Source organism: Athene noctua, chromosome 3, assembly GCF_965140245.1.
Source record: "Athene noctua chromosome 3, bAthNoc1.hap1.1, whole genome shotgun sequence".
NCBI lineage: Eukaryota > Metazoa > Chordata > Aves > Strigiformes > Strigidae > Athene > Athene noctua.
The window spans coordinates 31,321,695-31,442,735 of record NC_134039.1 but is presented as its reverse complement, the minus strand read 5'-3'; the positions used below and the strand labels follow the sequence as shown (position 1 = coordinate 31,442,735).

At 47.6% G+C, this 121,041-nt stretch overlaps 5 protein-coding genes across 24 annotated transcripts; 2 read left to right on the top strand and 3 right to left on the bottom strand.

The window, feature by feature from the left end:
* Positions 1 to 5,874: 5,874 nt before the first annotated feature.
* On the bottom strand, positions 5,875 to 56,173 carry ZC3H7B (zinc finger CCCH-type containing 7B). 8 transcript variants are annotated; one of them, XM_074902562.1, is made up of 24 exons: positions 55,706 to 56,171; positions 55,273 to 55,291; positions 49,243 to 49,303; positions 47,306 to 47,339; positions 46,732 to 46,929; positions 45,705 to 45,863; positions 41,957 to 42,037; positions 40,399 to 40,458; positions 38,957 to 38,999; positions 34,686 to 34,945; positions 33,441 to 33,789; positions 32,375 to 32,487; positions 31,350 to 31,512; positions 31,102 to 31,263; positions 30,215 to 30,420; positions 26,226 to 26,326; positions 25,370 to 25,551; positions 21,631 to 21,716; positions 16,168 to 16,301; positions 14,788 to 14,893; positions 13,302 to 13,410; positions 11,460 to 11,593; positions 10,520 to 10,683; positions 5,875 to 9,762 (listed from the first exon to the last, which is right to left on the bottom strand). In XM_074902562.1, the coding sequence occupies exons 3-24, from the start codon at positions 49,293 to 49,295 to the stop codon at positions 9,570 to 9,572; spliced, it is 3,090 nt and encodes a 1,029-aa protein (XP_074758663.1). In that variant the 5' UTR covers positions 49,296 to 49,303; positions 55,273 to 55,291; positions 55,706 to 56,171; the 3' UTR covers positions 5,875 to 9,569. The 8 variants fall into 8 exon arrangements, with proteins under 8 accessions (XP_074758663.1, XP_074758668.1, XP_074758662.1 ...); XM_074902567.1 differs by lacking the exon at positions 55,273 to 55,291 and having other exon boundaries at positions 33,441 to 33,618; positions 55,706 to 56,173; XM_074902561.1 differs by lacking the exon at positions 55,273 to 55,291.
* A 3,546-nt stretch (positions 56,174 to 59,719) lies between these two features.
* Positions 59,720 to 85,642, top strand: RANGAP1 (Ran GTPase activating protein 1). Of its 2 annotated transcripts, XM_074901380.1 has the most exons (18): positions 59,747 to 59,850; positions 59,888 to 59,899; positions 60,513 to 60,550; positions 62,146 to 62,283; positions 63,532 to 63,659; positions 64,551 to 64,610; positions 65,274 to 65,453; positions 66,734 to 66,868; positions 68,063 to 68,221; positions 68,391 to 68,504; positions 69,989 to 70,088; positions 70,811 to 70,895; positions 71,309 to 71,456; positions 71,942 to 72,055; positions 72,402 to 72,504; positions 74,532 to 74,620; positions 76,505 to 76,626; positions 84,760 to 85,642. In XM_074901380.1, exons 4-18 carry the CDS (start codon positions 62,172 to 62,174, stop codon positions 84,827 to 84,829), a joined length of 1,719 nt encoding a protein of 572 aa, XP_074757481.1. In that variant the 5' UTR covers positions 59,747 to 59,850; positions 59,888 to 59,899; positions 60,513 to 60,550; positions 62,146 to 62,171; the 3' UTR covers positions 84,830 to 85,642. The 2 variants fall into 2 exon arrangements, with proteins under 2 accessions (XP_074757480.1, XP_074757481.1); XM_074901379.1 differs by lacking the exon at positions 59,888 to 59,899 and having other exon boundaries at positions 59,720 to 59,842.
* A 3,696-nt stretch (positions 85,643 to 89,338) lies between these two features.
* On the top strand, positions 89,339 to 94,420 carry CHADL (chondroadherin like). Of its 4 annotated transcripts, none has more exons than XM_074901378.1 (6): positions 89,339 to 89,441; positions 90,613 to 90,789; positions 90,881 to 92,542; positions 93,258 to 93,424; positions 93,763 to 94,029; positions 94,157 to 94,420. In XM_074901378.1, exons 2-5 carry the CDS (start codon positions 90,631 to 90,633, stop codon positions 93,986 to 93,988), a joined length of 2,214 nt encoding a protein of 737 aa, XP_074757479.1. In that variant the 5' UTR covers positions 89,339 to 89,441; positions 90,613 to 90,630; the 3' UTR covers positions 93,989 to 94,029; positions 94,157 to 94,420. The 4 variants fall into 4 exon arrangements, with proteins under 4 accessions (XP_074757479.1, XP_074757476.1, XP_074757478.1 ...); XM_074901375.1 differs by adding an exon at positions 93,528 to 93,645 and having other exon boundaries at positions 93,763 to 94,420; XM_074901376.1 differs by lacking the exon at positions 89,339 to 89,441 and adding exons at positions 90,476 to 90,542; positions 93,528 to 93,645 and having other exon boundaries at positions 93,763 to 94,420.
* A 735-nt stretch (positions 94,421 to 95,155) lies between these two features.
* Positions 95,156 to 113,213, bottom strand: L3MBTL2 (L3MBTL histone methyl-lysine binding protein 2). Of its 8 annotated transcripts, none has more exons than XR_012633397.1 (18): positions 112,511 to 112,633; positions 111,220 to 111,487; positions 110,846 to 110,979; positions 110,374 to 110,497; positions 109,328 to 109,407; positions 108,274 to 108,391; positions 107,787 to 107,921; positions 107,010 to 107,098; positions 105,136 to 105,367; positions 104,350 to 104,429; positions 103,652 to 103,756; positions 102,297 to 102,444; positions 101,338 to 101,420; positions 99,280 to 99,514; positions 98,511 to 98,576; positions 97,457 to 97,576; positions 96,340 to 96,590; positions 95,156 to 95,441 (listed from the first exon to the last, which is right to left on the bottom strand). XR_012633397.1 is itself a non-coding variant. In XM_074902556.1 (17 exons), exons 1-17 carry the CDS (start codon positions 113,172 to 113,174, stop codon positions 96,484 to 96,486), a joined length of 2,145 nt encoding a protein of 714 aa, XP_074758657.1. In that variant the 5' UTR covers positions 113,175 to 113,213; the 3' UTR covers positions 95,453 to 96,483. The 8 variants fall into 8 exon arrangements, 6 of the variants coding, with proteins under 6 accessions (XP_074758657.1, XP_074758656.1, XP_074758653.1 ...); XR_012633396.1 differs by having other exon boundaries at positions 95,156 to 95,420; XM_074902556.1 differs by lacking the exons at positions 95,156 to 95,441; positions 112,511 to 112,633 and adding an exon at positions 113,154 to 113,213 and having other exon boundaries at positions 95,453 to 96,590.
* Positions 113,214 to 115,313: 2,100 nt separating this feature from the next.
* LOC141959117 (histone acetyltransferase p300-like) lies at positions 115,314 to 119,791 on the bottom strand. Of its 2 annotated transcripts, XM_074902551.1 has the most exons (4): positions 119,401 to 119,779; positions 118,884 to 119,001; positions 118,299 to 118,473; positions 115,314 to 115,608 (listed from the first exon to the last, which is right to left on the bottom strand). In XM_074902551.1, the coding sequence occupies exons 1-4, from the start codon at positions 119,514 to 119,516 to the stop codon at positions 115,565 to 115,567; spliced, it is 453 nt and encodes a 150-aa protein (XP_074758652.1). In that variant the 5' UTR covers positions 119,517 to 119,779; the 3' UTR covers positions 115,314 to 115,564. The 2 variants fall into 2 exon arrangements, with proteins under 2 accessions (XP_074758652.1, XP_074758651.1); XM_074902550.1 differs by lacking the exon at positions 115,314 to 115,608 and having other exon boundaries at positions 116,200 to 118,473; positions 119,401 to 119,791.
* Positions 119,792 to 121,041: the final 1,250 nt, after the last annotated feature.

Sequence of the window (121,041 nt, the reverse complement as noted above, 5' to 3'; positions counted from 1 at the left end):
GCCCTTGGCACATTTGCCCAAGAAATGTGTTCAGCAGTGCCACGGCCACATGCAGTCCTGAGGGGAAGAGTGGGGGTCCTTAGTCCATGCTCCCCTTCCTTTTAGCTTTTCATTCCAAAGAGTTGCTTTTTTTTTAAAGCACAACCAAATTCTTGTCTTTTGCTGCTTCCCCTCCTGCCCCCACCTCTCTGCAGTGCTCAGGTACTTCTGTTGGTACCAGAACATGTAAATGTCTCTTTTAAAACCCTTAATTCTACTTCTGTCTTTAGAGGGATCTCTCTACAGAGGTCTGCCATCAGGTCCAAAGCACTGGGGCTGAGGTGTTATCAGTAGGTACAGCCTTCCTGGTAGTTTGAGACTCTGAAGAATCGTTTCAGACATTCAGATCTCTGATATAGCCCTGTTCATTACAAGGAGCTGGGCGAAAGAGCTCTCTGTGCAACTCTCCAAGTTGCCATCTTTCCCTCAGCCCCAGGAGTGCTCCCTCAACCGCTTCATAGGGCCACACCTTCAGTGCTTCTGGAGCTGCTTTTCCACTGCCTCCTCTCCTGCCGGTGGTCTTGCAACCACCCTCAGACTCAAAACAAGAGTTGGTAGCATGCCTGGGGGCTTCCTTGGTCAGAAGCTTCTGAAGATTGTTGCTGTGGGTCCTGTACTTGGTGGTGCCACCTGGCTGCACACTGATTTCTGAGACCACCTGTACAGAAGGGAACTTAGCTGTTTCTTACATGTATCTGAAAGCACAGCTTGTGGGGAACTCACCAGCAGCAGTGACATTTGACCAGAGAAAGGCATTATTGGTTATTATTGCTAATTGCTGTTATCTCAGCTTCCTCCGATTAGATGAAAGCTTGGCTTGATAATTTAATGAACTAAGTCCTCTTAGAAAATAGAAAACATTTTTTGTCTGATTTTCTAAGGACACAAAGCTTACACAGCAGTATTATCCATCCATCATTATCCATCCATCCATCCATCCATCCATCCATCCATCCATCCATCCATCCCTCCCTCCCCAGAACATGCTACCCACCTTGGCAAAGGGATAAATATATTTAAGTATCTTTTTCTATTTGAAAGATAAACTAGTAACAAAGGAGTGGAATAATGCCTCCCTGGAGAGAAAACCTGCTGTTACTTGTTCGGCTTGATCTGGGCACATGCTTTGGCAGAGACAGCCCAGAGCATGTGCTGCCCCTGGCAGGCAATAGCAAGAGGACAGGCAGAAGCCAGCAGTACTGAGGAGACTTTGTGGTGACAGACAAGGTAGTTACTCCCCTGAAGTGTATCTGGAAATAAGGACAAAAATCTGTAGAAATCTCTAGAAGCTTTACCAATCCTGCTGCTCTTGAAGCAGCTCTCTTCTCTTCAGTCGCCCAAGACCATTCACCTTGGCAGCACAGCCATTATTTGGAAATTTACATATGTCCTCACACAAGGTGTCTTCTGCTGCAGGTCCCACAAATCAAGCCCACTCCTCACAGTCTGTGTGGAGGCTCCATGCTCACCCACAGTTTGGTTCTTGTACTAAACCCAGCCTGGTAAGTGGTTTTCTCTTTCTTCTTTTACCCAAGCAAACCCTTTGCTAGAGGCCAGTCGCTGCCTCTTTGCAGACATCGGTTTGGTTTTTTTTTTCTTGTACTAGCTCCTCGGACAAATACACACTCCACTGGCAACCTACAAGTTTAACTATTTATTTGCATAGTGCATTGAGCTTGAGAGGGAATTTTTTTCATCCTGTCAGGGACTGGGCAAGCTGAGTTTCACTGTGGCCTTTCTGAAAGCAGGCTTGCCCCACATCCCAGCACCTTGACTTCTATGAGGTCAAGATGGTGCCATTAGGGGTCACAGACATCTATGGAGCTGCAAGGATACCCAGAACAGCAGCAACAGGGAAGGCTGTGGCCAGCCTAGGGGTGTCTGCATCCACAGCAGGTTAAAGAAGAGGAGGTGGCAGAAGAAGTGACAAAGCCAGCACAAGTGGGTGGACAGCTGAGGGTGGCACAAGTGGAACTGGGGCTCTGTGTTGGCTTAAGACCCTGCCTGGCACCTGAAACACAGGTGTGCGATCTTTTAGGTACTTTTGATGGTATCAACATGGGGCACAGTCACACAGGTTTGATGAGGCCTTGCACTGAGCCTCCTTCCCAACTCTGAAGGGCCTGCCCCTTCTCTGGGCAGTGTATTGCAAGCATACACTTGCCTGTGTACGTGTACATGTATGCTTCTCGCCCTGTGTGGAGGAGCAGCGCCGGGATCCCCCCAGCGAGTGGTGCATTTCAGTAGAAGGAACCGCCTGCACCTCCCGCCTGGGGCAAAAGGATTTCTAAAAACTAATTCCCCAAAATGAGTGCCAAAAAGCTAATGAGCTTTGCTTCCCCACACTCCCTGCCAAGACATCTCCCTCCTTCTTGGGGTGCTCACGTGACAGCCAGGTTCACCGCAGCTCTGTTCTTCCACATGTGGCCTTCCATTGTGAAGTGCCATTTGCCAGAAAACTAGGTGCTAGGCAGGCAGAAAATGTGAGAAAGGCTCTTGGGATCACCAGAAGTTGTGCTGCCCTGGGTAGGAAGGACACCTAGAGCTGCCTTTGCGCATTTCCCTGCTCTGGAAATGCTCTGGGAGCCTGGGCAGAGCTGACTTTGGGAGCTCTCTGAACAAGCCTTGGCAGGAAGCAGAGCCCAGGAGGTGCCAAGAGCAGCAATAAACCAAGGCGTTTAAAGCAGGATGGGGAAAGCCGAGGACAGCAGTTGCTGAGCCTCTGCCAGGGTCTGTAGGAGACCATTGAGTGGGACAGCAAGGAAGATAGATGCTCCTCCGGCTGCTTCCTTCTCAAAATGGCTCGGCTGGCTATAAGGTCCTCGGCTGTTCCTTGGCCATCCCTTTCCAGGCTCACTCACCTTTCCTGGGAATGACATGGCCCCCAGCAGGAGCAGGGGTGCTGCAGCATCATGGCCCAAGAGGTCAGAGCCCAATGGACGGATACGAGAGTCAGCTGAGCCTGGGGAAGGCATGTGGGCTGAAAGACAACTGATCCCCTGAGAAGCCTGGGCAGTTTGGTTGCCACTGATCTCTAAAAACCAAGATATCAATGGTCTTGAACAGGAGAAGATCCAGCCTGATGAGAGCTTCTTTTGAGACACTGCTTCTGTATCGAATACCCACCACAGCTCTCAGGGGCAACATCCAACTGTGTTGCAGTCATCATCAAGCCATTTGGCTGGGGAAAACAGAGGCCATCTCACTCCAATGGAAGCAGGACGTTCCCTCTCTGACTCACCTTTGCTGGGGTACAGACTGCGGAGCGTGCCTTGGTATTGAATTAAGAGAAACTATGCAGCTCTTCGTCCTTCCCAGCCATCTGCCTGGAGGGCCCCAGCACTATGGAAAGCCCACAGCTAAGGCAGACAAAGAAATCACAGAGAAGGTGGGAAATACACCAAAGATCACCTCCAGCACTGAGTATTTTTCCAGTTTCAAGCAAGCCAAATCCGGCATCTGGGTTTAGAGGTTTCCATCCCAGTCCTGGGTAAATGTCATTTCTGGGAGGATTAATCCAAATGGTAACGAATAACCCTATTTTCTGGGACTCTCTGCTATGTCTGTGCCTCTCAAGACTCTCAGGAAATAGTAGTAGTTTTCCAGGGTTCTGCCATCCATAAGCTAAACGGCAGAGTGGAGCACCCTTGAAAAGGGGCAGTTTCAGGAGCTACCAAGGCCAGGCCTGCTGCAGTGGGGAAGGAGTCAGTTGGAGCTGTCATCTTGTCTGATCCCTGCTCTCATCCTTACTGCGCCTGGATCTGCTTTCAGAAAACACCACCCCTGCCCTGGGGCCACTGGGACCTGCTGCTCCTACCTGGAGGGGGAACCACAGAGAAGCAGGAGATGACAATCCAGCTGCAAAAGGAAAGAGGTTATTTGGAATGGATGGACTCTGTCCCCTCCCATCCTGGGAAGGGGCAAGGCTGGATGAGATGGGACGCAGAGCTCCTGAGCAGTGCCCACAGCTCTGCAGGAGCCCCAGGAGCTAGCTGTCTCCAGGCCCTCTGCCCAGAGCCACCCAGCCAAGTCTGTTCAGCACCTTCCTCAGCCCCACGCCAAATGGCTGGCTGCTCCAGCTGGTGCTCCTGCAGCCTTTCCTCCTCCACTTCTCTCCCACCAGTCACTCCCACCCAGTCCTCTTTTACTATTTAGCACGCTGCTTTCTGCCCAGTGTTTTTCCCCCTCCGAGTGCCCTACAGTGTTACCTCCTGCGTGCCCCCACCCCAGCCAGTGACCAGCACACCTCCCCCAGGTTACAGCTCCTGCAGGGCAGGAACTCTCTGCTGCTCTCTATGCACAGGACACAACACAACACAGCCCTGTTCTTGGTTTCAATGGCTGCAGCAAACACAATTAAAAGTGATGACAGCATTTGCATCACCTGCTGTCACTGCCCAGAAATGTTTCCCTATAGTGTGGGCAGGCAGACTCAGTCACAGAATTGCTTGGAATCCCATCTGCAGCTTATATGCTTTGCAAGGCAAAATCCCTCTGCCAGGCTGCTGTGTGGTGGCATCAAAGTTGTTTAGTACAAAGCCTTCCTCCAACCATTCAGGGGTCTCTACCATTGTCCCTCTCAACCCTCCATCAGAGCTGGATCCTTCCTGGTTGACCTGGGGCTCTCCCCCTTGCCTTAATGTCTGCTGAAGTCCTAGGAGGAAATGAATACTGAAGTCACTGCTCTTTTCCCTGCCTCTCCAAAATACAAGTTTATTTTCTTCAATGAAGAAACACCAGTGGAGAAACACAGCTGAAGGCTCAAACCTGCAAGGAAAACACTTGTTTTTCTCCTCATGCTTTGTCTGCCTCACAGACAGTTTTGGTCTCCATTGTACTGGAAAAGCTTCCCTCACTCTTGCCAGCATGGCCTCAATAATCTGTGGAGGATAAAACTAGTGCTTCTCACATTGTATGTACTCAATAGATGCACCAGAAGTGCACCACTCTCCTCATTCCCTCTCCACTACAAGCTTGTATTCAGGCCTTCCCCACAATGAGAAGGACATGAGTCCTTGTGGCTGTATCCAGGCACACTGGTGAGGTACGTAACAAATCTCTCCTCAGGTCTCAATGGATGAGATCTTCTGGTCACTCTACCAGCTTATACAGCAGTAGCAGGGTGTCTCCATGGGAATTCCTTGCCTCTGCCGCATCTCCAGTTTTGGTTTTATCAAGAATCTCAGATTAATCTGTACCGTGATCAATTTGAAAAATAAAGGAAACAGTTTTATTAATAAATATTTTCACACTGACCTCTTTGCCCAGGTGTGGTCTTCACCGCACAGGATCCTCTCCAGAGGGAAATCTGCATGGATGCTCCTCATGGCCCAAGCTGCGTGTGACTCAGTGCACAGGGCTAAGGGCATTTTCCCTGGCAGGGTGCACCCTGGCAGGATAAAGAACTGGCTGACCCAGTTGAACAGAGGAGCCTACACAGCAGAACAACCTCTAGATGAAGGTGATTACAAGACCTGATTACTGGAGGTTTCAAAATACAGGTTACCTAAACACCTGAAACTACGTGTTAATGCAGAGCGTGTAGATTCTTGGTGTTTGGGGCGAAGAAAAAAAAAATATCTTAAATACAACTAAAGTTCACCAGAACTGTGCATCTGATGAAGAACTGCAGAATCCGTTAATACACACACATGCAATTTTCCACTCAGCAAGAAGAGCAGTAGATTATATAATACTTAAAGACGGGAGAAAGCAAAAGTGATCCAATGCTTGAAGTCCACCCTTCGCTTCCCTCCTTACAGCAGGGAAACCTGAAACCAAGATAAAAAGTCTTCGTGGGCTACTTGAAAAAAGCAACCACACACTGGATCAGGAGAGGGTTTAAAGTGCACACTTTTATTTTCTATTACAAAGGCTAAAAGAAGCAAGTTTGTTTTGTTTTTTATTTAAGAACAAAAACAAAAATGTTGTTAAAACATCTACATTATTATCCTGATACTAGACCTTATGAAAGATACTAAGTTCTTTTTTAATAGTAAAGCGTGGTATTCTTAAATTATATTAATACAAAGACATATTAAAGGACTCAAAATCATTACTACCCAGCTCAGAACTGCAGCATCCCCTTGCTATCTTTTTCTTTCACTTGCTAAAACCCATCCATTTTTGACATACAGTTTCATACAAGCTAAGTAGGGTATTTTTTTGGTTTTTTTACTTCCCCCTGTAAAGGTCAGGTTAACTCCAACACCAGCATCACTTAAATTCCTGCCCCTACCAAAGGATTTGGGAAAAGATTTTCACTAAGTCCTTCAGCATTTAACCAGCTGATCTAAATCAAATTCTGTGTGAGCCTGTGTGTCTGCTGATTTTACAGGATATGAGATTTTCTTCTAATGTTATAAAATCAAAACACCACTTCTTTTGTTAATAACCCTCAGATTTGGTTCTGTGCTGCAAAATATTCTTTCTCCCCTCACATGAATGAAGAAAAGAGAGAGTTATCACAGGGCCTTGTGAACACACCACTAAAGCAACCCTACAACTTGGCATTTATCTGTTGTAGATCTGCGAGTGCTGAGCAATTCTGCTGGAAGTACATAATGTGCTGAAGAAAACCCTCTTGGCTTGATAAAGCAAGCCTGGGAAGTCAAGTGTGAAGCTTCCTGCCTTTCACAATGTCCCTTTAAATAATATAAGCAAAGCTTTACCATTAAAACTTTACTTGCTAGTTAGCAGTATAATACTCTTTCACTGAGACGGGACTGTGAGGACATCCTAGGGGGTTTCAAAAGTATGAACAGGAAAACCTGTTCCATCTCAAAATTTATACCTATCTATATAAAACCCTCCCCTCTTTGTTATTTCCCTTTCTCTAACCCAAATAAAAGTCTTCATATTTAAACTGGAGATGCTGCGTTTCCTGGCCTGAGTCCTTTTCCGTTACCCTCATTTAAAAGATTCCTTCGATACCACACACATATAATATTATATAGAGTGATATATTTAATACCTGTGTATATATGCTTCATGGGAGGGGTCACATATATACACACTAAAACAAGTCTGGTGACAAAGTACTGCAACACCACAGACCAGGTTATCATATCAGGGAAAACAAAAATTGATACTCGACGCAACCCCCGTGACCGTGGGCCTCCCTTGTCTCACACACGCTCGCCCTCTCCCCGCCTCGGCCCCAACCCAAACCTCCACAGCCCTGCTGAGCAGCTCAGCTCTCATCGCAGAGACGGGCAGAGGGAACAGTGACCCACTCTGTAACCTAAACAAGTTATTGTATGAGAAGTCAAGGTGCAGCGAATGCTAGAGTCACACTAGAGATGCAGATTTGTTTTAAAAATAAAACCACATTCCAACGTTCCCCGATCCAGATTTGCTTCCTTGGTGTCTCTGCCCAACAAGAGCAGAACAAGATGACCCAGGAGCTGATGCCTGCCTCCTCCCCGTCTCTCTTTGTTTATAAAGTTGACCAGTTGATCACAAGGAGCAGCAGGAGAAGGTACAATCCAGACAGCTACAGCAAAGAGCAGAGGAGAAAATACAGCACCTGACCACTCAAAAACTGTGATGCGTTGGTCACTCTCCCTCCCCACAGTACTACAGATCCTTCTCCATCTCATCCTTCTCCCCACACCTGGGTAGAGATGGAAACAACCACTTCCCTCTCCTTCCAGTAAGTCACCTCTCTATCATCACGGTCCTGGCCCATAACCACCTCAGTGGAGTTGATGGACCTGCATGGAAGCTGGTTTAGAAAGGTGCCAGCTGCCCCCACAGCATCTCCTGCATTTCCACATCTCCCGTATTTCCACATCCCATCTCTCCAGAAGCTGGGAACCCCAAGGATATGGGAGCAGAGAGGGAAAAGGGGGACCCAGCAATGCCAAAGCACCAAGCAGTTCACGGCCAGATTGTATTTACCACAGATACAGTACTGCCAGACTGAGGGCTCTGAGCTTGCTGTCCCGGGAGACTCTGGATGAAAAAGGCATCCCCTGCGAAGGCTGGAAGGGAGATATATTTGTGTTTGAGTGGACGGTGCCATTCATGCATGCAAAACTGCAGAGGCAGCTGGACTGCAGAAAAGAGGAGAGGGAAGCTCAGGACAGAACACACATTTACTGCTTACGGGATAAGACCACCAGAACGGACAAGGCTGGCATACAGACCAGTGCTGCCTCTCAGTGCTGCCACTACAGACGCCAAAAGTCCTGGCCCAGAGCACAGCATCACTGGTTCCCCCACCGTGGTGCACGTCAGGCAGGACAGGAGCAGGCGCATGGCTGGGTCCCACTGGGCCACTCACCCTCCGGCATAGTCCCTGCCCTGGCTGCACTGCACATCTGCAAGCTCCCTGCCCCACTGCTGAGGGGGAGGGGGCTGCACCTCTGGTGCTGGTAGGCGCCCTTCCAGCTGGATTCCTGTCAGCAAAGCACCGCCCATGCTGCTCAATGGGGTCCTTTTAAATGTGTCCCCACTCAGTTCTTCTGGCCATGCAGGGAAAAACGCAGCTCTAAATAACCAAAACCATATGCCAAGTAGAAAGCAGGAAGGGAACTCCATTACCTACCTCCCTCTCTTCAGGACACAAGGCAACACAGAAACACAAGCTCCTTTTGGTTACAGCCTTCCTCCTGACAGATACTGCTGCATGGACTACAGTGACACAGGGTGTGTCACAGTCTCCACTACACCTTCTAGATGGCTTCAGTCTCACTTGCACCAGACACACCAGCCAAAAAACCAAACTAAAACTACCCACCCTGAATACCTGTCATGCACTAAGACAACTAATGAGCTGTCACCAACCTGCTTTCTGCTGAAACAGTCTGAAGTCACCTGCAGTCCAGTTCCTGCTGCTGCAAGCAGTTTTATTACTTTGCTGCTTTTAGCTACACTCTACAGCAGACAGCTGTTACCCTCCCTCAGCACCAGTTGATGTCTCAGGGCAATATAGACAGCAGAAGCTTAAGCACAGATGTTTAAAGTTGGATCTTAAGTGGTTTTCCTTCTTTTGCACTTCAATTCCTAATTCTGGTACTTAATTCCCAGGAGAGGATGGCTGCAGCAGCGTTAAGTGGGGCTTGCTCTGCAGCACTGAGAAAAGGAGCACATGAACTTCATGGTCACCTTTTCACCAGGTGTTTGGCCCTTTCTCTCAGCTTTGTCCTCCGGATCTCTGCAGCCATACTCTGAAATGAAGGGCAGAATGACACAAGGAGAAGTTCTCTGATTCACAGCCCAGTACAGACTGTATTCATTCCTCTGAAGGACAGTGAAAACAAAAAAATGGAGAGGAAGGAGAATTTGGGAGAAAGAAGAGAGAGAAGACGGATCACAAACTCAAATGAGCATGGCGTTCGCTGGCCAAGGAGAATCAAATTCACGATTTCATTCACCACTAATAAATCATCATCTCATAATCTTAAAACAAAAGAAAAGAAAAAGTTCTCTTTGCGAGACACAGATCTCGCTCTCCCTGCTACTGCCACTCTTGGAAAACCCACCCCATGTTTCTCCAGCCAACAGGCTCACCCCCCCTACCCTTACTATACGCCATCCCGCAATAGGAAGTTGTATTTCCCGAAGTCATCATCCCTGGGGCAGAGCAGCATATCCTTGCGGGCTTTGGCCAGTTTCTGTTTCAGCACCTCCCTCCGGTCTAGCCACTCAGTCAGCTCGTCCTGGCCGTGAGCATAGCGACATTCCTCTCCTTCAGGGCAGGCCTTGCTCTTCTGGAACCTGCTGGCACAAGGAGTGCAATTAGGAGGGCACCCCCAGGACAGGGTTTTGAGGTCCCCGTCTCAGATACTCGATCAGGGCCCACCAAAACATGCCGTGAACTCTCCTTTCTAAGGGCAAAGTGATTCTCCTACAAACCCACGTGCAGCTGGGGAAGGCAACATGGAGGCTGGGCACAAAAACAGAGCACCAAACAGAGCAACATCCATGAGAGGATTTAGTCAACGGAATTGAAACAATGTGAGCTGGAAATGGACCAGAAGGGATGAGGAGAAACCACCACACAAGAGAGGAAATGCCAGGTAACAGCCACTAGAGACAGAACCTTCTTTCTAACCAAACCAGCATTTCTAACCATCACAAGCCTTCTGAAGACCCCTCAAGGCACTGATTCAGAGGGTGTGAGACATTCAAACCATTTAATAAAGCACCTGGGATTCCCCCAGGCATCAGGCCAAGCAGCCTGAGAGCTGAGAGCATCCCGGCTGTAGAGGGGACAGGTGCAGACATGAAGCTGGCTCTCCTTTTCTAAAGACACGTGCTCAGGAATGGGGTTTTACCACTCAGTAGTGCGGCTGAGCACTTCTGGGATCTAACAGCAGCCAAACCTGTCAGCTTGTCCCACTCCTCCTCCAAGCAGAAGTCCCTGGGGACTCTGTGAGAAGAGGAGGAGGTGGTAAAGGAGGAAGAGGGATGGTGGAGGCTTGCTGCCCTGTCCCTGCAGCAGCAGCACAGGAGGGAGATGAAACAACGATACCTTTCACAGAGCCGGAATTCGCCCATGGGGAAGCGGTAGCTCCAGCAGCTGGAGTCACTGTCCGAGGTGAAGACCTTCTCCTTGTGCTTCTCCGACTGGATGTGCTGCTGCCACTGCTTCTTGCTGTTGCTGTTCTTCCCACAAAGCCAGCAGTGGTAGCCCATCTAACCAGACCAGACAAGGCAAAGGGCCAGTCAGTGCATTAACAATCCCACCCATCAGCCTTCCCCGTGCTGGCACTGCCTCTCCCCCTCTCCTTCCAGAGCATCCTGGAAGCTCCACTCAGCGTACTACCTCCTGCACTTCCCTGACATGTCAACTTCAGGGCATTGTGCTGCCACTGAGGGGGAGCAGAGGAGATGCTCTGTCGAGGTCTACCTACAGCTCAAATGGGCTCAGAGATCAGGACAACTCAGTTCACTGACATGGTCCCCCTGTCCCTGCTGATGAACCAGGGTGGGTTTCACTGCAAGGCCCCCAGGTGCACAGGCAATGCAGGACTCTTCAAGGAGCACAAATCCTTACACCAGCCAACACCCCTGAGCAAAGGAGATACATCTGCCTCTAGTTTTCTCAGGCCTCTGCACTCCAGACCCAGCTCTTCTCCAACCTTCTCCCTCTCTTCCGACAGGCCAGCAATGGCTTTGCTGGCTTTCCCAGGAGCAGGCAGGAACCCTGGAGAGAGGCTGAGCCAACACAAAAGGGAACCTAAGGTAGACTCCTACTGACTTGAGGATTAACAGAAAAGCCATTGCAGAGCCTTGCTGACCCCGGCTCCGTCCCTTCCTGCCTCATTTGTGCTGCTCCAAGCTGTCCATTTAACCTACATTAGCACAGGCTCTGTCCCACAAGAGCAATGCAGTCCCTAGAGCCCAGGAGAGGGGCAGGCTGTCAGCACTGAGGAGGAGGAGGGATGAAGGACAAGAGATCAGCTGATTACCATGATGTCAGCGTAGTCGGTGGGCATCTGGATCTGTTTCTCCCCTTCTCGTGAGGTGAGCGGTGTCCCCTCTCCAGGCTTCCCAGGATTGTGTTTCTTTAGCCACATGTCATAGGTCTGCTGCATATCTAGTACTGCACAAAGGCGACCCGTGAAGTCACTTAGACAACCTCCCATACCGTGCACAAACTATGAGAAAAGGACGAACGCTGGGGCAACCCTCCCTCCCCTCTCCTGTGCAGCAGCACTTGCCATCAGACTGAAGGCCTGTGCTCAGGAGGCCCAGTGTCACCTCCTCAGATAAGAGCCCTGAGAGGAACCAAATTCACACCACACCACCTGGTGTCTTCTATGAGTCAAGGGGCAACCATGACAGCAGCTACACAAAATATTCAGAAAGGAGGGAAAGTGCCGCAAGATCTCCATGGACTCCACCCCACAAGGTGATTCTCCATCAGGGCCTGATTCCACTTGACCTCAGCAGACATCTCACTCCAGCCAGGGAGCTAAGGCAGGGGCTAGATTCAGATCTGTCCCTTCTCCCTAAACCTAAGCTTCATCCTCAGCACTCGAGACAGAGGAGAGCCCTTAAGCAAGATGGCCATAGGAAGCACTGGGGAGGGGAAGACGACCTAATGATAGCCTGCTCCAAGTTCAAAACCTGCCCAGAGGACTGCAGTCAATGTCTCCTGGTGCTTTTGGTTTAAATTCCATTCAGCATACTAGTGGGAAGGGAAGCTTTAGTGGAAGCTTTGACCGCACATCTGCCTTTCCAAGATCAGCTCCTGAGAGAGGCTGTGGAAACACAGATGTTTGCAGACATGATGCAATGCTGTAAGTGCAATGCCTTAGTGATTTACTCCTCGCTAAATGGGTACTTGAGGAACTCAAAGCAATTGGGGATAATGAATGCAAATTCCCCCAAACTGAAACAACGCTGTTGTTTGAAGATTCACCTTGGTGCTTGAACAAACACACCCAGACTGGTCTGATCTGCTTTAAAGGCCTCAGCAACAAAATTACTTGAACTGTAACAAATAACAGTGTTTGGCCCAGCAGAGAGAAAGACCTTCCATCTGTAAAGACTGAACAAACTCAGTGCAGGCTTGAAACCCTTCAAGCTTCCCAGTATCTCCCAAGAGAGTTAGGTGAGCACCTGGACACTGGGCCTTGCAAAGAGAGTCCTTTTTTCCAGCTTGCTGTTGGTCTGAACAAGCAAAGATTGCTGCCAGAGAGTCGGCCATCCAGGACACAGGCAACCCCCCAGCTATGCCCCAAAAGGTAGCTTGGGAGCCTGCATAATTGATTCCAGACAAGCTCCTCCACAAAGGTACCACCCAACGATGTTCTCATTCAGGATCTCAAATCCACTCCTTTTGAATACAATGCCGTGAGCAGGGAGTGCCGCAGCCCAGGAGCAAGGGATATGAGCAGAAATGGGCAAGGAAGCCAAGGCAGATACAAGACAGACAAGAAAGATACAGGAGCAGCTACAGGTCAGGACTGGTGCTTTGGCAGAGCTCCATGCGAAGCCAGGCCTGGGACAGTATAGGCAACTGGAGGGACAGCACAGGGTGGATTCAAAGAGCTGCAGAAAGGGAGGGCAGCAATGGAGCAATGCAAGATATGAGATCAATGTTCACCAGTCCCAGAGCGAGGGACTCAAGTTAGAAAGAGCAGCTCTAAATTACTGTAGACAGACCTGCCCCATAATCCCACCTAAAGTCATGGTACCAGCTCCACCTCTGTGGTCAAGAGTATGTCTTAACAGACCCTGCATCCACTGCCTAAATGTCCTCTTCCTGCTCCCCAATCTCTCTGGATCATGTTTCCCCCACTCACTTTTATTTTCCTTCATGAAGGTCCACATGTCTCTCTCCTCAGGGCTGTGGGCAAAGGAGCAGTTGCCAACATACTGGCATTTCCTGCCATTTTGTGCATGGATACACAACTGTTAAAAGACAGAGAGAAAAATTTAGTATCTGCAAAACACTCCTTGCTAGAGAGGAAAGTGGGTTCAAAAACACAGCCAGGGGATTAAATTGCACACAGGAGAGGCTGCAATACAGGACACTTCATACGTCATTAAATCACACTTCTTTTCCTCAAGCTCCTGATGACATGAAGGGTAAGTTTTCCCTATAAACACACAGGCAGCTCAGTTCAGCACCTGGCCTTTCTCCTGTTGCCATTTTCATAGGCAACTGGGTGCAGGTACCCACAAGACAGCAGGGAGCAACCTGGATCAGCCCAACAGTGTCTCCTGCTGGTCATGTAGCTGGTCCTCAGAGGTGACTCATTCTCCAGCCATCTCCAAGTGGGTGAAGAGTAGCCTTATGGTTTGCTTAGACTGCACGAGCACACACACAACTTTACCTCACAGCTACCAGCGGCATAATTGCCAGAGAAAATGAGAAGCTTTCCAAGCATTGTATTTACTGACCATCGCTTCTCCCCCAGTCCTGTCACCAGAGGAGAATGGTGGTGTGGAGACCAGCTGGAGAAGAGACAACACTGTTCCTCTCTGGTTGAGGTTGGGTGGGAGCTCAGGCAATGCACACCCTTGTGTGGCAACCTGCTTTGCTGCACAATCTGCAACTCACCTGCTGGTCTTGTCTCCTACTGCAGCAGCTGTAAATAACACTTGCTCCCCCCACCAATTTCTAGCAACTGACCTGCAAATGGAGAGCGCTCCAGGCCTTGTGAGTGGCCTTTCACCTGCCCACAGACTAAGGGGCAGAAGATCCCACAGGGTTGGGAGGAAAGAGCTTTCTCCTTTCAGGGAGAAAGGAAAGGAAAGGGAGAAACTATCAATTGCCATATTCAGGGCTGGGGTTGGAGGTTAGATATGTGTAGCTTTCCTTACATGTGGCTTTTCAGCCGAGTTCTTAGTTTTGCTTTCAAAACACATCACGAGCAAGTTTCACAATTTACAGCAGCACAGCCACAGCAAAGGCAGGGATAGGCTTTGCCCAAGCGCTCTGTCTCGCCTCTCACCCACACTGAGAAACCCTGACCTAAGGGGAGACTTAAATCTCATTCCCAAGCCCTGTGCCAGCCACTTCTTGAGACAGTGACTGCATTAACAGCAACGTCAGAAACTTGCATACGTGCATAGAGTAGTTTAAACAGGTGCTGCTCCTTTTTCTGCTCCATCCTTTTGCTGGATGTTTGAGACCTTGCTGCCATGAGTCTGTCCTTGCCTCCCACCTCAGCCAACACATGGCTGCCTCCCTGCCAAGTCTACAAGGGATCAGCCCTCAAAGCACTGCACCATGGTGGGAGGAAAGGGGAAGGGGCACCTGGCTGTGCTGGGCACGGGGCTTACATCATATTGCTGTGGGAAGTTGCGGATGGAAGGCAGTGGTCGCACAGACACCCACTTCTTCTTTGCTTTGGACATCACCAACAGGACACGACGTTCCTTCGTCCAGCTAAAGAAGAGAGAATAAATCAAGAGAGGCAAAAGAAAGAGCAGAACAAGGTTTTGTTCTCCTCAGAGACCCTTAAATATTGAGAGATGACCAGATCCTCCAGTCCAGCTTGTCTCTGCACTATTCGGCTCCTCCTAGACACACACACATCTGTGACAGAGAAGCCACAAGCAGGGTGTTTAGAAGGATTTCTCCCTGTACTAATCACATATTTCTTGGAGTATCTCCTCTCATAAAGGCACAAAAGATCCCCCAAGTCTCACATGGCATCACCATGGATTACTAAAGAACTGTATTCCACCCTTTGACACAGACAGTTCTTGTGCAATCAGATCCATGAAAAACATTTGGGAATATTTTCTGTTTGAAAGGTGCAGTAGAAATGCAAGTCATTACAAGCACCATCTTATGAACAGGTGCCAGGAAGTATTAATTCTCCTGCAGCACCAGCAAGAGATCACCAGGAGTTACTCTGGGAAAAACCCCAGCTCTATTCAGTAGCTGCACGAAGAGGTGTTATCCTTTCCATTCCAGGAAGTGATCCTCACCTGCCCACCTCCTCCAGCAACTCCTGCTTCTGTCTCTTTTTCCTCAAAGGTCTTACATTTGTAATAGGATGCCAGACTGTGCCTTTGTGGCTTGTGTTATGGGAAGTGAGGTCCTATAAAACCTTATATCCTATCCTGCCAGGCTGCCTGCGTTAAGAGGTGCCACACTTTCCATGTTGGAAAGTCACCTAATGGTGACTTCCCAGCTGATATTCTTCTATCACACCGAACATCCTCACAGGCCCCCAGGAGCCAGGAGGTGCAAACAGACAAGACATGTCAGAGAACAGCAATCAGAGCAATGAAAAAGCCAAGGAAATTAATTTAAAAGGAAGCAGAATACCTTGAATCATTGCTAATAGTGACCTGACAGATGTTTGCAAATAGCTAGAAATATAAACAAGTGCAGAAGAGAACTATCTTAGCGACCTTGCTAAGAAGAAATGATAGCAACTGGGAAAAAAGGGAATTGTGGGAGCTGAACTGCATGCACCAAAAGTAACAATCTGCACAATGCTGTCAGCAAATACAAACAGTAAAGAAGAGAGCGGGAAACTGGAAAACAGATATCTGCAATGCTTGCTATAGTGACAAACACCCCGAGCAGCGAGAGGCTGCTAAGAAACCTTACAGCCTCTTCCATAGAGATGAAGCCCAAGTGAAGGTAAAAGGAGAAATGCCTGCCCTTGAAGAGGGGTGGGGAAAAGAAAAGGTTGCATTGCTCACCAGTGGCGGGCTTTGGCACTACAGTACTTGAGGTCTTTGTCTGGCTCCACCAGCTGCCCGTTCCTCCAGCACTGGCCACACACAAATTTCATCTGGAGGTCAAAGGTGCTTGACGTGGGAGCCCGGGGAGAAGCCTGGGGGAAAGAACCACAGCCTCAAGCAAACAGAGCCAAAATGCACCCCCCAAACTGCCACAGAGATGATGGTGGTTCCCTGCATGCCTGCAACAAGCCAGATTAAACCAGAAACAGCCCAGCTCTCCTTTGCCAGTGTTAGCTGGTGGCCTGTTGAGATACCAGACAGGAGCAAAACCACCGCTTGCTACAGCATGATTTCATGGGCTTTGACGTCTGGACAAAAGCGCAGTCAGCTTCAAGCACTGACCAGGCCTGGTTGTGAAACCTCTGCAGCATATCTCCACGTACAGACAAGCTCTGTGAGACCTGCCCCAGTTCTTAATGCCCACTTCCCTGCAGGGAGGGCAACACGTGTTGCCCTCGCTACCCATGGAGAGAGCTCAGCCGCACAGCCAAGAGAACCCCCTTGGGAGGAGGCCAGTCTGTGCCACAGTGCAGGACTTCCCACTCCAGCTTTTGGGCCAAGAGGCTCATTTCACATCTAGCACTTGACACACTGATGTCAGAGCTGGGTCCTCTTGTTAATACCCTTCAAAGCCATTTCTGGGCAGGTTTCCATTGCTCCCAGCTCATTTGCACAAGGCCTCACAGGCAGTTAATCATGATCTCTGGACAGTGGTGCAACTGTCAATTCACAGATTTCATATCCTCTCAGCCACTTAACTTCATTGGCCTTCTACCTGTCTCTTCGAGAAAGCTCTTTTGGGATTATGACTAACAGATTGTGGAGCAGAAAAAAAATGGGAGTCAGTCCCATATCATCACTGCCTTCTGTTTTCTGAGCAAATCTCTGGAAAGCTGTTTACACTGGAACACATGAGGCTGGTGTCTCCAGTTCATTTCCAAACCAAACGTCACGTACCAGTAAAACAGCTCTCTGACTGCCAACCACATAAACAGCCCACCCCCACTGCCATGCCTTGACTTCTAACCCTGAGCATCTAATAAGAAGCAGACAGGCAAACCATGTCCTCGAGGAGCAAGCTGCTGCCAGCAATTGATTAACAGTAGCGTGGACCCTATGTGCATCCCTTGGCAAAGGGAAAACAGGTGGTGCAGAATCAAAGCATCTCCCAGGAAACGCCACATAAGCTATTGACTACCACTCTGTATCCTCCAGACCCAGTCTTTCACAGAAGCAGAGCTGACACAGGAAGTGTTCTCCATCACTGTGAAAAACTGACCGGAGAGCTGACCTTTGCCTGTGCTGTCTACAAGAGGCCATCACTGCTCTGGATGTCCCAGCAAAAGGACCCATCCAGAGAACCATCATTTTTCTTGAAAAGCAGTGGCAATTCTGGCCTACCTACCCGCAGGACAGCCTTTCTGGTGGCATCTGGCATGTGACTTGTTCATCTGTCAGCTTTCATCAGTGCTAGAGCACATCAAAGCAGCCAGCTGCAGGATGCGCAGGGTCGAGACCTTGGATATCACAGAAGGCAGTAAGGTGCCTCCCTCTCAGGTGTGTGACCTTTGAACAGTAGAATCTCTACTTGGTCTCCAAAGGAAATTATGCCACCATTCACCACTTACTGAACAAACCTATAGGCCTAAAGTAACAAAATGGCACTGCTGGCATATTCCCTTTCATCAGCCCAATATTATCTGCTATATAATCCTCCAGACGACAGATCTCTCAGCACAGGAAGCTTGGTTCAAATCTACTGACCCAGGAAAAAGTAAAACCGAGTATCTCCAGAAGACACAATAGATTAGAGATAAAGAAAACGTTTCTCAGGTAATTCTGGTGATCTGGACTGCTTTCCCCACAAATTCTTAACTAAAAGAAGCCCTTTGCATTTCTTCATCAGAGTCATGCAAACTGCTGGTCAATCCAGTGGGCATGTATGCTCCCAGGGGATTAGAAGCCAAGTGAAAGATCAAAGCTGCTGCTGTTGCTGCTACATGACTGTATTTGTAAAGTCAAGACACATACCTGGCAGGCTGCTGATAACCAAGTGTGGAAATTACTATCACATGAGACTCTAGCAGATGAAGCCAGGCAAAAGTGCCTTGGGCTGTGGCACCACCCCTTGCTATGAAGCCAGACAATATAGTGTTAGCTATGCACCATGGCAACCAAATAAATAAATGCCTTTGGCACGACAGCTCTCCACTTCAGGCTTTGCAGAAAGCAACAGTCCCAGCACGGCCACTTGTGTTTCTCAACTTCAGGAACCCCTCTCAGTGACACTGAAATGCTCTCTGGAGGAGCCACATGCCTCGGGGGACTATATGAGGAGCCCAGGTTACTCAACCACCTAAATGAGTAAGCTGTACTTAGGTACAAGTACCCCTTATTAGAGACTTTCTTTTCCTCTCAATGCTTAAATTTCTGAGGCCGGTTTTTACAGGGGTTCTGCAGCTGGCTAGTGGAGTAAAAATAGAATAGCCCTCGAAAAACAGAAAAAAAATAGGGCTAAAACCCCTCAGTTCCTAGGCATGCAATGGGAAGACACTCAGCTACCTGTAATGGTCTTTCCTGCTGACTGTCTCTTCAATCTGGAGCAACTGGGTTTACTCCTACAGCACCCTCTATGGGACCAAATCTGCAGGGCCAAGGGCGAGATCCCTGACAGGTGTTTAGCAAGCAGTGTATCTTCCACTTCTTGCTAAGTCTCCTGACCTGCATCATCACAGCTGCTGGGTCTCTGTATGCTGCCTGCCTCTTTTCTCCACAACTGGATAGCCCCAGCCACTAACTGAGTCCAACTGGCAGCTGTGACAAAACTGCATCAAAATCCCTGGGAGTGACTTTGCTTCCGCTGAGCAGAGGGTGCCAGGGTGGGTGTGGATCACACAGGATGGTGGGAAGGAGGAGTCTGCTTTTACAGCACTCCTGGGAAGTTGTCTTTGCCAGGCAGCCAACATTGAAAGCTGGAAGGATGCTGAGAAAACTCTGAGTCACATTAGCCTGCTTGGACGGGAGAAAATAACGGCAAAAGTAAACATCTCTCAACAGATATGTTAGTTCTGCCCCCGGGGTCTTCGGCAGCAAGCCAGTGTCTCATCCTGGAGCACAGCCCTCTGTCTGAGTATGTGCTGATGCCAAAGCTGAGGTCTGCAAACACATGATCTGACTGACTTGACTCTGTCCCCCTGTACAGTGCCAGTGCCAGGCTACCAATCCCTACAGACAACTGATGGTGCTGTTGGTAGGCACTTTCTGACTGTACAAACAAGGCTGCTGCTTTGCTCCGCACAAACTGATGCCCTGGAAGGGTGGAGGGTACAGTCCAACTTTGCAACAGGCATTTGTGGGGCACAACCAGACTTTGCCATTGGCCATCAGCCCTAACACTGTCCAAGGGGCCCTGAAAATGTAGCGCTCTGCCCATCCCCTAACAGCTGATGTAGCTGGCACTGGCATTTCTCTTCCTGATCCTCTGCCCCCTGCAAGCCCCAACAGCCAGAAACAAAACTCTCACTCAGCATCCAGATCCCACATACTTCAGAGGACATGCTCTGACCAAGCCCACTGAACTTCCAGCAGCAGCAACTTCAGACAAAGGTGAATTTGAAGCTGCAAGGCTTACAGAAAAACAGCTGTCCATCTATCTTCTTTTTAATCCACAGATTATGTACAAAGAATGAGAAGACAGAGCTTTCTGGAAGATGCAGGCAGATCCACAGCAGGCAGGACAGAACCAGTCACTAGACTTCACTCCCCATGGGGCAGGGATTGCTGATATAAACCCAACTACTGCTGAAAATTCAGTTTTTTGCACTGTGGAAATGCAGGCAGCTGCCTCTGTCCCCAGGTAGAAAGAGATCATAGCCAGATCTGTCTGCAGGGACCATTCAGATCCATACCCACTTCTCATATAATACAGGCTGTAGGAACTTGTCCTCTCAGCTGACTGAGAGTCTAGAACATATTCCTTAAGCAAGACAGACAGCTTTGGGAACTAGAGACCTTGGCTACCGGTGGACTGCTGCTTCCCATTGCCCTCCCCCAACCATTTCAGACCACAACAGCAGAACAGGCTGCACAGGTGTGTTGCTGAGCATCTCCTCAAAGATGGATCCATCTCACGCAGTACATAGGTAGACACAGAGCCCACTGCAAGCATCAGTGCAGTAACTTGCATCTTTCCTGTTGGGCTAACCCATTGCCATCAGACCTGCTTTTCCCCAGCATCAGTGCCCTACAACCTTCAGAACACTTCCGCTGGCCCATAACCTAGCCAAATAAAAAAGCTGGTACACACCATGTCAGTGACTCAGATCCTTTTCCTATAAAACACCTCCTCCACAGGGTGCTCACAGGCTGCACTCACTGCTGGTCTCTGCAGAGGGACTCCTAGGTGAGAGGTACCAAACAAAAGTGAAGCACCCTTGCTCTGACAGCAGAGCACGGACCAAGGGGTGGTGAGCTCCGGCCTCCACAAGGGGAAAGAAATCTTTCAAGTGGGAACAAAAAGGATTCACAACACTTTACCCATCATTTTTCCAGGGAGAGAATTGCTCCTACTCCTAGAGCTTGTTAGGAGGCAGGAAGCTTCTCATCTTATCAGACATATCTTCCAAAAGCAATTAAAGAACAAAAAAACTCCCTGTTCTAATGGCAAAACTACTTTAGTTCAACTTCAGGGCTGGGCTGGGAATTGTACTCACTGGGTGGGCTCTGCTCCTACATCCCTTGGGAAAAAAAAAAAAAAAGAGTTAAGGCAGCACCACCCTTGCCAACAGGTTGGGAGAAAGCAAACAAAGAGGTGCCCTTTGTTTATAACACACCTCTCCAGAGAAAGCTCTTGGCAGTGCTAGAGGGTGCAGCCAGAGGCATCTTCTCCCACACTGAGAGACTGGTGGCACAAAGAGAGACAAAGCTCATAGCCTCCTGGCATAGTGCTACTAAGATCTCTGCCTAGCTTCAACAGCACCTGAGCTGCAAGTTCCACCCGCTTCTGTGTTTAGAGCAGTCCTGTGAGTCATGACTCATTTCTTAGAGTCCTTCGAACTGCCGTATCGTCCCTTGGCCACTAAAGGGCAGCAGGACACCTTTGGTCCCCACTCCGTGTGGCCACAGTCCCCGAAGTTTCCCAGTTTCACCAGCAAGGTGTCACAGAAAACACCACTCTCTATGCGTTGTCCTCCCTGCTCTGGAGGCTTTACCCCACCACTGAACAGAGCAGATAACAATGCTGCAAAACAGGGCATAAAGCTCACTGCTGCCACTGCAACCAGGAAAGCTCTCAGCTGCCCTCCTCAATGGCCAGCCTGGTCTGCCTGCGACCTGTCAGACAGAGCAATGGGAGGAAAAGAGAAAGTGCCGGAACAGCTGGGAGCAAAACCAGGATGCAAGCCCTAGATGCACCTTACTTACCGTGCTGTTGGCTGGTTTGCTGGCATGTGCCTCCATCTGCTGCCAGTACTTCTTTGACTCCTGCACGATATCTTCATGGGTCATTCCTGGGAACAAAAGGAGACAGGACTGAGCTACTGTGCTTTGGCTAAAAGAAGAGAGGGAGAGAAGGGTTACAGGACTTCCTAGGTTGGGGCTTAGTAACACCTGTGTGGCTGACAGCTCCCAACACTCCTACTGGTAATGTCAGGTCATGGGTTGTGAGGGGACCCAGCACAAAATGCGTTTAAGCATAGGCTAAGGAAGCTCCTCTCTTCACACAAGCCAAATGAAAGCGGAACAGTTCAGTCTCCTGGGCTCAGGCAGACCTGGCATTCTGCTTAGGCTGTCTGCAAAGGACCCAGATGCTGCCTCCAAGATGATGATTCTTGACTAACAGTCAAGAACTTTCCAAGGCTGTCCCCCAACACCATATGAACAGATCCTACCCAAGGCCCTGAAGACAATGCTTTGTTACTGTTGATCTACTGTATATTGGAGTTTTTGCCACTAGCTTGGAAGATCACATCTAGCATCTCCAAGACCTCAGAAGTCTCACCAAATCCCTGCTGGGATTAATTAGCCTGTTACACACTTTAAGTTGTGGAGGCTGCCCATCAATCAATAGGCAAAGAGGAAAGTTGAATTTCAACACAAACACCAAGCACAACCAAGGTAGCAAGGAAAGACCAACTAAGGACAGTGGCTAGTGTGTAACCAGCAAGGAAAGATCTGCAAGGGTTCAGGAATCAGAAATGCAATACAGAAAGGATTTGTCAGACCTTATATAAGGAATTAGCTCCTGACGAACTCAAGTGGTGAGGGAACAGCCTCTGCCAGCAGCAACCCGCTATATGGGTGCTACAATTCGCAGACCACTAAACAACAGGAGAAACTATGACTGGACAGTTCCTACTCTTACAATGTGAGGACTCTGTTATAAAACCCCCATGTTATTTAAGTGCTGTAAAGACTCGTGATAGCTGCCAAAACAAAACTGAAGCAAGTATCTTAAAATGGCCAGTTGACTGCCAGAAGTGCGGTGCTGAGGATGACCTTGATGCGGCACCCCCAGCACAGAGTTTGCAAAACTGCTTGCTTTGCTTTTGCCTACAGCTTTTATTATTGAAGTGAGGTGTTCCTCCGGCATGCCACAGGGACATGATGTTTGATCTGGGAGTCAGGACATTTCAGAACTTAAGGGCCAGCAAACACAAGTTTTCAACTCAGCTTAGGCTGTGTGTAACTTTGGTAAGTCACAGCACTCCTGACCCCAGATTCCCCATCTGTGATTTCAACTGTCCAGGCGCTTGCCAGGCAACAATACTGCTGTTTGTAAAGGGCTTGGACAGGATGAGAAGTATTCAGGGAACTTTCCGATTCTTCAAGAACATTTGCTCAGGCCTCCAAAATGGCAGCTGCTGCATAGCTGGTATTACTCCCAGGTCAGAACTGTTCATGGATTTTCTCCTTCTTAACCATTAATCCCAGAAGAAACTGCGTACAGTTAGAATAACTGCAACTCCCTCTTCTGTGTCCAGGTACTCCAGGGCTGGACACAACGCTGATCTGTACTTACAGGCACGAAAACTGTAAATCTGGGAAAACCACAGCAAAAAGTTAACGTGCTGCACTGGACCTGGCAGAGAAAGGGCCAAAGCAGCTCCCATCTTCTCCATTCTGCATACCTGCAGTGATCCTCTGAGTGCAGAACTAACAGGAGAAGCATATACACCTCGCCAGAAGACTGAATTTCAAATTAAGTTCTTAGCAAGTGACTGCCTTCTTCCAGTCCCAGCAATCTGAACTAACTCAACAACATGGTCTAGAAATGTGGTGGTTGAGAAAAAAAACCCCTCCCAAATATGAAAGGATATTTTCCAACACACCAGCTCTCCAAAGCATGAACCGCCCCAAAAAGATGATCTGTGAACCAGAAGGCCCATGTGTTGATTACTTGTAACATTTCAACATCTTTCTCAACATCATTAGTGAGAACAAAGACTCTGTGATTTCCACTGATGGAAGAAGATAGCAAGATATGTGTGTGAAAAGCCACAGTGAACAAGAAAAAAGTTCTGCCTGTCTACATTTTCAGATCTTGGGAACCTTCACTAATACAATCTTTTACCCCCATGAAGAGTCACAAGCTCTGTAAAAGCTCAAATGGCTGTGAAATGCAACAGCTCACTGATTTCAAATGCAAGCTTCTATGGATGATGCTCCCTTCCTATTCTTGCCAAGCAAACAGTACCCAAATCAAACTCTCTGCTCCAAAGCCAAAGCACTCCCAGAGAATGGCAACAACTACCTGTCACCTCTGTTTCCATAATGAAGGCTACACTTAAGAGAAGTAATAACCTACCACTCCAGGAAGGCAAACTCACAAGGACAGCAGGCTCACAGAAAAAAAAACCCAAAACCAAAAAGATGATGCATCTCCCATTGTTGGAAAAGATGGAAGTAAGCATAAGGCTTACTGACCACTTCTGCAGCTAAACTCATGGCTTGTTTCATCTCCTCAGCCTTCCCTTTGGAAATCACTTCTTCAAGTAAAGAAGTCAAGAAGAAAAATCAATCTAACCATTTCTTCTACAGGCTGAAGAGGAAGGAATAGGGAGGGAGGGAACAAAGAAACTTTTTCTGAAAAAAAATACCAACAAAAATAAACCAACCATAGGGTGGGGAAAAGAGCAAGATGCTTGAACATTAGAGTGTTCGGAATACTACACTCACTATCATAAGCACGTAGGGCAGCAATGGTGGCATATGGCTCACAGGCAACATGCTGTCTTAGAAACTCTGGTGGTGTAATTTTTTAATTTCCTTCAGCCACAAGTAAGTGAGGCCAAACGGCATTCCCCACAGTGTGTTACTTGTTCATCACTGTCCCTCATGAGCCAAGCCAAAGCCAAGGACTGCACTGAACAACAGTGACAGGCACTTGAACAATAAATTAAAGAAGTTGCCCCCAATTACAACACAGTGAGAAACATCCATAATGTGTTTCCTCTCTGAAGTACTTCCAATTACCAAGCTAGGTCCTGCGCTAACCAAGACCCTGTGGTGAAAAAAGATGTAGGTAGCATCGTGGGTGTATCACCGTCTACTCGGTTAACAGGAGAGCACCAAGAGAAACCCTCCAACATGTCGGAAAGTGCCCGATGTGGCAGTGTCATTATATGAGTGACCTAAATATAATTTCTGCAATAGCCTCTTCAGAGGCATGTCATCAACTCCTTTCTGGGAAACACCAAATATCTTGCCATTTCCCACTGTTGGTGAATTTGTTTAGAGATAAACTGAAGATGCACAGCCTTCCTTTATATAACCGCTTTGTCACCTGCACATGCTGCCATTCTCACTGCACCAGATGCTCACACAGGGTCCCAATTGCTATTTAGGGTCTTGCACAGGATTTAAGCACCAAAACACCTCTGGGGATTCAGCCCTACCTAATAATCATTTCAATTTATGCAGCTGGTCCCAGGGGAAAGGCTTTCTGGTCTGCCAACTTCAGTAGCACATGTAAAGGGACAAGGGCCAAATCATCTCAGAGAACACCTTGGCCCTCTTTTCTGTGTCCCTGAGGAGACAGAGTAAGTACATGCACAAGTGAGTGACAACTTCTCAGTACTCCAAAATCACCCTCTTCTCTCAGCTGGCCCTGGGTACACAGTTGGGTGTACACATCACCAACCCTGCACCAAGTCACACCCACCTGAATACTGCTGCAGCAGCCAGACCTTGAGCTCGATGAAACTATGAGCGAAGTGGCAGCTGTCCTCGCGCAGACAACCGTAACGTACCTCATGTCGGCACACATCGAACTGGAAGTGCTCCTGGAACTGGCGGATCTTGGAGTATTTCAGGGAGGTGGAACGCACGATGTGAACCAGACACCTGCAGCCAGGCCAGAGAAATATGAAGCACCAGAGGATCAAATCTTCACCCCCTCCTCCTTATACATGACTTCCAGACATTTGACTGGGCAGGCAAAGGACACAGAAAATCAACTCTGGGAGAGGCAGACTCCCACTGGTAAAACCAACACCCTGCCCTCCCACCCTATCAACCCTAGGTAGGTATTTTCAACCTCCTCAGCCCATGGGTGATGCTCTGCTTAAGTTCAGAGATCAGACATTTCAAAATATGCAGCAAAGATACCAACTCCTCTGGTTCAGCAAGACCCTAAGTCTCAGGTTGTGAGGAACCAGAAGGGGTTGTATTACTGTGTACTTGACATGTTTCTTATACTTGTTTTCCTAAACATTCATTACCAGCCAGTCAGAGGCAGGATCCTGAGCTAGAGGATCTTTGATTTGACCTTTAAGTAAAGGCCAAACTCAAAAGCAAATTAAGTCAATGGAAAGCTTAGACTGACTCCAAAGGGCTTTGCTGATGCCTGAAATCCCTTAGCACCAGGAGCAAACACAAAGGGTGAAGCACACAGTGCTTTGAGCTGCTATGACTAGAACCCACAGGGAGGAAAAAGAGAAAGAGACCAGGGCCCTAGAGTTAAACTGGCTGGACTTGTAAGAGATTGCTCCCATCAGCACAAAAAAATGTTCACTCACTTGTTGTCATGGAAACTGTGTTTGGCAGAAAGGTTGGAGCAGACAGATGGTGTGTCCTTGGTCCCTTTGCTGATAATCCGGGGTTTGCTGTCAAAGCAAATCTGAGAAGAGAAAAATTAGCATGCTGGGAAAATCTTAGAGAGCAATGAACCTGAGCCACTTCACTTGGAAGGGGAAGAAGAGCCAGAGCCAAACTATTCTAATGTTCAAAGTTAGAAGAAGCCTGGTGAAAACTTTGTGGTTGGACTTTAAAATAAAACAAGCGAATTTTTAGAAAGCTTCTGGACAACATTTTTTGGCTTATTCTTAAGAGTTCTTTTCCATTGTGGTTGGAAAAAATTTTGATCAGAGCCACATATTTTTTCCCAGTTAGCCAACAGAGCAAGAACAAGGGGGAAGTGGTGGGGAGAAATAAAAGAACAGCCAGCTCACAGCAAAGAGCATGTCCCTTTACAGGTACCACTAGCAGTGTGGGGAACTCTGCTGCAGAGCATCAAGATGGTACAAGCCAATCCTTAACTGACTGACTCAGTGGCTCAGCACAGACATCCAGTGGGAATTTGTTGTATTATGGGATTCTGATTTCTAAAGTAGCTGGGGCTAAATTACAATTCAAAGCAACATCTCAAGACAGATGAAGAGACAGATGATCCCATGAGGCTCCTTGCACCTGGGTCAGGTGCAGGGCTAAGGAGGAAAACTGCCTCTCCTTTCTCCTATGCAGCTGGGAGCAGGGCACTGGCTGGGACATACAGAATCACAGAATCATTTAGGTTGGAAGAGACCTTTAACCTTCCCTCATCATATACACTGCTGTTCAGGTAGTTACTTAGCACAGTCTGGGGGTGCTACCGGGGAATCCCCTGATCTCCAGAAGAAACCAGAATGCTCCTGGAGATGCCTGAAAGGAGTCCTGGGGAGCTACTAGTCATGGAACTGCCTCCAACACGAACAAAACTCTTCACGTAACTGCCTAGGAGTTGAATGTGTCTTCTACCCAAGATTTCAGCTGTTTCCAGGGAAGTCAGAAACAGTCTTGGAGCTGCCTGGGAGAGGTTCCAGGGAGCTACAGGGTATTGACCTGCCTCCAACATGGACGAAACGCCTTCACTAGCAACCTGAGGGGAGTCTGGGGCTGCTACTTGAGAATTCATCCATCCCCAGAGGAGGCCAAAATAGTCCTGAAGATGCCTGAGAGGAGTCCTGGGGAGCTACCAGGCATGGACCTGAGTCCTACATGAAGAAAACTTTTCAGGTAACTGCTGAGGAGAAGTCTGCAGCTGCCACCCAGGATATTCAGACATCTCCAGGGAAGGTCAAAACACTCCCAGCCATAAACCTAACACTGCCAAGTCCACCACTAAAACCATGTCCCTAAGCACCACATCTACATGTCTTCTAAATACCTCCAGGGACGGTGACTAAACCATTTCCTTGGTATGCTTTTTGGTGAAGGAATTTTTCCTAATATCCAAACTAAGCCTCCCCTGTTGCAACTTGAAGCCATTTCCTCTTGTCCTATCACTTGCTACTTGGGAGAAGAGACTGACACCCACCTCAGTACAACCTCCTTTCAGGTAGTTGTAGAGAGCAGTAAGGTCTTCCCTGAGCCTCCTTTTCTCTCCCCAGTTCCCTCAGCTGCTCCTCGTACGACCTGTGTTCCAGAGCCTTCACCAGCTTCGTTGCCCTTCTCTGGACACGCTCGAGTCATTCAATGTCCTTTTTGTAGTGAGGGGCCCAAAACTGAACACAGGAATCGAGGTGCAGCCTCACCAGTGCCAAGTACAGGGGTAAGATCCCTTCCCTGTCCCTGCTGGCCACGCTATTGCTGACACAAGCCAGGATGCCATTGGCCTTCTTGGTCACCTGGGCACACTGCTGGCTCCTGTTCAGCCAGCTGTCAATCAACACCCCAGGTCCCTCTCTGACTGGCAGCTCTCCAGCCACTCCTCCCCAAGCCTGTAGCACTGCTGGGGGTTGTTGTGGCCCTAGTGTAGGACCCGGCACTCAGCCTTGTGGAACCTCACACAACTGGCCTCGGCACATCAATCCAGCTGGTCCAGATCCCTCTGTAGAGCCTCAATCAGATCAACACTCCTGCCCAACTTACTGTTACCTTCAAACTTACTGAGGTTGCACTCAATCCCCTCATCCAGATCATTGATAAAGATATTAAACAGAACTGGCCCCAGTACTGAGCCCTGGGGAACACCAGTTGTGACCAACTGCCAGTTGGATTTAACTGCATTCCCCAAAACTCTTTGGGCCCAGCCAGCCAGCCAGGTTTTTTACCCTGCAAAGAATACACCTGTCCAAGCCATAAACAGTCAGTTTCTCTAGGAGAATGCTGGGGGAAAGTGTCAAAGGCCTTTGACTTAAAGTCTAGGTACACAACATACACAGCCTTTCCCTCATCCACTCAGCAGGTCACTTTGTCACAGGAGGAGATCAAGTTAGCAAAGCAGGACCTGCCTTTCATAAACCCATGCTGACTGGGCCTGATCACCTGGTTGTCAAACACATGACTTTCCCTGGCACTGTGGTCAGACTGACAGGCCTATAGTTCCCCACATCCTCCTTCCGGCCCTTCTTGTAGATGGGCGTCACATTTTCTAACCTCCAGTCAATTGGGCCATCCCGTTAGCCAGAACTGATGATAAATGACGGAAAGTGGCTTGGTGAGCACTTCTACCAGCTCTGTCAGTACCCTTGGGTGGATCCCATATGGCCCCATAGACTTGTGTCTGTCTAAGTGGTATAGCAGGTTGCTAACCATTTCCCCTTGGATTATGGGGGCTTCATTCTGCTCCCTGTCCCTGTCTTCCAGATCAGGGGGCTGAGTATCCCAAGAACAACTGGTCTTACTATTAAAGACTGAGGCAAAGAGGGCATTAAGTACCTCAGCCTTTTCCTCATCCTTTGTCACTATGCTTCCCCCTGCATTCAATAAAGGATGGAGATTGTCCTTAGTTCTCCTTTTGTTGCCGATGTATTTATAAACATTTTTAATTGTCTTTTATGGCAGTAGCCAGATTAAGTTCTAGTTGGGCTTTGGGCCTTCTAATTTTCTCCCTGTGTAACTTCACAACATCCTTGTAGTTCTCCTGAATTGCCTGCCCCTTCTTCTAAAGGTCATAAACTCTTCTTTTTATTCTGAGTTCCAGCCAGGCACGTCTTCCCCACCAATTCATCTTTTGGCACATGGGGACAGCCTGTTCCTAAGCCTTTAAGATTTCCTTCTTGAACAATGTGCGACCTTCCTGGATGACTCTGCCCTTCAGAACTGCCTCCCAAAGGACTCTGTCAACCAGTCTCCTAAACAGGCCACAGTCTGCCATCCAGAAGTTCAAGGTGGCAGTTCTGCTGACCCACCTCCTTACTTCTCCAAGAATCAAAACCTATCATTTTGTGATTGCTCTGCCCAAGAGGGCCTCTAACCATCACATTACCCACAAGCAGGGCACCTTCCCTAGTTGGCTCACTCACCAGCTGTGTCAGGAAGTTATCTTCCACACATTCCAAGGAACCTCCTAGACTGTTTTCTCTCTGCTGTATTGTATTTCCAGCAGACATCTGGGAAGTTGAAGTACCCCACAAGAACAAGGGCTAGGGATTGTAAGACTTCTCCCAGCTGCTTACAGGGTATTTTGTCTGACTCTTCATCCTGGTTGGGTGGTCTGTAACAGACTCCCACCATGATATCTGCCTTGTTGGCCTTCCTCCTGATTTCTACCCATAAACACTCAACCCTATAGTCACCATCATTAAGCTCTAGACAGTCAAAACGCTCCCTAACATACAGGGCTACCCCATTGCCTCTCTGTCCTTGTTTATCCCTTCTGAAGGGTTTATAGCCATCCATCATAGCACTCCAGTTGTGCGAGTCATCCCATCATGTTTCCGTGATGGCAACTATCAACATATCAATGGTCCAGATACATACTGAGGAGACGATGAAGGGTGCATGCTCCCTCCCACCAGTTCTGTACCTCACAGAGAAAGGTGAAGATGCCCTGATGTTCCTTGAGGAGCTTGGCAATGGTGAGGCTGCTCTGTTTGATCCCACCCAGAGGGTCAAAGAGGAGGTCACGGTTGAGGGTCCCCTTCCTCTCCTCCGTCCACACGTCGATCTCTTCCTGGTGGTACGCGAAGGTGCAGTTATCCCCGTACTTACAGTCCTGCTTGTTAAGCATATCTACAAAGCAACAAACAGCACACACCACCACACAGGGAGGGCAGCCCAGTCAGAAACTAAACTCCCTCGCGTCTCCTCCCACTGCCCACACCTCACAAGGAGCTGAAAGCAAGAAGACACAGAGTTAAAGAAAAAAGAAAAGATATCTCCCCCCAAGTTTGTCTATACCAAGACATTCAGGAAAGTTATTGCAAACTACTGATTGGTGACAAGTAATGCTGTCTGTTGTAGAACCCATCGCAAAATGGAGGCCTGAATTAATTCAGTGTCTGGCCAGGGACAGACGACAACTGAATCAATCTCTTTTAAAGCCAACCCAGATTAAGTTCTCCTAGTGTCTCAGCACTAAGAAGCCATGGGGCTGCTGGGTGGAGTGGGACTAATGCAGGCACATGTACAGATGGCAGGTTCTCAGCAAAGCCCATGTCAACACAGCAGCTGAGTGCTTGGCTGTGCGCAGCACTTCATTACGACTTTGTAACTCTTCTGCTCCACCACTTCAAAAGCTGCCTGCTCTCCCCAGCATGGGAGCTCATTGCCTTTCAATGAGCCTCTCGGTCCAGGGGCTACTGATGGGATATGAAGACCCCAAAGACAGCAGGTGATACCAATTGCAAGTCCCTTCCCAGCCTCTGTAAAGCCCCTTCCCAGCCACCAACAGCCCTATCCTCTCCAGATCACCTTTGCACAGGTAATAGGATCCTACAAAGTTGGTTTTCGTTGGGCGAGGACGGATCCTCTTCCAGGTCTTGTCTTCTGAGTTCTTCAGCCTGCCCAGCAGGATGTCCCGCTTGCACTTGTGCTCCAAGCCTTCCCGATAAGTGTAATCACCAGCCTTGGGCCCTGCAGGAGAGAATAATCCCATCAGCCCAGAAAAAGGCAAACCCTAGCCCATGCCAGCACTCTGGGTGGCAGAGCAAATGCATCACCTGTTTTGGGGTAGCAGATATGACACGCTTGTTTGAAGACATGAGTAGATGCCAGGGGGTTCTTCACCAGTAGGGCTGTGTTCGGCATTACTGGTTCCGGCTGGGACAGCAGGTGCTCGGTGACTTTGGGCACAGCTGGGTGACTCACTCCACCGAGGCTGACCTAAATGAAAACACATGTACTTCTCAGCTCTGCAACCACATAACTAAGAAACCTCTCTAATCCCTTGCTCCAGTCCAGCCTCTCAAAAACCTTCCTCATTTCCTCTCTCATCAAAATGTTCACATCTGAAACTACATTTCCAAAAGAGTTGCACGCAAACTTTTCAAGGATAACAAACAGCGAGGTATGTTCACTTCAAAGACAGGCCCCTTTCTCTCTTGGTAAGGGACCTCAGTTTTCTATCATGAGCCACAGAACAAAATGCCCCCATCACTCCTTCCATCATGACCAACTTTGCATTTGAAGACTCTCAAATCAACCCTATCCCAATCTGGGAAAAAACCAAACCACTTATCAGTGAGTCTTCAGGGAGCAGATTAATCTGAGGACTTGGCTCCGAATGAGATAACAGGGTTAGAAGGACGCCAGAAATTTAAGAATATTTCTTGTTCCAAGCTTGCTAACCATAGATAATCCTCCCCTTTTCCTCCAAGACTGGAAACATGAGACAGAGGCAGGACAGTGTATCTGGAAAAGCCTCCTGACAGGGAAAGAGGGGAGCAAAGAACCTCACTAGTTTTAAGACAAAGCTGGCTTACTCCACCCCATCCTTCCGTGTTATGTGGCTGCCAGATATAGTGGGTCACTGGCCTCCATGATCCCCCATTGAGCCTACAACCTAGGTCACACCATGTTTACCTTGGCAATATGCACAGTTGCAGACAAAAATGAAGATGGAACAAATGTCTTCCTACTGACTCTGGGGAAATCTTTACATGCCTTGCCACAACATGGGAGGCAACACTCACTGGGGCAGGTTAAGAAGAGGGGCCCAAATTACCTACATCACCCAAGTCACTACTACCTTGGCTCCAGAGCACCTTGGGACATCAGCACGGGGAAGCGGCTCACTCACCACGGGGGATGTTTTTTGGCTGCCAGGTGGGTGTCGCAGTTCCTGAGGGCTAGTTTCTTCTAGGCAAAAGAAGGAGAAAAAAGCCCCACAAAACAAAACAATCATTCCACTTTCAGAGGCAGTTCTGCTCAAAAAAGACAAACAAATGCTTATTAAATCAATTTGCTTTATTTATTTCATAACATTTTAGTACTTTTTCCCCCAAGCCACCTGTCTAAGTCTTGGAAAAACTCCAGGAAAGGCTTTCTTGTTCCCCAAACCCTACTGAACCCAACTCTCTGTTGGTGAGCGCTGGCATTCCCAAGGTGACAAATCCAAGGCAGCCCAATGCTGAGGTGAATCTGAGTGTTGGAAGTGCTGATGGACTAGTGCTGCTTTTCTCAAAATACTTTTGCTGCCTTACTGGGGACAAGTTAGCCAAGAAGATGCCTGGCCTTCCTCCTGTGACAGAAGGGGACCTACTTTTTGCCAACCATCCTCCACAGCTTTGTTCCTTGTGACATGAGAGTGCTGTGCCCCACTCACTGCTCTGAATCCAGAGATGGGAGAGACCCACCTTGGCCTCTATCATTCTGCCCAGCACAACCCTATATCATCTAAAACCAGGATAAAGTCACCAGGATTTTGCTCATTTGGTCCAAAATGTCAGTGTCATTGGGGAGGGTGGAGAAATCATGTTATAGCCTAGGAAATTCTGCAAGGGAGGTGTTCTGGACACCAAGCCAGGTTTAAATCTCATTGCTCATCATTATATACCTTTGTGTTCCTTCCTCCTCAGATTTTACACCATGCACATACTGGTTATCTGGGATTACACACACCTATAGCCTTTCTCATTACTCTTGAGCTAGACATATTCAGCTGCTCTGTCAAAGACATTCTACATTTGTACTCCCATTCTGCAGCACCAGCAGACAGAGCTATATGACAGATGTCCACAGCACTGAAGGAAATAATTTTGGCATTCATTCACAGGTAAAGCAGCACAAAACCCCATCAGCCCCACACCTACCAATGGCAAAGGAATCCAAGGCATCCAGTGATCCTCTGCTTGTCCCAAAGGAGTCCAGGGCATCAAGCCGTGAGTCTGTGTAGGGGAGCAGATCCAGGGAATCCAGTGAATCTAAGGTGGAGCCGCCACTTCCTCCTGGCGGGGCCTCGAAGGCATCCAGGACAGAGGAGGAGGAGAGCTGCTTGGTGGGATCCATCACCAGGCCGAAGGAGGCAGGTGGCAGTGGGGTGGAGACAGGGATATTGGTTGTCATGACTGGGGGCAGCAGCGGAGTTCCCCCCGGAAACACAGGGATCAGCTGGGGCATCTCTGTTGGCAGGTTGGTAGGAATGGTGCCCTGGACCAGAGACTTCGGGGAATCGGGAAGGGGGAGGATAAACAGCACATTAGGAATGAGGAACACAGAATGAGTGAACACAGAGAGCAACAGGCTCCCACTCAGGTGCGTGCTGTATTATCTGAAGTAAAAGGATACCCGGCAGCTCCATCTGCCTGCAGACTTCCCACAGACCTTCCATTCTATCTATACCACACACAGTCTGGACTGAAGTCCCTGAGAAGGTGTTGGGCTAACTGAGCTCATCAGTCTGCAAGGCAGAGCCCTGTGCTGGGCACTTAAAATAGTGCAGCTGAATACACAGAGAGCCGAGGTCAGGGTAACGACCACTACTCGTGGCACCTCTCCTCAGAGCTTTTTGGCTCGAGAGGAGTCCTGCATGACTATGACTATATTGCTTCCAGACCCAAGTTGTCTCACATAACATCATCAACACTGTTAACTAAAATTCAATCTAAGTATGAATACAGATTGTCTCTACAGCTCCCAGGCCTGTTCAGAGAGCTCAGGCTGAATGCAGCCTGCAGAAAATACAAGGAGATTAGAGCATGCCTACTGTATAAAATACATCCATTATTCCTGCTACAGTATACTCATTTCTACTCTCAAGACTGCTTCAACTCCAAGGACAGCAGAGGCCAGGGGGAAGGTGATGGCAGGGGAAGGCTATCTTGGGTACCTTTTGAGGGGCAGCTCCATGAAGATGCACACAGCAAAGTAGTCTTGGAGGCAAGCTCTTTAGATACTAACAAGCCAGTTGCAGAAATAAAGGAAGGAATGAATGAGTTTTGCCAGAGAAAGAGCTAGGAGGGAAGAGTGACAGAAAGAGAGAGAGGCAACATGCATATCCACATGCTCCAACGACCTGTTTGGAACAAGCAATGGACCCATGCAGCACCCGCTCTTACTAGAGGGTATGGTGACCCTTCGGCGAGGGAGTCCAGGAGGGAGTCCAGTTCTTCCCCAATGATGTCCCCATCTGTGAAGTCCTCCACGCTCTCAGGCACTGGCAAGGACACGCAGTCTGGAGATGGGAGCAAGCTGGCAGCAGGGAGCGAAGTAGGCAAGCCCTTTGCATCTGAGTCAGAGGGCAAAGGGGCCAGCCCCTCGCTCACGGGGATGGAGGTGGCCACAGGAGCTTGGAGGCACTGCAGGTCCATAGAGCAGTCTGTGATGAGGGAAAAACAGAGCCAGTCACCCAGAAGAGCCTCTTGCAGAGGCAAGCAGAGCACAGCCTGGCAAAAACAGTATTGTACAACTCCATCAAATCGCAAAAAACAATTATGCCAATTTTCTGAGAGGACGGGCTCTGGTCTGAAGAGTTCTTGCCCTTTCATTTTTGTTCCTAGTCTCCAATGGCTCACCAACAGCTGAAATATGCTCTAAGGGCCAGTGCCCAGACTCACTGTCTGGATTTAGCAAGCACAGTACAGTAACCAGGAACAACATAGAACCTGTGGCTGAGCAGTTACTGAATTCACTGTGGCCAGGACTAAAGGCCAGGGGCACATAGTCCAGTTTCTGTATAACCCACCACCTAGTGATGCTCCTCACTAATGCATTTGGCAGACATCACTGCCTTCTCTACTCCTTGAATCTTTGATATCCCAGCTGAAAGCTTCCTTACTCGTACACCCTCTCTAAAACCTCAGGCATCCTAAATGGCAGAAGATAAAAAACACAAGGTCCTCCTGGGAAGAGAGCCAGAGATTGGATGGTCAGATGAGGTTGTGCTAACAATGTGTCCCCAAAAAATTCCATCGGACTCACTCAGCTGTCTTTACCCAAGTAAATTCCCTGATCTTGAGTGCTTCCTGATGTCCACAGCTGGAAGGTTGCTGCCCACACTCCCCCTGAACACCTCAGCAGCAAACATCCCCTTGGGAACTTGTGTGAGCCAGGGCTGGGGCAGGAGAGAGGCAGTGATTTTCCCTAAGGCTTCCTCACCTCTCCAGTACATTACTGAAACAGTAAGACGTTCCCATCATGCAATATAAACCTCTGTTAAGTGAAGTTAAGGTTACAAGCACATATTCTTCACAGAAGAGCATTTTATTGTCCAAAAAAATTAAAGGTTAAAAAAAAAGTTCAAATGTTAGAAATTCAGAAAATGCAGCGTTACATTTGCAGTTCTCAAACCAAGCACCCAAACTACCTTAATTCTGCCCCTGTGCAGATGTCCTGAAATAAAAGAAAAGAAATAAGACAAAGATGCTACCTTCTCCATCCACATAGCAGTGGCTGCACTGTAGCTACAATGTTTGGAAGGAGAGACAATAGCTTTTATTAGAAAGACTGATAAGAATGGGAAAGAAACTAGACAAGCTTCTGAGACACAAATCTTGATTCAGCAAGAAATGCCACATGCTGTCTGCACAAGCTCTGCTCACTCAGCCCCCATGAGAACTCAGTCATTCCTTTCTAACTGGGATTGGGTGAGTGAGCCATGTTGCCATCCTCTACACCACATGTTCACTGACCGAGGACTGTGTTGGTACCCTTCTTAAAGAGCTCAGCAAATCAGCAGTTCCTGCAAACACCCCAGTCCAGAACAAAACAACAGCAGAGACCACACACACGGAGGACCCTTATCTCTAACCCCACCAGGAGCACACCACCATCTCCTGTGACCTTTTTTCTGGCATTTTTTGTGAGTGGTCCATGTGGATGGACCACAGTGCAAGGCACCAGAGGCCGAGCTGTGACAAAAGGCAGGGAAAGCAGGGGGAAGCAGCAAGAGACAGACACAGATCCCTCTCCACAACCTCATGCGTGTGATCAAATGAAAGTGCATGTTGTACCTTATGGGATCCAACACAGGTTTTCAGTGCTGCAGTGCTGCATTCCCCACAGGCAGCAGCTCAAAGGAAGGCTGTAAATGTCCTCAGCTTTGCAGCTGCCCCTCAGATCAGGCTTGGCTCCAACCCTATGCCCACTTTGCAATAATTTCTATCAACTCATCTCCCTTTGGCGCGGGCTCCCTCCCCAGCCGCACTTGGGAGCCAGTCATCCAACTTCCCTCGGTGCTGGCCTCATCACTGGTAGCTTGGCCAGATTTCCCTCAGTACAAAGGGACAGCTTGTGCCTTCCCATTTTTCAGATGCTTAAATCTGGAGTATTGTCAAGAACCCTCCAGGGGCCAACAAGAAGTTCAGGACATGCTTGGGGACACGTGCAGGGGGGAGCAAAAGGGTTCACAATGAGAGGTCCCCAAAGGATCCAGAAGTTCAGAACTCTGAGGAATTAATGAGGCCCTCTGGTTCCTACTCAGACTGGGAAGCAGAGGAAAGAGGCCCTCACACACCCTCAGAGGCCCAAAACCCTGAAAAGCTGAACACATGACCAAAAGCCAGAGAACGATGCAGGACCCCCCACAGCTCAGTGCATGTGAAGGGCGAGGAGAGGAGGGACCAAGAGGTTCCGCTACTTTCAAGGGGCAGAGGGAAATGTCTGCTGCCCTCTCCCTGACCACCCAAACCCTGTCATTCCTTCAGCCACTTCCTCTCATTCCCCTCTGTCCAATCTTTTCCTCTATCTCTCCCTTCTCATTCCCGCTTTCCTCAGGACACCCCATCTGCTGACCTCACTCACCAGCCACCATACCCACACCTCACGTACTCCTTCCAGAAAGCTCATGCACCTCCTGCAGTCACCTAATATTTGCTCCACCTTAAAAAAATAAAACAGCATTCTTTGACGAGTAGATCACAGGCACACATCTGCCTCCCTCTGATTTCTGCCACTGCCATGACACTAAGCCCCATGTATTATTATTATAAGCTCAATGAGGGTCTTGTCCATCTGCTCCCCTGAACCAAATCTCTCATACCCATGACCCCCACCTGGTAGCTTCTCTGGCCATACACGTGCTTGTCCCAGAGGGGCAAGTACAGTGATTTTAAAAGCCCTGTTTCTAGCTCTGCTTCCCAAAACAGCAGCGGTTCCCTAGTGCATTAGCTGGCCAAAGGCCACACTGAGCCTGATCTGAGCCATGACCTGTGCAGGGCAGGGCTGAGTTAATCAGATGACTTTAAGCAAAGCATGGGGGAAGGGGCTTCAGGAGTTTTCATCTTAAAAACAAAACCAAACCAAACCAACAAAACCTTGCTAAAAAAGCTCTGAATCTGAAACTCTTGAGATAGCCAGCATACACAGCCCTCCTGGTGGCACACCACTCTCTGGGCAATGGGATAACACGTAATTTCAGTGCTTTTGAAAGGATTTCCTAGCAGCAAAGGTTCTCTCTGCCTGAAATGCAGCAAAGGTAGTATGTTGCTCTAACACCAAGTCCTGATTAGATAAAAAGCCTACTGGATGCAGCCACTCTTTACTCTGCAGTAGGAGTCCAGTTCGTTTTAGCATAGCAAGACAATGTGAAAAACTCTCCTTAATTCACAGAACTGGGTCTCATGATTGCACGCAGCATTCAGTTACTGAACTGGCATTCAACAGAGAACTAACATGTTTTCCAAAGCATCCTAATAATGAACTTAGATTCATTCTATAAAAAGAGCAATTGCTACTTGCAGTGCTAAGATTTCACACTTACCTTCACACATACAGCTACCTTTCAAAGGAACAAAGACTGATATGCTCAGAGGCAGAAGTTCAATGCTCCAGCACACAACAAAGGACAAAGCATGCAGCAAGCCTTTCTACAGGGGCAGAGTTAAGGTCACTTGTTTCCCAGCATGAGAAAAGCAATGCCGTAGCCCTTCTTCTGCTCCTCCTGGGTGCCTAACCCTGAACATGGGTCTCCCTGGGTCCCCTCCAACTCCCTTTATTTTCATTTCCTCCACCTCAACATCTTGGAGGACCACATGCACTCAAAGCACAAACAGCCGCCTACAACCTTAACTTCACTTTATCTGGACTCTTTTGGCTGGGAGCAGAGTTTTAGAAGCTTTGCCCAGCCCAGTTTTAAGAAAGCACAACTGGAGAGAGCTGTGTATGTCAGCAGATCCTTTTAATTCCCACACGTGTCTCTCACTGGGCCTTGACAAAAAACTTTTCTGCAGGAAAAAAACTCCTGCTTCCCACCACCTTTTCCCCCTCCTAGTTACCAAAGCCAAAAGCACACAGAAGAGACACAAATGAAGATGATTAACTTCTCAGGCCTACCAGCCTGGTCAGATACCTTACCAAAGCTACAAAAATCAATGAAGAGAGATGTCTTTACCTGTTTCGATGTCATCTATCGAACCCAATCCATTGGAAGTGGTCTGCAAAGAGGGTGTAGGAAAGGGGAGAGAAAAATATCACCAGAAATTAATCTTTAAAAAGATATTCACACTTCACACATGAGACTCTTTACTAAATGCATCTGGCCCCTTCTTTTCTTTTATGGCCTCTTTCAGTATAACAGCAGTAAACCCATCAAACTTTAAAAGGCCATGAATCCAAAGAGCCTATTAGTGTCTACCTCCAGCAGTGGACAAACCCTGTTTCTGCAAAGGAATACCAGTCCCGCACAATATCCAATCATGTGAGCAAATCTGTACATAGAAAAGTTTTTTTTCACATGTGGATGAGAACGCCATGTCCCATGTCCCAGGACACGTTGATCAGTCAGCACCATGCAGTGTGAGATCTGATTAGCCTGATCTTACACAACGTTCCTTTTCTTAGTTTGCATATTTTGCAATCGAACAACCACAAACTGTTACAGAAAACTCAAAACAGGAAAAGGTTTCCACCAAGACAACTGCTGACTTGGAGCTCCAGGCAAGGAATAAAATAAGCCTATATTTTACAGGAACATAAACAGAGGTAAGTACACGTGCCTTCAGCGTAAGCTTAGAAAGGCACAAGTAAAGCATTACTCTTGAGATACTACATCTACTGCAGTAGTTTTTGCAACTTCTAGTTTTTGCACTATCTTCATTTCTTGCAAAAGGTAAGATTTTAAAATTAAAAGCTAAGCACAATTATTAAAGAAAGTTGGCTGGCTTTCCTAGAAAGAGGTGAAGGCAAGTGATTGAATGGTGGGAGGTAAACTTACTCTTTAGTATCCCATCTTGTACAAAATGATAATTTTTATGGTTTTATAGTTTGTTTGCTTTAAGATATAGTATGAAGTACCAAATAGCCTGTAAAAACAGCAAGCATTTGGGGGTTTTTTTTGCCCAGTGATGGAACAAGGAAATCAGCAATTTCTTATATTTTAGCTTAGTATTTGTACAGTGCCCTGCCCGAGCTGTATCTCCCAGGTGACAGGACAATACAAAGAATACATAAACTGTGTATGAACCTTGCTCAGTACATTGTGTGATTTAATTTTGAATGTTTCTTCAGCAGTTGCACTTTCTTTTACTTAGCATTGCCCTAGCTACGAAAAAACCTGAAACCTAAAACTTATTTAAAATGCAAGGGAAAGTAAACATTCACAATACCTACAAAAATAACTATCTTCAGTGATCTAATTACTGACATCAAAAATGTTGTCAGTAGAAATATTTTCAAAGAAATTTATTTCCTTGGCAATATTTCTTAAAAGCAGAAAACACTAATTAATACATTTAAATCCTAAAAGACATTTATAAATTTGCATGTAAACAAAAATGTGAAGCATTCTAGCAGCACAATCCATGAACAGTAAGAACCACAGGATGCAAACTCTACCTGGTTTGACAAATTGATTGAAGTGCCATTACTGAGTAGCGAAAATGTTTCCAATTCCTGCTACAAGGAAGAGAGAGGTCTTAGAACAGAGACAGCCCATGAATGATCTTAAACCAGGTAAATTTGGGTTACAATATGGTTTCCTGCCAGATACTGCCCGTAAATACCACTGTGACACAAGGGTACAGTTTTCTGAATGCTGAAGGGGCTGTGTATTTGTTCTGGGCACCTCAATGGAAAACACCCAACATCCAACACACAACCAAGAAGCAAAAAAATTTCCTGAGGAACAGAAGGTTTTGTCTTTTCATTAAGAAATTACTACTTCGGGAAGGCATTACAGCACTGGAATGAAAGCTGGAAGTCAACACAAGAGATAGCAAGGTGTTACCAAAATACTGATTGCTAAATTTCAAATTAAAAAAAGCATTTTGGAGTTTTTTTAATTCTTCTAACATACAGGTGGTTTAAGTCCATCACAGCTGAGTAATGTGAGAGCAGCAAAAAGATGGCAAGGGCAAAGTGAGCAGCTACAAAAAGTATTTCTGCTAAAACTTCCTTTTCTTTTGCAGCAGAAGCATTCTGGAGTGTTGAGAGCTGCTACAATGTCAAGGTTTCCTTTGGGTTAGGCCAATCACATGTGAGGTTGGTCAGGGAGAGGGGTAAAATGCTACTGCCAAATTTACCCCAAAAGTTCTCTGCAAACTGGATTCCTACCAATTACTTCAACACATACTGCAAAGGTGCCCCTCTGGAGATGGAACATGCTGGCTGCTTAATACACCACTGCGCAGGGGGTCGAGGATGAAAATGCAAACATAAACCTCAACTACTAGCTAATGTTCCCTACCCCTGAAAATGCATCCTGGGATTTTACATGACCAAGGCAGCATTATCCAAGAGTGCTAGCAGTGGCGTAATGCCCTCTAGCTCCATCCCAGGGTATATATTTAAACTTCAGAAGCACTCTAGTTACAGCGGCAGTTCCTTGTAAGGCCAGGTTACAGATCCAGCTGCTGGCATCAATTAATTGGACTCACTTTTTGCTGCCTTCTTTCCTAGCATCTGACCAGATGTGCACCTCTTGTTTTCACGAAGTGCAGGCCTTTCCTCCATCACAAAGAAGGTGTATGCCTAGATATGGGGCAGGAACCCTTCATGACCCATTGTACTACAAAACCAGCCATGCCTCCAATGCAGCAGAGGATCCCACCCCAACAGGGAAAGGACCGTGATGCAAAACCTCCTTTGGGATCAGGCCACATGTCCCTCTCCTCCAAAAAACACAAGCTCCCAGTGCACCAGAGGCCTCTCCTGCAGCACCAGCCCAGCTCTGCCTGGCTTAGCTGGAGACTCAGGAAACTTCCTGGCAGTAGACACAGAGAAGCAATGAGGTTAGAAATGGATTGAGGCAAAGTGAGTCCAAGAGTCAGGACAAGATGGGGAGCCAGCAGCCTGCTGGAGGGATTGCAGAGTAGTGTATACCTGCAGAGCAGCACCTACCACTTCTGTAAAAATAAGAGCCAAAGGATAGCCTTTAAGAAAAAAGAAGTCATACCTGAGGTCTTTTGTATGCTTTTCGAACTCTCAGTCCCAGCTTCTGGGCAAGCTCCTGTCCCAGCTGCGTGACGCTTTCATCCTGGGGACAAAACCATTGGCAGGACACTTTCAGTTTTACCTCTGTGGCACACACAATGAAATAAGCAGGAATGCAGTTATCCACATCAGGCCACACCACACTTGTAGACAGCAGCAGGTGGACAACTGCCAGAGCAGCCCTAGGAGAGTCCATCTAGACCTGAGGGCTCTTGTCATCCAGCTCTGCTGAAATATTGAGGTTGTACCAGGAGCTCTCCCCAACACTCTTTCAATGCTGCATAAAATCAGAATCAAATGTCTGCTTCCAAGAAAGCAGAGTTTATGAGTACTGCTGGCAAGACAGCTGGAAGGGCTGCCAAGGCTGGCTGCTGGGGGCTGATACAGCTTCCACAAGGTCCCCATGTCTGGGAAGGAGCCTGCACGCCTTCTGCCTCTGCCAGCCGCAGAGTTAATAAACAGTTCTGATATGCAGACAGTATTCACTAGCCTGTTTTGCTTGTCTGTTTGTTTTTAAAGCTGAAACTCAGTCTGAGTTTCCAACTTACTAGCTACAAGGCATTTTCACCATCTTTGGCTACAGGTAAACGGCCTCAGCGTAGTCAAGCAGATCCTTCTGCCTTCCCTGCTGCGTGCCATTTACCGTGCTCCCTGCGCACTGCTTGTACCCACTCATACACCGCCACAGGTTTTAGTCAAAGTTCTGGGCCATGCTCCATTCCCCTGCTCCACACTCTCCAGTTCTGCCTGGTCTAACAACCTGCCACAACTTTCTTTGCTTATTTATCATCAGCAACTCTTTCCTTGTGCTTTCCTCTCCATGTTTACAAAAATATTGGTGTACTTTAACAGTTCCTTCAAAGAAGAAAAAAATATCTGCCCAACCTATTGTGATATCCCTCTTTAGTGTCCCAACATCTCCTCCCTCATCTCCAACCCCAAAGCTTGCTCTCTCCTCTCTATTTGCCATGCTGGTCTTTCCAACCTCGTTCTCCCTGCAGGTTAATCCTTTCCCTTTCAACCCCTCACTAGCCTCTGATTCTTCCAGCCCACAGTATCAGTAACTTTTCCCTTCAATTTGGAGTGCCACTTTCTGACGGTACTTACTCCCCTACACCCTCAACATTGGTCTTGTTACCATCTTCTCTGAACTCAGTGAAGATAAAAATCTATCTCATCCATTTCCTCTTCTTTCCCCATCTGACACCTCTTCAGGTTGTATCTCCTTCTCCTGAAACTGTCCCCATACCCTCCAGAGACCTCTTCTTGGTCAAATCTCATGTTCACTGCTCCTTCCTCACTCTCTTCCACCTCTCAGATCTTTCTATACCAATCAAGTCTTCATTGCTCTGTTTGCCTCTGGTGATTCTGCCTTTCCAAACACTCTCTCAGATCTCTTCCAAAGTCTGCCATTTTCTTCCTTCCTGTAGAAAAATCACCAGAAAGACCTCTGATGTAATTTCTTTTCATTGATCTCATACCTACTAGATTTACTCTATGCAACTCCACATGCCAATGTAACTCAGATTTCCTGGACAAGATCAAGAAAGTATTTCTCTCTAGACTGCCTCCACTTCCCTTCCCAACAACACATAGTTAATTATTGTCCTTTTGTCAGCAGGCCTGAGGTTTGGGGGTGGAGGGTTACTTGCTCTTTGCCATCCCCGACATCTTCCTTTAGCTTTCCCTTCCTTCAGCCAAATGCCACCCTCAGGCATTTACTACCTCCCACCTAAATGAGGAGATGCTCAACAAGGACATGCAATATGCTCTCCTCCAACACCCTAAAAAACACCCACACCACACCAAAAAAAAAGCATACCACAGAGGAGTATCAACTTCACCATGCCAGGAAGCTCTGCAAACTAGTAGCACTGAGTATCTGCACCCAGAAACAAGTTAACTCTACTAGACAGAGTCAACTGAGTGGCAGATCCTCCATCATCATAAGTTTTAATACATGCTCTGCTTTGATCACGACACAGTTCTCAGCTGTTACAGCAATGCAAGCTGGAAGTACCCATGCACTCCAGAGGTGTAATGGTAACAAGAGTGAGGTGATGAACAGCATGACTTGCCTTTGATACAGAGAAGGCTTATGATGAGTCTCTTTAACCAAGGAACAGGCAATAGGACAAGAGGGAATGGCCACAAGTTGTGCCAGGGAAGGTTTAGACTGGATATTAGGAAGCATTTCTTTACAGAACGGGTTGTTGGGCGTTGGAATGGGCTGCCCGGGGAGGTGGTGGAGTCTCCATCCCTGGAGGGGTTTAAGAGTCACGTTGACATAGCACTCAGGGATATGGTGTAGTTGAGAACAGTTAGTGTTAGGTTAACGGTTGGACTGATGATCTTTTAGGTCTTTTCCAACCTAGATGACTCTGTGATTTCTGTTAATCAAGTAACGGGCTATGTTAATTTACAAGACTGAATTCTTTAGAATAGGGAATGCACATCACTCGATATGGAGTTTGTAAGGCCAAACCTACCTGACACGGAGAAGTCTGACAAAGTGTTTGTAGACCACGATGATTGTAATGATAATAATGGGAGATATGAACAATCTGGTCTAGTGGAAGGTGACCTTGCCCATGGCACAGGGGTTGGAACTAGATGATCTTTAAGGTCCTTTCAAACCCAAACCATTCTATGATTTTATGATAAGTATATGGTTAAAAAATAAATTAAATTAAGTGGCTCAACTGCAATGTGAAATATAGCCAGATACGGCTTTACATGAACACAGATAATAGATAGGTTTTCTTTATAAAAGGGTCTGTTTAAAAAACAGTTCTTTGGAACACCCCTAACATACCTTTAATGTGTGTTGGTCACACCATTCTGCTGAGACAAAGAAACTAGAATTTACAAGATGTATAAAACTAATACCTTACTGCTAACAAGGCTTTCAAAGATTGCTTCTGTAACACTAATAATAAAGGAAAGTTAAATTCTCCTGCTAAAGCAGATACATTTTTCTTGTAATAGCATTACTGTGATGGATCAGAACCAAATACAGCAAAGACCGCCAGTGCTCACTACAATCTATCTAATCACAGTCTGGTTTCCTGTTCAATATTTGGTCTAAAGAATACTCAGCAAAAGCACTGTCAGGAAAATATCTATGGACTAGATATGCAGATAGTCCCCTCTGAATACAAAACTTTATACACCCTTATACACCTATGAACATAAAAGTAACTACGACATATGATGCCAAGGACACCTTTGCATGTCCCTCAAGAAATAAAAAGCTTTAGCAGCTTGCCCTAGTGATCAGTAAGTAAAACATGAGACATTTTTATCTAAACCAGGAAAAGTATACATGTTTTCCTTCCAGTGCTCCAGCTCCCATTTGTCCCATGCTCCTAGTCACTCCCATTAGACATATAAAAACAGTTAATTAAAACAATGTCATAGCCTTAGTTCACATTTTGTTAGGGTGGGGTTTTCCTCTTCACAAATAGGCCACCAAACCTGCTCTCACTAACCGGTGTCTCTGGCTGGCACTATCTGTAGAAGATTACTTGGACTGACATGGGAGGTCAAATATCTTCGAGTCAGAGGGACAGAATTTCCGGGCATAATCATGTTCCCAAGAACAGCCAAGCTTCCTCTTCCACTATTCTCTGGCCTCACACTAAGCATGTTACGGAGGAGGAAGGTAGTGAACCACAGAGATCAAGATGAGTTGTATGTCAAACACTTACATGTGGGAGGGACAGCAAGCATCGGCTATTGCACTCATATGCTTCTTTGTGTCTTCCAAGTTCATTTAAGGAGCGGGCTTTCCGGAAGAGTGCTCGGATGTTCTCCTTGTCAAGACTCAAAGCCTTCTCGCTGTCTTCCAGTGCCTTCTCATACAACCCCTGCATGGAAGAGACCACCTCAAGTCAGCTGAGGCACAGCAGACTAACCCCTCCTTCTGTGTGAATGCAGACATTTTATCTCTCAGCAGAAAACAGGAACATAAAAGGCAGTTGGAAATACATATATTACTTCATACACAGACCAGCATACAACACATGAAACCTACCGTAATAGAACATTTTGTCAAGTCTTGAAAAACTCAAACCACTTCAGAGTCAGTGAATGCCAGAATTAAGGCTGCTTGAGCAACCCTGTCTCCCCTTACACCTTAGGCATGGTACATTTGGCAGTCTTTAATTATGTGACCACTTGCTAATTTTTTTCATGGGAATCTGTCTCATTACAAACAGGATGGACCTGCTCTGGGGTTGTGCCATAAAGGAAAGCTGTTAGATTCCTTAGGAAAACAGAAGCATACAGACTTTTAGAGCCTGTATATTTCAGAATCCTCTTCCATGCATGTGCTGAAAGTTCCGCCAAGACCCAAAGCCTTCTCACTGTCTTCCAGTGCCTCACTTGAGAAGGCAGGAGCCTCCAGAGCAATACTCAAGCAGTATTCCAGAGAAATATTCTGTCAGTACTGGAAGGCACTGTACTGTACTAACTTATCACCAACATGGACCAGAACTGCATTGTCAGTACCTTAGTCCTGCCCCCCTCTCCTTCACATCCTTCCTCTGGTCTCACAAGACACAGTGCAATAGTGGGGAGATCTCAGAGTTTTCTGTGTGTCATCATCTCCTTCAGTGTTGGAACAGGGAGTGGACAAAAGCAACTGAAATCCCTCTTGAGATCTCTTCCAACTGCATGGCACTGCAACCATGATGTCCTCCCCGGCACCTGGAGATGACCTGGAAAGGCACTCACCATGGCGAAGTAGCAGGCAGCTCGGTTGACATGCAGCTTGCACAGGAGTTCCTTTGGGATGGTCACCTCATCGGAGGCTGCATAATCCGCCACGTTCAGTCCCTCCACATACTGCACCAGTGAAAGCTTGAAATCCTTCTCTCGAAACAAATCATTGCCCTCTGCAAACAGGTTTCTCACCAGCTTCTGCAAAAAGGCCTGGGCAGCAGGAAGAGAGCAAATAGACTGAAGTGGATATTCAGAAACAGGTTTTCCAATTTCCCATTCCTTTCCATATGTTTTAGCAAACTTCCCTCACACTAAGATTCTCCTGCCTCCAAACCCTCCTACAAAACATCCATAAGTCTTCTGGTAGAAGAGAATAACCCAGTCAAATCTCTTTTCTTCTTGAACATCCAAGTGTCTCTCCCTTTCCCTGAAAGTTGTCATTGTCAGAACCTTAAAATTTTAAACCACAGATAGTGACAGACCATCCCACACTCTCCACTTTTGGTATGTAAACTAATGGCTGTGCAACAGAACAAATCTTGCTAACCAGAGGTTTCCCAACTTGAGAAAACAAATTATTCATTACCTCATAATCTTCTTGGCTTAGGGGTAATGTGGACCTGAAAAAAAGACGAGAAAATGCTCATGAAACAGGCATCTGTGCAAACAAGGGCTTTTATCTGATGAAGAAATCATCTTCCTGGTCCTGTGTTGATGATCTCAGTGATATATTGAACATTTTATCACTTCATAGGCAGCATTAGAGTCGGTGATGGTGACAGTGGTGTCAAGAGATGGTCAGGTCCCAAGAGGATTTGAGACTAGAGGAATCTTATTCTCAGCTATTTTCTGCACATACATGATCCTCTGTAACACGCCTCCAAACGGCCACCTAAAAAACCCCATCTTTGAGAAAGTCCCATGAGAGATTGTCATGGAGAATACAAGCATATTTTAAGTGCATCTGGCTCTAACAAGAGGTACCAGACTAGCACTCCAAGACCTCCTCAAATCCTCTGTGAGACCAAAGACATACAGTGATAAATACAATCACCCTCCTCTTCGTTAACTTAGCCACATGCCTTTAGGCCTACACCACAAAAGGAATGGAGAAAACAGTGAAGGTTCCAGTGGCCATTTAACTCCAGCTCTCTTGGCTGCCAGGCTGTGCCACAAAACTGGTAGCACTTGTGTGGGTAACACCTACCCCAAAACAACACTGAGACTTAGGAGAATGGTTCCACTCTTCAAATTGGACCATCCAAATCATTCACGCTTAGCCCATATGTATTTACTTTATCTCTTCAAGAAGAAAACAATAGGTTCTAGAGAAATCTCTAGCACCTTTCATAGCCCTCCTCACCTTTGTAATACAACAGTGTATACATGACCTTATTGCTCAGAGAGTACTTTTTTTAGATTTCATCTAATCTAATAATCATCTGCTTCTTAAAATTAACTACAGAAAATGCCATGGCTCTATAAGAAACATTCATTCTGCTTATAAAACTGGGGTACCCATCTTCCACATCAAAACAAGCCAAGAAATGACACTGCCCCTGGTTCAGAGTTCAAGATACACTCCAGAAGCATGAACACCTTGTATTTCTGAATTATTTTCTCTCCAGGAATCTTGTATGTTTTTATAAATGTTACCAAAATAAACTTCACAATTACTTCTCTGAAACGGGGTTATCAGCTCCACTTAGGCTCAGACTGGGGCAAAAATCATTGCCATGCCACAGGATATAAACATGTAACATGGAAGATTCGACTTTTTTTCCTGCATAGATGCACAGATTTTAACGATAATAATTGCAGGGCTCAAAGCAGTTCTTAAAAAAAACCCCAAACCAGTCTGATTACAATCTTGCTACTTCCTTACTCAACATGGAACCTGGACCTGAGTCTGAGGCCTTTGCTAACTTGAACATTGAAGGGAAAAAACACCATTGTGCTTTATAAGGAAGTACTTAGACTTGTAACTACTACATAACCAACCACTTCAAGCTCTATAAGGCCACACGATATTCACAGAAGAGTGACCCAAGGCACCTACCAGGTTGGCATCTGTAGAAGAGCCCTGGTCATCTATTTCTCCTATAGGCACCATACAGGCTACCTGGCAAGTCATTTACCTTGCTTTCCCCACGTACAAAACAGAAACACTATCTCCCTTCCTAAGAACAGTGGGATAACCTTGTTGAGAGGGCACTGAGATCTTCACGCTGAAGATGAAGTAGAAGGTCCAAGTACCATTAGCATTACACTGACTATAAAGATCATCCTGGAACTGCAGTGGAGGGCAAAACCCAAGGAAATTAAAATGATTGAATTTCATGTTTAGAGAGCTGTCAGGACAAGAAGCACCCTGAAGAATTACAGCAAAAATCCTCAGGACCAGTATCTCTTTCCCATGCAGCAGACCCGAAGCGGTGAACAGGAAGAATTCAGTTCCTGCAGTCCTCAATACAAAGGCAACCACCTCCAAAGACATAGAAAACAATGAGGTTGTCCACTTACTGGATGAACTGAAGTCCTTTCTCTATTTCTTGTTTTCGCTTCTGTCTCTCCATTACACTTGCTGCAGAGGAAGAAGAGAAAGAAACAACACAAAATGAGTCAATTTTAGGTCTTGCTGGCAATTAAGCAGCACAGTATTTTGTGTGTGCCTGAATTTACTACTAACAAAATGTTCCAGACCAGATGCCCATAACACTGAAGTCCATGATTTACCCACACTGCAGATACAGAACAGCAAGCAGCTTACTATCAGGTATCTGCTTTTTCTCACATGTCACCACCAGGATACACGGGCAAAGAGGAATTACTTCAATTTGAGCTTGCTACTTAGGCTGCCAGTAAATAAAGCAATGGGAACCAAATGTTATCATGACTGCCTTCTAGGAAAAGAAAAAAAACCAAAACCAACATTTCTCCTGCACTGGCAGTCATTTTAGGAATTTGTGCTGGTACCCTCCCATGATAAACAATTCTAACCTCTATTTATCTGGGCCAGATTGAAACTGGTTTACTGCACAGCGTATGAAACAAGTAATTTATGTAAAGGTGTATAGAGGCCTATCACAAAGAGAGATGTGAAGGAGGGAGATGGAATTGCTTGCCGTGGTCTACATAAAAGGACAGCGATGAATCTATGTAATGGGAATTTTGTGGTGAAAATCAGCAGGCAAGAGTAGCACAGACTTGGGAACACTCCTTTGGAGAGGGAACACGGCCCCATCCTTCAATGTTTTTACACTGGGGTGTGTGGTGCCTGAGGAAGGCTCAAGAGAGAGTTATCCCTACTTAGCCAGGAACACAAATGAGCACAAACCCACTTGTCTGGGTTTGACCAAATCAGTCTGGGTCTCTGCGAGCACAGACAAGTAAGTAGTATGATGGAGCCATTTTGGAGTAATGTCCCTTTTCTCAACTAAAATGTGCTTGAATCACACCATTAGATACATGAGATTCATCCCCTGCAGTTTGGAAGCAAATTTTGGAATGGCTTCTCCCTAATCTCTCCCCAAGGTACACAGATCTGCCACACACAAAAAGAATAAAGAAGGGGAGAAGGGATAGCAGTTTGTGGCAAAACGGAGTTGCTGGCAACAGCAAATTTCCCAGCCTTGCCATCAACCAGCTGCAATCACAAACAACACTCAGCATCTGAGGAATGGTAACCTGGGGACAAAGGCAGCAAGCACAGAAACACTGAGATGAGGTGGAGCTGAAGACACTGTGTCTTCCTAGCATGGGACTGCCTCTCAAGAGATCATGAGAAAAACAAAAGTAATTTCTCTACAACAGCTTGGAGAGCACTATCGCCCAGTTCCCTTTTACATGAAGACCACCCCTATCATTCTAAGGTATCTTACAGTATGTATGGCACATTCAGTCTGGAACAGGGTGAAGGGACCTTTAAGATATGTGAAAATCAATCCTGACAACTCATCAAGCCTTTATTGATTGTGCTCTGTGCCATGTAAAATGTAGAAGAATTGATACCTGCCCTTTACCAAGAAGAAGAGTTGGGGGAAGGGGGAAAGGCAAGAGTGAGAGAAAGACCAGAAAGAAGTGGTAACAGAAGGAAGCAATAGCTTGAAAGTGACACTGTGCACTTTCTAAGTCATCAGACATTAAATATGAGAGCAATCTGGTCCAAGCAGCAGGTAGATTTTAAGCAGCTGCATTTGGAATGGGATGGGCAGTGCAGCAAGAAAGGGAAAGCCAACAGACAAGGTGAGTGATGATCAGCATCTCTACAAAGGCTTTTCACAGAAGCGATGAAGAATAAATAAAGACTTTTAACAGAAGCAATGGAGAAGAGCCGGTAGTCTTCAGTACAACACCAACAGAAGGCCTGAAATGATTTATAAATAGCCTGGGTAATGAGCAATCAAGAAGAAAGAAGGAAATTTAACAAGGAGACTGTGAGGTTAATATGATCGCTAATGCTACCCGCAGACAGGCTTGAGGGGTAGAGACAGAGACAATTCATCTGATATTTCTCCTTGTATGAAATTCTGCAAAGACAGAAGTAAGAGAGAACAGAGAGGGTGAAGAGGAGTAGTAGGAATCATTTCCACATATATAGAATGAAAGCCATGAAAGAGGACAGAGCAACCCCCAAAACTGTGAAGGTCATCAGATACAAGGGTGGGGAAAAAGCCCCCACAGCAAAGATAAGCTGGGGGAGTGGAGGGGGCAAACAAGTCAAGTGGACCCTCACAAATTCTCATGGGGGAAAGCACAGGAGGAAGGGGGAATTTCTAGCTGGCTGGTCTCCAAGTGCACTAACAGGCTTTAAATGCCCCAAACAGCTTTACCTTGGACCGTCACCCATACACCCTCTGCCTATGGTCCAGGAGCTCCATTTCAGCTCAGGTACAGGCATACTGTCTTGTCTGAGCTATACTGTAGGTGGACCTGTCCTCAGCCCTATCTCCTGGACAAATCTTGGACCTACACTGTAGGCAGCTTGCCTCCAGTCCTGTCTCTGGCACCATCTCCTACTGCTGGACTTGCTGGGTGGATTCTGGACTCAATTCACCACCTCATTTTCTTTGGGACTGTTGATGGACCCCTGCCATGAGCATTTTGTTCTGTGCTGTTCAGATATGGTGAGACTATACCCTAGTTAATGAGGGCACTGCTGGTGGCTGTCATCACCTTTGGCTCCTAGTTTGTCCTCCATGGAGGAGCAGCCCTGCTCTTGCTGCTCCCTGACGTGAGCTACACTGGAGAGAACTAAAGTCAGGGAAGTGAAGTGGCAGCCCACAGAACTGATGAAAAGGGAGATTACTGGAAACTATGGGGAGAGCAGCTGAACACTGGCTGGTCATCACAAAGTCAATGGCTGCACTCCAAAAATGATGTGGCACCCCTTCACAATTGTGTACATCCTCAAAACAGATCATCACCGTGAAAAGCTTTGATACACACACCCTACTTCAACCTCTACTTCTGAGCTCAGCTTTTAAAACACTAGTGCAAGGAGTGAAGAATAGATCAGTACCTGTTCTCATGGTGACCCTGACCCCACTGCTAAAACATCCTCCACAGCAGGATGTGGGCCCGTGTTACAATGAGAACTGGTTACTGTTACTTGCCCGCAGAGAAGGGCATTCAAACATTACTGACCAAAAACTGGAGTGGAGCCAAACAACTACAGGGAAAGGCTCCAGATTGTCTCCTTCCTAGAGTTACCCAACTCTTCTTGCATCCTGCAGTTCCCCTTCTGTTTTTTTTCTCCTCACCACCACTGCCATGGCATCCACCATGAGTATCTCCATCCTTGCTTCATGTGGATGGCTGACCAACCCACTGCATCTCTGCAAGTCCCACAACACCCAGTTCAGTTTTGATCCTTGCTATAAGATCCACATAAAAAAAACCCCTCTGTGACCTGCATGCTGTTTACTCTCTGCAGTCCTACCCTCATCTTCTACAGTGAGGTTCTCCAACCCAAGATCCTCTGTAGCCTTCTTCAGATATAAACCATAGGCCTGATCTCCCCTCCAGACTGTTGCTCCCTGACATGGCCCCACATTTGTCTTCCCTTGCAAGTGCGTGACCAGCTTCCTCCGCATCACGCCTTTAGGTTTATGTAATGACTTTGAACGTAAGTCTCATCTTCTTATGCCAACACCCTCAAAATGCATATGTTGCTGTCCTAACAACTTCTTTCACATCTCTCAGGAACAACCACCTTTCCCTTTCGATCTGACTCCACACCAGCACCCTCCTCCGTGCATGGCAGACCTCTCCCCTGTTCTGTATGTCCCACCACTGCTGGAGGCTACCACTGGAACTCCTCCTTTTGCTCCTCACACCGCCTCCCTGCCACCTCCCCAGCAAACTCAGCCACTTCTGTCTCCTCTTGTCGTTCCAGACTCTTCACCATGTCTCATTCGACCGGACCAAACGGCACACTTGTTACACCAGCAAACCCAACACAGAGCAAACTACCCATACGTGCAACACTTCAGTTCTGCTGCACATCATACCACAGACATTGTATAATTAATTATAATCGCAGAGCCTGTTTAGCTTTTGTTTTCTCGGTCTTTTAAATATTTTTAGAAAAACAGCAGAAAACATTCCATGAACAGTGTATCTTAAAGAGTCCTTTTTCTCTCCTCCCACCAAATCTGTCTGTCCAGACTTGACTGCTCAAATCACCAGAATTCAAATCTAGAGTATTTATATCCCCACTACAAAGTTCTTATCCTTTCAGTCCAGAGATGTTTCATCCTCTCTGGTCCAGCATCTAGAGAGGACTTTATTCACGGCTTGTCAGTGAGTTACAAACTATTTGCCAGACAGAAATAAAATGCTACAGACAGACAAAATAGTTTTCTTGCCTTCAGAAGGAACAACGAGCTAGTAAAGATGGTGACTCAACCACTAACTGGGTAGATATGCCCTATGAGACTCTATGACATGAACAGAAAAACCTGAATTTACCTTATCAAAGACCTGGATGTTATTCCCAACCCTGCCAGAGATGAATTTGGGCAAAGTTTTTCTACTATATTTCTAGGATAGCAATGAGTTCACACTTGACCAACTTCGAGGCTTTGACTGTAACATTTCAGTCAGAAATAAGTACACTAAGATGCAAGTGGCAGGTTGTACAACTGAGACAGAAGCTCAGCCCCAGGCTGTGTGGGCTCCCCTCCAGGCAAAAGGTTCCAGGATGTGCTAGTCTGCAACATGAAGTATTTCACCGACTGCAGTTTGGCCACCTGAGTGGTGCAGCAGAACAGGTAACTGGACTCATGTCAAGCAGAGGAAAAACCACACAGCCCACTACAAACATGGGCTCCCACTCACTCCTGTGGCTGCTCTCTGCCATGCCCTGCTCCCTGGGTTTGAATGCTTCTCACAGCCAACAGCTCTCGGAGTCCCCACCACCATGCTGTGCTCACCAGGTCTGACAACCCTGTCCCTCCACACACCCCAAAGTACCTCCATGGCCACTCTCCCACAACCCAGCACCTCACTAGTCCCACAGCACCGCCGGGGTGGCTGTCACTGGGGCCCCACCAGCTTCACCCAGTAATACCTTCAATGAACGCAGAATGGGGCAGAGGCAACCCCTTCACCCCCAGCTGAAAATAAAAGCAGTGACCATAAATTTTCCCACAGAGGTGGTAGCCAAAGCCTCAAGAGACCACCCCAGCCCCTATCACCCCTTTTTCTGCTCCCTCCAGCCTTGTACCCCACACATAACGGCCCGTGTACCGAAGGCCACCCCACGCCAAACACCCCCATGTGCCGCAGGCCACCCTTCCTCTTGCTCCGGCCCACCGGGCCCTGCCCGAGGGGCACCGCAGTGCGGCCCGGGGCGTGCAGAGGGGGAGTGGGGTGACGCTGCCTGTTCCCCGGCCACTTGCTCTTGATTTCGTGTCCACCCAGCTCTCCCTCTCCTGCCTCGTTTTAAACATTAAGTCCCGGGGCTGGTTCAACCACGGATGGAGCGGGAGCCCCCGCTCGCCTTCTCCCCCCCATCCCCAGCACTAGGCCGCCGATCCTCGGCCTTGCCTAGCGGCCGCCGCGGACAAAAGCACCACCTCGGCCGGCCGGGCGGACAAGGGCCGGCGGCGCCTCCCGCACCCCCCGCGGCTCGGCCAGGCGGCGGCACCCCGGCACCCCCACCACCCCGGTCCTGCTGGGAGGGCTCTCCCGCGGCAGCAGATATCCAGGCTTCCCCAGGAAAAGAAAAACAAACCAAAACATACTCTTCCTCCTTCACCACCCCCCATCCGCTTAAATAAAAATCACACATCTCCAGGAGTCTGGGATGCGGCTTTAAGATTAAAAAAGAAAAAAGAAAACCTCCCCTGCCACCCGGAATCTGTCTAAAGCATTAAAGAATTTGGAAAATAAATAAATAAATAAAAATAATCCCACAACCTTTCTATTTGATAAACTTTACAAGCCCCTGCGGAAGGGGCATCTGGAAAGATATTCCACAAGGGCTTCTCTGCTGCTTCATGGGGTTTATACCAAACAAGAGGGGGAAACTGCAGCCTAAATACAGACCTGAACACAGCTCTCAAACCTACAAAACACAAACAGGCACAAACGCAATTAATACTAAGTTTTTCACATAAACCCAGGGGCTTTTCCCCTAGCTATTCACTTTTAGACTACTACCACATTTTTTTCAGGGGGTGGGATTAGGATCTCTGACAATTATTTTTTTGCAAACCCCACATTTTTGGCGGAAGAGGGGGTTAGCTTCAAAATCTCGCTCATATTATTTTCCTTTTTTTAAAAAAAATATAATTTGCAATTACACAACGTTTCATCCATGCAGTTACTATCTGAAACCTTTACTTTCTAATGAAGCAACATCCAGATTTTCTTGTTTCTCAAGTCCACCCCTTTATACATACACAAACACACACACACACACATACAGAATTGGTTTAAGACAAAAATAATCCCCCCCAAATAATAATAAAGGACTCACCTCTCCTTGGGGTTTTCCCCCACACACTATGTATAAACTTTCCTTGATAAATGGTATTGTATTACTAGAGATATTATTAATGTATTATTACTAGAAGTAATAATAATAGTAAGTGTTATTTAATTATAGAAGGCAGCATTCTGCTTCTGGATCGGCTGCCCCTGCAGCTCCCTCCATGTGCCTCCTGATCTCTTTACTTTCATTTCCAGGTCTCGCTCGCTCGCTCGCTCGCAGCTGCACCAGCAACAGAAAATGCCTCCCTGCATATCCTCTGGGCCCTAGAGGCTACCGCTTTCCATTACAAAAACTCACAGATCTTTCCCTTGTGGTTGGTTTTGAGATTCTTTAAGGTGAATTAGCCTTAAAAAAAAAAAAAAAAAAAAAAAAAAAAAAAAAAAAAGCGCGCTTAAGCAGTCGAGGCTCCGTTCTTATTTTAACGCATTTTTCTTCTTCCTGGTTGTCTTTGCTGATACAAAAAATATGCCCCTAAAGAAAGCAAAGCTGCCTCTGCCGAGTGATTGCATGCATGTGAAGCACAGCAATTAACTGAATTACAAGACACCCCCCCCCGATGGGATTATCACATATGTGAAGCATTGACCCTTTTGCCCACCCATATATGTTTGCTGGAAGGGGGCCAGAGTCATTGCTTCTAACAGAGCAATTATCTATACCAGCCAGACCTTACTTATTCCACCCTGGACTGCTGAGGGGGTTCCCTGTAAATAAGATACAAAAACATAGATTTTGGGTGGAAAGGAATACACAGTGTGTGTGTGTATATAACTATTATTATATTATATACTATTGGGTATTTACAATATATGTGCATTATTTATAATTTATATGGGCATCTTTATTTATATATTTATATCTATACATATGAATTTAGGCACTTCTTTTGGCTTGTTTTCATCTCAAATCCCTCAGTATTTCCAGAAAGTGGACTGAATCTCCACAGCAGCCCATGCCAGCAAAGCTCCAGGAACAGAGCTGCGGGTGAGAAGTGGGGGCCCAGTGGCACAAGTTGTTCTGTCATGGGAAAGGGTTGTGAAAACAGAGATACACAGATACACAGACCGCCTTAGATGGGGAGTTCATTCATCCCTGTCCAGCTGCAGCACCATCAACTTCAAATAACCCTCTGAAATGATGAGTTTTATGATCAGCTCCCAGTCCAGCCTCCCTGGTAAGATAGGCTTTCCTTTCCCTAAAGGCTTCTGTCTACCGTCAGATCATTATTTCTAGACTGACACTGGTTTAAATTAGTACCTCTTTTCCCATGTAATCAGTGACATGTTTACTCCTCAGTGTCTCGCTTCTCTATTTACAGTGACCCAAAACAGTGTCACTTTCTGCTTTGCAGCTAAGCAACTCTGACAAGATTCAGAAGCAGGTAGAAGGTATCATCTAAAGTGTACTAAACTTGTTTAATATTTAAAACATGTTGATCAGAAAATGAAAGACTTTATTATATTGAGTAGGATTGGCTTCTGGCAGCTCTGTCAACACAATAAACTGATAATTTATGAAATATAGGCTGTGAATTGTATAATGTACAATATGACACTGGAGAACACCGTCTTACATTCTTCGCAATATTTAACCACAATGCACTTTTTTTAGATAATCATTATGATCCAAAGATTGCTGTTATTCATGGATAAGAAAATGTTTATTTTTATTATCTCTTCAGCAGATTTGTAACCTCTTATTTTTAGGCAATGTCACCATGACAATGAGTAGAGTCTAACCAAGCTGGGTCTCTGCTGTAAAAGCTGCTGTGCAAAATGTACATTAAATGACAATCCCTGGTGAGGGGTGGCCTTGGGCAGAAGAAAGGTGGAGCAGGCCTGATGGGGGAAAGTAAACATGGGAAGACCTGACACCATTGGGAGGGCAGCGTCATGGAGCCATTAAGCATCAAATGAGTCACGGAGCCCAGGATGCCTCCAACCCTGCAGCACCTCTGAAAGGCAAGACATCACAGCTAGATGAGGGCTTAGGAGGAGCTGAGGAGAAAGAGGAACAAACCCCAAATCTACACACAATCAAGGGCTATACTGGAATAAGCACCTTTTTTTTTTTTTAATTCAAGAACATTCATTTTCAAGACTGTGTTTCCCAATTGAATGTCATGTTATACTTCCCTCTAGCCCAATTTCCTCTGCCTGTAAGACTGAGAGGTGTCTTGCAAGGGCATGATCCAGCATGTACCTCTCCTCTCACGAAATAACATCTTTTCTTAGCAGCTAACATGAAGATTTTCACACTTTGCAAACACGGTTATCAAGACCTCATGTGCAGGTAGTGAGCAGAATCAAAACGTTGCCAATCCCTGCTACAAACTAGTTGCAGTGCCATAAAAATTACTTTGATCTGTAAAGCTCTTCCTTTAGGGAGAATGAATCAATGGATCTATGATACAATGTCACAGTACACCTTCATTCCAATCCACAGTTAAAGACTTTATTCTTGTGCCTCTGGCCCAGGTAATTAGCCAATATTTGGAAGAACAACAGAGAAGTGAATCAGATGTATGTGATATGATCCTGTTTATTGCTAAAGAGCATGAGGATCTAATAACAAGTGCTAATTTCCTTGCTTATATTTTCCAAGTTCAAGCTCCTTCTTGAGATCAAACCAATTTATTCTTTCAATTGCTCTGTGTTTTCTGGCAGCTTTATGCTTCTCACGTACAACTGTAACCTAGCTGGTGCCTCAGCTTCTTAATTTTCTCCAATTGCAAGAGAAACTCCTCTTACAAGTTAAATTTTGCTCAAGTTTTCCACCTGGTTGCTGTGCCAGTTTATGGCTTTTATTCTTTCAGCTGTCATACTCCATAAAAAAAACTTAATTGCTTTTTGCATTCCCTCAGAATGAAGGTCTACCATGCCCTTCAACCTCAACATGGTCTCCCAGGGCACCTAGCATTACCAATTACTGACATCTTTTTCTTGGGTCCATATAATCATTTTATATTGTTCCTTAAAACCACAGTTGGGACAACTGTGAAAGAATGATATAAGCCTCTTATGTTTTGGGACCAAATGGCCAAATATATCCAGCATATTCCCCACCTCAGTACTGATCTCATTACACATCTGCAGCTGCCAGCTGAAATGGTACCTACATCAGTGCCTGTGGGTTGCAACTCTGAGAGAAGGGATTGGGTTAAGAGGACCTGTGCAAACACACTGCAGTAGCAAGCAGGTTTACACACAGCTCACCTTGTCCCATCAGATGTACTTTTATTTCTATACTTGAGAAAAAAATGTCAATCAGAATGTACACATGAAGCTGTCAAGCAATCCAATGCTTTTTGCACCCTTAAGCAAGAATGACTGCACACTCCTGAATGAAATGCTTTCCTTAGCAGCAAGGTTTGACAATAACAAGTAAGTACGAGATCTGCAGAGACATCATCTAAACGAGGGGTCACAGAAAAAGGCACTCGTGTCTCATTTGTGGGTATCTGGGAGGCCTGCAGAGCGACTCAGAGCTCTTCTAGTGACATCTTCCCTGAATGCCTGTTGTGGAAGGCACTCGGGCACACACCGCAGATCCACCCGGCCCTCTGAGACTGGTGGCACCGCTGCCGCGCCTCGGAACCCGCGCTCTGGAGAGGCAGGAGCGGAGGTGGCCGCGGGCAGGGACAAGGGCCGGCGTCAGACGGCCTCATTGGCACCGCTGGACGCGGGTGGCACAGGCCCAAGCGCAGGCGCAGGCCCAGGCGCAGGCGCAGGCCCAGGCCCAGGCCCACCTCCCGGAAGACTGACTCCGCACGCCGCATGCCGGGTAACCCCCGCCCAGGACTACCTGTCCCGGCGTGCCCCGCGGCCGGCGGCGCCGAGCGGCCCCGTAGCCCCGCCCACGCACGGCGGGGCCGGCTGGCTGCGGCACGCCGGCCGTCAGCACGCGGCGCGGGGCGGGGCGGGGGCCCCGCCGACGTCACGCCGCGCAGCCAATCCCGGAGGGGAGAGCAAAACTGCCGGCTTTCAAATCCTCCGCCTCCCCTGCCCCCCCTCCCCCATCGTCCCCGGCGGCGGCGGCGTGAGCGCCTGGGCCGGCGTCACTCCATCGGTTCCCCCGGCAGACAGCGGCCGACGGCGGCGCCGGAGCCCTCGCGGCGCGGAGGTGAGGGGCGGGGCGGGCGGCCGCCGTCGGTGGCCGCGGGAGGGGAGCGTGCGCGAGGTGAGGCGATCCCGCAGGCTAACAATCCCCCGCCGCCGCCCCCCGGCTCCTCGCGCGCCCTTCCCGCGCGGAGCCGGGGGTACCCCCTCGTGGATGCAGGTCGAGCGTACCCGGCCGCGGGAGCCCCCTCCGCGCCCCCGGTCTCCCCAGGCGCCACGCGGCACAGCGGGGGCCGCCCGCGCGTGGGGCGGGAAGGGGGGAAACGGCGCCGTCTCCCGGGACGGCGGGGCCCGTTATGTGGGGCCGGGGTGGGGGGTGTCAAGGGGGCCGCCGCCAAGAGCTCCCTCGGGGGCAGAGAAGAGCCGTCAGGAGTCACCGGGGGCGGTCAGGGGCTGGCTGGAGGGTAACCTGGGGCCGTCAGCCCACGCTGCCGCGAGCCGGGTGCTGGGCCCGCCGTTGCCGGGAGAGCAGAGCAGGCAGCCGGTGTGGTGGTGTCTGTTGGCGCGGACAAAGTGTTGTGAATAAAGCATTCAGCTGAGCTAACTTTTTCAACGATGCGGAAGCGTACTGCTTCATACAGGCTTCAGGTAACAAGAAACCGCTCTTCAGGCATTTCCAGGTCTTTGGTTTTACTTGCCTAACATACTAACTCTTCTGTTTTATTTTTTTAAAGCTTACCCTGTGGAAGAACTATCAGTAAAAAGACTTCTGGTAGGTTGACGATTGGGCGTGGTTGACATGTTTGCAATAAAACATGCTTCAGGATGTGTGATGAAGTCGTATGTTGAAATTAGGAAACAGCCTGTATGTTAAGGTGAAGAAAGTAAAAGTGGATTTAAGGGAAGGAGAAGTGAAAGGAGTGAGTATACCTGCAGAGTATAGAAGAGCATCATAGTAGAACAGAACTCTTTTTTTTTTTAAACATTAGGGTGATAAGGTATTTAAAAGTAAATTTAATAATCGAACTGGGTGAACGGACTGGCTTCTCTGGGTTTTAACTTCTGCTCCCCTGTCTAGTAAAGTCTTCATGGGTTGTATGATATTCTCTCTCTCTTCCTTCTCACTCTTGGATTGGCAGAGGTTGGGAATGTCCATCAGCCTGATATCTATGCAGCCTGGCAGGGGTGGAGTAAGTTATGTGGGCATCTTTCTACTGGCAGCACCTACTTGAGAGGACAGTCATCCTAGAAAAGTGATGTTCATCAACCTTGGGGATGTTTTTTTAACCTCTGTGTCCAAAAGCAATGCTAAAGTTAACGAAAGCTGAGGAGAAGCTGTACTCTGGGGAAGCTGAAGGCAAATACTTCACAGCTAGGTGTCAGAAGGAAAGCATGTATGTACAGCTTTCATTTAGGGGGTGTTTTAAAACCAGTACCATTGAGCTCAAGGAGCTGCAAGAGTGTGGGGCTATTTCTAAGTCAGACAAGAATGGAAGGGAACCGGTTTTCTGCTGTAGGAAGCAACCTTCATCCCTTCTGAGACCAGAAGTGTGTTTTATACATATGTTGCTTTTAAGCACTAGTTTTATGTAGTCTCTTATCCCGGTGGAGGTGCTGGGATAAGAAACATGCTCTGTTTATCCTGCTGAATGAATGGAGGCCAGTTATTTCACACAGTGATTGATATTCATTAAATAATGTTATGCAGATGCTACTAGGCATGGCTAGCTTCAAACTTCTGCCTCAAGGCAAAATCTTTGCTAATTCATCATCAGTGTGAGATCATCCTGTTTAATGTGTATGATAAATTTGGGGGGGACATCCAAAAGGAAAGAGAACCCACAAACCTGACAGTTTTGTATGCAGCACACATGATGTTTTCAGCAACTCGGAGGTTCTAGAACTGTGCTGACAGGGGCACTGCTGGGGATATCACTGAAAAGCAAAAACAGTTGTGTTCATTCTAGCTTGCTTTGGAGAACAGGGGAAATGGGCACTGCGTAATTAAAGCATGGAGTTTGGGGAGAGAGGAATGTTACATTTCAATTGTGTTGCGCAAAGAGTAATGTCTTAATGTGGCCTTAATCCATGGTTTTAGCTACTGGCTATTTACGAAGTGTAACAATTCCGTCAAAACCCAGGTCTTATGAGTACTGGAAGAATCAACACCATCTGACTGGCTGGCTTTGGAATATTAATCTAGCCTAGCTGTCATAAGTGAGCTGTGGGGAAAACACTAAGGACACTGAAAGCTCAGTATCTCAGGAACAAAAACCATATCAGTGTTCAAATAAATATGATTATTCATGCAGATTATGTATTGTACTTTGCTCTTTTTTTATGCGGACAATTTCTTTTAATTGACAGCTCTTAACATTTGGAAAAGCAGAAAAATGGCATCAGAAGACATCACTAAACTTGCGGAGTCGCTTGCCAAAACCAAAGTGGGTGGTGGACAGTTGAGCTTCAAAGGCCAGAGCCTGAAACTCAATACTGCTGAAGATGGTAAGAGAAAATACCTTTGTGTTTGAGAAGTGTCTTCCTGAAATTCTAAAGTCTTGTGGTAAACCTCCTGTTAATCCTGCATGGCCAAGTTCTCATTAGCTGTGATAGAAGGGTCTTTCGATTACAGCTGCTTCTGATAGAGACATTTCCTTCCCTTCTTGTACCCTGCTTTGACCTGCTGCACTGGCAGTGCTACAGCTGGCAGAGTTGGTGTTTGGCTCTCTGGTGTGTGATTCGTGTTTTCTTGCTGTTCTCTCCAAGTGCTTTTGACAGTCACTGCATTAGAAGTCAGTGCACCTTTTAAAAAGCATAAGCAAGTTCGTGACAGCACTTGGAACAGTTAGATGCTTCAAAGACTTTTACAGAGGAACGGGCTGATATGTTAGTATGCTGCAATAGTCCAGTTTCTTCCCATATTCTGATCAACTGGTTAGACTCTTGTTATTTCTCTTCCAGAATATCTCTTGCTGGTCTGTGTGTGTTTCCTGATTAAAAATGGCTTACTGTGACTGCTAATGTAGTGTGTATCTGGAGAATATGTATATATTCTTAAATCAACATTTCTGCCACACCAAGAAGCAGCATGCTCTTCAGCAAGGTTATTTGCTATAATGTGTACCTTTTTTACTGATTCTGAAGGTGGTACATTTTTTATATGCCCTTTTAGTAGTGCAAAGCCACTGAACTATGGGGAAAGGCTTTGGAGCTTGGGAATGATAATAAGTACCTATTGACAGGAGAGAGTCTGTAGCCTGCCCCTGTGTCTAGCATAGGATTACTCTAGAGTTAAATTGTTCTGCCCTGACATACTTGCTAAACAGACATCTACTTTTGCCAGTCAGTGGGAACTCCCTCCTGTTGATGTAGCACCAGTTCCCATCAACTTTTAGCTTAGTCCTTGCGTCTTTGTAGATACATGCACTCTAGCTCCTAAATCATGTGCTGAATGGCAGAGGAATCATACTTAGGAGTAAGTAAGGAAGCTTACTTTGGCAAATAGGAGGATGGCTATCAGAGAATAGAACTAGAAATAAATTATTAAAAGGCAGGGTGGGGAATGGAGAATATTCTTTCTAGTGAACTGATGTTTTAGTTCTGTTCTCCTCTGCTGTTTCAGGATTCTTTCAGATAATGTTGCTCAGCTGTTTTTGCTAAGTGTAGAGTTGAGCAAGTGTTGCTGCATCAGAGTGTTACTGTGGTACCCAAGATGATAGTTAAAAGGCCAACAAGACTATCTGCTTTTTGCAGCTGAAGAAGTGATCAAGCAAATTGAGGAATATGATGGCCTGGAAGCATTGCGCCTGGAAGGCAATACCGTGGGTGTGGAAGCAGCAAAGGTCATTGCCAAAGCCTTGGAGAAGAAATCGGAGCTCAAGGTGAGATCTTCAAGTGGGTAGTGGTGGAGGGGAAGAAGTGATGTAGAAGTGCTGAAGGCCTATTTACGTTCTTCCTGCAGTAGCCTGCCTCGAATTAGCCCTAAAGTTTGCTTGGTGGTTCTTCCAGCAGGAAAATATGGCAGGACTTGGGCACTTTGGGATAATGGGAATGCTTCCTGCGTTCTTAACTGTTTCTGTTCAGAAGGCTTCCAATCTTAAAGCTGGGAAGCTGTGCAAGGAAGAGCCTCTCTAAACAAAGAACTGTGGCAACAAAATTAAGTTCTAACAGAAAAATGGGGTCATATCTTCTGGATATCAGATCATCTGAAGAATGAGTCTTCAGAGAATGCCTGAATAGGGAAGAAATAATGGAGGAAATGTTCCAGGAGGTTTTTCCATGTCCAAGCTATGTTTCCTTATTACTGCTCTAGCCTAACATTAGGAGGGTGCTAGAGGTACTGTCCTTTACAGGAGAGGACTATGAAACATTGATTCACGTTAATCACCCAAGTGCGGCTTTTCAAACAAGTCCAGACTGTTGAGCTCCATACCTTAGTAAAGCTGCATTCTTAATGTATCTTTCAGTTTCCTGCTGCTTTTTCCTGTGGTAGTTTTCTCAGCAGAAAAGAATTCCAGCTTGAATGCAAGCAAGCATTCTTGTATAGTGTTATTTACAATGTGCGTTTCAGTGCCTTTATGTCTTTGCAAGTGAAGTAATTATAATGTTAGTTCTCATAGCTCTTTAGCACAGTTAAATGACAAGCCCAAGGGAAGGCAGATGGCATTAAGCTGTCCCTAGTGATGTAATGCAGCTTGTATGTGTAAACCTCTGTACAATTGTGTTGTCCTAAACATTTTTAATGATTTCTATCTGTATGTTTCTTATTTTAGAGGTGTCATTGGAGTGACATGTTCACAGGGAGACTAAGGTCTGAGATCCCTCCTGCTTTGGTAAGTAAAAACTAGTTCTGAGACTTCTGACTAATATAACTTCTTTTCTCACCTGTCATGCTTCTTGTGGGAGTATGTTTTTAGCACAGAGTTGATCTTTCTGTATGCTGTTAACACTAAGTGTCTCAGAATAGGTGAGTGCTCCTCCTTTTTGCTCCTTCTCTATGAGATGGAGAAGAGTTGATAAAAAGCCAAATGCAAGTCCATGCTAGTGAAGAAGCTTGTCACTGGGGAAAACATCCTCGTGATCTGATAGATAGAATGGGAACCAAACTTTCTAAATAAAGGCATATGGCCATCTCTTGGAAGAGCATTACAGAGCTCCCTGCCTCCTTGAGTCCTGTGAAGCAAGAACATAAGATCAGCAGAATGAAAATAATATTTCTTTCTGGAACTGTAGAGGGGGAAACTCACTTTGAAAAGCGTGTATTTATCTAAAGAGATGGGATAATTTCTTACCTGCCTTATGGTTATCTTTATCTTGATTTGTACAACTTCCTCTCTAGCTTTAGCTTAAAGTTTTTATCTTCCCATACAGCTTTGCTGAATGTCTTCAAAATGGAAATTTTTTGCAGCATCACTGTCATACCTAGCCACTGCAGTGATGCTGTCACTAAAAGTCGATTCACTCCCTCCCACCCACTGCCATCTGTTTCCTTACAGATCTCTTTGGGAGATGCACTTATCACGGCTGGAGCCCAGCTGGTGGAGCTGGACCTGAGTGACAATGCCTTTGGGCCAGACGGTGTGCGTGGCTTTGAGGCGCTGCTCAAGAGCCCCACATGCTACACCCTGCAGGAACTCAAGCTCAATAACTGTGGCATGGGCATTGGTGGTGGCAAGGTAAGGGTCGTCTGCTTTTTGGGAATGAGGTCAGAGCCAGGACTTGGCTTCAGACTGCCCTACACAGAATCACACAATGGTTGAAATTGGAAGGGATCTTTGGTGATCATCTAGTTCAACTCCCCTGCTCAAGGCAACTAGACCAGGTTGCTCAGGTCTGTGTCTAGTCAGGTTTTGAATATCTCAAAGGATAGAGACTTCACAGGCTCTCTGGATAGTAAGTCCCAGTGTTTAACAACCCTCACAGTAAAAAGGGTGGTTTTGTGTTTAAATGGAGTTTTCTCTGCATTGATTTGTGTGCATTTGAGTCTGACTCTACCTTCTTTACACCACTTTCTCCCCCTGTCCTGTTATTCTGGCTGTTCTTAACCATGGATAAGATCTCCCCCAAAGCCTTCTCTTCTCCAGCCTTAATAATCCTAGCTCTTAGCAGTCTCCTGGTATGTAAAATTCTCCAGTTCCTTAATGAACCTTGGGACCTTTTGCTGGACTCACCCCAGTACGTCCATGTAGGAGCCTAGAACTGGACACAGTATTCAAATACATTTCACAGGGCTGAGTAGAGGAGAAGGATCACTTCCCTTGACTTGCTGACAATGCTTTTCTCAAGGTAGCCCAGTGGACTTTCTTTGCTGCAAGTGCATATTGCTAGCTCATAGTCAACTTTTCACCACTAGGACCCCAGGGTTCTCTGCCAAGCTATTTTGCCCCCAGATGACCCCCAGTTTATGCTGGTATGTGGGGTTATTCCTCCCCATTTGAAGGACTTCTCATTTCCCTTTAAACTTAATGATATTCTTGTTGGCCATTTCTCCAGTTTCAAGATCCCTTCTGTCTATGTATTTTCATGGATAAATTTTGGAATTATGGAAAGTTCATCTGTTTTTCCAGGAAAGGAAAACAGTTCTAAACATTAGATTCCACGTCAAGAGAGCTAGTAGCCTTGGATTAGGGAGACCAGGATTACAAAGCCTAGCACTGAAGGGATGCCTGTTGGATGAAGCTGAAAACAAGGACTAACTGTCATTATCACTAAGACCCTATATGTTCACCTGTTTAAGAATCAAATGTTCTTAATGGGGTCAGTGTGTTCTAGTGTTGCAAAATGATCACTTCTTGCCTAAGACTGTGCAAATGTTGTAGCTACGACAGTTTTATTGTATACCCTACTGTAGAAGCAGCAGTGACCAAAGTATTTCTTGAGCTAGATATACAAACCACCTTTGGATTCCTTCAGAGTGAGATGCTGAGGTAGTATAAACTGCTTGGTTTATCTTTAGATATTGGCAGCTGCTCTGAAAGAGTGTCACAGGAAATCAAGTGCCCAGGGCAAGCCTCTTGCTTTGAAAATATTTGTGGCTGGCAGAAACCGTCTGGAGAATGATGGTGCCACTGCCCTGGCTGAAGCCTTTGGGGTAAGTACCAAACCAGAGCTTTTTGACACCAAAATGGAGCAAGGTATGCTGATGTGGAAGATAATGCACACAGAGCTTGTCTCAGCTTGGAGGCAGGGCCTGGTTGTTGGTTCACTTAAGTTGTGATGTTGTTTGCTGCTGAAACTGGAGTCTTCAACAGGTGCAATTAGAACTGATGACTGAATGTTTCTCTGACCTAAGTTTCCCAGCACAACTAGTGACTGTGTAAAGTAGTTACTTGAGGGATAAATAGGCATCTCCTGAGTAGATTAATAGTAGTCCTATTCCTTCTCCCTCTGTGCTAATGGAGGTTATCTGGCACGGGGGTAGGTGTGCCAGCTGACCTCTTGAGTGCTTCTCTGCTTAGTTGTTCAATCATCTGGCAAAAGCAACCTAGTGTTTTTGCTAGGATCATCCTGTGAGGGGGCTGTAAATGATGCCTAAATTTCTCTAGCTGTCTCTGGCCAACTTGTGCTTTTGTTGGAGGAAGAGAATTCACTGTGGTTGAGGCCACCTACTTTCCTTTTCCTTCCTCCACTGCTGCCAGAAGCAACTTCTGAATTACAATGCATATTTTCAGGTATATTAACAATGATATTGCAGGTTATAGGTTGTTCTTTTTTGTAAAGAGCTGTCTGGATGTAACTCAACTAATCAGCAATCATGGCAAAAATGAGACTTCTTAAATTCTTGAGAGGCACGTAAGAAAGTGGTTCATGAGGAATTCAGACTGAGTGGCACTACAAAAATGGGATTCATTACTCTGTTGTGACATGCTGTTTAATCTATAAACCATGTTCATACTAATTTTCTTATGGGTTTGCTTCTGCAGTCAGGGTGAAATGTAGACTTAATTAAAAAATATTGTATCCAGTGATGTTGCTTGATCTATTTCAGGGTTGTTGAACCACAGGTAAAGAACTCTCGTTTTAAGGTATCCTAGACCAGACATGCTGCGAGGATGCTACCTGTGACTCTTAGAATCAGGGGCTTTATATTAACCTGACACTTGCCATGAGCCTGCAATTTCACTTAGATTTGTGACAATTGCTAGTAAATAGTTCTATGTAGAAGAGCTAATGGAGTTCTGAGTTGGAGGAAGACAATTTTAAGCAAATCCTAAAGAGTGAGCACTATACTTCTGAGCTGAAGTATGTCTCTTAACAGCTTTTTTTCATCTACATCCTTTCCCAGATCATTGGGACTCTAGAGGAGGTCCATATGCCACAGAACGGAATTAACCATCCTGGCATCACGGCACTAGCCCAGGCCTTTGCTATCAACCCACTGCTTAAGGTTATAAACTTGAATGACAACACCTTCACAGAGAAAGGAGCTGTGGCCATGGCAGAGGTAAGTTGTTTGAAACAGTTCCTTTGGGTTTGTCTTCTGCCTCCCACTCTTCTCAGAATAGTTAGCATTAGCACCTCTGAGTTGGTGGAGCCACATGCCATGCTGCAGTAGGAAAGAGGACCTTCCATTTACTTTGTGTCTGTAACTTCAAATTTGTGCTACCTTGCAGACACTGAAGGCGCTTCGGCAGATTGAAGTGATCAACTTTGGAGACTGCCTGGTGCGTTCAAAGGGTGCTGTTGCTATTGCTGATGCTGTTAAAGAAGGGCTTCATAAATTAAAGGTATTGTCTTCTTGCTGTTCAGCTTTGAATCTCTTTTGAAAATGCTTTGTTTTTAATTTCCTGGTTTTCTGTCCATTCTCTTAGTGCTATTGATTATTCTAAAGTGGGGTTCACTTCAGTGCAGGCTCTGTGCTTGCAACTTGAAAGCAATAAGCTGTACTGTAGATCAGCAGTATTGCCACATCCAGCTAAGGCTATTCTACGTGGAGGTGTATCAGTGACTTGTTTAGACTCCACTTGATGTTTTTGAAGCTGTTGGTTCAACTCAGAGTGCTATTCAAGAAATCTGATAATGGAAATATCTGCTTTTGGAACCTCAGAGTTGTGAGCAGGGACTGAGATATTTCTCTTGACAAACAGTTTGAAATCTCTTCAGCACTTCAGAGTTCATACCGTTAACACTTTGTTAGGGCATGTATCAAAGGTCCAAATATTTTTAGTTTTTTGGCAACACGATAGCTTCCTACATCCCTATTTGCACAGGACTTGTGTTTGACAACATTCAAGATGGGCTAGTCAGTAGTGTAAGTAAACTAGGATCTCTAGAAACACCTGCCATGGGTTGCAACTGCACTGGAACAGATGCTGAACACATAATTCCTAATCTTGCAGTTTACAGTCAAAGACAAAAATTCATCTGAGTACTAATACTTATGTATATGAACCTAGTACAGTAGGAAGTAGGTGCTTTGTGGTGTGAAGATCCTTTGCTTAGGCTTCTGCTGGTTCTACTGGAATTTATATCTGAATGTTCCAGGAAAACTTAAGTAAGGATTCTAATTGGAGTATTGAGATGAACAGCCAGAAGTTAAATCATTTTTTCTAGAGCAGAAGTGGTTGAGGGTGGGTAGTATGAAGCAATCATAGCTGATTCATTCTGTTCAAGGACTTCTTCCCTTTTGCTGTTAATATTAAATCTCTTCTCAGGAAAGTATTGATTGAACACAAAGTAGAATGGTGGGGGATGGTGCCTGGCTGTTGAATAACTTTAATCTTACTAGTCTGTCCACGCTGTTTCTTTTCTAACTGTGTTTATCACAGGTAGTACCACTCATAATTTGTCTTTTGAAGGCCTTAACGTGCAACCTAAGTGTTCAAAAGAAAATGTGCTGTCCATTTAATGTAGTAGCTACCCTTCTTCAGTAAGATTTACTGGTGTGTGAATTCTGGAATGCTCTTGTGATTCTCGAATAAGTGAAGATCTCCAGCTAGCTGATTGCTAAGGACTGAATGTCTGCTGCCTTCTAGATGAGCAGTCAGAATGGTTTGATCTCTGTGGCTATTCTAGTAAAGTGGTTACCTTCAGTAGTGCTGCTCTTAACAATAGTATATTTCAAAATACCTCTTTTAGCTATACAAAGTAGGAGTATGTGCCAGGTTTTATTTCTCAAATGAGATTCTTTCCAGAACATTTGTGAGTGCATGAAGCTTATGAGGATAATAGATGTTAATAGAAGTTCTGTAAACAATGTTCTGCTGCTTAGGAGCTGAATTTGTCCTTTTGTGAGATCAAACGAGATGCTGCTCTGACTGTTGCTGAAGCTATTGAAGACAAGGCAGAGTTGGAGAAGTTGGATCTCAATGGTACGTAAGTTTGCTAGACCAAAGCATGTGTAGTCTGATCCCGATGAGAAACCACTAGGAAGAATGTTGACAGTATCCCATATTCTAGTCTTGTGGTTGTCAGTATTTTTAAAAATAGTATTCTGAGTGTAGCTGAACTTGGATGACCTTGGGACAGGAAACAGATCCTGAAAGTTTTCTTAAGCCATGAACTCAGTTAATTGTTAAAGTTAAGCAGTTTCAGTATGTCATATGTGGTGGAAAGATTAAACTGATACCTATACCTGTTTTGAGTAAAACTTTTTAAATTGTTCATTGTGATCTCAGATACTTTGTACTTGCAAACAAAACCATCTTTGTGCATCTCTGCAGAAGAGTGGGAGAACTTTGACTAGTGCTGGCTTTTTGCTGTTTGTACCTTGGGTCACTGCATTTCAGTGGTACTGTACCTTGTTTTAGAATCACTGAGAATGAGCTATTTATAGAACTAGCAGGAAATCTCTCAGACACTCTGAAAAATTAGAGGTATTTTTTGTCTCAAACCATTGTGTCATGCTGCTGTAATATGTTTAACAACTGATTCTGATAACTGAAGTCTGAATTGTTGCCTCTAAGGTGTTGTGTAGAAATGACATAAATGTTCAATTTCAGAAATAAGAGGTAGACAATAATATGCATCTAAATCCTCAAGAACAAACTTATGTGCCTCTGTTAAGTCTACTCCCTTTCTTCAATCAACCTAGGTAACTGTCTGGGAGAAGAGGGGTGTGAGCAACTCCAGGAGATCCTTGAAGGCTTCAATATGACATCTGTGCTGGGATCTTTGAGGTAGGCAGGGTACCAGAGTTTAAATCAGAAAATTTCCAACAATTTTCATCAACGCTTTCATTACCCATCTATTTTAAAATAAGAACTGTAACATTGTGGATGGGTGTTTGTTTCAGTGTGCAGTGTGGAGCACCACTAGAGGATTCCATAAGCAGGATAAGCCTGTGTCTCGTTTTCATCAATAGACTTACCTTAGTGTTAGTTATTGATTGCATTCCTTGCTTTTTGCTAGCCATTGTCAACTGGGTGACTGAAGCCTGAGTGTTCTCTTAATCGGTTGTAGATGGAGATGTACTTCTTGCAGTAAGACTTGAGGGAAGGCTGCTTTTTTGTTCTTGAAAAAATGTTTTGAGTTCCAGCATACAGGAATTGCAACTGTGTAATTAATGTAACACATAACTCTCAAACCTCAGTGATGATGAAGGGGAGGAGGAGGAGGATGAAGATGAAGAGGAGGAAGAGGAGGAAGAGGAAGAAGAGGAGGAAGAACAGCAACAGCTGAAGGAGAGAGGACAGGGAGAAGAGGAGTCACTGACTCCTAAGAAGATAATTGATTCACAGGTAGGCTTACTTCCAGATGCATTCCTATTTCCTTCAGCTGGAGAAGAGTAAAGGAGGAAATAAGATCTGGAGTGAGTCTGAACTTGAAGTGCTGGCAGGAGTTCATATTCCTGTGTCGGCTGGCACTGTAGTAACAGTCAGGGAGGTAACATGCAGGAAATAAAGAAAATGTATGACTTGAAAATATGTTTTGTTAAAGTGTGCATGTGCACATGTGTATTTAGGGAAGGCTGAGTAGTGATTATAACAAACACAAGTAGAAAAAGTCTACCATGTCCAGAAGATGGAAACCTTGTACATGCAATTATCCTGGCATATTCTGGCTATTTCAACTCTGGGCTCATTTCAGCCTCAGATAGTTTCCAAATGGAACAAATCTTCACCTGGTCCTGTTCCTGTGTCCTGACCTGTCCTATATACCTTTGTTGCTGAACCAATTTATTTACCTCCAAGAGTAAACTTGAAATGGATTCTGCTTGTTTCAGGATTCAACTCCAGTGCCATCTCCTCCTGTGGATGTTGCCACATTCCTTGCTTTCCCATCGCCAGAGAAGCTGCTGCGACTAGGACCAAAGTGCTCTGTGCTGATAGCTCAGCAGGTACGTGAGCCGGTTGTCTTCTGTGCTTGACTTTTCTCTCAGAATCATTTAATCCTCAGAGGTGATAACTTTCTCTCTTGAGACCTGGATTTGCATCTTCTCCCCAGTGATCCCAAGGAACCTTATGGAAGCAGATGATGCAGTTAATGCTTATACTGACACCAGCTTCTGTGTAGAGTAACTTTGTTTTAATGTTGCTTATGCCTTGTGGTATGGCCAAGGCAAAACTGATGTCAATCCACTGAAGGCTGTAATTCCCGTCACAGCCCTAGCAGACACACGCATCTTCTGTAGCTGGTGAGCAGTGAACTGAATGGTCCCTACATTTTTTTTTCTTGTCTTTCAGACAGATACATCTGATGTAGAGAAAGTAGCTACAACTCTCCTAAGGATATCTTCCGTCTTCAAAGATGAAGCCCCAGTGAAAACAGCAGTGCATGAAACAACAGGTGACTGGGCCTTTCTTCACTTCATGGTGTGATCTGCTTCGGGGTGAAGGACACCAGTGTGATGCAGAGGAAGGCCCCTTGGAATGAGCCAGGACATTGGACTCTTTTGTCCCTGGCAACAGGAGGCCTGCGATAACAAAAGTACCATGCTGTGCCTTGCTGTTGTGTGGAGTGAAAGTAGAGATTCTTTCCCAGCTTAGCATATCTTGTGCTTCCGAACCTTGATGATGAATGTCTGTTATATTTGCTCTCTTAGTGGACTTGTGCTGCCCTTACTACATCTTCTTGATGTTAGGCTGTCAATAGCCAGTGGTTCTGTGTTCCAAGATCAGTTACTTTTTCTAGGCTGTTTATTTGTGCGAGGGAAGGCTTAGACTGGATATTGGGAAGCATTTCTTTACAGAACGGGTTGTTAGGCATTGGAATGGGCTGCCCAGGGAGGTGGTGGAGTCCCCATCCCTGGAGGTGTTCAAGAGTCGGGTTGACATAGCGCTGAGGGATCTGGTGTAGTTGGGAACTGTCAGTGTTAGGTCAGTGGTTGGACTGGATGATCTTCAAGGTCTTTTCCAACCTAGACGATTCTGTGATTCTATTTAAAAAGTATTTTGCAGGAAGTAGCCTATCCAGTGTAGTATTAAGAGAGTGTAAAAAGAGACCTCTTCTTATCAGTCTGAAACATCTTTAATTTCTTCAGGGAGGAGAAATTTGCAACATGGGACAAGGTGCAGAAGCTAATGTACAGTCAAAGGACTGTTGCTCACTGTATATTGTGGGTTAGGTCTGATTTTTTGTGTGGACTAATGGTATCCCGTCATGCTCTCACTTGGAAACAGGAATTTCCAAATGCTCCTAGGCATCTGACCACTAACTTTCATCGTTTTCAAATCCCCCAGGAGTACAGTTCTCCCATACCTGAGCTACCTATCAATATTGTGCAAAAGAAATGGATCAATTATTTTTAAGACCACTCGGAGTGATTTACTGCAAACAAACATGCATTTCCCTAGTTTGAAATATCTTAGTTTGGAATACATAGACATAGTGAAACTTTGTTAGCTGTTGTCTGTAAAACAGTAACGTAATATAGTTCTCTGCAATTGTTTATGGGTCCAAATCAGCCAAAAATAGTCAGCTGGCATCTCCTTGAGCTAGTGCTGGCCTTGGCTCATGCCCACGATGAATTGTCTCCAACAAAGAGGATATTTCTGTTGTCTGAAGTTTGCTTATGTATGTATTTATCTTGATAGCTGTTCCTTACTACTGCTGCTCTTTAGGGAAAGATTGAACCTGGCAATTATTTTCCAGAAAAGAAACCATCAGGTGACAGTGAGGTCCCTGGTTAATTTCTGACACTGTTCTACAGCCACTCAAGTGGCTTCTGCCCATTCCAAGAAACCAGAATGGTCAAAGGTCAAAATGGGTGCCTTGCCTACCTTGTAGACATGAGAAGCTAAAGCACTGGTTTGCCCATAGCTTGTGACAGGTCCTGAGCGAGCCCAGAAAACAGCTGATCAGGTTTTCTCATTGTGTTCTCATTCCATGTGGTTTCAAATGAAAAGTGAATTCTTGCTGGTCTTTAAAATGTCAAGGCTCTAACTCTTGCATCTCTCCTTTATCTGATCATATTTATATGCTAGTATAGACGTAGCACACATGTTCAAATGCATTGAGTAGAGCATTTTGTGGTTCATAGGACTGAAGTCAAATTGCATCTGAAGCTTGGCAATGTGGGAATTTTGTTGAGGGTTTTCAGTTTTGTTTTTTGTTGGGGTGTTTTCTGTTTGTTGGTTGCTTTTTTTCCCTTTATATCAGGCCTTATACTTAAGGACAGGGTTTTACCTGTCTCAGTGTTTCAGAGATTATACCTAGTCCCTGTGAAAACAGTGGGAATCTTAAGAGATATTGCTTCCCAGAACTCCTTTAACAGCTGATATTCCCTGAGGTCCTGTATTATCAATCTTGATCTTAAAATCCATAATAGCATCCCTTTCTGTATTGTTTAATATGGTGCATTTATTTCTTTTTAGATGCCTTGATGAGAAAAGCTTTCACTTCTGCCACATTTAATTCAGATGCATTCATCACAAGCCTCTTGATTCACATGGGACTACTTAAGGTGAGGAAGCAGGAAAGAGTTAAGTTATGGTCTGTTTAGGCTGTTAAAGACCAGACTGGCTGGGTTTTGGGTAATTATGTTGCCATGGAAGCAGCTGGATGCCTGTGCATGCCTCATGCCCAGGGACAATGGAAGTCTGCAGGCCCAGCAGAAATTGCAAATTGCAAGGTTGCATTAGGATGAAGGAGATGTCAGCTCTTTGTATCTCTTCTGTTTAATGTGCTCTGCAATCTCAGACGGCCCCTAAAGGTAGGGAAGGCCAGGTAAGGAAATAGTGCTGCTGCTGGACTGTGGTGTCTATGAAAAGCCATGTCCAGAAGTCTAATCTACAATATTACTAGTTAATGTGGTCCTTTAGGGCACCTCTTAGTAACTTGGCTCAAAAACACTTATCCAACTACTCATGCTAGATCAGTAGTATTCAACTTCATGCTTTGGAGTATCTTTGCCAAATACTAGAGTCAAATATGTAGTTACATGAAATAAATTTTCTAATGAGAAAGGATGGAGGATTGGTAGGAAACCTGCAAATTGCATTAGAATTAGCTTTACTTTCAGTGAGATGAACTGGGGAAAGGTTCTGTCTGCAAACTTACGGAGCATCTTTCCTTACTTCTGCTACAAGGGTTAATGTTTCTTTCTGTCCTAAGACCTAGAAGCTGAGAATGGAAACTTGAACCAAACCAATTCTAAACCACAGAATAGCCATAATCTGTGTTATAGCAGCCTGCTCTTAATTAGGTTTATAAACTGGTAATATCCAGCTTGGGGTACTGACAGCTGTTGACATGCTTGGATACATCTTAATTTCCTAAAAATCAGTTAAGCCTTTCCTTGTGTACACTGGACCAGTACTAAGCTTTCCACTTCTCAGACAGTTCAACAGAACCAGAGATGGCTTTCTGTTCTGCAAAATGCTTGTTTCAGGGACTACCACCTACTGCTTATCCCATACAGAAAATAGTAAATATGCATGAGGCACAAGTCAAACTTGTGTTCTAGAACTCTTTCAGACCAGGAAGTGGTATTGATGATAAAGCCTTTGAGGATCAGCCAGATGATTTTGTCCTCTGTGGTACAGGGGACTACTGATGAATTAGGCACATGTGGAGAGGGAGCAGTTTCTATCATTTTCTGTCCTGCACAACTGGAAACACATGAGCAACAGGTATTCTTAATTAAATACAAGGTCATACATCTAGGAACACAGGTCCAGATTCTGCCTACAGAATGAAGGGCTTTAGTTGGGATGACAGTGGAAAAATAAATGAAAACAATGTAAGGGTTGGGACATGTAGATTAACATCACATTAGGAACAAGAATAACTTAGACATCATGTAAGCAGGAGAGCAGCAATAAGGATGACTGTGAGCTTTATGTTGTACATAATTGAGAGACAGTTCTGAGAATGCTACATCAAGTTCACCAGGAAGCCTGACGAAGAACTGGATGTGGTACAAAAATGAGCTACAGAATAATAAAAGAAAATATTGTGTAATTAAGGCAACTGAATTATTTATGAATTGAAGTGGGGTGAAATTTCTTAGGAGAACGCTTTGACATGGGGCCTCTAAGATTTGACTGTTTCACTTGCAAGTTTGTTAGTTTCTGCATTGTTGTTGCTGTCAATGACTAGACTCTAATTGATAAGTACTAGAATATTCTTGCTGCTGCTTTATTTCACATGCTGATGCTGGGAGGCTATGGAGTTCACTACTTTTGTCTTGGGGAACATTGCGCTTACACTGTAGGAGTGAAAGCTGCTTACTAGATCATGGCAGCACTTCATTCAACAGAGAATTCATTTCCTCTGTGAAGAGAGTGGATTAGATAAAATAGTCATTGGCTGATGTCTAACTTCCTCCTTCTTGTCCTTTATTCAGAGTGAAGAGAAGATCAAAGCTGTCCCAAGCCTCTATGGTATTCTTATGACCTTGAACCATATGGTCCAGCAGGATTATTTCCCAAAATCCCTGGCCCCTGTTCTCTCAGCTTTTGTCACAAAGTGAGTCTTGTGCTTGTCATGCAGTATTCTCCATGGGAGCTAGTGAAACTGCGTAATAGCTATATGCAAGCTGTTCTGTTGAAGCCCACTAAATATCTGTTCTGAAATTAAGGATTAATAGTGTACCGGGCCTCTACTTTTTATCTTGCTTACTGTGGAATGCAAGGTTTAGAGCAGTAAGTTTCAATCCTAAAGAAGAAACAGTGGAAAGCTAGCTTTGCAACTACCTGGCTCTGAAACAGAGGCTGATGCTAGTTGCAGAAGAGGTGTTTTGAGCTTAAGGAAACCTACTGGATTTCTAGCCACTGCTTGAGTTTAGTGAGTGTATGACTACACTGGATCTAACTGTGCCCTCCAAATCATCCTTCTGAGTATGAGGGTTAGCAGAGTTCTACCTGAGTTGTCGTGCTGTATAACACTGAACACCAGCAGATCAAAACACTTCAGAACACAAAGACTGAATTGTTCCTAAATGAAACTGTTCCTACTGTGACAGCAACAAGGCTAGTGATTTTTTTGAGAACAAAATTGGGAGCCTAAGTGTTGAAGAAGCTGCTTCTACTGTCTACCTCTATTTATTACTTCTAGTATAGGTATAGAATCAACGCTGGCCCCCGCCAACTTTAGTTTCTTTAATGTCTTAAAGCATAGATAATGCAATAGCAGTGAAAGCCGTATCTCCTGGAATTAAGTCAGTGTGAACTCTAGCATTGATGTGACTTAGAAAAAACATCACAAATAGGCCCTTCCTCAAGAGAGCAAGGACTTTGGCAGTCAAGGAGAGAAACAGTCCAAAATTGTCTTTAAGCAAAGCCAGCAGAGGTCTGGAATCCCTTTGGGACTTGGTCGTTCTTTGACTTAGCATGAACCACATGCCACATAGGGTGAGAGCAGCTTTTTAATGAGTTTGAGAACAAGGCTTAAGCCTGCCTCATTTTCCTGGTGTGGGGAATATGCTCAAGCTTGGGATCTTCTGCTGTTGAAAGATAGAAGCATCAAAAACTTGTGGTCAGTACGAAACATGGGTGATAGGAGTGCAGTCAAATATTGGTAGTCTGTCTTTTCTTAGTTCTACTGGGATTGGAAGCAGGCCTGATGTGATAGGGGAGAAGAGTTTTTCCAAGTGCTGGTGTGGCCTGAAGCTGTCAAAGCAGAGCAGTGGTATGTGTCCAGCAACCAGCCATGCTTACATCAGTAATAAAACTATGTAACTAGCTTGTTTACACATGTGCAAATACTAACCTAGAGGCCCTTCTGGTGGAACAGTTCGTCTCCTCTCTTTGGCTTGGTCAGGCTAGAATTAGGCAGTTACAAGCAGATGACCATGTTTTACCAACTGAACAAATACACCTCCAACTCAGTCATTTTAAGTTTAAGCAAGAAGTATTGGGACTTGCCATGTAAAGCTGCCCAGACAGATCACTGGATCTGGATCACAGCGCACCCAATGTGGGGCCTGAGCTGAGGTTTGAGATAAGGACAGAACGGGTAATAACGATTGCTTGGCTCCTTAATATTTTATCACCTCATGTGCAATATGTATTTCCCATGCTCTTGCTCCCAGTCCATGAGAGTTGGGTTAAGATTTTGTTTTTGCTGTACTGTATAATGTTGGTCTACCATAGGATGCGGTCATTGGCCCTGGGGCTGTTTACGGTTGTGTTTGAGAAATTCAGGCATTTCAAATATCCTTGGAATGTTGACATTAACATGGTCGTCTTACTGCTAGGAGCTAGTATGTTGCTGCATGTGGTTCAGGTTTTGTTCAGGGTTAAGCAACTATTTAAGAGTATCACCTGGAAATCTAGCCCAAGGTTGGAGAATTATGAGTGGCTGGGGGTGTGGAGTAGCATGGGCAAGTACCTAGAACAGTGGGCACCTCCATTGTATTGGAACTTCACTCTCAAACGTGCAGAATCCTGAGGAACTAGTAAAATATTTGGAAAAATTATGTCACCTGAGGTATTCCAGATAGGCCCCAGTATGTTGCAGTGAGCTGTGCCAAGCCCATGCTTACTGAGTGCTGTTAAACACTGTTCAGCACTCTCAAGAGGAAGAGAAAGGGCTCTGCACCTGGTAACCAAGTAACAGAAACTGCAGCCACTACAGCCCCAAGGACAGGCACTGCAGCTGAGCCAGAGAACCAACCCATGACGGTGTCAGTTGCTCCCATACAGAAGAACTACACAAGAAAATCCCCTCACAGGGTACAGGGTGATGATGAGGCAGACCCATCACAAGAACAGGAGAAGGCAGAGCTAGTGATAGTCACCTGATACTTATCCCTGAGTGAGTAGTGAGACATGCAAAAAGATTTCAGCTGCCATCAAGTGAGCAGCTCATTACCTGGCTGCTCCGGTGCTGGGATAGCAGGGCCAGTAGTGTGGAATTAGAGGGCAGGGAGGCCAGGCAGCTGGGATCCCTGTCTGGAGAAAGGGGTGTTGACAAAGCCAATGGAAAGAAGACACTAAATCTCAGTCTCTGGAGGTGACTCATGTCAAGTGTGAGGGAGAGGTATCCTTTCAAGGCAGATTTTGTACGTCATCCAAGTAAGTGGATCACTATGGAGAGAGGCATTCAATACTTGAGGGAGCTAGCCATGTGGGAGAGGGTTTACTATGACCCAGATAATGCGTGGCTACCCACAGATCCAGATGAAGTCCAGTGCACACGGCCCATGTGGCAGAAGTCTGTACGGAGCACACCATCATATGCCAGTGCGTTAGCACTAATGGACTGGAGAGGGACCAACAGTAGATGAACTGGCTCACCGACTACAATATGAAGAAAGCCTCTCTTCCACCCTTGTCTTAGCTGTGGAGAAATTATCTCAAGAATTCTAGCAATTTAAAAAGGATATGTCCTACTCCCCACCTGCATGGACTAATCTCAGATATTAGGAGCAGTTGTTTCTTGAGAGAACCAGTATACACCACAGGGGAAGCTGTGGCATTACCTGTGTGACTACGGAGAATACATGAAGTGGGATGGAAAACCTGCTTACCTCCTTGAAGAGGGTATGTGAATTGGAAGGAAGAACAACTACAAAACAGGGTTCTTTTAGGAGAAATGCTGCTCTGGTTTCCAGTAATCAAGTGCCCAGACAGAGCAGAAAGGTTGACTTTGCTCATGATCCTATGAGAAGAACTTCTGACTTGTATTCACAAGAAGTAAGTGATCAAGATGAGGCTGAAACCCGTGCACACCACACTAACCTGTTTGTCCTTAGTGGGTATTATGACCAACATTAGAGGGGCCCTGCCTGCAGCTGGGCAGAGGACAGGGATAATTGAGTTTATTGGCCCATGTTGATTCGATGGTGTGGTACATCTGACCCCCAGCAGCATAAGGCTTTAGTGGACACTGGTGCTCAGTGCACCCTAATGCCATCAAATTTTAAAGGAGCAAAACCCATTTGTATTTCAGGAGTGACAGGGGGGTCTCAGCAGTTGACTATTGGAGGCCAAGGTGATCCTAAATGGAAAAGAGTGGGAAAAACACCCCATTGTGACTGGCCCAGATGTTCCATGTATTCTTGGTATAGATTTTCTCAGGAGGGGGTATTTTAAGGACCTGAAAGGGTATCACTGGTGGGCTTTTGGTATAGCTGCCTTGGAAACAGAAGAAGTTAAACAGCTGTCTCTGTTACCTGGTCTCTCAGAGGATCCTTCTGTTGTGGGATTGCCGAGGGTCAAAGAACAACAGGTGCCAGTTGCCACTACAACAGTGCACCAACGATAATACTGCATCAATTGAGACGCTGTAATCCCTGTCCATAAACTGATTCGTCAGCTAGAGAGCCAAGGAGTCGTCAGCAAGACTCTCTCCCCTTTTAACAGCCCCATATGGTCAGTGCGAAAGTCTAATGGAGAGTGGAGACTGACAGTGGACTATCGTGGCCTGAATGAAGTCACGCCACCACTGAGTGCTGCTGTGCTGGGGTTTTGGAGTCGGGGATACAGAGGATCTGAAGACTGCTATACTCCAACTGAAAAGGCAGCATATGAAGGAGTCCAAGCTGCTTCAGTGGTGATGGGGAATGAAGCACAGCTCTTCCTGGCTCCCTGACTGCCAGTGCTGGGCTGGGTGTTCAAAAGGGAGTGTCCCCTTTACACACCATGCAGCTGATGTCACGTTGAGTAAATGGGTTGCATTAATCACACAATGGGCTCGAATAGGGAGCCTCAGCCATCTGGGAATATTGGAAGTGATTACAAATTGGCCAGAAGGCAAAGATTTTGGAATGGCACCAGAGGAAGAGGTAGCATGTGCTGAAGAGGCCCCACCATATAATAAACTACAGGATAATGAGAAGTGATGTACCCTGTTTACGGACAGGTCCTGTTGCATTGTAGGAAAACATCAAAGGTGGAAGGCAGCTGTATGGAGCCCCACATGATGGGTTGCTGAAGCTGCTGAAGGAGAAAGTGAATTGAGTCAGTTTGCAGAGGTGAAAGCCGTCCAGTTGGCCTTGGATATCGCTGAGCGAGAAAAGTAACCAGTGCTCTACCTCTGTACTGACTCTTGGATGGTGGCAAATGCACTGTGGGGGTGTGGTTACAGCAGTGGAAATGGAGCAACTGGCAGCACAGAGGCAAACCCATCTGGGCTGCTGAATTATGGCTGCTTGAGTAGAGAATCTGGTTGTGAGTATGCCATGTAGATAGATGCTCATGTACCCAAGAGCCAGGCCACTGAAGAACATCAGAACAACCAACAGCTGGATCAAGCTGCTAAGATTAAGGTGGCTTAAGTAGATCTGGTCTGGCAACATAAGGGTGAACAATTTCTGGTTCGCTGGGCCCATGACTCCTCAGTCCATCAGGGAAGAGATACAACATATAGATGGGCTTGTGACCAAGGGGTGGACTTAACTATGGATGTTATTGCACAGGTAATCCATGAATGTGAGACGTGTGCTACGATCAAGCAAGCCAAACTGTTAAAACCAATTTGATATGGTGGATGATGGTCAAAGTATAAATATGGGGAAGCCTGGCAGATTGATTATATCATGCTCCCACAAACTCGGCATGGCAAACACTACGTGCTTACAATGGTGGGAACAGCCATTGGATGGTTGGAAACTTATGCCATGCCCCATGGCACAGCAGAAAGGATTGAGTCAGATAATGTGACACATTTCCAAAGCAAGCCTCATAGACGCCTGGGCCAAAGAACATAGCATTGAGTGGATATATCACATTCCCTACCATGCACCAGCCTCTGGGAAAAATGAGCAATACAATGGTTTGCTAAAAACTACACGGAAAGCAATGGGTGGTGGAACTTTCAAACGCTGGGACGTGCATTTAGCAAAAGCCACCTGGTCAGTCAGTACCAGAGGATCTGCCAAGCAAGTGGGCCCTGCTCAATCAAACCTCCTACATACTGTGGATGGAGCTCCTGTAGTGCGCATTAGGAATATGTTGGGGAAGACAGTCTAGGTTACTCCTGCATTGGGTAAAGATAAACCCATGAGTGGGATTACTTTTGCCCAGGGACCTGGGTGCACTTAGTGGGTAATGTAGAAGGACAGAGAAGTCTGATGTGTGCCTCAAGGGGATTTGAAGTAAATGACTGGCCATGTGGTGATTGGCTACTGGCCGAGTTCAAACTATGACAGCCAGCAATCTTGTTTGTTGATCAAATAGGTATGTACAGTGTAAGGATCTAAACCATTCCTAAAAGAAAAGGATTAAGAGAATGATGGCTTACTTTGGCACTAATTAGGCAGATACCCACCTTGATCAAAACAAGTACCAACTTAGGGTCTATCAACCCCAGTCCTCCAGACAGAGGATTTAAATAACTTGAAACTGGGAATACAGAAAAGGAGACTTTGATTCAGTGCATTTGAACTTATAATTGTTTATGTCAAATTCCAGTGCCTAGAGTAGCTTGACTTGTACTTCTAAACAAATTTGCTCACAAAAGACACTTGTCCTCTTCTCCTTTTGCAGGCTCCAGACCTGCGAAATACCAGTAAATGTTTTTCATCTGTAGATGATGCTGTATGTGACAAAACAAAATTCTGGTCTCAATGAATTAATCAAAAAAATTCCACTGAATCCATAGCCAGCATTTCACTACAAGAGGGGAAAGTCTCTGAAAGTGTGAGATTGTTTAAATGTTCTGTGAAAGTTTATGTGAGAGCCAAAATCCTCTTGCAGTAGAAGGCAGATCTGTCTGCTGCCTTTGGTATGTAAGGGTGCAAATGCCAAGCCTGCAGTGTCCTTGAAATGCTACGCTATGAAATTCTTAGTGCTGAAGCTTTCTCTGATTTGCAGACCTCTCTGTTGCAAGATGTGATGTTATCGTAGAGACACTTATGTCCTGTGCAGCATAATGAATACTATATAGAAGCAATTTTTTATAAATATAAAATGTTTTAAATGTATACATAAATATATAAAATATATGTTTTTTATAAATATATGTATTTCTTAAAATGCTTTCCCTAAGGGAACAAGGAGAACAGCTATTAAATCCTTTACAGTTGCCTGGAGAGAACACTAACAGTTCAGGAACACTAAAGTCCAGATAAAACAGCTTCTCAATTAACGTACACCCCTTCTCTTTCCTTGGAGTTTAATCAGAGCGAAATTATGACCTAACCATACCTCTCACTGGTTAATCTAATAATCTGCAGAGCTCGTTTAGGCTCTGTTTCTGCAACAAATCTACTTGCACTCTGTCAAATCCATGAGTCCATTTGCAGCAAACTATGCATTTTTGTCATATTTTCTAGGTTTTTCCTTTAGGATTGCGGTTAGCTCCTTTGGGCTTCTAGAGCTGTGAAGTTCTTGTATCTGCCTAGACTAGAGCTCTACTGTCTTTTGCTCCAAGGGGCTTGCTTCTGGAGTAGTCATTCTCTTTTTTGTGATAATTTGTGGTGATGCAGGTAGTGTTCTCCATTCAAAAATAATAATAATAAAATTATGGATACAGACTTGTAAGTGGCATCCATCTTACTCTGCTGTCAGTCCTTATTTTCTTTTTTTGGACACAAGAGGGTGCTCTGAATACATATGTGCTTTCCCATACTTGTAGCTGTAAACACTGAAAATATGTGGATGTCTGCCTGCCCACTTGTGACTTGCTGGAGGTGGTGGTGGGTTTTTTGTAAGGGTTGGGGTGTTTTTTGTTGTTTTGAGGGGAGGGCGATGCTGCTCTTTGAATTGAATCATATCAATGGCCTCTTTCAACAGGCTGTAGCACAGAGCAGCAGGCAGTTTTAACTCCACAGCAAGTAAGGAGCCTCTTAGTGTTAGAGGAGGCTTGGTGTTAGGAGTGGAAGCTGAGGGAGGTTGGCTATGATCGACATCAGTTGTTCAGGTTCTCTGTTTCCAAAAATTGGGAGCTGCCCAGACAGAATCACCCTGCTTATTCCAAATGGGGCTGGGTCTTCTGAAAATGATAACTGAAATACTTCACCCAGGTTATTCTGTGTGAGGTAGACCTCTATTTCAGGTACTTTCAGCTGATGCTCTGCAGGCTCTGTGGGCTATTTGTAAGGCATGCTGAAAGGTGGCCCAGGAAAGCTGATCCGGGTCTTGCTTGATCTCAGGGGTGGGGAGGGCAGGAGGTTACACTGCCTCTTTTGAACACTTAAAAAGCCCCAAGACCGAAGTTACCACTGGGTCATAGATAGCAGGTGACTTGGTGAGAAAAGATTTGAGTATGGGCAAGTTTGTCTTCTATGTTTTTTGGCCATAAACAGTGGATCTATATGGAAAATCTCCTTGCCAGAAGAGAGGGAAGGGGGCTTCTGCTCTCACCCACTTTGTTTTCCCAAAATGAGACACTGGACTGCGGAGATCAGCAATCTGCTGCTGATTTTTGTACCCATGGAAAGAAATGTTCTGATTCTGGTCGTTATCTTACTGGCTTGGACTTGGCAAAGGAGAGAGAATTTTCCACAGCAAGCTCTGAATGGGAAGCAGTGATCCATGCAGCAGTGAGGGAATGGTTTCAGAAGAAATAACTGAGGGGAGGTTATGTATTAAATATAGGCTTTTAGGCACACAAGCCTAGTGTGTTTGAAATACTGTTTGTCTGCTCATTCAAATTCATATGCAAAGCAGTTCTGAAGTTTAGTATTTTAAATATATCTCTCTTCTCTTTCCACAGACCAAACCGTGCTCTTGACTCCTGCTCATTTGCTCGCCACATGCTCCTACAAACCCTTCACCAGCTGTAAGAGACAAGAGATGTGCTGCTGTGCCCTTCCCTCCTCATAGGACTGTTGTCATCAGAGAACTCAGAGCTGTGTGGTGGGAGAGGATCCCAGAGCCCATACAGACATGCTGTTTGTTCTTTTTCTTTTTTTTTTTTTTTTTTTTTACCCTCTCTGTAGGAGGTCTGTCCTTCCTTCTGCTTTTTAAACTTGGACAAATCCTGCTGAATTTTTTTCTTCTACTCGTAAAGTGATTCCCTGGTCTGTAGGGCGGGTGGTTGTGCTACAGTAAATCAGTGCTGCTCTGAGCTCTGCATGAATTGAAAAGAAGAGTTCTCCGCTTTGGTCATGTTGGCAAGGGTGTGCCAAGAGTAACAAACATGGGGCCCAGAAGCACTCTCATCAGGATCAACTCGGTTGTGCATTTTATTTTATTGGACTGCAACTCCTGCCTGATGGTAGTATTCAGCACTGTGCCGGAGGGAGGCAATGCTGCTGCTGCCCCTGCTTCTCTAGGCCAGGGGAGTGCTTGACCCCCTTCTGGTGCTGCCAGCTCAGAGGGGCAAGGTGTGCTCCCCTTTGTTTCTCCTTTCAGGTCCATTTGTCAAAAGCAGTCTGTGGCTGATTTGTATTTTAATATACTACTCCCCTGCTGCTGTGGCTTGGAGTGTTTGTGTAGTGTGGCTGACCCTGCTGGCCACTGCTTAAGGGAGCAAGCATATTTCTATTGTAAATTTTTTTGCCCTTGCTTGTGTTGTTCCTTCTTCCTGCCCTTTCCCTGTCCCCTTCCCTTCTCTTCCTAATAAAATAGGCTTGGTTTGGAAATGAATACAATCCATGAAATCCCTGTGGAGTATGTTTTCTCTTTCTTCTCTGACAAAACACTGGGACTGTGTGCACTGTTCCCATGTTTGAAAGCTGAGCAAGTGTAAGAGCATGAAGTAGCGCTGTGCTGCTTTTCTTGCACTGAAGGAATAGCAGCAGATGCCCCTAAATCTCTGTACAAAGGATTATCTCTGTGCCTACATGTGTTTGTGGCACCTACCTTCACACAAGCTCAGGGGCTGGTCCTGCCCCTTCTTTCAAGCCTGTGAGAATCAACACATCTCTCTCTCTCTTTAGGCAGCAAAGAGTTGTTCCTTCCCTCTGTTTTTGGGTGGAGGAGACTTTTTTGTGCCTTACCTGACTTTACCATTGACATGCAGTATAAAGAGGGCCAGGAAGAAGTCCAAGGAGTAGAGCTAGCTGTCCCTTTGTTGTGGGAGGTGTTGTCTACCACAGCTGGCAGGGTGCAGATGCTTGGCCTTGGTGCAAAAAAACCTGGTGTTAGTTCCTGGGGTGTGCAGGCAATGTTGACAGAAAAAAGGACTTGGGATGTTGGATTGAAATTAAGTGGGTGGTGTGTGCAAGGCCTGCTTGCACCCTCTCTGCTTAATGTTCTTCCAGGTTGTGGGCCTGTTCAGGGCAACTGCTGGTGAAACTGGGGTGGCTGTGATCTAGCAGGCACAGGAAAGCAGTGTCTTGTCACTCTGGCAAGGGAGGTGCTGGTCAGTGTGTAAGAGCAGTGTCCCCTCATTTAAAAAAGGCTGCCCTAAGGCTAAGAGTAAAATGCATTTTCTCTGTTTCTGTGACTGAAACTGGAACTCCTCTCTGTCCAAATTGGTAAAAATCAATGGAAGTGAAGGTACCTGCACCTACAGAAGGAGCTTCAATCACTGCAGGCCCAGCCCTGCCTCCTTCACCTCATCCCGTCCTGTTCTTTCAGCTGTGTTGCAAAAGCAAATCTGTTAAGTTTTGCCACGAGCTTAAAGGAAAAACCAAGACATAAAAGAATCTGTATTTTCTGTAAGTCTTGAACCTAGTGTAGCTTTCCTCAAAGCTCCCTGGCCTCTAGCTGCTTTTGATGTCCCTGTGGCCTGGAGGAGGGTCATGGAGAAAAGAAATGTGATGCAGAACAGATGCAGAGACCAAGCCAAGGGGTTAACCTCTAGAGGAGGCCGTCTGCAGTGAGTCTCATAAAGCTTGTCACATGTGTGAGGCTGTCTGACAGCCTGCAAAGGTCAGAGGGATGCTGCTGCTTGCACAAAGACCTGTGGGCCAGGTCCTGGGGAAAATCTGTGTGGGAAGCTTTGAGTAGCAAAGCCAGAGTAGCAGAACAAGTGTGCGATGTTGATCTCCATGTTCCTTTCAAAAGCAAACAATATTTAGAAACAGGATTCTCCTGGTCCTGATAATCAGTGTGAAGCTTAGATGTTTATAGGAAAAAGGGGTGTGTGAGGGTAGAAGTGACAGTCTCTGCAGAAGGCAGATTTGTTTCTAGGTAGGACAGGGACTCAGAAATACCTTAAACTTGGTTTATGCTTCAGGATTAGGGAAAAAAAAAAAAAAAAAAGGATGGGAATTGCTAACTCTGGTTTCCATTAGAAGTTGCTCCAGAGGATTCTTTCCCAGCAGTGCCCTGGAGGAACGTGGGGTCATTCCAGTGCTGCTTCAGTCTTGTGCAACCATCTCACCCCAAAAACACTGCTGTTCTAAGGAGTATTTCTAATTTGAACTTCATTAGTCCAGCAAGGCAGTGGCGGTGCAGAGCTCTGTCTGCATGGAGCAGTTTTGGGTGCGCTGTAAGCAGTGAAACCCTGTCGTGCTAGTAAGAGGATTGGACTCTTTGCAGGCAAAGGTGAAACATTCTCTTTAGGGAAAGCAAAAGTACCTGGCCTGGCAGGGCTGGGTTAAACCCCACCAAGTGGAAGGTCAAGTGTGCTGCCTTCATGTGCCCTGCCCCATCAGGGAGACTGGCTGCCTCCCTAAAGCTGGTGATATCATGGCTGGCAAGATATTGCTGGCTGAACGAACAAAAAGCCTGAGGGAGGCTGGGGAAAGGACAGAGGTGGCACTCAGTGCCTGGTACCACACATCCCTCTCCCCAGGGTCCTCCAGCAGAGCCCAGGCCACTGGTGTTGCTGCCCACATGGTTGACCGGGCAGGGGTAGGGTCTCCCAGCCACGGGAAATGAGGGGGTAGCCAGGAAGGGGGGAGCAGGATGGGCTGGACAGGGGCCAGTGCTGCAGGGTGGCTGATGGTGGCTGCGGCTGGTGGTTCCAGGTGAGCTGGTGGCTGGGGTTGCCGCAGAGATGCAGGGTGGCCTGCAGCGAGGTGGAGGAGGTCAAGGTTCCCCAGGCCCCTGAAGGTGCCCACCCAGAGCTGCTCCACCCTGCTGTCCCTTAGACGGAGGGCAGCGATGTCCAGCAGGTCTGGGAAGAAGCCGGCCTCCAGGTGTGGGGAAGTGGTGGTGTGAGGTCATCTCAGTGGTGGCGCAGGGGATGGCAGTGGTCAGTGAGCACAGGCTGGAGCTGGGGCACCAGACACAGCTCGAGAGAGTGGGAGCAGCTTGCGGGGGGCACAAGGGCTCAGCCACACTGGCAGCAAGCAGCAGGGGCAGGGTGAAGACCACCAGCCAGGCACCGCAGAGCACAGCTGTAACACAAAACAGGCACCACTCCCTTCACCCGGCCCTCCCTAAGGCCAGCCACGGCCCTGAAACAGGTCTTGGTGATTCAGCGCCAGCAGCCAGCTTCCCGGGGTGACTCCTACCAGCCCGGGGCAAGTTCATTCCCTCTAGACCTACCTCCCCAACAGTCCTCCCTGTGCAGCAGAGCAGAGATGAGCATGAGAGCTGGTGCCACCGAGCTGCTCATCACATCAGTGAGGTGGGGCTGTCACCCTGTGTCACGGGAGCAATAAGCACCCAGGGACAGCAGGCATGATGGCCCAAAGCAGTGGCCAGGGAAGCTTTGGCCACCCAGCAGTGGGGAGGCTTGCAGAGCCTGGCCAGCATGTCTATCATCACCCATGGGTGCCACCGGGATGGGACATACTGATTCTGGCAGCTCAGATTGTTGACCTGGGAAGGGCTTGAAGGGGAGCGAGACATTCGTGTCAACTCTTAAGAGATTTTTGTCAAGTTGCAGATCTGCTCGCGTTCTGTGGGAGAGCAAAACACAGAGATAAAAAAGGGAAATGACAGAGTTGGGGAGCAAAACAAAGGCCTCCATGACCTTCTGCAGGCAAATGATGTTTCACAGAGGCACTGCCACCCCTGGCCTCTTCAAAACAAACGGAGATGCAAAATTAGGAGACCGAAGAGCCGTAAATGTAGCACAGCCCTGCAGCCTGCCTTACCAACTGCCTCCTTCCTTTTGCTCAGGCTTACCTCCACAGTTTTGGCTGGATGTCACCTTTCTGTCCTGCACCTCCATAGCTCCTGTGACTTAGCCAGAAATGGAAAGGCAAAGACAGGGAAACAGTGAGTGTAGATCCCACAGGGGCTGTGGCTGGGCTGGCGCTGCAACATGCCAGCCTTCAACTCTCCCGCCCCAGTGCTCCCGGCCCCCTTTGAGGCAAAGGGGCGGCGATGTCTGGGTCACTGCCCTCTCTTCAGGGGTGCCTCCCCCCCCTCCTCCTTCTCCTCCTCTGGCATTTCTGGCTCTGTCCGGTGAGCGCTGCTGGGAAAGCAACGCAAAGGGGCCCTTCAGTTCTCGCTTCTGCAAGGAAAGCAAACACCAGCGCAGGACCTTGGCAGCTGTTGGACGGTGGGGAGACTTCCTCCTTTTTTTTTTTGCCACCACTTGAGGAGCAGGTACCCTCCAGCCCCCGGGTGCATGACCCCTCCCCAGGTGTGGGGGTGGGGGTGGTAGGGGGGTGCCTGGCTTGTGGCAGCGCCCAGGGGCGGGATGGGGCAGGGGGGCTGAGCTGGGGAGGCATCGCGTTGGTGGTACTTGCCGGTGGCTTGGGGGGGGTGACCCTGGTGTGTTTGTGGGCTGAGGCAGAGCTGGCTGTGGTGGCGGCAAGAGGGCAGAGTGAGGTCATGGGACTGTGGGGGACTATGAGCCACGGCAGGCAAAGGAATGGGCACCATGGTGGCTCCACGGGTTTGAGCCTTGCAGACGCCCCTGTTGCTGCTCCCCAGAACTTAAGGGGGTTGTATTGGCCATATCTGCAGCCATGTCGCTCCCTCTGTGCTTGCCCCAGCCTTGGTCCCTCTCTGGCACCTCCGCCCCAGGCAGTCACTCCTGCCTGGCCAAAACCAACTTGTCCTTCCTGCAGCTAAACAGTGGAGATCTATTCCAAAACCTGCTATGAATATCGTGGAGGGGAGGGGGGCGGTGGTGGTGGAAGCAGGGAGGCTGTAGGGTGGGAGGCACAGAGCTAGGAGGTGGCCGGGATAGCAGAGACGGGACATTTGCAATTGAAAGCAAGGTAGCAGCTCAGAATGCCAGCGTGATCATGTCCCCTGGGGTTGGTAGTGTGCTCCAAGCCAGTTCCCCCTGAGTACCTGCTTGCCTTACAAAATAACAAGTCTCAGTTGTAGGAGAAATATTGATACCTTGTACAGATCAAGACAATTTTATGCTACTGATATATGAAGAAAAAGGGTTTGTGGGGAAATAAGGTAGTGTGCTCCAAGCCAGCTCCCCATGAGTGATCCCATGTTCCTGCCAAGCCCCTCATAGGTGCTCCCAGCTGTCCCTCAGGGAGTTTAGCTAACCCAGGCAAAAGCTGTTTCTGAACAGAGGCCTGCTATCTGTGACTTTTCATTCTAAATATTTCTTTTCTCCTTCTTCTGTTCTCTTCCTCATTTATAACCTGCAAAATCATGGTGTGAGAGCAAGAGACAGTGAGACCTGCCTCACTAGGTCACAGCACCTCCCCCCCCGCCCCCCTCTGGCACCTGCTGCTGGTAGGTGATGCTGTTTGGGGACACACAGGAGCTTGGCCCCTCTCATGGCCTCACTGCTGTCTCTCCCCAGCTGCAGGTTCCCCCCACCATGAGGCTGTCCTGGGGGTTCCTCCTGCTCATGGTGACCCTGGCTCCAGGGGGGACGGCTGCCGCCCGCTGCCCTGCACCCTGCATTTGTGACAACCTCCATGCCCACGTCCTCTGCCTCAATGGGAACCTGACGGCCATCCCCAGCACCATTCCACAGGTGGGTGAAGGGATAGGCAGGAGACAGAGGGAAGAGGAGGTGGGGATGGCAGCCCTGGGGTAACGCAGTGTTTTATTTGTGGGTGCAACAGCTCACCAAAAAACTGGACCTTCGGGGCAACAGCTTCACAGTCATCCCAGTGGGAGCCTTCCTTGCCACCCCGTACCTCACACACTTGGACCTGCAGCGCTGCAAGGTGGAGAGGCTGGAGGAAGGAGCTTTCCGAGGGCTGGGGAGGCTGGTATACCTCAACCTGGCCTCCAATGGCATAACCCTCCTCTACCAGGAGTCCCTGGACGGGCTCTCCTCCCTCCAGCAGCTCATCCTGGAGGGGAACCACATTGAGGAGATCCAGCCAGGTGCTTTCAGCCATCTGGGGTCCCTCACTATCCTTGACCTGAGGGCAAATGCTTTGGTTTACCTCCCAGACATGGTCTTCCAGGGTCTGCAGGCCCTCAGGTGGCTCCGGCTGTCCCACAATGCTCTCCATGTGCTGGGCAGCGAGGCCTTCGCCACCCTGCCTGCCCTGCGCAGGCTGAGCCTAGACCACAATGAGCTGCAGGCACTGCCTGGGGAGGCCCTGGCCAGGCTGGATGAGGCCACCCGCCTGGACCTGGGCCACAACCCCATCACCTATGTGGCTGAGGAGGCCCTGACCATGGCCTCCCTGAAGCACCTCTTCCTGGACCACGCCTCCCTCCAGGACATGGCGCCCAACGCCTTTGCCCACAGCCCTCAGCTGCGCACACTGGACCTCCGTGAAAACCAGCTGCGGGGGCTGCCACCCCTGGCTGGCGTCAGGGGACTGGTGAGGGTCAGCCTGACTGGGAACCCCCTGCTCTGCTCCTGCCTTCTGCGCCCCTTCCACGACTGGTTGGCGAGGGCATGGGTGCAGGTGGAAGGGGCCTGTGCCGCACCCCCTGCCCTCCGTGGCCGGCCCCTTGACTCCCTGAGGCCCCAAGAGATGAGATGCAGTCACCGTCGGCCACCCCCCAGCCCCACCACACCATCACAGCAGCCGAGAGCAGCTGGCAGTGGGCAATGCCCCCAGGGATGCACCTGTTCCCCCGATTTCCACCACGGGTCCTGCGAGAACAAGGCCCTACAGAAAATCCCCCAAGGCTTTCCAAGGGACACCCGCCTCCTTGACCTGCGTCAGAACACCTTCAGGACAGTGCCACCAGGTGCCTTCCCTGGCCTGAAGGAGCTGGTGTCCCTCCACCTCCAGAGATGCAGCATCAAGACACTGCGCTCCGGCGCGCTGCAGGGGCTGGAGAGTCTGGTCTACCTCTACCTCACCGACAACTGCCTCTCCACTTTGGCTGCCACTGCCTTCCAGGGGGCCCCGCGGCTGGCCTACCTTGACCTGGACCGCAACACCTTCACCCGCTTGCCCACAGGTGCCTTCCAGCTCCTGCCCAACCTCATCTCCCTCCACCTGCAGCACAACACCATTGAGGAGCTGGCGGAGGGTGACCTGGCTGGGGCTGGGGGGCTGCGTTGGCTCTATCTCGCTGGGAATGCCATCAGGCGCGTCGCCCCCACAGCCCTAGCTCCTGCCAAGATGCTGGAGAAGCTGCACCTGGAGGGAAACCGCCTGGTGGAGGTGCCCACAGCGGCTCTGCAGGGCCTGCCCTCCCTGAGCGAGCTGAAGCTGTCCCGAAACCCCATCAAGCACGTAGGGGAAGGCGCCTTCCTGCCGGTGGCCTCCAGCCTGCAGCACCTCTACCTGGACAACATGGGCCTGGAACAGGTGTGTGTGGCTGGGGACCCACGGGGGGCAGGGGCACCACAGGCCACGGCCATAGATCCCATCTCATTCCAGGGCCCCAGGCTGGTGGCCCCTAATAGGGACATCCAAACAGATGTCCTGAACTCCCAAAGGCTTTAGGAGATGCTCCATAGCCTGGCTGGGAGGAGAGGCTGCTTTGGGCTCAGCTGGAGCTTTGTCTTGCTCTAATCCTTCCCCCAGCTCCCCCAGGACAGCCTCACTCCCTCCAGACCTTAAGCACACCCAGTTTCAGAGGGGTCCAGACCATTCTCCAAACCATCCTCTTCCCATGGCCACTGTCTTATTTCTCCTGCTCTTATTACAAGCTGTCCTGCAGGACTCTTCACCACCATTACCCTGAATTCCTCCAGCCTCTAAAGAAAGCAGTGTTAGTACCACTCTCATAAGGACCATCCACCTTTAACAGCACCCAGGGATCGCTGTAAGACCTCCTGTAGGTCACCTTCCTTCTAGGAAGACTGAGCAGGGTCTAGTGAGTCCAAAATGTGACCAGAACTGGTTGAGTTAATTAACAGTCCCCTAGCACACGTGCTGCTGCTTAGAACAGCTCTTCCATGGGGCTGCCAGCTTCAGGACAGGCTGTCTCAGCTCCCCGGGCTGATTAGCAGTGTAGGGGCAGAGATTTGCTCCCCTGCCCGCATCCAGATGCCCCTGACACACCCTACCTTCATTGCAGATTTCCCCCAGTGCCTTTGCTGGCCTTGGTCCCAAGATCAGAAGCCTCTACTTGGAGAGTAACAAAATGAGCAACATCCCTGACATGAGCAACTTCACTGGGCTGGAGATCCTCAACCTGAGGGATGTGCCCTTCCAATGCGACTGCCAGCTTCTTCCCCTGTGCAGGTGAGTGCTGTGAGGCGGGAACAGCCCCGGTGAACTGCTGGACCTTGCCATGCCAGAGGCAGAAGCCCACAGCACACTGGCCATTTTGGGTCTTCTCCCACAGTGGCAAGATGGAGCACGCGCCTATGTGCAAGGATGGAAACAGCCTGGGCTTTCCTGGTGTAGGGAGAGCAACCACGTGCTGGGGTAGGGAGATACTCAGATATTCAAGAGTCACTCAGGTGAGACCCTGAGCAACCTGGTCTGGCTTTATAGTGACCCACACCCACTCACAGGCCGTTTTGTCTCTTCCTTTGCCCCTTCCTGTTCCTTTTCCTGATCTCCTGCCATGTTTCTAGGTGGATCGACAAACTCAACCTCCGTGTAGGGGCCACCTGTGGGTCCCCTGCAGAAGCCCTGGGGCTGAAGGTGAAGCTTTCCACCACTTTCCAAACCTGCCCTGGCTGGGGCCGAGGCGAGGCTGGGGGAGCCCGTCCTGACAAGACCAAGGCTGCAAGCAAGCCCAGCAAGAAAAAGAGATCAGGAAAATCATCAGCCAGAGTCTTCAAGAAGAGCAGAGCTTAGGAAATGTGTGCAGGATGCCAGAGGGCCATACCTACAGTCTGGTGAGAGCAGCTTTTCTAGACCACTCCCCACTGTGGTGACATGCATCTTGCACAAAGTGCAAAGGAGAGAGCCTGGTGCCACTGAAGCAATGCCAATTTGTCAAAGATGCAGGGCTTTTTTTTGCAGGACCCTGGAAAGAACTGGTACAAAAAGCTTCCTAGTGTTTGCAGCATACTTTGATGACTCAAACAACCAAGCCAAATACTTGATTTATCTTCCCAAGGCTCCCTCCAGCCATGTGGAAAAGCTGGAATCTACAAGTTTGTTTTTGTTTTTAAGAGCACTGTGCTTTCAGCGCAAGATCTTGCACTGGCTCAAGTCTTAGAGCAGAAAACTTAAAAATTATCATCAGTGAACACATTGTCTGAATTACCAACAGCTCCTCACAATTAAAACATAAGTAGATCAAAACCTTTTTATTTCTTGCAAAATATTTGATCAGTGGTCCAACTGGTGGAATGGGATCACTGATCCCATAAGTGATCCCATCTTAAGTGATGTGCCCAACCTATTCCCTATGGCAGCCCAGGATGGGACCCCCAGGCCCCATTTTAAAGTCAGAAGTTTGTTCAAATTGAGAAGGCTTTAAAAATAACCACTTCTAGCCATTAAATGACCACGTGGGGCACAGAACTGTTACAGAAAAAAACAGGAGGAAGAACATCAAAGGTGTTTGGAAATTACCATCCTAAAAAGACAGGTGGCCCTACAAGCCCAGCTGTTTGGCAAGGCCGGGTAAAGGCGGCAGCCCACGAGGGAGGGGAAGGGAGAAATGCAATGGCTTTGCCCTGAAATGAGATTCTCCTGCATTAAGACATCTATTGCAAGCTGGAGATAGTCAGAGCTGCCATGCCAGGCAAGCAGCCACAGGCAGGTGGGCAGGGAAGCCCATTACACACCTTTAGTGAAAATCCCACACCCCTCATTTACCCCATCACAGTTTCCTCAGGAGCCCAGGGCCCTCACAGGGCGTCAATTAAGGATGGACTGGGATGGTGCAGCTCTCCCACCCAGTTTGACACAGATCCCCTCCACTTTTTCCACTTGTTTCATTGCTCCCCCACTGCCCTTTCCTCCCTTTCCCCTTAAAGGCTTCATTTGCTTCTTTAGAAGAGAAAAAGAGGCAGACTGTGTTAATTACTCCCAGTCTCTGTCCCATGTTTTCCAGACAGTTTGCCAACATTTTTTTTATTTCCATCATGAAGCAGGAACTATTTTGACATCAGAAGCTTTTGCCTGGAAGCTTGTGGGGAAGTATGGCCAAGGCAGCCATTTCATGGCCAAGGCAGTGTCGTGGGCAGCCACCATTTCCCCATAGGGTTTGACAAGGCACTTGCCCTACAGCCAGGCAGGCCCTGCAGTGGCATGGACAGGCTGGGCACTTCCTCACCTGCAAGAAGTTCACAGGAACCTGTTACAAGAGATTTAAACTGTTCTCATTACTGTTGCCATACTGACCTTCCTGATTTCTGTCCTGAACTTTAATGGCCAGTCTGGGGAAAAAGAGGAATGTTACAGTTTTTCCCTAAACCAGGAAATGGCATCCCCTGCCTTAAGTTATCTAATGTGCTCTTGTGATACTCAACCCTTATGCAGAACTGGCATGTAGGTAGTGGCAAGTGCCCAAAAAACCCCTATTGTATGCCTCAAAAGAAAACCCCAAACCCAAACCACCCCAAAACACTGTTTACTTCCACCTATCCACTTACAGTTCTCTTCTCCTCCCTGTCTTGGCTAACCCTGGTATGGTGACCCAGAAAGCAATTCACAAGCTTTTGGCTTCAAGTTTAATTCACAGGGCTTTAGGGTACAGATCATAAATCAAATTTACAGTAGGACTCCTAAAAAATTAAAAATTCAAACTCCTCTGCAGTTCTGGTTTCAAAAGCAGGAAGTGATGACACTCAATAAGGTCTCTTGCTCCCTTAAGAGGCATCATCACCCCATTTTGTTTTTTCACCTTTCACCCTTCCTGTCCTGACTTTCTTAGGGGTTGCAGGGCCTAGACCAGGGAGCACGGCACCAATGTCCTACGAGGGCAGACAATTTCCTGACGTGTGTGACCTGCACACATCATCTCAGACTGCAGCTCACCACCTCCAACCACAGCCAAGAACCCAAACTGCCCCTTCGTGCTCTGGCAGCCTCCTTCCCCATTGGGAGCTCCTTCTCAGAAAGGTGCCTTCAAAGCATGGCACAAACAACCCCAGCAGCCACCCTGGTCATGCTCTTCAGCACGCTTGCGGCCTTTCTGGAGTCTGTCTCCCAGGGCTTAAAATAACATTCCTGGGGGAAATTTTCTTGCATACCAGGAAAGCAGAGTTGTGATGTTGCAGGGCAGTCTGTCTCAAAAAGGGAGTCTTTAGTCTTCTGCTTCCCTCTGCTCAGGACTTCTCCAGAGAGCCACAAGGTGAAGCGCAGGCTGCTGTGGGCAGCTGGGGGATACTCCAGGATCAGTCTGTGACCTCCTGCTTAATGCTGCTGATGGGAACAGGAAGCTCTGTGGTTCCAAACTCTACCGAGGGGTCAATGGTTTCTTCTTTCACCTGCACTGCAATGACTAGCAACAGACAGAAAGAGGGAGGGAAAAATACCTAAGTAAAATTAACCCATGCTGCTTGGCTCTATGCGCAGCACCCCAGAAGCAGCTCTGTTCATGCAGACACTCAAAATGCCCCATGTTCCCAGCCACCTCCTTGAGGGTCCTTTAGCCCTGTCTTGTCAACACAAGTCTAAGCACGGTCACAGCAGTGATCAGGACAGGATTAAACCCTGGCAACACTGAGCTGCCTGCTCCCAAGAACAACTTCTCTTAGGGCCAATGGAGGAAAAGGTAGTGTGGTCCATTCTCTACCTGCCTGGATTCCCACAGGGGAAGTGAAACATCTAGGAGCAACAGGGACCTTCACGAAGCTCCACCCCCATATGCACAAAGCACCTCACCCAGGGTTAGCAGGTGACCAAGCTGCCAGATAGGTCTTCTGGTCACCACACCTCTTGGTGCTCATTACAATGGGCTGTGTTCACATGCTGCAGCAGCCTTATGGGGCCTGGGATGTGACAGCACACTTCTGACATGTCCATCTCATCTCTCCTCCCTGACCTCACAGAACCAGGCTGCTCAGTCACCTGCTGAGGGTCTGCCTGCCCATCAGCAGTATCAAGATATCTACCCATACTGGTGCCACCAAACCTTCTCAGGAGGTAAACCTTCCCAGGAGAAGCAGGCAAAGGCTTTCATCCACTCTCTCTCTGTCTCTGGAGGAGTGGGGAAGGACATTTGTCACAGAGCTGCCTTTCCCTGCCTGTGGGCACCCATGACTTAACGGCCAAGAGGCAGCCCAGGCCTCAGGGGTGGGGGCCAGTGGCATGCAGGGTGTATTAGAGTTGCACGTGGTTGCTGGGTAGATTAACTCACTGCCTTACTCTCATCAGGTGCTGGCTCTGGCAAAGCCTTGCTGGCAGCTTTTGCTTCTCGTTTGGTCTTCAGGGTAGGCTTCTTGATAGTCTGCTTGATGTTGCGGGTTTGGGCAGGTAACCTTTTTCCTTAACAAAGAGATAACAGAGCATGGGGGAAAGTGTGTTTCTTTTTCCCTGGAAAAATCACAAACCCTGCTCCACTGAGAAACCACAGGCCAGGGACCAGCACAAGTGACCAGCAAGCTACACAGTCATTAGCTGCCAACTGGTAACTCAACAGAAATGGCCTACTGAAGAAAAACTCTATAGTCATCTCAAAATATGCTCCTCCGTGTTCTCCTTCATTAAAGGCAAGGCACTTCAGCACATGCTTAACTTCCAAGGAGCAGGTCCTGTTGGAATCAGTCTGGAGTCAGCTTTGCTTACCTGTCTGGGTCTAGTCATAGGCAATGGGCATGTTGGCTGCAAGGCATGGACATTGTAGCATTAATGTTTTCATTTCTACATGACGTTTTATTTAGGTTGAACGTCTATATTCTTTAGATGTCCTTTCCTCTCCACCCCCCAGGAAGGAATTTCTTGCCTGTCTACACATGATTTGCCACAGCTACTGCAACAATGACGACAACAACAAAATGGAACAATAACATGGTCCAGTCCCACTACTGGCCTCTTCAGCCATTTCAAGGCCTTCTCTCCCTCAGCACAAAGCAGACAGGGTTGATCTCCTGCTACCCTCCAGCTGCAGCAAACAATCTCCCTCTGACCACGGACACAATAGGGTAAGCAGCACAACCTCTCCTGGAAGCAAGTGCCATCTATACCTTGGCCAACAGAAAACAGACTACAAAACAGATCCTTCCCACACACAGAGCTCTGCTCTTTCAGGTAATAGGGCAGTTAAGAAAGATGAAGCTGTGTTGTCAAACCCACAGGTGACTGAGGGCATCCACAACAAAACAAGGCCTCTCTCTCCTGCTCTGATGGGACATGGACAGAGTTCCTCTAACTGAGCCCAGCCTGCGAGCGAGCGGGAGGGCGCTAATCAAACATCACTCACTCTTCTTTCCATAGGGTTTCTTCTTCTTCTTGGGCACCTCCTTGGCCTTCACTGGAGTTGTGGGCTCTGTCATGGAGACGAGAGGGAAACGAAAGCCAAGTCCCATAACCAGTAGGTAACTGGGATGAAGTGACATAAGCGAGAAACAAGATATACCCGTCCCCCCGAGCCAACGCCCTCTTCCCAAGACAACCAGCTGAGGGGAAAGCAAGGCTCTAGCGTAGATGCTGCCTGTGCTTCCAGGTGAGGGCCCAGGGCGGCAGGCTGGGGCAGCATAGGCGAGAGAGGCCCAGTAGAGATTTGGCAGGGGCAGTAAAGAAACAAGATTCATAGCTTGGGACGAGAAGGAAAACATCTGCAAAGGTGAGGCAGTGGCCTCCCTGTGACAAGGGAAGGAATAAACTCTTGAGGGGGATGCTCTTGCCTTTTACAGACAGAGTCAGTGAATTGATGAGAAAAGGGAGCTGTGCAGGGACAGGACCGCCTGGAACTCTGCCCGACTTCATCAGGAGCAATTCTCTGTTGGTATGCAGATGGGGGAACAGAGCCAACCTCCAATCTCGGGCTGTTTTCTCCCACCACAGACTCCTCCCTCTGCCAGCTGCTAGAATGTGTGGCAGCAGAGGATGACCTATGGTAGCCAGTGCAAATCAAAGAGGCAATTTTCTCCTCCCTACAAGGCTCAAAAAAAAGGAGGAGCCACTCACAGAGCAGGAGGAAGGAAACCTTTGCCTCTAGCATTTGAAACCACAGTAAAATCTTCACTCACCTGGAACAACAGGTGGTTGAAGCTGGTAGCCTGTCAGCTCGCACCACCCCACAGGATAAATGTCTGGAGACTCGCAGTCCACCCACTGGTCATACTCGTTGTCCCAGCCATCAAAATGGATGCTAAGGAGACGGTGGACTACACGCTTCACTGTGGCCACGCAGATGAGCCGGGGCTCCATCAGGTCCACTGCTTCCACCTTCATGCCTGCCTTGAAGCCATGGTTTGGGCAGTCCTGGGTGCAGAAGAAATGAAAAGAAAACCCAAGGCCATTGCACCCAGTCCAAACACACATCTGGCCAGCAGCACCCTAGAACAAGCTTGTCTCCAGCTTAAAGCAAGCAGGGAGAGAACAAGCCTACAGACATGCAACAGAATCAGACAGGCAGATACCAGAAGGGGGCACACATGATCAGATTCGGGGTGAGCTGTGTCCTTAAGGAATCTCAGCCCGGCCTTTGGAAACACGATCCTGACCTAGGGGGAGCAGCAGACAGCAGTTAAGGGACACCTGATCAAACCTGTTAGCCTGAGATAGCCCTGGAAAAATCAGAAAGAGCAGCACAGGCCCAGGTGCTGCAGCAGTGTTGCTGATGCAAAGCAGACCCCCTCCACCCAGATGTCCACAGGCAGTAAGCGCTGCAGAACCCACCAGGAACCTGAAGCTCCTGGAAACAATAGAGGATCACAGGTCACACTCAGAGGGACCAAGATACCATTACATCCACAAGGGCATGATGCTGCTTGTCCTGATTAGTCAAAAAGGGCCTTTACTTGGAGAGTACATAATCCTGTGTCTTCGGGTCTCCTTAGAAGTGCTGACTGACAGCAAAGAGCAGCCCAGTACACACTGGATATTGTCTATCCTGACTTCAGGAAGGCTTTTGACAATGTCTCTTATAAGATCCTCATAGAGAAGCTGATGGAAGTATAGGCTGGATGAGGAGACAGTGAGATGGACTGAAAACTGGCTGAGTGACTGGCCCAGAGGCATGACGTCTAGCTGAAGGCCAGTAATCAGTGGTGTACCCCAGGGGTTAATACTGGATCCAATCCTGTTCAACATCTTTGTTAATTATCTGGATGACATGACAGAGTATCATGTCAAGCTCAGCAAATTTGCTGGTGGCACAAAACTGAGAGGAGAGACTGATATATAGAGGGTTGTGCTGCCATCCAGAGGAACCTTGACAAGGTGGAGAAATGGTCTGGCAGGTACCTCATGCAGTTCAACAAAAGGAAATGTAAAGTCCTGCACCTGAGAAGGAACAACCCCAGGCACCAGCCCATGTTGGGGGCCGAGTGGCTGGAAAGCAGATTGGGAGAAAAGGACCTAGGGGTCCTGGTGGACACCAAGTTGAATATGAGCCAGCCACGTGCCCTTGGGACAAAGTCAGCTAATGGTGAGCTGGGCTGCATTAGGAGGAACATTCCCAGCAGAGCAAGGGAGGTGATCCCTCCCCTCTACTCAGCTCTGATGAGGCCACACCTGGAGTACCATGTCCATTTCTGGGCTCCCCAGTACAGGAGAGACATGGACATACTGGCAGAGTCTAGCAAAGGGGCATGAAGATGATGAGGGTACTGGAGCATCTTTTATATAAAGAGAGGCTGAGAGAGCTAGGACTGTTCAGCCCAGAAAAGAGAAGGCTCAGGGGGATCTTATCAATGTGTATAAATGTCTGAAGGGAGGGTGGAAAGATGGAGCCAGACTCTTCTCAGTGGTGCTCAGGGATAAGACCAGCGGCAATGGCCACAAACTAAAACACAGGAAGTTCCCTCTGAACATCATGAGCCACTTTTTACTGCGAGGGCAACTGAGCACTGGCACAGATTGCCCAGAGGACTTGTAGAGTCTTCATCCATGGAGATATTCAAAAGCCATCCAGACATGGTCCTGGGCAACCTGCTATAGATGACTGTACTTGAGCAGAGGTGTTGGACAAGATGACCTCCAGAGGTCCCTTCCACCTCAACTGTTCTGTGACAGCCAGGACTCTTGTGCTCCTCTTTGCTGACTGCAAGCATCCCTACACATTTCTTCCTGGCAGCACTCACTGTGTTGAAGAGCCGTGCTGGAACAGGTCTTGCTTTAGTCTTTTCCAGGTAACTTTCCCAGTTGAAGGTCTTTGCATCTTGCCCTGCAGCAAGAAGAAACAGTAAGAGGGGAAAAGGCAGTCACTGCATAGACGAGCTGGGGGAAAAAGGCAGAATAGGCAGGAAAGAAGCATAGGAACTGGTTGCAAAGTAATTGCACGAACCACCATGTACAGCCTGATCTTGGCCATAAATCTAGTGCACAGATTCCATGGCAGTCCAGCACCACCCTCCAGCGGGCAAATACAGAAGCTGCAACTCTGATCGTCCATGTCAGTCATATATCCAGACCAAGAAAGATGAGGAGAAGCAGCAGGCATAAAGAAGTATATTCAAACCACACCACTCAGACCAGTCTTTCTCCTACCGGCAGGAACATCAAAGGAAGACAGAATAGCACTGCACAGAGGTGCTGCAACACAGAAATTCAGAGCAGGCCTTTTTGGGTATGGCCAGATGAGGCAGTAAAAACATTCCAATGGTGATTGCCTCTCAGGATCTTGCAGAAGTATTGGTCTCAGATTCATTCTTACAAGAAGAACAGAGGTGACTCTGGCCACTTTTAAGTACAGAGTTATGCAGCAATGGCTCTACTTATCCTTTCGCATCCTTCTTGTCCTTCAAAACTTTGACTCTGCTCAGTTTGAGGACTGTATTCCTCTCCCACTGATCCACCAGGAGCTAACCACCATGACAGTAAAGCCCTCTGGAGATGTCATTTCTTTCCAGAAAGTACCAAGACTTGGTATACAGGCAGAGCTCAAATCGACTGGCTCTCTGAACCAGCCCTATCTCCCTGAAAAACAGGCAGATTGGGACCTTGTGATTTTGCTTGATCTGAACCTGACATCTCTCAGAAAAGCAACGCCCAGCAGATTCTGCATGCAGGTTTGTACCCCAGGGCAGAGTCCAAATCTTACCTTTTGGAGGGGTCAGATCAATGTTGTTCTTCTGACAGAAGTTGACAGGGAAGATGGCGTGTGAGGAGGCATGATAGCAGAACCAGTCAGAGCCATCATCAGACGTGGCTCCATCAATGCTGATCATGAGATACCCATCCAAGAGGACCTGAGATGGGAGTGAAGTGAATGAGTGTAGAGCTTCACTTGCTCTAAAGCCTCTCCTCTCAAAGGATCCCCCCTCAAGAGTCCCCATAGATGGATCACAGTTGCCACTAGATAGTAAAATGCAATGTTATATGCTTCAGGGCAGGTAGTAGCTTCTCCTGGTATGTTAGTCAGCACAAGCTAATCCCTAAAGCAGCAATTTCTGCAGGACTGGGAACAACACTAATAGCCTTGTGAAAAGGATTCAGCCATAAACGGTCAGGAGCTCTGTTCTCCCTCAGAAACAGACTTCACTGGCAGCCCAGAGACCATCTACACCAGGCAGGTCACAAATTTATTACTGGGCAGAAGGGAAGGTCACTACCTTCAGACCTGCCACTTCCTACAGCAACAAGACTTGTCCCATCCTGTCACTCACTGGTAATTGGTGCCTACCAAATGTGATAGGCATGTCTGCCCCAACTGCTTCACATTTCCAAGCAATGGCTGAAGGGAGTATTTTACAGACACAAAGAGCTTTCCTAGCATGCCCCTGCCAAACCCCAAGTGTCAAAGTCCTGTGCTTGGGTTTTATGAGGGCAAACAGCTTCTTGAGGGAGCAGTAAAAGCCCAAGTCGACACTATACTTTAGGACATGCAACACCACCTCACTGAGGAAAGCGGCCAAGCAATTTACTTCCCAATACTAGCATGGGAGTAGAGCTCATTACCCCACCTCATCAAGAGAGGCTGCAGGAGACATGTTCATCCTTAGCTGCCTATACCAGTACATGCTGCCCATACAGGTACACCCCATTCCCCACACAGAGGTCACACCACAACTCTTCACCTCTCCTTTCTCTCCTCAAGGTAGCACTACAGAGGCCTCTCTATGCATGCCAAGAACCGGAGAACAAATCTTCCCTACTGCATGCCTAAGGGTGAAGGAAGGGTGGCTGTCAGTCACAAGCACTGGACAGTTAGCTTGCAGACCAAGCGTGCTCATCTTCATGCTGTCCACTTATGCATACATGGACAACTGTGGGTGTCATCAGCTTCTTGGACCTCTGAGGTAAGGCCCCAACTCCCTCCACACATCAGTTGTCTACCTCTCTTGACAGCCCTCTCCTCTCCCTCATCCTACCTGGTCTTATTCATTTGCAAAGACCTGAGGAGAGACTGGGTTATCTCAGGTACATAGTAGACCCACTTCTACACACTGAACTTACCTTGCAAACAGTTGCCACACAAATGTTGCCCAGATTCAGGGGGTCAATGGCCTCCAGTTTCATGCCTTCCTCAAACCATCCACCTTCAGCATAGACAGCTCGTACCTAAGGGAGACTCTGATATACCATGTGCTTTTAGGGGTATGGGACAGTCCCACCCTGACACCAAGTACACCAAATGCAAACAGCATTAGAGCTTCTTGGCTCAACCCAAGTTGGGAGGGGATAGAAGAAATATTACAAGAAATACAAAGAGGCAGCCAAACCAATGCTGTGTTTGTGTCAGCAACTTCCTGCCAAGGCTCTGATCAGTCAGAGAGCCAGGCTCAGCCACTGCTCCACAGCAAAGCAAGCCTCCTTCCCACCTCAGTCCTTACTAGTATGGTCCAGCTCCTTGTTGGAACTGGTTTCTCCCATGCAATCATCTTTCCTCTGCAACTCAAAACTCCAAGCAACTGATTGACCTTCAGCTGAGTCCCTCAATCCATTACTGTCTTTTAGTTCTTTAATCTTCCAATTTTGCCCTGCCCCTGCCCAACCACAGCCTTGACACCCCAAACACTCCACTGCCTTATAGCTGCAAGAGAGACAAATGAGCCAATCTCAACAACCCACCCAGCAGCATATATGGCCAAAGAATGAAGCGGTATCGCTGTGTCCTCTGCTGTGGCCAACACACAAAGGCAGACTTGTCCTACCTTCTTAAACAGATAGGGGACAGCATCGCAGTAAATCTTCCGGAAGGTGGGATGGTTTGCCATGTCACTGCGTTTTTCTTCTGTGAGGAATAGAAGAAACAAAGACAGGTAAGAAACCTGCAGCAACTGCAGTAAGAAAACACAGCAGTTATTCCCTGGTGAGAGCTCAGCTGCTATAAAAGACCTAGATCAAAGACCATGAGAAGAATAATAAAAAGACAGGTCAGTCCCTCTACACCTTCTCATAACATGGACTGTGATGCAGGGCCTGCTCAAAAGCAGATAGCTGAGCTTCCTGAGCACTACTGATAACACCTCTACCTACAGCTGTAATTACCAGGGAGAGGCAGCAAGGAAGGGAGACACAACCACAATGATCAGCAGGGCTTGAGTCTCGTTTTTTAGTGCCAGTCTAAGCTGATCAACAATTCCTCTCTGTAAAGTCCAGAAAAATAACCTGACGGCATCCAGTCTTACAGAAGTCATCATGATCCTCAAAAAGACTATATACATCTGTGATGTTGCAAACTGCATTCTCACACTGAAGGCATAGACTACCTGCTTCGGGTAAGAAACCCTACAGTCCCCCTGTCCTGACCTGTGGCAGCAGATCACCGGGCTTTTATTTATCCAGGGGAAAAAATAGCAGACACATGACTATGTAGACTTCATCTGTCAGATCCTGGGGCAACTGCCTGGCTCTCAGCATGTCAGGATTCGTGTAAACAGCAGGGTCCAAGAAGTTCATAGCAAATCAGAAGATGCCTATGGCAGCCTGATCCCTACCCGTCTTCTTCATGCTGTGGCCCACTCTCCGTGACCAGCCTACAGGATGGATGAGGGGACTCCACATGTGGCACCAGAAGTCATCATCGCTGTAGCCATCCTCATAGAGGAGTCTCAGTCTGCCCCCAATCACAGTGTCCACCACTGCCATGCGTGTCCGGGACACATGGTTCTTATCCACGACCTCCACGCGCATGCCCTGCCGGAACGGGTACTTCATGCTCTCCGCCATCTGGCAACAACCAACAGAAGAGATGAGATCAATCGCACTCAGTGTTTTTCTTCTCCAAACACTTCAGAGAATAGCTTTCCCCAATAGACATGCTGGCCAACCCCCTGCACTGCCCAAGTCTGGCTGGGAGACGCCTCTGGGAAGGGACGCATGGTAGCGGGTTCAGCAGGGGGACAGGGAGCTGCCAACCCCCTGCTTGACAGCACGGTTGGACACATGCACCCTAAGTCTCCCCTGTCCTGGGGCTCCATAAGAGCTACCCCCACTCCAGTCCAGCAGTTTGCTCAGCCAGCACTTTGTGTGAATGTTCTGAGTGCAAGAAACAGATGTCACTTCTGTTCACCAAGAACTGAGTGAGGAATTTTACACCTTTTTCAGTCATGAAAGAGACTGTAAGGGTTTCAAGGCTGGAAGCAGTTAGAGGTGTAGCTTCACAAAGGGGAACAGGATTTTCAGTTGACTTTAAAAGAAGTTAGGCACTTATTTTTAGCTTTTTACTCTGATCAGAGGTTGAGCAACATGATCTGCCAACTCCACCTCCAATGCCAGAGTTTCTCTACAGAGAAGGCACAGGCACATAAAGAGTCACTGGCTGCCTTCTGTTTGAGGGGTTTTTGTTTGTTGTTGGGGTTGTGGTTTGGTTGGGTTTTTGGGCTGAGGGTTTTTTTGTGACCTTCAGTTTGCTGATACAGCCTAGCCCTACTCATCTGCAAATACCCAGAGGTGTTTATGGAACACCTGACATTTTGGCACTGTGATCCCAGAATGCTGTGCAGCAAGTAGGAACCACAGCTCAGAACAGACTCAGACACCCAAATCAGCCTATACCTGAATCCAGAAGAACATTTAAGGTAAGGTCTTCCCTTTCCACTTCCTGTTCATTAGGTGGGAATGGAGATGCAGAGGGGAGAAAGATACTGACACCATGTGTGTCCCTCTACCACTTCCCTTCCATGGCATGAGCTTTCAGCTACAAGTTGTAGCCCAGGAGAAGGCAGCTATGAACATCCTCTCACCTTTGAGAAGCAACAAGGGAAACACCAACTACATCAAGGCCTCCAGCTCAGTGTCACCAATTACCTTACACACAGGAAAACCCATCACCTGTCTTCCAGCCTGCAGTCTCTGGGACCATATTTCCTATCTGTAGTTCCCAAAGCTGCCAGCCACAGAAGAGCCTCTTTTCCCCAGCAAGGTCTAACCTCAGGGCAGGCTACATGAAACTCTCACTCCCTGCAAGCTGTTGTGCTACCAACACTTAAGGCAAAGGTTTTTGACTCTCAGAGCCATTTCCTGACAACAGGGCAGAGAAAGGCCAGGTTGGAGTGGCCTCTCCCTTCCACAAAAGGGCAAACCTCACACCCAGTATTTTCCAACAGACTATATGACAACAGCTTTTAAAGCCCATCTATGACCCAAAGGAGAAACAGTTGTGCTGACAGGGTATGGAGAATGCCATTACCCACAGCACCATGACAGGTATCTTAGGAACATGAGGAAGCACTCACTGCCCCTGCCCTGCCCAGATTTCAAGCAGGCACATAGAAGTTGCACAGATCAGAACCAGAAGAGACGTGCTGCACGCACATTTCTTGGCTTCTGCTTCATTTCCACACCTAAAATGACAGCCTTCCACATTTACCTTGATGTGGAAATCCACAGGGATGGTCCTGGCTCCCACCAGTTTTTTCATGAGGTAACTTCTCCAGTCAGTGTACTTGGCATGGATAGCTACATACACACAGGGAAAAAGCACAGGAATTATACCACCACACTACACCTTTCTCTCTGAGAGTCCATTTGCATTAGGTCTTCTTCACATTCAGATCCTGTACCTGCTCTCAGGTAGACCCTGTTCTGCAAGCTTGCCCACACAACTGGCTGCAAGGGATCAACATTACAGAACAGCCAAGGCCACACAGACACCCAACTCCACTGATCTAGATGTGGAAGTGGTATTACAGCAAAACCATGTGAGCCATACCAAGCAAATCTCAGCTTGCCAGAATTCTGCTAAACTGGCATCCGTCTCTGAACTGCTATCTGAGAAGGGACTGGAGCCACTGCACTCCCCAGAGACACTGTCCAAGATGTAGGAACAAAAAGTTCCCCCACAAGTTAAGCCTAGCCCCCATGCGGGTCAGAAGGAGGAACAGCAACCTGCATTAGCCTCTGTCCATAGGTCTGACACCAGCTCTGCATCCAGCACCCCCAGGGTCAACTACAGGGGAGATGCAGAGGGAGCAGTCCAAGCAGTCTCCAGCTTCCTGAAGCCAATGAATTAACCATTCCTTGTAACTCAGAGCACAAATGGAGCTGTGGTCCCACATGCAGTGGGAGCACCTGTCCCACTGTGTTAGGCATAAACCAAGGCTCCTCCATCCCAGGTACGTGCTGGCCCCTCTTGCCCCACACTCACTTTGTGGTGGTACCAAGATTTTGCTGTTGATGGCACACCAGCCAATGGGGTGAATATCCACTGTGCCCAAATTGCACCAGAAGTCATGGCCAGCATCATTCTCAAAGCCCTCATATCGCAGGAGGGCCCTGTACCCTGTCAGGATAGAGCAGACAACAGAGAAAGGCATTAGAGACCAAGAATTTATCCTCTCCCCTGTCAGGCACCAAAGGCTTAGTCCCTACAGCATGGCCTTCAGACTTCTGCATAGATGATCAGAGGTTCTCCAGCCATTCTGAAGGCAGAACCATCCTTGCAAAGAGCCCCGCAACCAGAAGAGGAACAGATACTGGTTTCCTCCCACCCCTACACCGTAGTATTTCCTGTTCCAAAAATCTCTCAGCAGTTGCAGAGCTCCAAAGAGCTGATGCTTTGCTTGACTTGGCTCTCTAATGCTTTCCTCAGAGATTAGCCATCCCCAGCTGTTAGGAATTAACTGGAGACATACCTACAGTCTGGATGACGGATGCAATCCAGTACACACGGCTGGGGAGCACGGCATCACCATTCAGCACTTCCACTTTCATACCTTTCACCACATCATCCCACTGATCAAAGAGTGGCACCTGAAGGATTGAGGCAGCCATGTTGGGAGAGTGATGTTGACAATTAGAGTGGCAGTTAGAGCTCAGGCTCTTGTTCTAACTTTCAGATATGTTTTAGGCAATTACACTTTCACCTTAGGCCCAGGTTTGCATGCCTTACCCTTCCTATATATACATACATATATATATATATATATATATATGCCAACAGCTTGAAATGCAACTGAAGTGTCCCAGTATCTCACTGGGGTGTTCACAGAGGACCCCAAAAGGCAGAACACTGCATAGCAACACAAGTATTTCACTGCCAGCTGTCCTATTATCCCAAAGTAGCTGCTCTCATTCCTCGATGGTATCAAAATCCCTAACCATCAAATTGCCATGTCTTCCTCAAGAAAAATAAAATTTGGTTAGTGTTATCAAAGATCACAACTCAAAAGGAACATAACAAATGAGTTTTAATATACAGAGATGCTGGGCATGCTATAATACCTAAGAAATGCCATTTTTCCACCCATCTGCCTTGGCTACCACACGGACTGCAAATCATTACGATAGGAACCAGGCAGGTTGGAGGGTCAGCTACTGCCAGGCCCACATAAGCTGAGCTCCTCCCTGTACACCACCCTGGGTTGTGCTCACCAACAAAAACTGCAAAAGCAACCAGGAGCTTTCTGCTATCCCCCCCCATCATGACTAATTCTGTCCCCAGCCAGCACTGGGCCATCACCACCAGCAGCGCTTTTATCAAGGACCTCTCTGCTTCCTCCCCCAAAACTCCTGGTCCCTCTGTGGGACTCCCATTCTTAGCTGTGAGAAGCCCCAGCTTCTTTCCTTGCATCAGCTAGGCTCAATAGCCAGCTCCCCAGGCCTCTCCCCACCACTTGTCACAGGAGTACATGGCCCCGTACATAAGATATGCCCTGTGCACACTGTGAGGCACAGCAAAGAACTCACGTGTTTGAAGCAGCTGACAGGAGCTGCCTTGAAACCATGCTCCTGCAGGTACTTTCCCCAGTCAAAGCCCAGGACAAGTGCTATAAGCAGACATGAGAGCAGATAATCAGGTGAGATTATAGAAAAGGCACAGAGTATCAATCACCTCTGGACTACAGCTTGTAGCCACATTGTGACCTGCTCTGGGACAGAGCCCTCTGCCCCAGCACACAGGGACTCTGCATTCCACTGCACTTTCCCTGGTGGGGAACTAGATTCTATGAGTGCATGGGGATCAGCCCCCACCAGAGGCACAATATATCATTAATCAACCCTTGCTGTCACTTGCTTTTGAAGGGGTGGGGGCAGGAGGGGCAAGGAAAGGGGTCAAATCCAGCCCAGGGCTCAAGCACTCCACAGAGAGTGAAGAATGTATCCTGTCAACCACTTAGCAGCTTTGCTTCTCAGCAGCGACACTGCAGGGTCATATCAGCAGCACCTGCTTCCCTAGAGGGTGCTGGGAAAATCAGAGTGAAGCACTGAGATATTAATCCCACAGTCCTGCCTGATCCAAGGCTACAACTCTGCTCCAGTGTCAGTCTCCGCAGGGATCAAACCTGCTGGGGCTCACTTTTGCCTGAACGCCAGCTTGCTACTCCTTCAGCTGCAGTGACTGGCTGTTCCTCAGGCTGATCAGTGAGTGACTCAGGTTAAGTATAACTCCCCACAGGCAATAGGGCAGCAAACGTCTGGGAGCAGCAGGACACATTTAAGTCAGTTTTGCCAGCAAAAGTCAGCACCTCATGTGACTGTGACTACAGAGGTTACACTACAGGTCAAGCTGCATGAGAAATGATAAGGCTGCAATGGATGAGTAGGAACCCATCAGGGCTCCATTAGCACCAGCTGTCATGCCCTCTGTCCTGCCAGCCTGTGTCAGAGCAATCCACACACATAATTTCAGTACCAGAGGTGAAAAAGAGGACTGTAGAGCTTACAGCCCTCCAGGTGTCCCCAGCTGCTGTGGATCCAGCAGCTGCACCTCCTCACACCTCACCTACACTCACCATCTTGGCCTGTCAGTGTCCCATCTGCCAGCTGCCCTGTACCCTGCGAATGGAGGAAGGCCCCGATCTTGGCTGACCAGGCTGCCTTGTGCAGAACTTTAGCTTTCTTCGTTGGTGGCTTCCCCTACAAAAGAAGGAACATTAGGAACATTAGTGGCACTGGAAAGAAAGCCAGTCCCTGCAACTGGCTAGCAGGGCATGCCTCTCTTCTTTGGGCGATTTTCAGGTTACTACAATTTTTACTAACGCTCACAGGAACAAGAAGAAACAGCAGGCAATATATCAATGTGCCCTTCCTCAGCTTCTAAGGAGCACCACCTTTCAGCTGGCATGCGTTCTCTGGGGACTTCAGGCAGGAAGAAGGAGCCACTGGTAACGGCAGTTTGATCTTTAATTACAGAGCAACCACCCACCCCTGTGCACAGGCATATCCTGCTCCATTCCCTGGGAAGAAGGAAGGGTTTTGACTCACCTGCAGTCTGGCCAGGATGCTGGCCTTCTTGGAGTTTGAGGAGTAGCTTCTGGAGCAGGAGACACTGCAGAAACGTTTGGTCTTGGAGAAGAAAGCCTCCCTGGTACCCACAATCCCACACATCTCGCAGACAGCTGAGAGAAGAAAGGCACAAAAATGTAAGCAGTTGGCAGGGTTGATGCACTACAAGGACAGAAATGAGCCCAAGTAACCCTCTTTACAAACAGCAGCTCTCCCATGTAGCCCAGAAAATGCACTCTCAGTTCATTGCTGCTCCCAAGCATAATCAAAGACCATACACCCTTCAGCTCCCCCAGCCCTTGTTCTGTCCATTGTACATGTGCTTTAGGTAGAACATGCAGGCAGTGCAGTACCTGGCTCGGAGCCACTGTCCTCTGTGAGTCGGCCTGTGGACAGTTGGTGCACAGGAGAGGTTGGAAGCTCTCCAGCTTCCCGGTCTGCCACCTCATCATCACTAGATTCATCCAGACAGGAGCTGCTGTCACTGCCCATGCTGCTGTTGTAGCCCCGGAAGCTGTCATAACCCCCAAAGATGTCCAATTCATCCTCCTCCTCCTCCTCCTCGCCTTCCTCCTCCATCCGCTCCAACGATGAAGTTTTGTGGCACAGGGTAGACACTGACTGAAAAAAAGAGACAGCCTGCTTTGAAACAGACATCTTATACCACACTCCACAATAAAACTGCCTTTGTTGCCAGGGGGGCCTCTTGGACCAGGCAGAGGCCTTGGGGTGAGAATGAGTCCACATAACAACCCCAAGGGCGGGAGTGAATCCCTAGCAGGGAAGCTATTACCACTACAACAGGTCTTTTTACAAATATTTCACAGGCTGCATTCTGCTACCCAAGAGAAAACAGACAGCCACAGAGCTGCAGCACATACAAAAAATGTGGAGGAATTTGGAAAGAATACAGGGAACTACACTGCCATGCTGATGAACACAGAGGAGACTGCATCTTCCCAGGCACTGTCTCTCCCAATATAGTTGCACAGCACAGCAATGCAGACACCATCAACATTAAAGTCACTGCAAACTTCTAGCACAGAGTGTAAAGCTGTACACTCTGGCCACCACAGCTCACAAGACCAGTACAGCCTGGATGTCAGCAGGACAAACTCAACTCTGGAGAAAGTTCATGTTCTTTGGCAACTCCATAGTCCAGAGCTGACCTCTGTTCAGAAGCTGCATCAGCAGGATGACAGAACAACATTTGTTAAAAGCTTTTGTCTACAGCCAGATGTCTCCACAACTAAACATCCACACTACCTCTTCGGTACTTGCCGTTACAGCAAGATTGCAGAGAGGCAGTGACTGAAGAAAGAGTACAGAAGTCCAGTGACTCTTTCTCAGACTAGAAAAAAAAAAATCTTAAACTGAGCTCCAGTTAAGTGCAAAAGAAGCTGGGAAAAGGTGTTAGCAACTCATGAAAGAGCAGCAAGGAGTCATCATCAGCACCGGGAGTGATGGAACAGACAGGTAGACTGGAAGAGCCACACGAGGCACCAGGATACAACTGTTCATCCAAGCAGGCAACAACAAAAGATGAGCAGCAAGTCCATCACCTTCCAGTGCTAAATTCCCTCCGATCCCTGGCTCCTGGGTATTATTATAGGCGCATGAACAGGAAAGTCAGACATCACTCACTTCTGCCTCACCACATCCTCCCTGGCTTTCACACAAAACAGACCCAAGGTACCCAGGTTGTTCCCTGAAGACAGAGTTGGTCTCCTGCAGATCCACATCTTCAGACAGCACTCCTGACATCTGAAAGCCTGAACTCCTCAAAAAAAAAAGCACATTCATCCCTTTCTCATCGTTATCTGGCAGGTACACCTTCCTTCCTCGTAGGAAGTGATTATCTTTGGCTCGTTACTCTTCCACGAAACGCGAATGAAACTTGGGACATGCTACAAGTTCCCAGGGCTGACAAGCAAGGACGGCACCACTGGCAGCTTGCTTAGAGAGACAAGGGGGACTCAGAGACCCGAATCAGACCCATCATCCCCTCCAGCACTAGCCCGACCCCGGCAGCGCGGAAGCGGGGCTGGCGGCCACAGCGGGCACCACCACAACACGACGGCCGGGAGAAGGCGGCCCAGCGCTCCTCGCCCCCTCCTGGCCAGGGCCAGCCGCTACCCCCCGTACCACACCGCGGCCGTTACCCCGCTAAAACAGCCGGGGCCTCCCGCCCTCCCTCAGGGCAGCGGGCGGCCCAGCCCGGCGTCCCAGGGCTTTCCCCAGCACCCTGCGGCCAGCCCCGCAGGAGCCCCAGCGCGTCCCCGCTCACCTCCCCACGATCCTGCTCCATGGCTCCCGGGACGCTGCTAGCCCGCCTCACGCGCGAGGCGTCCCCTCCTCAGCGGAGCATCCGATTGGTGGGAGCCGCGAAAAGAGAGCCAATCGGCGAGGAGTTTGTTCTCGCCGCGCTCCCCGCGGGGCACGACGGGAGCTGTAGTTCTTTTCCTGCCACAACGGCGGTGCGGAGCGGCCATCGCGCCTCACGGCGGCCCCACCCAGGGGCGGAGGAGAGGCCGGGCCCCGCTCCCGGTGGACCCACCCCCTCCGTTCTTGGAGGTCTGGATTAGCTCTGAGTCCCAGAAGTTTAGGTAAACAACAAAACAAACGAAAAAACGCCAACAAAACCCAACACTTCAGCCCACGGACGGATTTGACACCCGGTAGCCATCAGCGTGTGGGTGCCAACACGGCGTCCGTGAAACAACGTGAGGCCGCGAGGACGCACAGCTGGAGCTGCACGTCTTACACATGAGGGGACGCACACGGTTTCCTAAAAACCTTGATAAGTGGGTGAGGATTTGGTTTTAGATGGGAGGAATGCCTTTAGCGTGGCAGGTACCAAACGTCACACTAGCAATGCCTTCGTCCCTGTCCCGCACCGCTGACACCACCAGCGCGTCACCAGGGCTGGGGAGCCGTCCATGGGTGCTGGTAAAGTGCTGCCAGGCAAGAAGGGTGCAGAGGGCAAAGACCTCGCTCCTTTCCTCCCACCCTGCTCTGCCCTGTCTGAGAATCACACGGTAAATAACCCACTTGAGTTAATGCTGCTGCTCCCCCTGTCCTCATATGATCAGTTTCTGAGATTTCATGCATAAATAGATGTTTTATTTGGCAAAGGAAGTATTACCTATGCAAAACAGGCCTTGAAGTTCAAAATCTGTACAGATTTATAGCATAGCTTCTTCATAACACAAATACTTCTCTCTACCTTTTGGCTTTTTTCCCCCCACGGAAAAGTAGTGTGGTCTTAGCAGTACCTGTAAGCAACATCCCTCACCCCAGCTCACTGTCAAGAACAGCCAGGAAGCAACTGTCGCTCCATATGTCTCTGGTATTGATTCTCTTCTACACAAACAGTACGTCCCCCGGAGTTAGCGAACTATTTCCCATTCTATCCCTTTTACTTCCTTATCACCTTCAGTGTGTTGACATTTGAAGTGCGAAGGCTTGGACAACTGGCCCAAGCCGGAGTTGACCTATAGATGAATCCTGTATATTTTATAACTGATAGCCATTGTGCTAGTAGGTATTATACGAAGTTATAACAACACACTTATGCTGGTGTAAAAAGTGCTAAAGCTTTGAAGTACTGAAGCCTGAACAACAGGCCCCAAGCTGAAGCTGCTAACTTAGTCTGTAATCATTAACAAAGTATGTAAACTCGCTAGTGAAAGAGGCAGCTTAGACAGAATAGAATCAGTAGTGATGAATGTATCCAACTTCCCTTGTTTAGCCTTGCTCAAAGCTGAGAACCCAAGTATCTGGCCTTGTTAGAAACTCCCTTGGTTTCCCACCCCGAGCCCTGGCCAGGCTTTGGGTGGAATCCAACAGGAGAATCAAACCAGAAATTTTCCGCTCAAAACAAAGGTGCCAGCTATTCTGGCTTGTCCATCTCTGGTATATAAGGCCGGGCCCGTTTGCAGCGACTTTGGAAGCCTCACCTATGGGTGGACGCACCGCGTAGGATTTCCCACTTGCCGGGACAGGCTCTCCAAATCCTCACTATGACCGGGGCTCCCCAACCACTGCGGGTCTGGGTGATGATAATATATGCAAGTGGTGATGTATTTTTCTTAATCTCCATTCTCTCTCTCGTGTAGTAATGATTTAATGCATTACCCTGTTTTTTCCTGTTTGCTGCTTTAAGTGCACTATTCTGCTTTTTCTTACTGCATGTTCTCTGTATTACACTTCTATCATTAGTAAAATATGTTTGCTCTTTTCACTCTGGTGTCTGAGTTTAATTGGTATCCTTAATCAGCAGAACAACACTGTAAAAATAAAAAAGAAAAAAAGAAAAGCCTGTCCTGAACCTTCCTACTCTGTACAGACTGTGTAGTTAGTAGCTAAACAAGTAATGCGTTAAGCACATGGCACAGTTCCTCTCTCGTGGATATAGTATGGCCTTAGTTGCAGGGGACAGTAAGGCAGCATGGAAGAGGTTTATTCCAAAGGCTTACCTACATTACAGATACACACGGATTGCTCTTCCAGACAATCCAAAAGTGCTAAAATGAGGCTCCAGCCTGTTGCTCTAAACACAACGGAGTGTCGCCATCATTGTGAACCACGCTGAGAATCCTAGGTAGCGACTGGGGTCACAGCCTAATTACAGAGGGACAGTGGCGGGGAGCTTGCAAAGCCTACTGCGTGCAACCTGATCAGCAAACTTCCATGGCGTCAGGGGTCCTCCAGGTTCAGGTTTTCCAAACAATCCTCCAGTGCTGTTTAGAAACAGAAAATTGCTTTAAAAGTATTTAAATAATGTAGTTGATAATTAAATAATTTATAAAGGCTGTCATTCCCTTGCAAATACTGCCAGTACACTGTGTGACAGACACAAAGCTACATCCAGAAAAGACACAGATAGAGAATTAAAGGTTGTGCTGGGTTTGTGTGGCAGGTTTTTGGTAGCGAGGGAGGGGGCTACAGTGGTAGCCCCTGTGAGAAGCTTCTCCAAGCTCCCCAGTCTCCAAGTCAGACCCACCTCTGGCCAAGGCCAAGACAATTAGCAATGGTGGCCATGCCTCTGCGATAACGTATTTAAGAAGGGGAACCTGGGAGGAGGAGTTGTGAAGAGGACACCTTTGCAAACACCAAGGTCAGGGTAAGAAAAGGAGGAGGAATGGGGGGGTTGCATGTGCACGTGCCAGTCAGCCCCCCTGTATCGCATGGTGAGATGGCACGGCTGCCACCCATGGACGTCACCAGAGGAGCAGAGATTCACCTGTGGAGGACCCCACAGCAGAGCAGGCAGCTGCGCCCAAAGAAGGCCGAGACTCTTGATTCGCAGAAAAAAGACTCTACAACTTGAATAGAGTTATAAAGCAGGTATGATTACTCTGGCCGGGGTGCAAGGGGATTTCTCCACAAAGCTTGCACACCCACTGCACATTTTACCAATAACTTATAGAGTGTGGATATCCATATTCATTGGGTTACATAACACAAACATACATATGCATGAGTAAGGCTGGGTTAGTTAGAAAGGCTGATGTCAGCAGTTTATGTCATCTTTGCACCTGTGCGTTGCCTCCGGGTGGGCGTGTTCGGGGGTCTTTGGGAGGAAGGCTCGTAGTCTTTCTCACCTTGTTTTTTCCCCAGAGCATGTGCAGATTCTCTTGGCCAATTTATTGAATAACAAGAGTGTTTTTCAGCTGGTTTACTCGTTCTGTCTTATCTAAGAGAACCAACAGAGCTTCTACCATCCATGTATGGCTATCTTTACTCATTACCAAGATTCCAACTAGTTAGAGCACACCTGTTCCCCAAGGAGAAAACTGTAATATTTTGCTGAACATTATAGTTCTTGGTAGATTTTCACAGTGAACTGCTTTGTTTTATGAACGCAGTAGTCCTTGGGAAAATTCCACAGAGCAGTCTGGGCAAGCAGGATTCTTAGCAATATTTAAAAATACTGCAAGTAATACTATAACTTGCTATAAGTAAGTAATTAAGTTGCTAGGCAGTTTTCTGTAAGTAAATAAATCTCAAAACAAGTAATCATTTCTCTGTATCACTCTGTGGGAAGAAGCAGCCCTGCTGTTGTAGTTTGGCACTGGGGGGACTGCAACACACAGGGGTGACCCAGGCTGGAGCAGCACGGGAATGGCTGCATCCCATGGGAAGGACTCATGCCAGAAAAAGTTAATGGAAGACTGTCTCCCATGAGAGGGGAACCATGCTGGAGCAGGAAAGAATGAGAGGAGGCCTCTCAATGAGGAGGAAGGAGCGGCAGGACTGACTATAACCCCCATTCTCTGCCGCCTGTGCTGCTGGGGTAGTGGAGGTAGAGACACTTATCCAGGGAAGATGGGAGGGGTGGGGGGAGGTGTTTTTAAGATGTGATAAGCTTCTCACTGTCCCACTCCTGTCTGTTAAATGTTGTTGTTAAGTGTTTAATTAAAGTGATGTTCTTTATTTTCTTCTCCTAAGGAGCCTGTCTTTGGCCTGTGACTGTAATGGATGAGCCATCACTCCCTGTCCTTATCTCAATTCCCCAACCTTTTGCCTCATTTTCTCCTTTTCATTCCTGAGGAAGAAGGGGTGAGTGAACTGCTGCATGGTGCTCGGTTGCCCTCTGGGCTCAAACCATGACAGCACAGGAGTCCAGGATGCAATGGGAGGGATTATTCCTGCAGGACAGAGGCCAGGCTGCTTCTCAGAGCTGGATACAGGTGCTCAGCTCCAAGTTGTGCAGCTGGAACAGCATTTTGTACTTCAGCACCAGCTCTGTCCCTTAGGACACCTTCCCTTAGGAGCACTGGCACACTAGCTCTTGTGCTTGTCTACTGGGACTGTCCCCTCACCCAAGCTCTGAGGTGGGAAGCTCATGCTCCAGGTCCCCAGGCTTCAAAAATTCATCTGCTGCTCCTCCCGAGGCTCCTTTTTAATGTTCTACTCTCTGCCATTTCAAGAGCTCGTAAGAATCCTGGCAGTCCATGGGCCTAGTTTCAATTCCAGCACCAAGTGGCAGTCATTCTGGTTACAGGACCAGCTTCCAAATCCTTGAGTGCACTGGGAATAGGCACACAGCTTTAGTAATGCTTCTCCTCTCACCTCCTATGCTGACACCGTAAAGAAAAAAAAAAAAAGGCATTGAAAGGGTTTAATTTCTGTCATCAGCCCTGGAGAAGGCAGCTATTTGAAGAGAAAACATTTAGAGACTTGTAATCCTTGGTCATATGTTTACAATACTGTCTGAAAAAGGAAAGTAAGGTAGAATAGCTCAGCAAACCAACAAGTGAACAGAAGAAAATAAAAAATAAAACGTGTGCTGCTTAAGTTTTGGCAGTCTAATTTTACAAAGGTAACTGTGAAATTAAAAGAGGGAAATGGTCACCAGCCTGACCATGATGACAATGACAGTACAGGATTCCCTGCACCAGGTAGTCAGTAACCCAACTGTTCTTACTTGCAGACATCCCTGGCTCGGGCTGTCCCATGTTGGGCCCTTGATTCATGGGAGCCTGTGGCATGCCCAGAGCGTTTGGAATCATGTTTTGCTTCTGCAGTCTGGTTCTTCGTTTCTCCTCCAACTCCTTCTGAATCTTATAGATCTTCTCTGCTAGCAAGTGATAGTACTCTGCCTGTTGGGGAGGAATACAAGGCAGGAAAGATGACGACCACGCATTAAGAAAAGGCAACAGGGTCACAGTGATCCATGCACGGAAAACACGTTTCGGTTTGGGTCGGGGTGGCCTCCCCCTTTGCAGGGGCTGCCGGGCAGACAGGAGAGCAAAAAGGGGCACTGCTTGGGGCACTGCTGGCAACCACTAGCCCAACACCAGACATTTCTTGTGTACAACACTTCTTTGGGAGAACCACACGCCCCGACAGGCAACGCACGCGGGCAGTCCCAGGCCCCATCCAGCAGCCCCTCAACACACGCTTCCTCGGCCTGGGACTCTCATCTGTGCTTTCACCCCTCGTCCTCCCCAGCCGCTATGGGATCAAGGCAGAGATACATGTGACTAGATGACGGAGGATCGCATCTCACCCTGCTGTTTGCCAATTCATACATATCTCCTTCCACTTTCCGAGCATACGCCACCAGATTCTCCATACGCCGATCCTTCAGTGCTGCAGGGCTAGGAGCGGGAAATATGGCTTGGACTCTGGGGAAGAAAAAAAATAAGGTACACAAGTGATTAGGATGTCCCCAGATGGAAACATCAGCACTAACCCTGGTGATCTGAACACAAAGCACCAAGCAGATCTCCCCACAGACTGCAGCACTGCTACTGCTCCTGGGCGACGCTGCCCCTTGGAGATGGCTCGAGTACAGAGTGGGACACTCCCAATGCCACAGCCCCAAAACAGCAGATGCAGCTCCATTAACCATCAGGCAAGCGAGAACGCAGCTTTCAGGTTTCTGCTTTCCCTTCTCAGGCACCCTGATAAAACTTCCTCCCTGGCCCCCCAGTTTTGGAAGGCAGGCCTCCTCCTGCCCCCCCCCCAGACCTCAAAGGCAGCAACTCACCTAACAGGAGACTGTTTTGGCATCAGCTACTCACAATTTATGAACAAGGTGGTTTCGGAGGTCCTGAGTAATGTCTTCATGCCACTGCTTCCGGCTGCCCCCTGACGGGACGGAGCCTCCTGACCCCAGGCCGCGTATCTCGGGGCTCATGGCGGCCTACGCTGCTGCGCACTTTACCAAGGAAAACACCGACTCCACAACACCCCCCGGAAAAACAACGAAAAAAATCTTCAGGGCAGGGGTTTTCCCAGAGCTGGGGGTGGGCCTGAGCGGCGGCCGAGGACGCTCGGCCCTGCCCGGCTTGGAGGCGGGACGGGACGGGGGAGGCCTCAGGGACTGGCGGCCGAGGAGGGCGGGCGGCGGCGCCCAGCGGCCGACACCGCCTCTGAGGCGGGGAGCGTCCTTCAGTGTACGCAGTTGTTATTATTTTGTATTTTTTTAAAATATCCCGTGATTCGGGATCCTCGGGCAGAATCTTAACGACGGAAGTGCGACGCCGCCAGCGTGCCGGCTGTGTTTCCTCCAGCCATGGCACACCCTGCACTGTGTAAGAACGGGAACAGCCCACGCAGGGGTAGGAGATTTAAGCCGTTGATGTTTTCTAGTTCTTTCTCATGGGCTGCGGAACTTACAGAAAAGCCTTGTCAGATCATCCTTAATGTTACCTTGATGGTCTTAGGTATTTACAGCAACTTGTCATTAAGTCACACTGCATTAGCCATAGCGATTAGTTCATGTAGTGAACAAATAATCCAACCCTAGACCCAACAAGCATCCCAGTTAAGGGCACAGACACTAAGGCTGTAAGTATATGTCAACACAGCTCTACATACAAATAATCAAAAAAAGTAAAAGACTGTGTCCAGATTTTAAAAATAACAGCTATGCCCAATTCCAAGGCTGCCCTGAAAAGAGGAGAGAAGAATTAACTCTCTGGGTGATAAACCTCAGTTTGAGGTACTTAGCCTGTCCCAGTCCTCCAAGAAGTCTGGCTATTGAGTGCTGGGCTGTGCTGCCTGTTTGATTCCTCTGCAAGCCTGGGAAGATGTGGGGCACCACAGTGTCCTGCCAGGTCACGTTCCCCAGCAGAAGAGTAGCTCGGAGGACCAGTGAATCCAGGTAATAGCAGAAGACAAGATGCTACAACACCCATCTGGCCTGGCACATAATATGCAGTTAAAGGTAGAAACCCTTTTACATATGCATTCCCAAGTAGCAGTTAAGTGCCCTCTTTCATAGTTTGTGGGGACACCAGGGAATTGGGCCCAGATTACAGAGAAAAGGCTTGAAATCCTTCAGTACAAGCTCAGTCTGAGAAAACTGAGCAAACATAAGAGCACCAGAAGCCTTTATTTTTAAATTAATGATTTTGGGGTTCTAACTTCTGGTGGCTCTAACCCAGCCAGTGAATGTAGTTACAGACTGTTAGACCCAGGTCACACCTCAGGCCTTAGGCTGCCCTGGCTTTCAATCAACAGTCCAGGTGAGATACCCATTCTGTGGCTCCCAAACCCCTGCTCACCAGGGAGTCATTGACTGGGAGTTTGTTTCAGTGCCACACTCCAGTATTCACACCTTATTGATTGAAAAAGGAGGAGGGAAAACCCCACAAAATCATCCTGGAATTAAGCCTTCTGATTTTAACCTATCCCAGTGCTGGACAAAGATTTGCTTT

Excerpts from the sequence above, each read along its gene's own strand:
- ZC3H7B (XM_074902562.1), bottom strand. The coding sequence starts at position 49,295 with ATGGAGAGACAGAAGCGAAAACAAGAAATAGAGAAAGGACTTCAGTTC. Across the intron at positions 25,552-26,225 it reads CACAGTTTCCATGACAACAA|GTGTCTGGTTCACATCGTGC; the intron begins GTGAGTGAACAT and ends GCCTGGCTGCAG. Across the intron at positions 16,302-21,630 it reads GCAAACCAGCCAACAGCACG|GCTTCTCCCCGGGCTCCCAC; the intron begins GTAAGTAAGGTG and ends TCTTTCCCCCAG.
- CHADL (XM_074901375.1), top strand. The coding sequence starts at position 90,631 with ATGAGGCTGTCCTGGGGGTTCCTCCTGCTCATGGTGACCCTGGCTCCA. Across the intron at positions 90,790-90,880 it reads TCCCCAGCACCATTCCACAG|CTCACCAAAAAACTGGACCT; the intron begins GTGGGTGAAGGG and ends TGGGTGCAACAG. Across the intron at positions 93,425-93,527 it reads CAGCTTCTTCCCCTGTGCAG|TGGCAAGATGGAGCACGCGC; the intron begins GTGAGTGCTGTG and ends CTTCTCCCACAG.
- RANGAP1 (XM_074901379.1), top strand. The coding sequence starts at position 62,172 with ATGGCATCAGAAGACATCACTAAACTTGCGGAGTCGCTTGCCAAAACC. Across the intron at positions 65,454-66,733 it reads TGGGCATTGGTGGTGGCAAG|ATATTGGCAGCTGCTCTGAA; the intron begins GTAAGGGTCGTC and ends GTTTATCTTTAG. Across the intron at positions 71,457-71,941 it reads AGAAGATAATTGATTCACAG|GATTCAACTCCAGTGCCATC; the intron begins GTAGGCTTACTT and ends TGCTTGTTTCAG.
- L3MBTL2 (XM_074902552.1), bottom strand. The coding sequence starts at position 112,630 with ATGTCAGGAGTGCTGTCTGAAGATGTGGATCTGCAGGAGACCAACTCT. Across the intron at positions 110,980-111,219 it reads GGACAGTGGCTCCGAGCCAG|CTGTCTGCGAGATGTGTGGG; the intron begins GTACTGCACTGC and ends TTCTTCTCTCAG. Across the intron at positions 109,408-110,373 it reads GACACTGACAGGCCAAGATG|CACTTGTCCTGGGCTTTGAC; the intron begins GTGAGTGTAGGT and ends GTCTGCTTATAG.
- LOC141959117 (XM_074902550.1), bottom strand. The coding sequence starts at position 119,516 with ATGAGCCCCGAGATACGCGGCCTGGGGTCAGGAGGCTCCGTCCCGTCA. Across the intron at positions 119,002-119,400 it reads AACCACCTTGTTCATAAATT|AGTCCAAGCCATATTTCCCG; the intron begins GTGAGTAGCTGA and ends TTTCTTCCCCAG. Across the intron at positions 118,474-118,883 it reads ATGAATTGGCAAACAGCAGG|GCAGAGTACTATCACTTGCT; the intron begins GTGAGATGCGAT and ends CCTCCCCAACAG.